The 144,179-nt window shown below is 38.0% G+C and overlaps 1 protein-coding gene and 1 pseudogene across 1 annotated transcript; one reads left to right on the top strand and one right to left on the bottom strand.

Moving 5' to 3' along the window:
* Positions 1-62, top strand: part of LOC100672998 (ras GTPase-activating protein 1-like) — a 4,170-nt pseudogene extending 4,108 nt beyond the window's left edge.
* A 25,144-nt stretch (positions 63-25,206) lies between these two features.
* On the bottom strand, positions 25,207-126,277 carry ARSJ (arylsulfatase family member J). Its single transcript, XM_003410493.3, has 2 exons — positions 124,191-126,277; positions 25,207-28,124 (listed from the first exon to the last, which is right to left on the bottom strand). Exons 1-2 carry the CDS (start codon positions 124,586-124,588, stop codon positions 26,723-26,725), a joined length of 1,800 nt encoding a protein of 599 aa, XP_003410541.1. The 5' UTR covers positions 124,589-126,277; the 3' UTR covers positions 25,207-26,722.
* Between the last annotated feature and the right edge of the window lie 17,902 nt (positions 126,278-144,179).

The following is a 144,179-nucleotide window of genomic DNA, read 5'->3' as shown; positions in this document are numbered from 1 at the left end:
AACTGTGCCAGCAGCTTTGTAAGCATGTGCATGTAAACAGGATATTTACACATGGAATCAATCTTTACCATCCTCTGAGCCTTAGTGTGAAACCCTGGTGGTATAGTGGTTAAGAGCTACAGCTGCTAACCAAAAGGATAGCAGTTTGAATCCATCAGGAGCCCCTTGGAAACTCTGTGGGGCAGTTCTACTCTGTCCTATAGGGTCTCTATGAGTCAGAATTGACTTGATGGCAACTTTTTTTTTTTTTTTTGAGCTTTGGTGTACAGATTGCCCTCGACAAAACAAAATGATGTGCCTGTATCTTGAACTTTGATAATATATTTTCAATATATCCAATTGCCAAAGTTTTGCTGTCTCTTGGAAAAAGAACAATGAAATCAACTGACAAGAAAAAGCATTTGCTACTGACAATTGACTATAACTGGATTATAGAGAGTTCTTAGAAATATGACCATTTCATTGTTCAATGACTTTATTTGTATTTACAGTTTCCAGAGTTTGCCCTTATAATAGAAATGATCTTTGCTGTATACTTTTAAAAAATACTGTGTGATTTCGCTTGCTGGAACTGTTGAAAGAAAATATGTAGTATGGATCTAGTGCTTTATTTTTTAAACATATTACTTATTTTGTTGGAATTGACAAAGACTATCTAGATCTCATAATGCTTTTGTTAAATCTTTACGACAGTAAATAATTTGAATTCAATAAATATTGATCATTGTACTGATCAATGCATGTACTCATTCAGCCATTTTATAGATTACCAATTTCTTTCTGTGTAAAACAAACGTACAAAAAGCTAGAACGCTTTTGTTGCAAGTATTCGTTCATTAATTCCAAGTTGGTTTTTGCGTACCCCTTTGATTATGTAAGCAAACTTTACCAGCCACTTAAAACTTCCTCATCTTTAAACTTCTACTTGTTGTGTCTGCCGCATATTTAGTTAGTATAGTTTTATTTGCTTCTGTATGTGTATTTTTTGTGTAATAATCACAAAGGTCAAGTTAAAATAAAATCAAGGAATATCTTGCAAAAAAAAAAAAGATTGATGTGTTGGTGAGCTATTCAAATTTCTTTCAAGTCTAGCATCTAGTAAAACCATTATATTTCTTGAGGAAACGAGAATTTAAGAAATTCTGATTTAACATTTTTGCAATAATCTTTTCCATTAATACATCTCCCAATAGTTAAAAGCAAAGAGGAGTTACGGTGAAATGAAGACTAATTTTGATGTAATTCTCAACATACATCTATGGAAGAATTTAGGAAATTGCAGCTGATATAATTAGAAGAAACAATAGCTCTTGGAAACACAACTAAGGTTTATGAATCAGCTAGTGTTATGTAACACACCTTAACAAGCTCTCTGGGGAGAGTTCATCACAAACATCTACATCATATGAGTGGCTGCCAGGTGGACAAAGTTTGACAATAATTGGTCTGTCCCTGGAGTTTCCATATAAAGTTAAAAGAAAGGGCAAAAATATTAATATATCCATAAAACTACACCCTATAAAGAGAAATAATTTTTATTTTGTGGAAGAAATGTAAATTCAAGATCAATTACCAGAGCTTCATTTTGAAAATGCCTCTTACCTTATACATTATTCAGAAGCAAACATACATGAAAATCTTTCCAAATTACTTTGGCCTATCACATTTTCAAAGAGTCCTGTTGGCACAGTGATTAAAGCACTCATCTGCTAATTGAAAGGCCCACAGTTCGAATCCACCAGCTGCTCTTTGGGAGAAAGATGTGGCAGTCTGGTTCTATAAAGAGTTACAGCCTTGGAAGCCCTATGGGCAGTAAAGCTCTGTCCTACAGGGTGGCTATGAGTTTGAATTGACTTGACTGCAATGGGTTTGTTTTTTAAAGGGGTCACATTTTCACCAGATATTTGGCCATATATTTAATGGAGTGGAGCTTAGATTTAGCCATTTTCCTGTTGCCACTGAGTCAATTCAGACTCCTAGTGACCTGACAGGAGAGAGTGGAACTGTCCCATAGGGTTTTCAAAACTGTAATCTTCACAGAAGCAGACTGTCACATCTTTCTGCCATGGAGTGGCTGGTGAGTTTGAACTTTCAACCTTTAGATTAGCAGCTGAGCACTTAAGCTTAATCGCCATGCCACCAGCGCTCCTTTGATTTAATCATTAGGAGGTGAAAGAACACAAGGGCATATTTATCCTTTTTGTGAGGTATGAATTACAGCCACAATTTCAGACTGTCATCTGAGATCTTAGTTCCTTCATTACTAATTTTGGTAATTTTTTCTGACATAGTTAAACCAGTGCTCCTTTGATTTAATCATTAGGAGGTGAAAGAACACAAGGGCTTATTTATCCTTTTTGTGAGGTATGAATTACAGCCACAATTTCAGACTGTCATCTGAGATCTTAGTTCCTTCATTACTAATTTTGGTAATTTTTTCTGACATAGTTAACTGATTAAAAAGCATAAGAAAGAATAGGTCTCTGACCCTTTCCCGAAACCACCTATTTAAAACAGCCCTTGTGGTAGAGTGGTTGAGCCTTGGCTGCCGACCTTAAATGTCAGCAGTTCGAATCCACCAGCCTGTCCTTGGAAACCCTTTGAGGCAGTTCTACTCTGTCCTGTTGGGTTGCTATGAATCCAAATCAACTTGACAGTAGCTGTTTTTTTTTTTTTTTAAATCATTGACAGAAAATAACTTCAATTAAATTTCATCAAGTTTCATTCCTCAGGTTTGAACATATAGATGGAAAAGGTGAGAACTCTTTATTGGTAAGTACATTGTTAACCGATTGCCTGTTCTTTTCCAGAAAACTCTAGTAGCTGCATAAGATTTATTTCAAAATGCTAAGAAAAATCCCTGTTGTCAAAGTTTTGCCTTTATAAACTACTTTCACCATTCTAAATATACTGTGTGAGTATACTTTCTATTCCATCATTCAATAGGCTTTAATGATTCAAACAGAGACTTCCTGGGTCCTCTGATGTCACTTTTCCTGCCTCCTGTTGTCACATGGGACAGCCTAATCCATGATCTATCAATATTACAACTTCTAATACTCTTTATTCCTAAAAAACCAGAGCTCCTTGAAGTGTAGCTGACTACATATCTTAAGACCAGAAAAGTAAAAATGGACTTGAAACATTTAAATGTTATCAAAAACAAGGATGCTTTCAGAAAAAGGGCCCATCCAGGGAAAGGACTTACAGGAACCCAGCAAGTAAATTTTAACATCAAAAAGAAAATAAATAAATAAAACAAAAGGATTACATCAATTTGAAAGGGGTTGAGTAAATCAAGAGTCATAATCCCATGATAAAACTAAAAAAGCACACATTAAAAGTAGTTGTAATGCTCGTGTAGGTTTCCAATGTTTGTATAAAAAATACACTACACTGATCAACCTAAATTATTTGAGACTTGTACTGGTTTTGATCACTCATAGGTTTTGAAAATACAGAGATTGATACCACTTTATTTTTTTTATAACGGAGATGAAAAATTTGAGACAGACATATGTAATAGGTTGGAAAAGTGTCTTGTAACAAGGTGGAGAAATACATTTGATTTAGTCAATAAAAATAAAATTTCAGTGAATCAAAGTAAAAGAGTGTAGGCCAACAAGACCTTATTAAGAAAACAGGCAAAGTAAGAAGGGGGAAACTATAGGATGTTTTTGGTTTAATGACACAAAAGTGAGACCAACCAAAAATGCAGAGAGAATTACGTTTTAAGGAAACAAATTGTACAGTTAGCTTGCCCTAGCAACAGGGATATCTTATTATGCCAACACATTATAATAAGGAAAATCCATATGCAAATGAAGTAAATAGTAGTTAGGGGTGACCCTTATCTCCAACTTGGTTATGCCATCTACAAAAGATGAAATCATGAGGGAGTAAATTTGAGCTATGTTCAAAAGAGGTAAGTTGAGCTTGTATGGTTGCTAGCTTCTGCATATGACACAAACATATTGTTTTCTCTACTGACTTCAGTTGAAATGGGGGCAAAAAAATAAATGGTGGAGCCACCTATTTACATCGTCTCTCCTGTTGTATATTACTTGACATTACTGCAGAGAAAGAACTGCACTTGGAACTGGACTGGGAAGTTGCAGAGACTCATTTCTCTGGTCCTCTGTGTAAGGTGTCTTTGGACCCAAACTATTGTAGCAGCTGGTGCTTGTGGCTGATTCTTCCAGCTCTCACTAACACGTGGAGTGTGGATATGCCCCATGCATACAGCCATTCCACTTCTGTTAGATTTCTTTCAATAACAGGAAATATAGCATCTTCCAAGGCTGCCAGATTCCATTGAAAGCAGAACTAATTGCCAGAAAAGGAGCCCTGGTGGTAAAGTGGGTAGGTGCTTGGCTGCTAAAAATTCTTGCTATATTGAGCTGAAATTTACCTTTAAGTAATTTTTATCTCTTAGTTCTAGGTTTGGTTTAAAGGGTCAACTTTGACAATTTAAAAAAAAACCATTTTTAATCTACTCACCAGTTCTAGTAACTTTAATATCTCCTAAAATGTGTAACAGTGGTATAAGTTAAATATGTGTCTTAGTAATTTTATTTCTATTGTTGTTGTTAGGTGCCATCGAGTCAGTTCTGACTCATAGGACCCTATGCACAACAGAATGAAATATTGCCCGGTCCTGAGCCATCCTTACAATTGTTACGCTTGAGCTCATTGTTGCAGCCACTGTGTCAATCCACTTCATTGAGGGTCTTCCTCTTTTCTGCTGACCCTGTACTCTGCCAAGCATGATGTCCTCCTCCAGGGAATGATCCCTGCTGACAACGTGTCCAAAGTATGTAAGATGCAGTCTCGCCATCCTTGCTTCTAAGGAGCATTCTGGTTGTACTTCTTCCAAGACAGATTTGTTCGTTCTTTTGGCAGTCCATGGTATGTTCAATATTCTTCGTCAACACCACAATTCAAAGGCGTCAATTCTTCTTCAGTCTTCCTTATTCGTTGTCCAGCTTTCACTATTATTAATCATAAAGAATAATAATATCCCATTATTAACAATAATAATAATATTATATTCTATTGTTACTTGTCCCCCACGCATCCATCAGTTTGTTGTACTGTGAGGGCTTGCATGTTACTGTGATGCTGGAAGCTATGACACTGGTATTCAAATACCAGCAGAGTCACCCACGGTGGGCAGGTTTCAGCTGAACTTCCACACAAAGACAGACTAGGAAGAAGGGCCTGGCGGTCTACTTCTGAAAAAAATTAGCTAGTGAAAACCTTGTGAATAGAAGCAGAACATTGTCTGATATAATACCAGAAGATGAGCCCCTCAGGTTAGAAGGCACTCAAAATACGGCTAAGAAAGAGCTTCCTCTTCAAAGTAGCATTGATCTTAAGGATGTGGATGGAGTCAAGCTTTTGGGCCCTCCATTTGCTGTTGTAGCAGTACTCAAAACGAGAAGGAACAGCTGCAAACATCCATTAATAATCAGAACATGGAATGTACGAAATATGAATCTAGGAAAATTGGAAATTGTCAAAAATGAAATGGAACACACATATCAATAGCCTAGACATTAGAGAGAGGAAATGGGCTGGCATTGGCTATTTTGAATCAGACAATCGTACAGTCTACTATGCTGAGAATGAAAAGTTGAAGAGGAATTATGTTGCGTTCATTGTCAAAAAGAACATTTCAAGATCTATCCTGAAGTACAACACTGTCAATGATAGGATAATATTCATATGCCTACAAAGAAGGCCAGTTAATATGACCATTATTTAAATTTACACACCAACCACCAAGCCCAAAGAAGAAATTGAAGATTTTTAACAACTTCTGCAGTCTGAAATTGATCAAATACGCAATTAAGATGCATTGGTAATTACTAGTGATTAAAATGGGATAGTCGGAAACAAGAAGGATTGGTAGTTGGAAAATATGGTTTCGGTAATAGAAACAATAATGGAAATTGCGTGAAAGAACTTTTCAAGACCAACAGCTTCTTCACTGCAAATATGTTTTTTCAACAACATAAATGGTGGCTATACAAGTGGACACTGCCAGGTGGAACACACAGGAATCAAATCGACTACACCTGTGGAAAGAGATGATGGAAAAGCTCAATATCATCAATAAGAACAAGGCCAGGGGCCTACTGTAGAAAAGACCATCAATTAATTGCTCATATGCAAGTTCAAGTTGATGTTGAAGAAAATTAGAACAAGTCCACAATAGCCAAATAAAGGAAGACCTTGAGTGTATACCACCTGAATTTAGAGACCATCTCAAGAATAGATTCGATGCATTGAACACTAATGACAAAAGACCAGACGAGTTGTGGAATGACAACAAGGACATCATAAAAGAAGAAGGCAAGAGGTAATCAAAAAGACAGGGGAGAAAGAAAAGACCTAAATGGATGTCAGATGAGACTCTGAAAGTTGCTCTTGAACTTAGAGCAGCTAAAGTGAAAAGAAGAAATGATGAAAAAAAAAAAGAGCTGAGCAGAAGATTTCAAAGGGCAGCTCAAGAAGACAAAGTATTATAATGAAACGTGCAAAGAGCTGGAGTTAGAAAATCAAAAGGGAAGAACACACTTGGCATTTCTCAAGCTGAAAGAACTGAAGAAAAAATTCAAGTATCAAGTTGCAATATTGAGGGATTCTATGGGGGAAAATACTGAACCACACAGGAAGCATCAAAAGAAGATGGAAGGGATATGCAGAGTCACTGTACCAAAAAGAATTAGTTAATATTCAACCATTTTAGGAGGTAGCATATGATGAAGAATGGATGGTACTGAAGGAAGAGGTCCAAGCTTCACTGAAGGCATTGGCGAAAAACAAGGCTCCAGGAATTGATGGAATACCAATTGAAATGTTTCAACAAATGGATGCAGCCCTAGAAGAGCTCACTCATCTATGCCAAGAAATTTGGAAGACAGCTACCTGGCCAACCAACTGGAAGAGATCTACATTTGTGCCCATTCCAAAGAAAGTGATCCAACTGAACGTGGAAATTATATCATTAATATCACACGCAAGCAAAATTTTGCTGAAGATCATTCAAAAGCAACCACAGCAGTATATCGACAGGGAACTGCCAGGAGTTCAAGCTGGATTCAGAAGAGGATGTAGAACCAGAAATATCATTGCTGATGTCAGATGGAACCTAGCTTAAAGCAGAGAATACCAGAACAATGTTTACCTGTGTTTTATTGACTACGCAAATGCATTTGACTGTGTGGATCATAACAAATTATGGATACCATTGTGAAGAATGGGAATTCCAGAACACTTAATTGTGCTCATAAAGAACCTGTGCTTAGACCAAGAGGCAGTAGATATAATAGAACAAGGGGATACTGAGTGATTTAAATCAGGAAATGTGTGTGTCAGTGTTGTATCCTTTCACCATACTTATTCAATCTGTATGTTGAGCAAATAATCCGAGAAGCTAGACTACTTGAAGAAGAACGGGGCATTGGGATTGAAGGAAGACTCGCTGACAACCTTTGATATGCAGATGACACAGTCTTGCTTGCTGAAAGGGAAGAAGACTTGAAGAACTTACTGTTGAAGATCAAAAACCACAGCCTTTGGTATGGATTACATATCAACATAAAGAAAACAAAAATCCTCACAACTGGACAATAAGCAACAAAAGATTGAAGTTGTCAAGGATTTCATTTTACTTGGATCCATAATCAACACTCATGGAAGCAGCAGTCAAGAAATTGAAGGACACTTTGCATTGAGCAGATTCGTTGCAAAAGACCTCCTTAAAGTGCTAAAAGGCAAAGATATCACTCTGAGGACTAAGGTGCACCTGACTGAAGCCATGGTGCTTTCAGTCGCCTCATATGCTTGAGAAAGCTGGACAATGAATAAAGAAGACTGAAGAAGAATCAATGCCTTTGAATTATGGTGTTGGTAAAGAGTATTGAATATACCATCGACTGCCAAAAGAACTAACAAATCTGTCTTTGAAGAAGTACGGTCAGATTGCTCATTAGATGCGAGGATAGCGAAACTTCTCACATACTTTGGACGTGTTGTCAGGAGGGATCAGTCCCTGGAGAAGGACATTATGCTTGGTAGAGTCGAGAGTCAGCAAAAAAGAGGAAGACCCTCAACAAGATGGATTGACACAGTGGCTGCAACAGTGGGCTCAAGCATGACAATGACTGTGAGGATGCTGCAGGACTGGGCAGTGTTTTGTTCCCTTGCACACAGGGTCGCTATGATTTGCAACCAACCCCAGGGCACCTAACAACATTATTATTTGTAGTTATGCATACATCATTTTTTATTAACAAATATAGACATCAGCTCTCACTGTGAATCTCTCAGCTAAAGAATAAAATGATGAGTTAAGAGGAGAAGAAGGGTTGAAATCATCGTTTGATTGATTTTAGGCTTTTTATTGTTTTTGGATTTGTTACTGCCTACAGCCAGAGGATGAGCTGAGACTCAGATGAGACTCATGGGGGATACTTCATGCTCAAGCGGATAGGTGCCATCTATTCTAAATGTTATGATGTCATTTAAAAAATCAATTTTGCCTTTTGCTGTCTTGCATGATTTAGTCCAACTCTTTCATTTGTAAAAATCTAAGTTGCTGTACAAATGGCTGGTCTAAGAGCATAAAGCTTTCCTACAAGATTCTCAAGTTTCTCATTTAAAACAAAAGAAAACAAAACAAAAACTCTCCTAACCAATAAAACGTTTGTGTTTTTTTTTTTCTTTTTTTCTTCTCTGTGGAGGAAATACACCAGCAATGGGAGGCTTCTATTATTATTATTATCAGGTGCTGTCCAATGGGAAGCTTCTAGCTACCTCTTTTTCTTCCTCTTGTACATCAGGATTGGTTATCTGACTCAGACGAAAGCAGTATAATAAAAGAAACAAAGTTATTGATGTGTTCATGTAATAGGCACTCTTTTTTGTTCACAGTTACATGATGTTCACGTAATACTGGTTTAAATTCTGACTACTGAACAATTTCAAAGTCCACCATTGTGATTGTGAGTGTGGAATTGGTTAAATGGTTCTAGCATGGCAAATTTGACCCTATTGCTCATTATAGCCATTCCTTATTGATTACCTCATTATCTGACATTTCACCTTTACAACAGTAGTAAAAAATCTACTATTCCACTATTTTGCACATAACAAAGTAGGCTGGGCATTAATGAACACTGAGAGAAATGCTGGCTATGAGGGTTAAGGCTATGCGTCAACTTGGTTGGGCTATGATTTTCAGTGGTTTGGCACTTATGTAATAATATAATTTGGAAATTCTGTAATGATGTAGTCATCCTCCATTTTGTGATCTGATGTGGTCATCCTCCATTTTTACATAATGTCAATTTTTGCACAACAATCTGGTCTTTGGAACCAAACCGTGTCAACAATAGAGGAGTGGGTGTATTTATAATGGCCACGTTACACATACACCTTAAAGGATAGTTCAAGCTTCTCCAAAGAAATATTAAATAATAATAGTAATATTACTAATAGTACATTTTCTAAGATGTTAGACTACCTGAACTATAATAGTTGAAATGATGTGTCCAAGTTTCTCCAGTCCATAAAATTGAGATAGTAGATGTCAGAAATCAGACTTCAGAAATTTATATTTTTAACTCAAGTTATATATATAACACCTTTTTAGTGTAAGAGAAAAGACAAAGTAACTACAGGGAATATTTTTTAGGATTTGGCAATATTTCATGAGTATGTACAACATTCATATTAGACAATGAAATGCCTCAGCTTAAAAACTGGCTGCTTACAAGACAATTTTAAAGATACATATTGGAAGAAGATATGCCTTAAAGGGCAAATAAATCGTGGAGTAAATTAACATCAAGCAAGTTATAAGGAAATTAAAACATTTTTATGTTGAATAAAAGTAATATTTATTTAAAAATGGTCAAGGAAACAGGATAATTCAAGGTAGAAAAAATAGTCAGAGGTACAATAGGTGTTTAGAGGGAAAAGGAGATTTAATGACATTATAAATTTGTTTTTAATGGGAATAGCTAGATGGAATTTAGAGGCAGAATTAGATAACTCCTAAAACAGTTATTGTGTCTTCAAATTTGTCAGTTCACTTACTGAAGACAATTGAAAACAATTAGAAATGTATTCTATTAAAAATTCTCCTAATACAGTATAAATAAGGCAATTTGATAAATGCATCAATATTTTAAAGGTAGTAGGATATAATTTAATAAATTATTTCTTGCTTGAAATTATTAATGCAGTTTTAAAAAATTATTGTGGTTCATCTTTTTGCTCATAAGTATTTACATTAAATTTTACATCAACTATAATTGCAAAAATGATCAGGTGTATCAAAATAGGGACAATTTAGGCAAACAAAATAATATTCACAGATATTTACAATTCACAATCAACAAAGCAGAGGCTGTTTATTGTGCAGGGTAACAACATGAATTCATTGAAATTAATTAAAATCATGTGAATATATTCCCTTTTCTACTAGGAAATATAACAAGGCAAATTTTTGAGCTCCAAGCACATTTTTTTATTTAATGGTCACGAACAGCTGTAATGCTGTGAATCATAATTCAAGCAAACATGTGATTTTAATTAAAAAATGAATACATACACAGATATGAATGAATCTTTATAGTTACAGTAAATAAAGTTATCTATTGCTGAAATATGATCATTATCTTTGCATGCAAAAATATGAATTTTTGATCAACAGTCATTTTTTGCTCTTAGATTACCTTAGCACACAGGTGGCTATTTGGACCAAGGTATAATGTCAAAGTTTGCTCGAAGACTTTTTAAAGTGCACAGAACTAACAGAAGATACCATTCAATTTCAACATATGCATTTATTTACATGTTAAACAGATTACAGTCATTGAAAGAAGAGAAAGGAAAGATGAAGATGAGAAAGAGAAAAGAGCCGAGAGGAGAGGTGTCAATGACAGAGGAATAGGCAGAGGAAGTAGCGGTAGGGTGGAGTGGGGCAGGGCAGGGAAACATCAGGTTAGTCACCGAAAAGATAAGGACACTAAAGAGCGATTCCAGGGGAGTTTATGTTTTCTCAGTAGAGTATCATACAATCAGAAAGGCAAGTATGCAGGATCTACGATATATATATATTTTTAATTTTAAATTTATGTTTTTTCGAAATTAGGTTTGGACTGTGATTATTGGATATGACTCAACTGTGAATTAAATAAGTAAATGTACACACCTGTTCTTTTATACCAGGGGACTTCAGGGAGGGGAGGGATTCAAGTGTTAATAGGTCTGTTGGACACAGGTCTCTAAGTGACTGCTTTCAAAGAACTAACTTGATTTCATTGATTTTCTCTATTATTTTTCTGTTATTTATTTCATAGATTTCTGCTCTGGTCTTTATTATTTGCTTTTACTTTAGGCTTGATTTGACTATTTTATTTTTTTAGTTTTTGAGATGTATACTTAGGGTATTGACTTTAGGAATCTTTTCCTTTGCGATATAAATATCTAAAGCTATAAACATGCTTTCGTTAAATCCCATACTTTCTGAAATTGTGGTTCTATTTTCATTCAGTTAACATTTTCTAATTTCCCCTGTGATTTCTTCTCTGACCTGGTCATTTAATTTTCAAATACTTGGTGTTTTCCTGAATTTCTTTATGTTTGTTATTTGCTTCTAATTTAATTTCATTGTGCTGAGTAAAAATATTTTGTATGGTTTCAGTCCTATTAAATTTATTGAATCTTGTTCTTTGAACTATCATATGCTCTATTGAAAAGGTAAGCTGAATGGATACAGCCCTGCCACAGTCCCTTCCCAATTCTGAACCAAGCAGAATCCTTTTGTTCTGTTTGAACGGCTATCTCCTGATCCATGGTTCAGAATACTACTTAAGTATTAGCCATTCTTTATCTTTTGACTTCACTTCTTCCATTAATTTTGAAAAATAATTGAATATTATTTCATCTAATATTGCCACTGTCCCATTTTTTTCATCTCCTTCTGATCCTTCAGGGGCCCTGGTGGTGCAGTGGTTAAGAGCTTGGCTGCTAACCAAAAGGTTGATAGTTTGAATCCACCAGCTGCTCCTCGGAAGATCTATGGAGCAGTTCTACTCCGTCCTGTAGGATCGCTATGAGCTGGAATTGACTTGATAGCAACGGATTACAGGTTTCGAACTTCCAAGTACATGTATATTAGAACTTTTCACCATCTATCTTCCATTTGTATGTTATCTACTATAAACCTATATAAAAGAGCCCAGTAACGCAGTGGTTAGTGCTTGACTGGTAACCGAAAGGCAGTTGGAAGCCACCAGCTGCTCTGCAGGAGAAAAATGTGGCAGTCTGCTTCAGTTAAGATTTCAGCCTTGGGAACCCCATGAGGAAGTTAATTCTTTCCTACTGGGTCGCTATGAGCTGGAATCAACTAGACGGCAACAGGTTTGGTTTTTTTGAAGTGGTACAAATTGTTAATTGCTCTTTTTAATATATCTTCTTAAATCTTTCTGTAGATGTGACACTAACATCTTTTTGTTGTTTGTAAGCTGTCCACTGTTCTCTGAATTATCCGTTTCCTCTGGGATCACCTTATATTTTCTTTACTTTTATATTTCCCTTTTAAGTTGCGGATTTCCTTCAAATGTCTGGTAATCACTGGTTTCCCATTCTATTTAAAAATGTGAAAATGAGATAACTGAGTATGAAGAATAGGCTTTAATGACTGGCAGCTTTATTTTACTAAGAATGAGAAATCAATTGTTATTCCATGAACTCCTCAAAAGTCCTGTTGGGCAGGCTGGTACTCTGGGGCAGCTAAACTAACTGCCCTTTTTTCTAGATAGGTGGTTCGTTTTCTCTAAAAAAATGGTTTTACAGTATTTTGCCTAGCAGTCTGCAATTCTATAGGCAGGGAGACAATGATGCAGAGGGTTGGAGAGAAGAGAAAATCTGCTGTTTCTTAAAATGACCTGCATTTAATTTCTAAGTCAGGTTCACTTCTCAATCTTACTCTCCACTGTACCTCACAATGCAGAGAATGAAACCTCTTGGCAGTTCCACTGAGCAACTCACCCTTCTCAGCTACAATCCTGCTCAGATCCTTGGCTCCTCTTTATAGTCATTTTATCCATAGATTCTACTCTTAGAGGAATAGACACATCAGGGAGAAATTATTTTAGATGTTCTGGTGGTGGAAACATGAGAAAATATTGTTTTAGATACTAAATGAAATCAAGTTTTTTTTTTTTTTTAACCTTAGCTATAAAAAAGTATTTTCTGATAGCTATTTAGAATTTAAAAGGTCAGTTGAAGGTATTCTCCAGTCATTTACAATTCTTACAGCTGAATAAACTTTAAGTTTTAAAGCATTATTTCTATTTTTTTTCCATTTCTGATAACTAATTTCAGTCAACTTTGGGCATTTATTTCAAGATGGATTAATATGATATAAAATGTTATAGAAGATGTTTAGATTTGGTTATGTGTGCATGTGAGTGTGTGTTAAATGGTGTGGGTGAATATGGATATTATAAAAGTAAAAATTATGTAAAATAATGCAATACTATAGTGAAAATTGTTTCTGGATTTTTATTCTGAAAAGCATATTTCACGTTAGATTCAGGAGACAAGATGCCCCCCACTTCTAATTATGAGCTAAAGAATTTCTGCAGCATAGACATTTCTAATGGTTTTATGTAATTTTCTTGTTTCTTTTCGATTGTTGGACTGATTTTATCCAAAATTGCATAAGTCAATAAACAAAGAATGTTATAGTATTATGGCAAAGTCTAGAAGAAGGAAACTTCAAACCAAGAAATAAAACGGAAAGCAAGATAAATATGTTTAAGTCTATTTCTCAAAGGCAACATCTTGGTGTTGGGCTTTTAATAATGCCTCAGCAATAAAGAAAACAAAAACCGACACAACTAGACCAATAAGCAACATCATGATAAATGGAGAAAAGACTGACGTCAAGGATTTCATTTTACTTGGATCCACAGTCGACACTCATGAAAGCAGCAGTCAAGAACTTAAAGAGCGTATTGCATTGGGCAGATCTGCTGCAAAAGACCTTAAAGCGTTCCAAAGCAAAGATGTCACTTTAAAGACTAAGGTGCACCTGACCCAAGCCATGATATTTTCAATCGCCTCACATGCATGCGAAAGCTGGACAATAAATAAGGAAGAATGGAGAATTGATGCCTTTGAATTATGATGTTGATGAAGAATATTGAATATACCACTGACTGCCAGAAAAATGAAAAAATCTGTCTTGGAATAAGTACAGCCAGAGTGCTCCATGGAAGTAAGGAGGGCAAGACTTTGTCTCAGGTACGTGGATGTGTTATTAGGAGGAAGGAGGTCCTAGAGAAGAACATCATGCTTGGTAATGTAGAAGGTCAGTGAAAAAAAGGAAGACCCTCGATGAAATGGATTGACACAGTGGCTGCAACAATGGACTCAAACATAGCAATGGTTGTGAGGATGGTGCAGGGCTGCGCAGTGTCTTGTTCTTTTGTACATAAGGTCGCTATGAGTAAGAACAAACTGGACGGCACCTACCAACAACTAATGAATCAACGAACTTCATAGAAATGCTGCAACGAATAAAACACTTAAGAAAAATATGTCTTTAAAAAAGCAGAATTCTGACTCTGCCAATTTGGAGAGCTTTGTAATGAAATACTCAACATTGTGAGGTATACAGTAAATTTTGTTTCCTAATTCTATGGAGACAGAGCTTTCTTTGCTACTTGTATTTTTCCTTGTCATGATTTGTTGCAAAAAAATTATGCACATTTTAAGCGCAATCTCTCCTTTCTAGAAATTCTCATTTAAGCTAATGTAAAAAAAAAAAAAAAAATTTTTTTTTTTTTTTATTCTGTAATACTGTGAGTTTCCAGAAGAACAAACAAATCAGCCTTAGAAGAAACACAACCAGAATGCCACTTAGAAGTGAGGATGGTGAGACTTTGGCTCACTTACTTTGGACACATCATCAGGAAAGACCAATCACTAGAAGAGGACCTCGTGGTTGGTAAAGTAGAGAGTCAGTGAAAATGAAGGAATACTTCAATGAGATAGATTGATCTGATGGTCAAAACAATCCACACAAACATAGCAACAATCATGCAGATGGCACAGGAGTAGGTATTATTTTGTTTTTTAATTCATAAGGTCTCCATGAGTCGGACCTGACTTGACAACGCCTAACAACAACAAATTCTGTGATATTCAAAGCAGTGTTTAAATACTTGTGTTCTTCCTTGTCAGGCAATAAAGATAATATAGATAAAATTTTCTTTCCACTTTGATTTTTGCTTGCCTTTTGCTGTAACACTTTGTATAACTATACAATTTTGGAGTTAGATTTTACAATACTAGAAATTTCTGCATTTCACTTTGTTGCTATTATCATAAGGAATCATATTAGGGATGGTTAGTTCTATTTTTCAGTATTAAAATCCCTATACAAAATATAGAAAATGGAGACCCAAGGAAATGTAGCTAAACATATGGATATATGTGATGATTTCATTTATTTATTTTAAAAATTAAAAATTTATTTTTAATTTTATTGTGTTTTAGGTGAAAGCTTATAGCACAAATTAGCTTCTCAATTAAAAAATTATAAACAGGTTGTTTTGTGACATTGATTGTATTCCCAACATTGCATCAGCACTCTCCCCTTTTCCCTTTCCACCCTGGGTTCCTCATGTCCATTTGTTCACTTTTCCTGTCCATTCCTACTTTCATCTTTGCTTTTGGGCAGGTGTTGTCCATTTGGTCTCATATACTTGACTGAACTAAGAAACACATTCCTCACCTGTGAGTATTGACTATGAGCCAGGCAGTTTTATCTACTGGCAATACAGATGTAAATAAAAAAGAAATCCCTTTTCTTAAGAAGCTTACATCCTAGTGGAAACAAATGATAAATAAGATATGCAATACATTAAATGGTGAAAGTGCTATGGAGAACGATCAAACAGGGACAGATAGTAGCAGTGATGGGCACACGGGGTGAGGGGGCAGAATTTTGGATATTTAGTTTATGGCTGTATCGTCCAGGAGAATGTACATTACTTGAAGACAGAGACCTTGTCAGATTTTGCTCCTCATTATACCCCAGAATCTCTCATCATGTGTGGCATTAATAAATGTGGAATGAGCAAATTGATAAATTTGGTATTGGGTGAATCCTACCCTTATTCTAATCTACTTTTTCTTTTTTTACACTGCTTAATCGAAAGAGTCCCTGGGTGGTGCAAGTGGTTAGGTGCTCAAACTCTAACCAAAACGTAGGTGGTTTGAACCCACCCAGAGGTGCCTCGGAAGACAGGCCAGGCGATCTGCTTCTGAAAGGTCACAGCCTTGAAAGCCCTATGTAGCAGTTCCACCCCGCACACATGGGGTCACCATGAGTCAGGATACACCAGATGTCGACTAACAACAATAGAGTATATAATGTACTCGTTAGTTATATTTACTGTTTATTGTCTGTCTCACTTGGGTAGAATGTAAGCTGCACAAGGGCAAGAATTTTTATCTGTTTTGTTCACTTGTGCATCCCAAGCATCTAGAAAATTGCCAGACGTAGAGTAGGATTGAATAAATATGTGTTGAATGAATGAACAAATTTTAAGAAGTAGTTTTTCCTAAGAAGAAAGAATGTAGTTATTAACTAAAAACAAAACAGTTTCGTTTGCTACTTTTGGCAAAGCCAGCTTTTCCCTGACAACAACACATATTCTGACTGCTACTGATCAATTCATAATTTGTGTGCTCATAAAATGCTTAGGAAGCTGATCCTGGGGCCAAATTTGTATATCTTGCAAAATCAAATATGAATGTATATTAACCATATAATTGTTTGTCAGGGGCTCAGTTTCCGCTCTATTCTTAAGAATTTTTTTTTTTAAATATTATTATGCTTTTATAACACAAATTAGTTTCTCATTTAAAAATTTATAAACAGGTTGTTTTGTGACATTGATTGTATTCCCCTCATTGTGTCAGCACTCTCCCCTTTTCCCTTTCCACCCTGGGCTCCTCATGTCCACTCGTCCACTTTTCCTGCCCCTTCCTACTTTTGGGCAGGTGTTGTCCATTTGGTCTCATATACTTGACTGAACTAAGAAACACATTCCTCACATGTGTTGCTGTTTATTTTATAGACCTGTCTAATCTTTGCCTGAAAGTTGGGCTTCAGGAGGGCCTTCAATTCTGAGTTAACATGGTGTCTGAGTGCGATAGTCTTGGGGTTGCTCCAGTCTCTGTCAGACCTGTAAGTCTGTTTTTTTGTGTGTGTGTAAATTTGAATTTTGTTCTACATTTTTCTACCGCTCTGTCTGGGAGCCTGTATTGTGATCCCTGTCAGAGCAGTTGGTGGTGGTAGTTGGGCACCATCTAGTTCTTCTGGGCTCAGGCTAGTGCAGACTGTGGTTCATGTGGTCTGTTAGTCCTTTGGACTAATATTTTCTTTTTTTTTTTATTGTGCTTTAGGTGAAAGTTTACAGCTGAAGTTAATTTCTCATACAAAAATTTATACACATATTTTTATGGGACAGTAGTTGCAATCCCTATAATGTGATAGCACACTCCCCCTTTCCACCTTGGGTTTCCCGTGTTCCTCCAACCAGCTCCTGTCCCTTCCTGCCTTCTCATCCTGCTTCTGGACAGGAGCCACCCATTTGGTTTCGTGTATCTGCTTGATCTAAGGAGTATACTCAACACAAGCATTATTTTATGTTTTATAGTCCAGTGTAATCTTTGTCTGAAGAGTGGGCTTTGGGTATGGTTTTAGTTCTCGGTTGACAGAGCATCTGTGGGCCATGGCTTCAGGGCTTCCTCCAGTCTCAGTCAGACCATTAAGCCTGGTCTTTTTACTCGAATTTGAGTTCTGCTGCACACTTTTCTCCTGCTCCGTCAGGGACTCTTTGCTGTGTTCCCTGTCAGGGCGGTCATTGGTGATACTTGGGCACCATCTAGTTCTTCTGGTCTCAGGCTGATGGAGTCTCTGGTTTATGTGGCCCATTTGTCTCTTCGGCTGATATTTTCCTTGTGTCTTTGGTGTTCTTCATTCTTTTTTGCTCCAAGTGAGTTGGGACCAGTTGATACACCTTAGAGTTGGGACCAACTGATGCATCTTTTAAGATCCAAGACACTCCTCACCATAGGTTGCAGGACATTTTTTTAAATAAACTTTGTTATACCATTTGACCTAGATGTCCCCCAAAACCATGGTCCCAGTACCCCAGCCCCTGCTACTCTGTTCCTCTAAGCATTTGGTTGTATTCAGGAAATTTCTTAGCTTTTGGTTTAGTCTAGTGGTGCTAACTTTCCCTGTATTGTGTGTTGTCCTTTCGTTCATCTAAGATGATTCTTGTTTACTATCTAGTGAATTCCCCGCTCCCTTTCTCCCCACCCTTGTAACCATCAAAGAATGTTTTCTTCTGTATTTAAACCTTTTCTTGAGTTCTTATAATAGTGGTCTCTTACAATATTTGTCCTTTTGCCACTGACTAATTGCACTCAGCATAATACCTTCCAGATTCATCCATGTTGTGAGATGTTTCTCGGATTCATCATTGTTCTTTGTTGTTGATTGTATTCCATTGTGTGTATGTACCATAATTTGTTTATCCATTTGTCTGTTTATGGGCAGGTAGGTTGTTCCCATCTTTTTGGGAAGAGCGCTGCAATGAACATGGGTGTGCGTGTATCTATTCGTGTGAGGGCTCTTATCTCTCTAGGATATATTCCAAGGAGTGGGATTGCTGGATTGTATGGTACTTCTGTTTCTAGCTTTTTTAGGAAGCAAAAAGTCGATTTCCAAAGTGGTTATACCATTTTACGTTCCCACCAGCAGTGCATAAGTGTTCTGGTCTCTCCACAACCTTTCCAACATTCATTATTATTATTATTTTTTTGGATTAGTGCTAGCCTTGTTGGGGTAAGATGATATCTTATTGCAGTTTTGATTTGCATTTCTCTAATTGCTAATGATGTATTTCCTCGTGTATCTATTAGCCTCCTAAATGTCTTCTTTGGTGAAATGTCTGTTCATATCCTTTGCCCGTTTCTTAATTGGGTTATTGCTCTTTTTGTTGTTGAGGTTTTGAAGTATCTTGTAGATTCTAGAGTTTAGACCCTGATTGGATATTTCGTAGCCAATTTTTTTTTCCCCTGGTCTGTAGGTTGTCTTTTTACTCTTTTGGTGAAGTCTTTTGATGAGCATAATCATTTGATATTTAGGAGCTCCTTTTTTAGTTATCTAGTTTATCTTCTGGTGTTTGTGCATCGTTAGTAATGTTTTGTATTCTGTTTATACCATGTACTAGGGCTCTTAGTGTTGTCCCTGTTTTTTCTTCCATGATTTTTATCATTTTAGATTTTATATTTAGGTATTTGATCCATTTTAGCCAGTTTTTGTGCATGGTGTGAAGTATGGGTCTTGTTTCTTTTTTTTGCAGATGGATATCCAGGTATGCCAGCACCATTTATTAAAGAGATTGTCTTTTCCGCATTTAATGGACTTTGGGCCTTTGTCAAATATCAGCCACTCATAGGTGGATGAAATTACATCTGGATTCTCAATTCTGTCCCATTGGTCTATGTACCTGTTGTACCAGTACCAGGCTGTTTTGACTACTGTGGTGGTATAATAGGTTCTAAAATCAGGTAGTGTGAGGCCTCCCACTTTGTTCTTCTTCAGTAATGCTTTGCTTATCCAGGGCCTCTTCCTTTTCCATATGAAGTTGGTGATTTATTTCTCCATCTCATTAAAAAAAGTCATTGGCATTGGATGGAGATTGAATTGTATCTGTAGATCACTTTGGGTAGAAGCTACATTTTCACAATGTTGAGTCTTCCTATTGACGAGCAAGATATGCTTTTCCACTTACGTAGGTCTCTGTTGGTTTCTACAGTAGCATCTCCTAGTTTTCTTTGTATAGGTCTTTCACGTTTCTGGTTAGATCTATTCCCAAGTATTTTATCTTCTTGGGGGTTATTGTAAATGGTATTGATTTGATGATTTCCTTTTCGACATTCTCTTTGTTGGTGTAGAGGAATCTAACTGATTTTTTATGTGTATCTTGTATCATGATGCTTTGCTGAAATCTTCTATTAGTTACAGTAGTTTTCTTGTGGATTCTTTGGGGGTTTTCTGTGTATAAGATCATATCATCTGCAAATAGGAATACTTACTTCTTCCTTACCAATTTGGATGCCCTTTATTTCTTTTTCTTGCCTTATTGCTCTGGCTAGGATCTCCAGTACAATGTTGAGTAAGAATGCTGATAAAGCACATCCTTGCTTGGTTCCCGTTCTCAAGGGGAATGCTTTCAGACTCTTCCCATTTAGGATGCTGTTAGCCTTTGGCTTTGTATAAATGCCCTTTATTGTATTGAGGGATTTCCTTTGTATTCCTACTTTGCTGAGAGTTTTTATCATGATAGGTGTTGGACTTTGTCAAATGCCTTTTCTGAATCAATTGATAAAAATCATGTGGTTCTTATCTTTTTTTATTTATGTGGTGGATTACACTGATGGTTTTTCTAATATTGAACCATCCCTGCATACCTGGTATGAATCCTGCTTGGTCATGGTGAATCATTTTTTTGGTATGTTGTTGAATTCTATTGGATAGAATTTTGTTGAGGAGTTTTGCGTCTATGTTCATGAGGGATATTGGTCTGTAATTTGGACTAATATTTTCCTTGTATATTTGGTTTTCTTCATTTTCTGTTTGCTCCAAATGTGATAATACCAATAGATGTATCTTAGATGGCCCCTTGCAAGCTTTTAAGATCCCAGACTCTACTTACCAAAGTAGGATGTAGAACATTTTCTTTGTGAACTACGTTATGCCAATTGACCTAGTTGTCCCATGAGACCATAGTCCCCAGCCCTCATCCCCAGTGACTAGGTCCCTTAAGTGTTTGGATGTGTCTAGGAAGTATCTATGACTTTGCTTCAGTCAAGTTGTGCTGACTTCCCCTATATTGTGTGTTGTCTTTCCCTTCACCAAAGTTAATGCTTTTCTAATATCTACTTAGTGATTTCCTCTCCCCACCCCTCCCCTCCCTTGTAACCATTAAAGATTGTTTTTTTCTGTGTGTAAACCTTTTCTTGGGTTTTTAAAAAAGCACTGTTATACAATATTTGTCCTTTTTTGATTGACTTATTTCACTCAGCATAATGCCCTACAGATTCATCCATATTGTGAGATATTTCACAGGCTCATCATTGTTCTTTATCATTGCATTGTATTCCATTGTGTGTGTACCATAATTAGTTTATCTGTTCATCTGTTGAGGGGTATTTAGATTGTTTCCATCTTTTTGATATTATGAATAATGCTGCAGTGAACATGGGTGTGCATATGTCTATTCATGTGACAGCTCTTATTCCTCTAGGATATATTACTAGTAGTGTGATTGCTGGATCATATGGTATTTCTATTTCTAGCTTTTTAAGGAAGTGCCATATCATTTTCCATAGTGGTTGTACCATTTACATTCCCACCAACAGTGCATTTTTTTTGTTGTTGTTGTTGTCATCAAGTGCCATCAAGTCCATTTCAACTCATAGCTACCTTATGTACAACAGAAAGAAACACTGCCTGGTCCTGCACCAGCCTCACAATTGTTGTTGTTTGAGCCCATTGTTTCAGCCACTTTGTCAATCCATCTTGTTGAGGTCCTTCCTCTTTTTTGCTGACTACTTTAACAAGCATTATGCCCTTCTTTAGGGACTTGTCCTATGATAACATGTCCAAAGTACGTGAGATGAATCTCACCATCCTGGCTTCCAAGAAGTACTCTGGCTGTATTTCTTCCAAAATAGACTTTTTCGTTCTTCTGGAAGTTGATGGTATTCAATATTCTTTGCCAGCACCATAATTCAAAGATATATGAGGTGATTGAAAATATTATGGCTTGGGTCAGGTGCACCTTAGTCCCCAAAGTGACATCTCTCCTTTTCAACACTTTAAAGAGGTCTTTTGCCTCAGATTTGCCCAGTGGACTATGTCATTTGATTTCCCGACTGCTGCTTCCATGGGTGTTGATTGTGGATCCAAGTAAAATGAAATCCTTGACAATGTCAATCTTTTCTTCATTTATCATGATGTTGCTTATTTTTTGGTCTAGCTGTGAAGATTTTTGTTTTCTTCATGTTGAGGTGTAATGCATACTGAAGGCTGTGGTCTTTGATCTATCTCAGTACATGCTTCAAACCCTCTTCACTTTCATCGAGCAAGGTTGTGTCATCTGCATATTGCAGGTTGTTAATAAGTCTTCCACCAATCCTGATGCTACATTCTTCTTCATATAGTCCAGCTTCTTGAATTATTTGTTCAGCACACAGATTGAATAAGTATGGTGCAAGAATACAACCCTGACACACAGCTTTCTTGATTTTAAACCATGAAGTATCCCCTTGCTCTGTTCAAATGACTGCCTCTTGGTCTATGTACAGGTTTCTTAAGAGCACAATTAAGTGTTCTGGAATTCCCTTTCTTCTAATATTATTCATAATTTGTTATGATTCACACAGTTGAAAGCTTTTGCATAGTCAATTTCTTTCTGGCATTGTCTGCTTTCAGCCAAGACCCATCTGACATCAGCATGTTCTATGTGTGTTAGAAAAGAAGACGTAATTTGCTGGGTTTGGGGTGGAGTGTTGTATACGTCTATGAGGTCAAGTTGGTTGATTGTGGACTTTAGATCTTTTATATCTATGTTGAGTTTCTTTTTAGAAAAGAAAACTCTCCTACTATTATTGTGAAAGTATTTCTCTTTTCAGTGCCGTTGCAGTTTGTTTTATGTGTTTTGGAGCCCTGTCGTTGGGAGCAAGGATATTTATTAGGGTATGGCTACTTGGCGGATTTTCCTTTTAATCATTATATAACATCCTTCCTTGTCTTTTACGGCTGATTTTGCCTTAAAATCTGTTTTTATCTGAGATTCGTATTGCCACTCCTGCCCTTTTTGGCTACTGTTTGCGTGGTGTATTTTTTCCATCTTTTCATTTTTAACATATTTGTTGTTGTGTCTAAGATGTGTATCTTGTAGACAGCATATTGATGGGTCATGCTTTTTTATCCATTCTGCCGTGCTGTCTCTTTATGTGTGCGTTGAAGTCATTTTCATTCAGTGTGATTATCCGTAGCCATGAGTTTATTGTTGTCATTGTTGTTTATTTACTTATTTTTTGGTGGCACTGACATTTTCTTTCCTGTGTTGAGTTCTTTTTGTTTGTAGATTTTGTTATTATAGTTTTTGTGTTTACTGAATCTTTTTGTTTTTCTTCGTTTTTATTTTGATGAGTAGATTTGCTAGTTTTCTTTGTGGTTTACCTTGAAACTTATCCTATTTTCCTATATTTTAACCAATCTTTCATTACTTGATATCGCCTGGACTTCTTTTCCATTGAAAGTTCTGTACCTACATCGTTTATTACCCCTTTTATTGTTTTGACATTTTCCTCATTTATAGATCCATGTCTTTGTTTCCCAGTTTTAAGATTTTTTAAAGGGGCCTGCTCAGGAAAACTGTAATATTCATTTAATTTTTAGAAAGTAAAGAAAGAGTTTGTAAAAACTGAGGATGCTTGTCCTTTAGATAGACTTGACAGATCTGTAGGCATTTTTCTCTGGTTGAAAGTCAACCCAAAGGTTTTTATTTTTAATTAAAAAAATATATATATATCCACATCTTTTCATATCCCAGACACAGGTTTTTTTTTTTTTTTTTTTGACAAAATTAATAGGATACATATTTTTCAATACTGGAGTTTCCTTTTTTGTACTAATAAAGGGATCAGAGGTCTAAAATAGATGCCCATTACATCTGAAAGAGCCACAGATGGCTCTAGAAATGTAACCTGAGGATTACAATTTAGAAGAAAGACACCTGAGAATCAATGTTCATTGTTAGCGTAGTTTTAGTGTTCAGGGCATAAAAATCAAGTGACAGTGTTTTCCTTCCTGGCCATCTTGAAATACCTAATGATTTGCTGCTGCTGATAGCATTTTGAAAACATTTTTGTGTGTTATTTATACATGACTAGAATATTAGATTTTTAGCTTCTTGAAGGCAGGAAAGCTAAGACTCCTCTTAAACCATAGCTGAGCCAATGCCCTACGTAGGTGGCAGATACTCTTCTTAAGACACTGATCAACATCCATGCAGCAATTTCCTGGCGGAAAACTGTGGACAAATTTATTTTCACTGAGAATGTTACGGGCATTTATAACAAACAATATCACATCACAGTCAGTAATGCCTATTGGGCTCAAATATGAGTAACTTTTTGTAACTCTTTGTTCCTTTATTGTCTTGCTAAAAACTTCTGGAAGATTATATGTTTACACAAGCATTTTTCCAAGTCTGTTCCACAGAACTTTAGTCCTGTGCAATGTGGTATAGAGAAGGGTTTTATGGTATAACAAGTTGGAAAACAGTGTGTAATTTTCCTTCTGTTAGATATATACAATGGAAACTAGGGTTTTAAAAACTCTTAAGAAAGTCTGCGCTGACTTTAACTCACTTTTAACTTAATTTAACTCAGCATTTCCCCAACTTGTTTTTTCCTCAAAACTCTTCTTTTAATGTCACAATTACTCTACCTTTTCCATCTTATAAGATGCTAGCTATTGTAAGTCACGTCATCATTTTATGCTTTACCACTGTTTTTAGCTTCTGTGGAGTTGATTCCTACTCATGGCAACCCCACGTGTAACACAGAGCTGCTCCACAGAGTTTTGTTGTTTGTAATCTTAACGGAAGAAGATCGCCAGGATTTTTCTTCCAAGGTATTGCTGGGTTTGGTAAGAAAGGGAAAATACACTGACCATATGTCTTTGATTTTTAAAGACTCATTTAAAATATCCAGCCAACAGAGCACAAACTTCGGGAAATGCTACTTTATACTACATAATAAAATGGAAGTGTATATTCCAGAAATAAAATATTAAAATTAAAATAATCTTTCAATCATTTTGTTCATTTTAGTTGTCTCAGTAATAGGTTATAGATTCTTTTATAGATTTTCATAAACTGTCAAAGGTAGCCCTTTGCGTTCTGATAGAAACATATTTAATGGCATGCTGTTATAGCACTTTGTACATTTTCTTGTAACAACTGTAACTTAACAGGTCACAGTTCTCGGTATCTGTGACTTTTCACGTGTAAACTGTGAGACGTGGAAGCCACTGTTCCTTTTATTAGGAGAGGGCATTACAAAGGAAGCTTTAGAGCCAACAGGAATCACATCTGTTTACACTCGCTGATGACCCTTGATGAACTTCATTACAGATGATGTTCCCTGAGCCCTCCTCATGACGTTTTCATGTGTGAGCTCCCAAACCAGCTATTTAACTACTCCAGGCAGGATCCCTATCTTACATTTCTCTGTGTGTCCTTACAGTGTTCACTTGGTTTTTGAGTAGGGTCATTATAAAAGTTATTTATTAATAACAAGTGAACATCTTTCTCCATGCAGTAGCCACGAGGAAATACATCTCATATTTGCAAAGTCCAAATTATACTACTGTGGCAGTTAGCACACCATATCTTCAATTTCCTATTTACAAAGACTGCTGTTTGTTAAGATGAATAATACAATTTTATCTAGACGTTAGATCAGAAAAGCCAAACTAAATTTGCTAGTGCCATAAAATAAAATCAATTTAATAGCTACATAAATAGCATTTATGCTAGAAACAATAAAGATGTCTCAGCTCTATACAAATATTCAATTTTCAAATAATTAGTAAGGAAAATATTCATCTTATTACATTCAAAGTAATGGTTGAACAATGATGACTGTAATTTTTTCTGAGTAATTTTCTTTTTCTAATATATGAATTCACACAGTACTACAGTAATTTATAGTTTTACAGTGTCTGCTAATCTTGAAGACATGAAATAAAACTCTAATGGTATGCAGAAAATAGGAATAAAATAATAAAAAGTCATTTACATAACTTTTTATAACAAAATAATTTTTTTCTGTAAAAATAAATTATGTATTCAATGCTGAAACGTCATTCCATTAAAGTGTTTAGAAAATAGTTACATTCATATTTGGCAATGTGCTCAAACATTCTGAGTTGCCATTTTGTCATGCATGAAAATACGAGGTGCAAGCTGTTCACGTGTGAGAAAACCATCTTATTTTCACAGGAAAAAAAAAAAGATACATGAAATTAAATTCATTTAAGAACCTTTTTTTTATCATATGACTGAGATTCAAAAATTCACTAAGAACATATCTTTTTCAAGGTGTTTGAGGTGATATATCCTTTGACTACACTTTATTAAAAACAGTTTTTAATCATGCTATCCTGTAATGTCCATCAAATTAGCATGTTCATCCCTTGTAGGTTCTGGTCCCCTCTTACAATTTAAAGCATTGTATTTGGTCAATTCACTAAAGCACAGCAGTTGAACTCATTATCGACCACCTTTTATAACAGAGCGACAGAAGTAAGCACCTCCATTCTCCTCCAAGTGTGGCTTACATGAGTAGCACCTTTGGCACCTGAGTAGAATAGTTCTCCACCGTGGATGTCCAGGTCGCAGAAGTCTCTGGCACGGCACAACATGAAAATATGTCTGATGCTACAGCAGTGATATTATTGAGCTAAATTTGCTGGCTTGCCTAGAAAACAGGGGAAAGGCTAAAAATTGATTTAACAGCAGAAAATTTGTACTTATCCACGATTAGTACCTGAATGGCACTTTGGAAATGAGCCTGCTTTCGGTTGTTTCTTCTTCTTTGTCTTTCTTTTTTTCGGCTTTTTCCCGGCCTTATTTTTGCTTGGCTTCTTTTTCTTGTGTTCCTCTTTATACCAGGGTCCCCAGACTCCTCCATTGAGCCGAGGGTTACTTCTGGGGTCTTTGGGGGGGTACCTGACCGGCACTGCAGTTTTGTTGAACTGAGAGAGCCTCCGTAGGAGCTTCTTTACAATTCCAGGATACCTGTTAGATAGGTCCACTCTCTCATATGGGTCAGCTGTGATGTTGAAAAGCCATATAGTTTTGCCAGTTGACAAAGTTATTCGCTCATTGTGCCACCGATTCGGACCCAGGTTGCTGAAAGACTGAGGGGGAACCCAGTCACTATATCCAGGATTTCCTGTCAGCAGTTTCCAGTGCTGCACTCTGATGGCTGACTGGATTGCAGTGTTCCAGATCCCATAGCCTGCTGCCCAAGAGCCGTTTTTCGCCTTGGTGTATATGGGGTCAATGTTGTGCAAAATATCCACTCGGGGCGAACGAAGACCTTCACTTATAGTCTCCCAGATGTCGTATCCATCCAGTTGAACGTCCTCATCAATCTGTCCTTCGGCCAGTGTAATCAGAGTGGGGTACCAGTCAGTAATGTGCACAAGCTCCTTACACACTGTTCCCTTATTTTTCAGAAGTGGGCTATGCACAAAGCCAACAGCCCGGATCCCCCCTTCCCAATACGTTCCTTTGCTACCTCTGAGAGGCCAGTTACTTCCTCCTGCCGTAGGCTGGCCGCCATTATCTGAAGAGTAAATAATAATGCTGTTGTTATAGAAACCATATGTCTCCAGAGCCAGGGTCACGTTGTTGATTGCTTCATCTAAGCAGGCAAGCATGGCAGCATACCTCCTCCTGTTGATGTTGATAATGGATCGGTAATGTTCAAAATACCGGCCAGGGGCTTGCAGTGGTGAGTGAACAGCTTGGTAGGCAATATACAAAAATATAGGTTTTCTGGGGTTATGGGAAGCTAGAATTTGCTGTACTCTCTGAGTGTACATTTGTGTGGAGTATATGCCATTGTCGTAGTCCCAGGCAGCACGGTCATTTTCATACAAATCATAGCCACACATTCCGGGACTGTCACATTTGTAGTGTGTATAGTAATCACCACTTCCCAAGAGGGAACCAAAAAAGGTATCAAACCCTCTCTTGGTGGGCATGCACTCTTTTCTGTAAAAACCCAAGTGCCATTTTCCAACCATGTGTGTTGAATATCCAACCTCCTTCAGCTTCTGAGGTAGGGTTGCATTGTCCAGAGGTAAGCAGTTGGGTTGGGTAGGTCTTATGATAGAATGTTGAAGTCCGGTGTGTATCTGATACCTTGACAAAAGAGCAAAAACTTTGTCAATACAGGATAAAAGAGAGATTCTATACAAACAAAAACTGATTCTTAAATTAAATGTTTCTATGAAGAGAAACTTTGCCCAAAAAATATATGATCAATTATTTCTGCTGTTGACTCAAAAGTCTTACTCTACTTAACTTCATATTTAATATATGAAATACATTTAAATCTAAATCAGTACTTTTGAAACTAAGATTTTACTACTTATCTCTTCTAAAATTCTTTTTTGAATAAACTTTAATCTCTTATGTAACATAGGAAATCAACAAGATTAGGAAAACATCATACAAAATCAAAGTATTATTATTTTCTTAGTCTAAATCATTTCCTAAGATCATTTATTTCAAGCTAAGTTTTTAGTACTGAAATACACACAAAAATGTACAAAAACCTCCTGATTTATTGTCAGACGGTATTTCATACTTAGTCCCCAAACTGTTAGATCTCTGTAAAGAAAATGTTTCTGACTACATAATACATTATTGTTGAAAAACCATTTTAGATTAAATGTTTTAACTAGTATGAAGGATCGGTGGTGTTGTTGTTAGGTGCTGTTGGGTCAGTTCCAACATATAGCGTCCCTATGTACAACAGAAAACACTGCCCTGCCCTGCAATCATTGTTACCCTTGAGCCCACTGTGGAAGCCACTTTGTGAATCCATCTCATTGAGTGTCTTCCTCTTTTTCGCTGACCCTCTACTTCACCAAGCAAGATGTCCTTCTCCAGGGACTGATCCCTCCTGATAACATGTCCAAAGTACGTGAGACGTAGTCTCACCATCCTGGCTTCTAAGGAGCATTCTGTCTGGACTTCTTCTGTCTTAGCCATCTAGTGCTGCTGTAACAGAAATACCACAAGTGCACGGCTTTAACAAAGGGAAGTTTATTCTCTCACAGTTGAGTAGGCTACAAGTCCAAATTCAGGGCACCAGCTCCAGGGAAGGCTTTTTCTCTGTTGGCTCTGGAGAAAGGTCCTCATGATGCATCAGTCTTCCCTTGGTCTGGGAGCATCTCAGTGCAGGAACCTCCAGTCCAAAGGATACACTTTGCTCCTGGCACTGGTTTCTTGGTGGTATGAGGTCCCTATGTCTCTCTGCTTGCTTCTCTCTTTTATATCTCAAAGAGATTGGCTTAAAACCAAAAAAACCAAACCCACTGCCATTGAGTCGATTCCGACTCATAGCGACCCCATAGGACAGAGTAGAACCACCCCATACAGTTTCCAAGGAGCGCCTGGTGGATTTGAACTGCGGACCTCTTGGTTAGTAGCCATAGCACTTAACCGCTACGCCACCAGGGTTTCCAATCTTGTAGACCTCATCAATGTAACTGCCACTAATCCATCTTATTACATCATAGTGATAGGATTTACAACACATGGGAAATCATACCAGAAGATAACATGGTAGGCAATCATTCAGTCATACAAGGGAATCATGACCTAGCCAAATTGACAGATATTTTGGGGGGACACAATTCAATCCATGACATCTTCCAAGACAAGTATGAAGGATTACATCTTCCTAAAAAGTATCCAGGAAATGAGTCCTCACATATGTTTCCCAGAGTGCCTCCCTCTTTTTTATTACAATTTCTTATTAATATAGTCTAAAGAAATGTGGTAACCCTTTCTGTATATTAAACTAAAGTGAATGTTAATTTCTGGTACTGTTCTTTTCATAAGGACATTTTTGCCAACAGCTTTTTCCCAGAAGTAGTTATTATCACCTAAGTGTGTGAGTTTTCAATTGGGTCAAGATGTGCTTATTAGTTCATGACATTTTAAAAGTGATTGATTCTATAGTTGTTATACGAGTTCAAAAGGACTTTTTAAAAAGAAAATATAGAAAGTCTAAGAAAATGAAGGTTGCCGAGAGTGTTAGGGTAAATATAAAAATATTCTTGGAATCAAATTATAAAGAGTAATATTGAGACCAAACCAAAACTTTTTCCATATTGATTTAATCTGAAAGGCCAACGTGTCATACATATCTTTGGTGAATAATTCAATTTATTGTTAAATGTTCAAATGAAAGTATAATACACCTGTGAGTTCTTTGGAAGTGCCGCTTGCAGTAAGACACAGATGGTATTATGGATTGAACTGTGTCCCCCCAAAATAAGTGTTATAAATCCTAACCTCTGTGACTGCGGTTATAAGCCCATTTGGGCAATGTGTTGTCCTAGAACCGGCACCCTGAATTTGGAATTCCAGCCTCCTCAACTGTGAGAAAAAATTCCTGTTCGTTAAAGCCACCCACCTCTGGTATTTCTGTTATAGCAAAACTAGATAACTAAGACAGATGGCTTTGTAGGAACTGTAGTGATTTGGAGCCTTGATGGTGCAGTAGTTGAGAGCTATGGCTGCTAACCAAAAGGTCAGCAGTTTGAATCTACCAGCTGCTCCTTGGAAATCGTATGAGGCAGTTCTACTCTGTCCTATAAGGTCTTTATGAGTTGGAATCAACTCGACGGCAATGGATTTGATTTGGGTTTGGTAGCGATACTGGGAGTCTCTGGGTAGTGCAAAGTGTTAACACATTTGGCTGCTAACTGAAGGATTGGAAGTTTGAGACCACTCAGGAGCCTCAGAAGAAAGGTCTGGCTATCTACTTCTGAAAAATCAACCATTAAAAATCTTATGGAGAACAGTTATACTCTGATACACATCGGGTCACCCTGAGTAAGAAATGGTTCCACAACAATTGGTTGTGATATCTGGTGACTAATGCCAAGCACCATTTACATGATCTGTCTCCTCTGCTGATCATTTAGCTGTGAAAGTTTCAATAATCACAATTTTGCTCATTTCAAATGTAATAAACTTCTCAAAGCCCCTTGTCTGTCAGTTTGTCATACTGTGGGGGCTTGTGTGTTGCTGTGATGCTGGAAGCTATGCCACCGGTGTTCAAATACCAGCAGTCACCAATGGTGGATAGGTTTCAGTTGAGCTTCCAGGCTAAGACAGACTAGGAAGAAGGACCTGGCAGTCTACTTCTGAAAAGAATTAGCCAGTGAAAACCTTATGAATAGCAGCGGAACATTGTCTGATAAAGTGTCGGAAGATGAGCCGCCCAGGTTGGAAAGCACTCGAAAGGTGACTGGGGAAGAGCTGCCTCCTCAAAGTAGAGCTGACCTTAATGACATGGATGGAGTCAAGCTTTTGGGACCTTCATCTGCTGATGTGGCATGACTCAAAATGAGAAGAAACAGCTGCAAACATCTATTAATAATCAGAATGTGGAATGTACAAACTATGAATCTAGGAAAGTTGGAAATTGTCAAAAATGAAATGGGATGCATATACATTGATATCCTAGACGTTAGTGAACTGAAAAGGACTGGTATTCGCCATTTCGAATCAGACTATCTTAAGGTCTGGGAATGAAAAACCAAAGCAGAATGGCATTGCATTCATCATCAAAAAGAACATTTCAAGATCTATGCTGAAGTTCAATGCTATCAGTGGTGGGATAATATTCATACGCCTACAAGGAAGGCCAGGTAATACGACTATTATTCAAATTTACCCACCAATCAGTAAGATCAAAGATGAAGAAATTGAAGTTTTTTACCAACTTCTGTAGTCTTAAATTTATCAAACATGCAATCAAGATTCACTGATAATTACTGGCAATTGGAATGTGAAATTTGGAAACAAAGAAGAAGGATTGGTAGTTGGAAAATATGGCCTTGGTGATAGAAATGATGCCAGAAATCACATGATAGAATTTTGCTTCTTCATTGCAAATACCTTTTTTTAAACAACATAATCAGTGACTATACACATGGACCTTTCCGGATGCAATACACAGGAATCAGATTGATTACATATGTGCAAAGAGACAACGGAAAAGCTTGATACCATCCATCAGAACAAGGCCAGGGATTGACTGTGGAATAGACCATCAATTGCTCATATGCAAGTTCATGCTGAAGTTGAAGAAAATTAGAACAAATCCAAGAGAGCCAAAGTACCGACTCGAGTATATCCCACCTGAATTTACAGACCATCTCAAGAATAGTTTTAATACATTTAACACTAATGACTGAAGACCAGAAGAGTTGTGGAATGACATCATGCAAGATGTCATTAAAAGACCGGAAAGAATGAAAAGACCAAAATGGATGTCAGAAGAGACTCTGAAACTTGCTCTTGAACGTCAAGTAATCAAGTAGCTGCAGTGAAAGGAAGAAATGATGAAGAAAATAGGTGAGTGGAATATTTCAAAGGGTGGCTTGAGAAGACAAAGCATTATAATGAAATGTGCAAAGACCTGGAGTTAGGAAACCAAAAGGGAAGAATATGCTTTACATTTCTCAAGCTGAAAGAACTGAAGGAAAAATTCAAGCCTTGAGCTTCAGTATTGAAGGATTCTACAGGGAAATTATTAAATGATGCAGGAAGCATCAAAAGAAGATGGAAGGAATACACAGAGTCACTGTAACAAAAAGAATTGGTCAAAGTTCAACCATTTCAAGAAGTAGCAAATGATCAAGAACCGATAGTACTGAAGGAAGAAGTCCAAGCTGTACTGAATGCATTGGAAAAAATAAGGATACAGGAATTGATGGAACACCAACTGAGATGTTTCAACAAATAGATGCAGCACTGGAAGTGTTCACTCGTCTATGCCAAGAAATTTGGAAAACAGCTACCAGGCCAACTGACTGGAAGAGATCCATATTCATGCCTATTCCAAAGAAAGGTGATCCAATTGAATAAAGAAATTATTGAACAATGTTATTAATATTGCAAGCAAGTAAAATTTTGCTGAAGATCATTTAAAAATGGCTGCAGCAGTACATTGACAGGGAACTGCCAGAAATTCAAGCCAGATTCAGAAGAGGATGTGGAACAAAGGATATCATTGCTGATGTCAGATGGACCTTGGCTGAAAGCAAAGAATAGCAGAAAGACTTTTACCTGTGTTTTATTGACTATGCAAAGGCATGCAACTGTGTGAATCATAAGAAATTATGGCTAACATTGCGAAGAATGGGAATTCCAGAACACTTCATTGTGCTCATGAGGAACTGCTACATAGATCAAGAGGCAGTCGTTCAAACAGAACAAGGGGACACTGGTGGTTTAAAGTCAGTAAAGGTGTGTGTCAGGGTTGTATCCTTTCACCATACCTATTCAATCTGTATGCTGAGCAAATAATCCAAGAAGCTGGACTATATAAAGAAGAATGGGGTATCAGGATTGGAGGAAGACTCATTAACAACCTGCATTTTGCAGATGACACAACCTTGCTTGCTGAAAGTGAAGAGGACCTGAAGTACTTACTGATTGAAGATCAAAGGCCACAGCCTTCAGCATGGATTACACTTCAACATAAAAAAACAAAAATCCTCACAACTGGACTAATAAGTAACATCGTATAAATACAGAAAGGATTGAAGTTGTTAAGGACTTCATTTTACTTGGATCCAAAATCAGCACTCATGGAAGCAGCAGTCAGGAAATCAAAGGACACAATGCATTGGGCAAATCTGCTGCAAAAGACTAAAGTGTTGGAAAGCAACACTTTAGAGATGTTCCTTAAGGGTTAAGGTGTGCCTGACCCAAGCCATGTAGTTTTCAATTACCTTATACACTTGTGAAAGTTGGGCAGTGAATAAGGAAGACCGAAGCAGAATTGATACCTTTTGGTTAACAGCCTGGTTCTAAACCACTGTGCCACCAGTGCTCCTGCAGAATATATACAGGTCAAAATGTCTACTTTACCAATTCAAGCCTTTCTAACTCAATCAGTCACTTTCTCATCTAGCTCTAAAGGCTAAAGGAACTAAGGATTACAAAACACGTCAAATATAGGAAATGTTTGCAGGAAAAAAGAGAAGTCTGCTGCTTTCAGTAGATGGTATATAGTGTTAGCAGAAAAATACGAGCATTCTGAACTATTAATCAACTATGATTTCTGTCTCTCCAGAAAGTAGAAAGTTTCCAACTAGAAAATGTAGAACCAGTAACATAAAAAGAGTTGGCAGCAGCTGAAGAGAGATGAGAGATTTTCAGGGCACCTCCCACTTAAATGAGTTCAACCCTCTGGTAATAGGAAGGAGTCTGGGGTAGAATTTGGGGCACGGATTAGGGTATAGGTTTGGAGTCAGACAGACCTGGGTTTGAAATTGGCTCCACTGCTTACTAGCTGGAGCCCTCGTGGCATAGTGGTTAATCATTCGGCTGCTAACCAAAAGGTTGGCAGTTTTAATCTACCAGCTGCTCCTTGGAAACCCTATGAGGCAGTTCTACTCTGTCCTACAGGGTCGCTATGAGTTAGAATCAACCCAATGGCAACGGTTTTTTTTTTTTTTTTTTTTTTTGCTTACTAGCTGTGCAACTTTGGACAGTACTTAACCTTCCTGATCCTCAATTTCCTCATCTGTAAAATAGGGATAATAATACACATTTGGTATTGCAAGCATTAAAAGAGAGCACAGACTGGTGAGGAGAGAACGCTCAGAAAACTATAGCGTTTACTGACTGCTATTATTCCAGGGTAATGAATCTTGTGTTGCTAACATATAAAGTTCTAAAATTTACAAACCTTTTTTCATGTGCTTTATTGTATTAAGTCCTCACTACAAAAGTGAAAAATAGGATTCTTTATGTTCATTTTATGGATGTAAAATGGATTCCTGAACATAGACTGAATCTGATATTCTTCCTACTCATTTTAAGAGTTGATATCAGTATTTTTTTTTTTTAAATCAAAGAGCAAAGATGCCAGAAGCCTTGAGAAGCAAATCTGCTCTAAAGTTCCAAATAAAGAAAGAAAGGATTTGTAAACCAGATAGTGAGGCTTATGCTGATCCCAGAAAAAATTTGAGAACAATTTTTAAAGTAGATGATTTGAGCATTTCAAAAAGAATGAATTAGGCAGAGTCAAAAAGAAAATCCCTGCCAAGTTAACTTCATTATGTTTTTTAAGGGATCAGTATTAGGTAAACAGCTTAGGAAAATGATGTGGCATGTGGAAAGTCTTCCTATGATTCTTTTTTTAGAAAATATAATGGGAAATCAGCTGTATGATAGCACTGTATATTGGTGATAAGAATGATAATCTTATAATTTAATGGCAGTTAATAGCTTAAAGAAAATTTTCATTTACATTATGCCTCCTCTGGCCTACAACTGTGGGGCAGGCATATGTGTTCCATTTATTCATTCCATTTAACCAAGAAAAGATAATGAAGCTCAGAGCAGTTGGATGGGTTGCCCAGGTTGTACAGCTGTAAATCCTGAAGGATACACTGGAATACAGATTTTTGGCTTCATAGGATCTTTCAACATTCACCACTAAATTCATTTAAAGTTTGGATTAATTGATTTGCATCAATCTTACCTATTCATTCATTGGCTCAGTTGTGCCATATTCCTGAATGTATACTGTATGCCAAGTGGAAGAGGAACTAAGTTTATTTTCCCTCCTCGAAGTTTCGAAATCACTGAATGGGCTATAAGTAAAGATCCTACTAGCAGTGGGGATGACCTGCAGGTACGAGTTCTTTAAGCCCTGGATTCAGGTGAGGATGGAGGCAATGCTATCAGTTATGCTTCTGAGTGGCAAACTAGGTTTTCGTTCCACTCGTCTTTTTTCCCTAGCATCAAGAATCTCAATAACTCCTTTAATATCAGGAAAGCAATGGCTGGAATATAGGGAAGAACAACAGTGGAAGACTTGGCTTGATAGTGACTTTGACTTGGAAGCAGCAACTACCTTAAAGACCAATCAGATAATTATTTAAAATATACTGTAAAGTTCTGATTAATTAGTTGAGCATCCATGATCTGAAAGGTAGTTTCTAGAGCAGCACAAGAGAGCTCTTTCTTTGGCCCCAACTCACTGATCAATATTATCCAGGACTTGAATAAAGAAGCAGAAGAGATGCTTATTATCTGGGAGGAATAGTTAATAAATGGTGGAATCAAGATTCAAAGTAATCTAAACGATCTGAAATGCTGATGAAACAAAAAAGAGGACATACATAACTGGGACAGAAAGCAAAAAAAAAAAAAAAAGGGCTAAATGAGGAGAATGTATCAAAAGGACATAGAAACCTGATTGAAGGGGCTATCCCTGGGTAAACCTGGGACAATTCAAGCATCAAAATAAATAGTGAGAGGAATTAATTATACCCACTGAATAAAAAAAGGAAACCTGAGTCCACACTAATATAAATAAATCAGTACAAAAATAAAGAGTTTGATATGGAATGGACTATTGCCATAGTCTTAAAGAGCCTCCCCACGAAATACTTATTAATTAAATAGGGAAAAAGAGTAATTCACTTTGGTGACACCTGGCAGGCACCATCTTAGTCAAGTGATCAAAATTAACATATCATTAACGGGACAAATCAAAATCATGCACCCCTGAGAAAAGGACACAACATTGTTTCTTTCAGATTCCATCCAAAGATGTACAACCTGAATCTAATCCTGAGTAAACATCAGAAAAAGCCAGATTGAGGACTATTCTACAAAATACCTTCAAAAGTATTAACGTCATGAAAATTAAAGAAAGACAGAGGAACTCTTCTAGATTGAGAGAGACTATAAAAAGACGTGACAAATATATGCAACAAGTGATTCTCAATTGGAAATGTTAAAATAAAGGACATACGTTGTAAGTTGGAAAAACTTAAATGGGATCTGAGGAATAAATGAGAACAATAATATTACCTTCCTGATTTTGATGGTTATTTTGTGGTGATATAGGAGAATGTTCTTACTCGTAGAGAGTACACACTTAAGAACTGGGAGTGACTGGGCATCAGGTTTGCAATTAACTTTCAAATGAATCAGACAAATATGTTATCTGTTCTATACTTGAAACCTGTCTGTAAGTATAAGATTGCCTCAATTTTTTCAAAGGTGTTTAAGAAAAAACTCTACCTGGGACAAACGGAAGAGACTATACTTTGGTTTAAAAATCAGTTATTCAAGTGTCAGTTATATAAAACTGTAAATGGATCTGGGAAGTTGGATGCAACATACTACAAATTTAATAAAAAACAAAAAGAGAAAAACGAAAGCTAAAATATTAATAAGGTCTTACATTAAAAATACAAAGGCAATGTGCAAATTCTGAGAAGTAATAATCCCACTTTAAACTAAAAACCAAACCCATTGCCTCCGAGTTGATTCCAACTCATAGCAACTCTAAAGGACAGAGTAGAACTGCCCCATAGGGTTTCCAAGGCTATGGCGCAATGGTTAAGAGCTCGGCTGCTAACCAGAAGGTCAGCAGTTCGAATCTACCAGTAGCTCTTTGGAAACCCTATGGGGCAGTTCTACTCTGTCCTATTGCTTAGCTGTGAGTTGGAATAGACTTGACAGCAGCAGAATTTTTTTGTTTTTAATCTTCACGGAAGCAGACTGCCACATCTTTCTACCATAGAGTGATTAGCAGTCAAGAGCTTTATAAATTATATACATGCACTTCTCTGATAACTTATGTACATTATTAAAATACACAAATATAGAAATTAAAATGTTTGAGATAACAATATAAACAGAATTTCTGGTATTTCTTCTTGTATCCCAATGAATCATCCAGTGTTGTACATCCAGTGCACATTTCTTGATTTGGAGACCACTGAGATAGGAAGTGGATTTTAGAGAGATGGGAATTGAAAAACAGATTATTTAGAAGGCTCCTACAGTCGTCCAGGTCAAAGATGATAGTGGCTTGTAGTACTACCTAGTGGCAGTTGAACTGGAAAGAAATGGAAGCATTGAGTATATATTCTGGTTTTAGAACTGGTAGGACTAAATCAGTTAGGTAGGTAGCAGAAAGGAGAAGAAAAGGGAAGAGACAAGAAGTGACTTCTAGACTTGTGATTTTTGTAGCTTGGTGAATGGGGGATGGACCAGCTGATCTCTGTTTTACTCCAAACTACACAATTGGCACTAGCAGATAATATTATGTGAAAGCAGATTTCAACTCAAAGCAAACAAAATAAAATTCTAAAAAAGGAAAACAAACAAAAAACAGCAAAATAAGCTCGATGACCATCTGCCAAGGATTCTGTAAAAGAGATTCCTGAGTTGTAAGAGGAATACTAGATGACCTCAAAGATTCCTTTTAACTATAAGAATCCATGGGCCAAGGACTATAGTTCAATGTTTCAATAAAGCACTTCATGTAACTTCAGAACAGCTTTACAAAATCAACTCTATAATAGAACATACGGGTATTTGTTAAAGAAGTTTCCACAATACATCGCCATATATTTAACTTCTTTCTTTGCATAATACAGTTAATTTAAAAAGAGGTTCTCATTATAACATATTCTACATGTATGCATTATCTTGACTAAAAATAAAATAATTTGGATATTTTAGTGGATTTTTTGTCACTATGTGCATTCCACATGAAGAAAATTCCATATGAACAAGAGTAAACCTAGAGTTGATGTCAAATCTGTTAAAATCTACAGCCAACATTCTCAACGTCCTACTAATTTAAAAGAAAAAAGCTAAATGGGTCTTCCAGTTTGGGACTGGAATATGAGAAGAATTTTGTAATCTTTTTTATATTAATTTTTATCACTTGATGCTGGATATTGTACTTTATGAATTTTTTTGTCTAAGAATGTCTAATACTATTGCTTTAATCCAACTACATATTTAATGTACCGTAATACGGATCTTAATACTTCCATGCAGACTCTACAGTTCAGAATGGCTAAAGAGTACAGAAAGCCAATAGTGGAACAGAAACTGATATCCTGAAGGGAAAGAAACAGGTTCAAGATCCAGTAGTTTACAAATTAAATATCACTCACATAGTTGTAAATTAGAAAAATATAATTTTTCATATTCTGAAAAGTGTTCATTTATCACTTCCTTCCAAAAGACTCTTCTGCCTCAGAGTCTGTAATTCTATTTATAGACCTTAATTTCATCTTTCAGCTAATTATACCTTCTGGCAGGAGTAGGAGAAAGGGTCAGGAAGGGCTGTCACAAAAGTCTATGCTGTTTTTCACTTCATGAATGAATGAATAAAAGAATTACTCATTTAACACTCGTATATACCGACTCTGTGCTGTATACTGTGCTAGCTTTGGTCGTCACAAGGATGAAAAAGATGGCTCCTGTTCTCAAGGAACTCAGTCTAGTGGAAAAGACAGACAATTAGAGAACCATCATGACAGAAGTGCTACAACGAGTCAACCACAGCATTCTATGAGTTTTCACAGCACTGTGTCAGAAAGGAATCTCAGAATGCCAATATCTGACCTCAGTTTTAGTGCTTTCCTAGGAGTGCCTGGGCGAATGCAGAGCAAAGGCAGGTATTCCAGGCAGCTGGAGCAACGTGGACAAAAGCACATAGTCACACCACAGCATGAATCTGAGATGCTTCTTAAAGGGAGGCGTCATTTAGGTGAAAGGCTGAAACTAAGCAAAGACAGAGTGTTTTAGTAGGAGATGCAGAATGTTCAAATGCAAAAAAAAGGAGAGAGTTTGACCACTTCAGAATATTCAGAGCAGAGATTCAACTCATATCTTGACAGGAGTTGAAACTTTAGAGGCAATAGGGGCCAAATTACAGAGAGCTGTATGCTGTACTAAGGTGCTCAGGCTTAATGTAAGGTCACATGAAACCACAGAAATATTTTTGAAAAGAGAATAACAAAGTAAAAGTTTTGCATAAGAAAAATCGCTCTGGTTGCCGTGTGGAGAATGGATCAGAATGGGACAAGACATAGGCAGGGAGATTTGCACTTATCTAAGGGGCAAATGATGACAGTCAAACTGAGATTGGTGACAGCGAGGATGAGAGAAGGGGAAAGATAAGAGATTTTAAGGAGGGACATTAAATAGGATTACTGACTATATGTGGGGAGCATGGGAGAGGGAAATGTTAAAAATTATCCCACAGTATCGGATCTGGGTGACTGGGTCAAAAAAAGGAGGCTACTTGCACTGACTTAAGAAATCCAGCCAGAGGGACAAGAACAAATGGGGAAATGATAAGTCCTGCTTAACATTTAGTTAGAGGATATCTACCTGGATGTCATGGATTGAATTGTGTCCCCCCAAAATATGTGTCAACTTGGCTAGGCCATGATTCCCAGTATTGTGTGGTTGCCCTCCATCTCGTGATTGTAATTTTATGTTAAATAGGACTAGGGTGGGATTATAACACCCTTACCCAGGTCACATTGCTGATCCAATGTAAACGGAGTTTCCCTGGGGTGTGGCCTGTACCACTTTTTATCTCTCAAGAGATTAAAAAAGAAAGGGAAGCAAGCAGAGAGGGGGACCTCATACCACATAGAAAGCAGTGCTGGGAGCAGAGTGCATCCTCTGGACCCGGGGTCCCTGCGTGGAGAAGCTCCTAGTCTGGCGGACGATTGATGAGAAGGTCGACAGAGAGTAAAGCCTTCCCCTGGAGCTGACGCCCTGAATTTGGACTTTTAGCCTACTTTTTTACTGTGAGGAAATAAACTTCCCTTTTTTAAAGCCATCCACTTGTGATATTTCTGTTATAGCGGCACTAGATCACTAAGACACTGGAGATGTATAGACTGATACAGAGTAAGCAAATAACATAAAGATTTGAGACTCATTAGCATATAGGTGGTAACTGAATTCACGAGAATGTATGACAGAATGGAGGGTGAAGGCCAAAGACGAAAACCCGGAAATACTATCTTTTACAAGAAAAGCAAGTGGCAGCAGTGAAAGGGTCTGAGATGAAACAACTACTGTGTGAACAAACTGGAGTAGTAGAGAAGAGTTTTAGAGAACCAGCTATACTGCATACGATATAGAAGCCAAGGAAGGTGTTCACGTGAAGTCACTGGACCAACATTCCAATTCGATATTTAAACAAATTAAATTTACTGAAGGAATGAACTGTGGGAGAGCATGCATTCAATTTGGCTGTAATGGTATGCTCTGCCTTACAGGCAAAACAAAGAAACATTTAACAAGTAGAGTGAGCACAGATAACTTCAAAGCAATGTAGGAAAGGAAGAAGGATTTACAAGGGTGATAATTAACCATGAAACTTTCTTTACATCAGTTTCTAGTCTAACACAAATATCTCATACTTGATACAATTTAACTAAGGCAGTGTTTCTACAATGAAAAGTATAAACAATTTTGACATGAAAGTTTAGTGATATGGGAGTCAGTGATATACTTGCAGCCAACTTAATTGGAATCTTTGGATACAGAACTGACAATTAGAGTGCCTGGTGGATTTAAACTGCAGACCTTTTGGTTAGCAGCCGTAACTCTTAACCACTAAGGTACCAGGGTTTCTGACTATTAGTTAGGAAAGTGTAAAAAAGCTCTGCTTATTTAGCTATGAGAAAAGAGATAATGTCTAGGCACTTGGCTGGGGAACTTCTTAAGGCAGTTAAAACAACATGTTTATCTATAGGCTCTAATTTAATTTAATGACTCAATGAAGCTTTTTCTAAGGCCAGCTGCTGGGACATTATTAACATAATAAGTAAGACTGAGCTTTGTTTTGCAAACGGCAACTTTAACAGAAGACCGATGGTTATCAGGAATGTAGAAGTAAAATTCTCAGTTTAATTTCTGAATGGAGTGCCTAATTTTATTTCTGAAATCCCCCCAGTTAGACCTGCTGGCACCTTAAAATTTAAAAGTTCCTCACACAAAGGTGAGACCTGTAAAGCATCAACCAGACTTGGTAAACTGTAATTTTTATATTTCTATATACATATGTAAAGGCATGTATGACCTTGCAAACTACATTTTAAATAGAGTGGCGTTGGAAGAAGCTCAGATTTTTAGTGATATGAATGGAAAGTCAAAAAGTATAGATGGTGAGCGTGATCGTTAAGGTTGTGTGTCAACTTGGCTGGGCCATGATTCTGAGTGGTTTGGCAGTTATGATGTAGTGTGGCAGCTGTATAATGATGTGATCACTTCCATGATGAGAGCTGATATAATGTGATCGTCCATGATGGGATGTGCTGTGAGTAGCCAATCAGTTGAAAAGGAGGTTCCTTGGGGGTGTGGCCTGCATTCAATAGTCAATATAGGTGGACTTCCTGGCAAGGCTTGCAGTCTTTTGCTCACTCTGGATCCTGCAGCTGGACCCTGTTCATCTGACCTCCAGTTCTTGGGACCTGAGCTAGCAGTTTACCTGCTGATCTTGGGATTCGAAGCCTGTGAGCCAGGGCCCTGCTATCTGACTTGATGATCTTGGGTTTGCCAGCCCCGGAGGCTGAGTGAATCAGAAGTCTCTATCCTAACACACGTTCCAGCCTCTACAACTGTGTGAGTCATTTATATTGATAGACTTTACTGGTTTTGCCTCTCTAGAGAACTCAGCCTAAGACAGTGAGCATAGACTACTATTTCAAGATGTATAGATGAAAGAAAAAAAAAAAAAACTGAAAACATAAAGTGAGTTATAGGTGCTGGTGTAGAAAAATGCTTATAATGTATTTTTGAGTGAAAGAAATCTAATTATGACACAGTATCTACTGTACCAGTACATTTTTATAATAAAAAATGTGTATCTATATATGTTCCATGAGGGCAAGTACTTTGTTTTTGTTTTTCATTGCTGTATCTGCATCATCTAAAACAATGCCTGGCTCATAATAGCCCTTTAATAAATATTTGTTGAATATATGAATGAATGAATAATTAACACAAATATGCATGTGTTTGGAAACCCTGGTGGCATAGTAGTTAAGTTCTATGGCTGCTAACCAAAAGGTCGGCAGTTTGAATTCACCGGGTGCTCCTTGGAAACTCTATGGTGCAGTTCTACTCTGTCCTATAGGGTTGCTATGAGTCGGAATTGACTCGACAGCAGTGGGTTTTTGGTTATGCATGTGTTCATAGAGAACGAGAAAGAAAAAATGTAAAGATATACACCAAACTGTTAAACACGATTATTTTCAGGGATATAATAATTGTGGGAGAAGAGAGAGCTTTCACTTTCTGCTATATGACTTTATATGTAAATCAAACTTGGATGATTGGGTCTCCAAAAAAAACTGGCTTATTCTATGCAGACCAATATGGGACTAATTTTACCAAGGCAACTAAATAATTTAAAATGATAAAAGATCAATCTAAATGCCTAGTGAGCGGAAACACTCATTCCTTTTATCCAGACATGTTCTCTGTAGCAGGGAAGTCTGCCCAGAAACTATGTTAAGATCAGAAGAAGGAGCAAAACGAGCGAAATGGATTCTTTAATTATCCTCTAAAAAGCCAGAGAAATGTTTCTTCTCACGAAATAAGCAAACAAGAATAACTTGTCAAGTAACTTTACAATTCCTGCCTTTTAATGGTCTTTCCTGGTCACCAGAGCCCGATGCTGGTCCTGACAACTGCTTTGCTCATCCTAAATTCACACAGTATGTTAACATTTATAACATCAAATCATAGTCTTCACTGATTATAGTTGTCCTGGTCTCCCTAGAGACACGGTCGCAAACCACATTAGGTGGTTCCTTCCGAAAGTTCCCACTTGACCTTTAATCTAATCTACTGTGGATCAAATAGTAAATGTCTTCCCTGACTAGTCTCCCTGGCCTTTTTCTTTCTTTTTTGGAATTATTCCTTTTGAATAGCCACACTTTCTGTACTAAGTTTTTTTTTTTTTTAATATGATTTAGTATAAATTGAAGACTTCCAAACATCTACCCAAATGAATAATCATTTATATAATTAATGGATTTCTCATCTATCGAATTATTTAGAGTAAAGTTTAAGAGGAAACTCCAATAGTGCACTTAAAAACTATTTAATTTACCAAAGCTACTTTTCAAGGACACATATATTCCATGAAGCATAGTGTACCCATTCTGTCAAAAGAAAATTTGTGTATATTTTTTGCCATTTTCAATACTACCACAGAATGAGACTAAATCAATTTTAATAAACGCGAAGGTTTTAAATTCCTCTGTTCTAAACAGAAAATGCACTTACAGGTATAGACTAGGGAGTAACTTAAATATTAAACCATGTCTCATATTACCCACTTTGTTCTAGAAATAGGGATGTGTTCACAAAAATATTCTTAACTAAAATCTTAGTGATATTAGTTAGAATTCTCAAAGTAAAATACAGATTGCATAAGAAAAATAAAAAATCCTTTCAATGTTTTAAAAATTACGATCTCTCACTTTCTTCTGTATGCATTAGTCCATCTTTTTTTAGTTACTCTGCTAGAGATATGACCACCATATTTAAGAAGTCCAACATTTTCTTTGTAGTTCTCACTTTGAAGAAAGATTATGAAGAGCTTGACATTTATGTTTACCAGGTGGCTTCTCTAGAAATTAGCCCAACAGCAAAGTGGTAAGATTCTTGACTTCCTCAGCATAATTATTTCCTCTTAGCCATGGTTAGGAAATATCTGTCAGTGCTGAGTATCTTTGCAGCTGAAACTAGCCACACACAGGCAAAAGTATTTCATGCTAAGCTCACGTGGAATCCATCAGTGTCTTAGCTTTGAGCCAGGTCAAAACAAACTGAAACTCAAGATGGCTTAGTAGAGAAAACAAAGGCAGTCTCCAGAATAATTCAACCTATTTAATTCAATAGAAATGACTTTTATCTCCTATTACCCTGTCGCCTGCCATTGAGTCAATTCTGACTCATAGTGAGTCCTATAGGACAGATTAGAACAGTCTCATAGGGTTTTCCAGGAGTGACTGGTGGATTCAAACTACTGACCTTTTGGTTAGCAACTGAGCTCTTAACCACTGTGCCACCAGGGCTTCAACGTTCATTAACCGCCTATAAATGCCAGGGTCCCTATGAGTCGTAATCGACTTGATGGGAATGGATCTGGGTCTTTTTGGTACTACGGAGGAATAGATAGGAAAGAAAAAGTTTATGATAAATAGCTCTATGGGACATGCTGTGATACACAGTTGTCCCTCTGAGAGTATGGGGGATTGGTTCCAGGACCCTCGTGGATACCAAAATCCTTGGATGCTCAAATTTCCTATATGAAATAACATAGTAGTTGCTTATAGCCTATGCATATCCTTCAGTATACCTTAAATCATCTCTAGATTACCTATAATACCTAATACAATGCAAATGCTATGTAAATAGTTAATGCTTACACTTAACAGTTGATGCTGTCTCAGTCTTTGCAAGCACTTTGTCATGAACCAGAGACCATTTGGGGCAGCACTAACACTTCCAGCTTGATTCATTCTTAGGGACCTCATGGCCCACTTCGGCAAGCAACATTCCACTTCTCAAAACATCTAAAATTTTTGTTTTCTTATCAAGAGATAAAGGCCCCTTTTAGCCTTCGAGGGACTGCTTTGATCCATTAATGGCTTTTTAGGAGCCATTTTTTCACAGCAACAAAGGGTGCACAAAACACAAGTAGTGAAGCACAAAACACAAGACACCAGAACAATGCTTAACAGAGAGTGCTGGAGAGAGATTGAGGATCTGTGAAATGGCAGGAGGCTACAGCCGGGGATGCTGACACATCCCTTCATTTGCATGGATTCGGCATAGTGCTTGGCGCATGGCAAATTCAAGTTTTGCTTTTTGGAACATTCTCTTTTTTTTGGAACATTTTCAATCCACAGTTGGTTGAATCTGCAGATGTGGGAAGTGTGGATATGGAGGCCCAAATGCACCAAGTATCAAAACAAGAAAAAACCAAACCTGTTGCCGTCAAGTCGATTCCAATTCATAGTGACCCTATAGAACAGCCACCAGGGCTTCAAGTATCAAAAGTAGAGAATGATTTTTATGTTTTGAGGAAAGCTAAGAAGAGGACATTCTTGCTTTTTCCTCAAGACAGCTGGGTTTACTATGCTTTCAGATGATTAGCATTATTTTTAAAAGACGTTTATAATGCTATGTTATAAAGCAGTTTCAACTAAAGATACAGATAATTACTGAGTAAAAACCAGCATTAATTTGTATGACCAAATTCTTAAGACTAAAGGCATGCAATTTCACATAGGCATCATTAGAAATAAGACATAGGCACCAAATGACAGGTATTAGATATTTTTTTCCCCTAAAAGATAAATTCATGACCTTCTAATCTATCTGTAACTTTGCCTTTTATTAGTGTCTTTTCTAAATTCTAACAAGGAGGACTATTGATTCTGTTCTGAATACAAGTATTGAACTATTTTGAATACCTTAGAATTTATTATTAAAATGACATTATTAATTAACAATTAGTGCTGGCAGATCAGAATGTGGAATTAATATTTTATACTCTAAGTGTTGAAATTTATACATAGCTCCAACTCTAGGAAAATTAGCAAATTAAAACGGATCCCTTGCCCCAGTATTTATTATAGATCCTCTTTCCTCTATCACATGTACAATATCATGGTTACAGCTGCTTTATTTTTACATAGTAATATTTTGCACTCAACTTTCTCTTTTTTTTTCTCTTTGAACATAATTACTGAGAAGAAAAATACCCAGAGTATTTTCTATATCATTCACAATACTTTTCTGTATGTTTGAAACACTTTATAATGATAATAATAACAGTTTATAAAACTGGAAATAAAAATGACAAAATTAATATACCCTCAGGATCTCTGATAGATAAAACCTTGTAACACACCCCAGGAAAGGAAATTCTGCTCACTCTGGTCAATAGCAGAACATCTTTATCACAGGTAACAGTCATCCCTTTCTCTGCAGGTGAAATTAGTTTCCTCTGTTCTGTCATCACTGAGCATGAAAACTTTTCCCAGAGAAGTTATCGAAAAAGTAAAGTGAGAACTAGTCATTGGTATGGGCAGATCATTTTCCTCCGGAGAGGGCTAACTGCTTATAGACTGGAAAGTGCACTAACTGTAGAGCTCAAAGTCAGTTTCTATCTCACATGCTCTCTGGCAACCCTCTTCTTTATTTTCTGCAAAAGGTTTGCTCCTGGTGGCTAGGGCTGGATGCACAGCCCAACATCTCAGCAACCACCCATTTCCAAAGTTGTTGTTTTATTTTTGTTGGTTGCCATCAAGTCAATTTTGACTCATGGTAACCTCATGTGTGCAGAGTAGGACTGCTCCATAAGGTTTTCAAGGCTGTGATCTTTTGGAAGCAGATCACCAGACCTGTCTTCTGAGACAACTCTGGGTGGGTCGGACCTACTAACCTTTCATCAAGGATGGGGTAAAAGGTGTACCTTATATTTGTTGGGGAGTCCTTGTGTAGCACAAATGGTTAAAGTGCTTGGCTGTTAACTGAAAGGTTTGAGGTTCAGGTCCATTCACAGGTGCCTCAGAAGAATGGCTTGGTTATATACATCCAAAAAAATCAGCCACTGCAAACTCTCTGGAACACAGTCCTACTCAATGGTATCTGTTTTTTATATTTTGTTAGAAATCAGGTTGGAGGAGGGATTAGTATAGGCTTTGCCCTGGACATTCTGCCTGGAGGGGTGACGTCATAAGAATTTTTTCTGCAGGTAGTATGGAAACAATCCAGCCCATCTTTTGGTATAGAGAAAAGCCCATAATACTAAGAACCAAAATTCCTGGATTTGAATCCTGTTCCTTATTGGCTGTGCAACTTTGAACCAACCACTCAACAAGAACCTCATTCTCTTTATTTGTAAACAACTTTAAAGGGTTTTGTTTTGTTTTTAAACTGAGGATTAAATAAAATAAAATATACAAATATACTGGAAATTGTAAAATTGTACACATATGTTAGTTATAACTAAGTGTTATCACAGCTTCTCTCTCCTTTTGCCCTCCTTGCCCATCATCTCTTCATCTCTACCTCCTCCTCCTCCTACCCTATTGCATGCAAGTGATGAAACCAAATCCAACCTGAAGCAAAACATGATACTTCCTGGGACTACTAAAGTAGTATCTTGCTCATTCTCTTTCTTCCTACTGGCAACCAGATTGGAATTTCTAATTGTTAAACTTAAGTTTAGTCCATGGAATTAATTCTTTTTTCCATTTATTTGACTAATGTGCCAGTTTCCATAAATGTCCATGGAGGAATACAAGGAAATAATTCACATGGCTGTATGGGGAAATTCAAGTTACTTGTCAATTACTCAGCTTTGTTTTTACAAAATGAATATATTCTGAATAGAGACAGCGTTCAAAAACTTATTGAATCTATAGAAATATTTATGGTATGCTGAGCTGTAATGATTTAGAAACAAAAACTAACCGATGTTTTAATTGCCTGACTAAGACTTCAAGCATCTTAATATATTCCAGAAGTGGAGATAAACTTGTTTCCCAAAAATTTCCTTGGTGTGCTTTAATGTTATTAATTCTTATTTTTTCTGTCAGAAGGGAGGTTTCATGATTAAACCTAGCTGGGATATTCCATCCGATATAGGCGGCATGAGTTATCCCTGTCTTAGTTTATCTAGTGCTACTTTAACAGAAATATCATAAGTGGATGGCTTTAACAAACAGAAGTTTATTCTCTTACAGCTTAGGAGGCTAGAAGTCCGAATTCAGGGCACCAGCTCTAGGGGAAGTCTGTCTCTCTGTCCACTCCAGAGGAAGGTCCTTGTCATCAATATTCCTTGGGTCTAAGAGTTTCTCAGCACAGGGATCCTGGGTCTAAAGGATGTGTTGCACTCTTGGCCTTTCTTGGTGGTAGGAGGTCCCTCTCCTCTCTGCTTGTTTCTCTCTTTTATATTTTAAAAGAGACTGACTCAAGATACAACCTAATCCTGTAGATTGTGTTCTGCCTTATTAACATAACTGTCTCTAATCCTGTCTTATTAATATCATAGAGGTTAGGATTTATAACATACAGGGTAATTACATCAGATCACAAAATAGAGGACAACTACACAATATTGGGAATCATGGCCTAGCTAAGTTGACACACATTTTGGGGGGACACAATTCAATCCATAAAACTAACTCACACCATAAAAAATAGAGCACAAAATATTACACAAATACGACATCAATGACTCTGGCAAAGCATGTCCCAATTCTTCAGCTGACTGCATCCTGGAAAGTTCTTCCAGAAAGTACAATTAAGATTCACCACAGCAAAAGTTGTCCTTCATGATGCTGTTTCTCCTAGTGCCTGTGCCCTGCTTTCCTGTGCCTTTATGCTGAGCTCTACCTGCCACCCCTCCACAATGATTAGCTAAAAATTATATTTAGAGGCTGTTATGCATTGAATTGTGCCCCCCCCCCCCAAAATGTGTGTTCTAATCTCTAACATATGTGTTATAATTCCATTTGGAAATGGTTGTCTTTGTTATGTTAATAAGGCAGGACTTGTATAGGGTGTATCTTGAGTCAATCTCTTTTGATATATAAAAGAGATTAAACAAGCAAGCTAGGTAGCAGAGATGGGGAAAGAGAGATTCCAAGCCACATGAAGATCGCCCAGGAGCAGAAGTTCAAGACAGCAAAGACTTCCCTTCAGACCCGACAGAGAGAGAAAGCCTTCCCCTAGAGATGGCATCCTGAATTCAGAACTTTAGCCTCCTAAACTATGAGAAAATAAATTTCTGTTTGTTAAAGCCACCCACCTGTGGTAATTCTGTTGTAGGAGCACTGGATAACTAAGACAGAAGCTATATTAATATGATTCTTAAGATGTCATATTTATAAAAATTATATTGGAAACCTAAGTTAAAAAACATAGATCACTCACAACAATATAATTAGAGGTGTATTAAGGGAATAATATGTGATTTTGGGCTAATAAAAGAGGATTATATGATTTGTTTTTGTAATTTACCAATATATTACTGAAGTGTTCAATATGTCACCTTTACAGAAAATAACTTCTAGTTCTCTTACTCATTGTTTTCATTAGGTTTATTTTACTTTGAAATTACTATCCTGTAAAACACATAGCTGAAGACTAGACTAGCAAACTTAATTCAGAGACTCTCTATGCCTCAGTTTCCTTATCTGCATAAAACAGAATTAAAAATAGCACCTTTCTTATGGAGTTATTATGAGGATTAAATGAGTTAATATATGTGAAGTGCTTAGAGCAGTGTCTGGCACACAGAAAACAAAATAGAAAAGAGTAGAGAGTCCAATGTAGTCACTAGAATTCTGTGAACTTAGTATATTCTCCCAAACTATTGGTTGCTGGAAAAACAATGTTTATGTTTGGTCTCATGTAAGAGAGTTTAAGAATCCCTAAGTAATAAATAAAAATCTCTAAGAAACCACCACTTACCAAATTTTGGTGTAGCATCAAAGAATATCCATATTTATCTGAAAATGTTACTAAAATCCATCTCTCTTTTCTAACTACATATCTCTATAAAATTGAATTATCTTCATATACTTCAATAGAAGCAACATATATCAATAAGAATCCAGCTATATTTTATTAAGCTAGATGTTAAAGGAGTTAGCAAAAATGAAAAATAATGTCACTCTTCTCATTATTTTGTTTTGGTGAATCAGGTATATTCGTAACTATATCTTACATTAATATGTAATGGTTATAATAATATTAAGAATTAGTAAATAATTAAAAATGAATAAGTAAATATTTTTAAAATTGTTTTTATTTCTATTATGGTAAATACCGATAGTTGTAACTCATATAAACTAAAGCTCTTTGGGGTCTTCAGTTATTTTTTAAGAATTCAAAGGGGTCCTATGACCATCAAGTTTAAATTTAAGATACTAGTATAAGAACCACTGATGTCTTAAATTTGTCAACATTACTGTATGGTTAAAATTTTTGAATAGAGAAAAACTAGATGGTTCCTGGCTACCACCACCAACTGCTCTGAAAGAGATCACAATAGAGGACCTCGGACAGGGCAGGAGAAAAATGTACAACAAAATTCAAATTCACACACACACAAAAGACCAGACTTGCTGGTCTGACGGAGACTGGAGAAACCTCAAGAGTATGGCCTCCAGACACCCTTTTAACTCAGTACCGAAGTCACTCCTGATGTTCACCCTTCAGCCAAAGATTAGACAGATCTATAGGGCAAAAACTAAAACACATGAGGAGCGTGCTTCATAGTTCAATCGTGTATATGAGACTAAAAGAGTGCACCAGCCCAAAAGCAAAGACAAGAAAGGAAGGGTCAGGGAATCTGGACAAATGGAAACAAGAAACTCAGGGTGGCAACCAATGTCAAAAAACAATTTGTGCATTCATTGTTTAGTGAGAAACTAATTCGTTCCGTAAATTTTCACCTAAAGCACAATTAAAAAAATTTTGTTGAACAGATGTATCAATCATAAAAGCCCCAGTGGCGGTGTAGTGGTTAAGCACTTGGCTGTAAACTGAAAGGTAGGTGGCTGGAACCCACCAGCTGCTCTGTAGGAGAAAGATGTGGCAATGTGCTTCCATAAAGATTTCAGCCTTGGAAACCCTATGGGCAGTTCTACTCTGTCCTATAGGTCACCATGAGTTGGAATCGCCTCGAAGACACTCAAGAACAACTATGGGCGGTTCTACTCTGTCCTATAGGTCACCACGAGTTGGAATCTCCTCGAAGACACTCAAGAACAACGTATTAATCAATGCTAATTAATTAATATATCGGAATCCACTCGACAGCAATGGGTTTGGTTTTTTATTTGGTTTCATTAAAAGAAAATAGTGCCAAACATTATTCCTTTACATTTTAAAAATACTCCATTACCAAACATAAGTAATAAATTATTTTATGAAACATTATTTTGTAGTTAAAAAAAAAAAAATAAGCTTGGCATGAAAGTTTCATCTTGAATCCACTACTAATTCTGTAGCAGGATGAAAAAAATATTTTAAAAAGTCAAAACAGCATGCCAATGTTGTCATAATTCATGTTAGTGATGAAAATTTTCTATATTGCTTCCTCCATCTTTCAGAGTAGGTGGCTTTGGTTTTTACGAAACTTAAAAAAAAAAAAAATTAAAAAGACGTATTATATTTGGTTGCCCTGAGGATTAGAAGATGAGATTCAGCTGAGATCAGGAGTTCAGCTGTAGCAAGAGGTGACCATGAGACTGTGAATCCTTAGTAATTAATAGAGATCATTGGGAGACTGCTGAATTTCCCATAAAATGTGGATTGGAGTTGAAATCAATTTTATATAAGTGAAATCTCAAAGGAAAGGGTGAACTCAGGCGACAAAAAAATTACAGGCATTGCCTTAAATAAGTCACATCTCTAGGCATCCACATCTGCTTCTGTAAAATGGTCCAAGAATGCTTACCTCCCAGGGTTATTCACAAGATTCAACGAGTGAGTATAAATGAAATGGCTATGTAAACTATAATGTGCAAAGCAAATAGTAATTGTTATTGTTGATATTGTTACTAATGAAAAGAGCTCTGGATCTGAGCTCACAAAATATAGCTTTGGGATCACGCTCCATAATTTGGATCCTACCTTTCATCATCTGTTTATCAGATAGGAAGGACACGTATTGTGTGTGTGGACTTTGAGAAGGGATAGTGTGTGAAGTGGATGGCCAAAGGGATGGCAGAAACCTGTGGCTATTACAGCAGGGAAAAGGAGTAGGGCAAAGCTTCATGACTCAGAGTCACAAGAGGAAGAAACTGGAAGATTGGCAGATGCAGCCAGAGAAAAGACAAAGACATATGAGAAAGGCCTTGGCTTGCCCTGACTGTGGAAATGGGCTGTGGATCTCGGCTAACGAAATCTCTGAGGAGCAGGGAATCCATAAGTGACATCTGACTTTCATTTAAAATGGTCATAATCATAACACCCATCTTTCTAAACAGCTTATGATGAAAGTTAAATAAGGCAATATTTGTAAAGGTCTTTTGTAAAAGGAGATACCATGCAAGTCTAGTTATCATTATTAAATAACAGGTACAAGACAGAGTCCTGCAGATACTTCCTATAGAAATAAACCGCGTCTTGAAATAGTTCTATATCTAAAAGAATCATGCTCTATAAAATAAGTTTGGCCAAATTTTATCAAAAATTTACAGTGAGAACTAGAAACAGGTTGTTTTTATATAAGATAACCACTTCTATGTATTGCACACATTTCTCCATTCCCTTTCAAATTTTAATAAAACAGAAGTTAGCTTGATATTGCTCTGCATATTTGTTGAAGTATGACCTTAGAGGTAGTTTCTGAGAATCAGAAAAATTAATATCACCATTCTGCCACAGATTATCATTATTCCCTCATTCTTATAATAGGACAGTGTCAGTCGGGGAGGAAAAGGCTCCCAAAGAACAGGTCTAACATTTTATGAACCAATAACATTTTTTAGCAATTAAAAGCTGAATGGTGGGCTGAATTCTTCCAAAATTTTGTTTTACACTTTGTTTAAAAAGATAAATATAAGGTATCCAGATGCCTGTATGTGTCTTTGGAGGTGAACTGAAGACGTGTGACACACACTGAGCCTCAAAGTCCAGATCAAGTGAAAGTCCATGAAGATTCATGAGTCATAGGCAATGTCTGCTTTGAGTGCCTACTCTGGGAAAATTAGTCTGGAAAGCATCTTAGAATCACTGCATTTTAGAATAATAAGGCATCACATTTAGAATATCATCACATTTTAGAATGTATCATCACATTTTAGAACAATAAGGAGGTTTTAGAATTTTTAAATAGTCACAAAGTCCAGGACAACCACAAATGTTACATTCATATTCTTGATCGTTTTAATCTGGGCCATTGACAAGCTTTACCAAAAACAAAAAAACCAAGCCTGCTGCCTTCGAGTCGATTCCAACTCATAGTGACCCTTTAGGACAGAGTGGAACTGCCCCATAGAGTTTCCAAGGAGCACCTGGTGGATTCGAACTGCTGCCCTCTTGGTTAGCAGCAGTAGCACTTAACCACTACGCCACCAGGGTTTCCAAATTTTAGAAGGCATTAAATAAAAAGAGGATGGTGCGGGACCAGGCAACGTTCTGTTTTATTATATATAAGGTCGCTATGAGTTGGGGCCAGATGAAAAGCACCTGACAATGACAAAAAAAAAGTAATGGGACTCTACTGGGAAGATGGTGTTGTAAGTATGACCATAGTCCTGACCCCACCCCCACCATGGTCAACAAGGAAAGTAACGGATATCTGTAAACTCAACTCTGCAAGAACTCTGAAAAACAAGTGGAGGGGTGTAGCAACTGTCCATATGCTGAAAAAGAAAAAGGCAGCTTTTAATTGATAGAAAAACTTTTGTTTTTCCCTATTGTCTCTGCCCTTCCCCCTCCTGGATCAGCAGCTTGCGTTGTGGTGGAGGTGGACCACGATCTGTTTCTCAAAGAGGGGGCCTTATCTCTGACTCACTACAGAAGTGAGTAGGGCAGACTTTGGTGGTGGACTATTCAGTGTGTCTGTTCTGATATGTTTGGGGGCTCCCTGAGGGGCTGATGTCTCAGTTTGGCCTGACTCAAAAAATTCAAACAGGATAGGGTTGAGTGTGGTGAACAATGACAGAAGGCTGTGACTACCCTTAGTCACATGAGATTAAGTGGTGCCATTGAAGTAGACAATTAACTCTTAAGAACTGGAGGCAAACACCTATATTAAAAAAAGATCTCAAATCAATAACCAAACTTTTACAACTTGAGTAACCAGAACAAGAAGAGCAAACTAAGCCCAAAGTTACCAGAAAGGAGGAAATAACAAAGATCAGAGTAGAAATAAATAAAACAGGGAATAGAAAAATAACAAAGTGATTAAACAAAACCAGAGGTTGGTTCTTTGAAAATATCAACAAAATTGACAAACCTTAAGTAGCCTGACCAAAAAAAAAAAAAAAAGAGAGAGAAGATGCAAATATCTTTTTATCAGAAATGAAAGTAGAGATATTAAAACTGACCCTAGAGGAATAAAAAGGATGATAAGAGAATACAATGAACAACTGTATGCCAACAAATTAGATTAAAATTTACTTAGGTGAAATGGATAAATTCCTAGAAACACATAAAATACCTTAATTGACTCAAGGAGAAATAAAAAATCCCAATAGACCCAAAAAGTTAAGAGACTGAATCAGTAATCAAAAAACTCCCAACAAAAGCAACAACAAAATCCTGGACCAGATGATTTCAACAGGAAATTATGTGAAACATTTAAAGAAGACCTGACACTCCATCACCCTGATACCAAAGCCAGACATTAACTCCACGAGAATAGAAAACTCCAGACAGTATCCCCTATGATTATAGATGCAGAAATTCTCCTCAAAATGCTAGCAAACTAAATCCAACACCATATTGACATGATTAAACACCATGACCAAGTGGGAATTATTTCAGGAATGCGAGGGTGATTCAACATTAGGAAACCAGTGTAATATACCACATTGATAGAAGAAAGGGAAAGAACCACATGATCATTTCAATCTATACACAAAAAGCACTTGTCAAAATCCAACATTCTTTCGTGATAAATCATTCAACAAACTTGGAATAGAAGGGGAGTTCCTCAATCTGATACAGGGAATTTATGAAAACTCATAGCTAACATCATAATGGTGAAAGACCAAAAGCTTTCCCTTTAAGATCAGGAACAAGGCAGAGATGCCTGCTCTCACCACTGCTACTCAATATTGCACTGGAAATTCTAGCCAGAGTAATTCGGCAAGAAAAAGAATAAAATGTATGCAAATTGGGAAGGAAGAAATAAAACCATATCAGCAGATGACATGATCCTATATAGGGAAAATCCCCTAAAATCCATAAGAAAGTTACTAGAGCTAATAAATTAATTCAGCAAAGTTGCAGGATATAAGGTCAGCATACAAAAATCAGTTGAATTTCTATATACTAGCAATGAGAGTCTGAAAAGGAAATTAAGAAAAACATTTACAATAATATCGAAAAGAATAAAATACCTAGGAATAAATTTAACCAGGGAAGAGAAAGACTTGTACATTGAAAACTATAAAACATTGTTGAAAGAAATTAAAGAAGATCTACATAAACGGAAAAACAGTGTTCACGTACTGGAAGACCTAACGTTGTTAAGATGGCAATACTACCCAAAGGAAGAGGGGAATGGGGAGTTACTGTTTAATAGGTACTGAGTGTCTGGGTTGATGAAAAAGTTTTAGAAATAGACAGTGGTGATGTTTGCACAACACTGTGAATGTAATTAATGTCACTAAATTGTACACTTAAAAATAGTTTAGATGGCAACTTTTATGTTATATATTTTACCACAGTACAAATAAAAATAAATACATTGTGGGGGGACCCTCAGAAAACAATGTGAGACAAAAATCTGGAACAATGGTCCTAATAATAACATCCTGGAGCATTAAAACTGGGCTTACTGCAATCATGAGATGGCGGGATTTAGTCATGTGTAGATACTGTATGGAACTGAATTAGATTCATCAAACAGAGAGTGTAGGATATTGTTAAAAACTCCCTGATACGAAATGTAGAGAATATGCATAGTCTCCACATTTTTAAAATGACCATAACTGTGGAACCACAGAGTGTAGAAAGAAAAATTATAAGCTTCAAACTTCAAGTTAGCTTTGGTGAAAAGAAAAACAAACTATAGGACACAATGGTATTTGATGACCAGCCTTGAGAGGAAAGAACTCTGTTGACATAAGTGCTTTGTGACTTCCACAAGCTGTGCTGAGCACTACTCACTTCAGTAAGGGAAGGAAGAGCACAAAGAACCCGGGCTGTTAGGGGACTGGGGGTGAGGTGTGTGTGTATAAAGGACTTAGCTGAGTTTCTCTTAGATGCTGTTTTTTCTCATTATCTTGAATGACAACTCCTAAATTTAATGTTTATTGAAAAGGTACAAGAGGCTTTTGGAATTATTTACCTGACACTACAAAATTTGTTTAATCTAACAACAATGTAATTTTTAACTAAGAGACTTGGGGCTCCAGATACCAGAAAAACTGATTAAACATGCTTGTTAAGGGAAATTTTGCTCACCTAGGCTATAAACAAAGCCACCAGTTTAGCAATTATTAACTCATCACTCTAGGAATAATCACACCAGGTTTTATGTTAATTAAACTCACCACATTGGATAGCTGCCTAGTCAGAAAGCTTCAGTCACTCTGAGTCCATCTTTTTCCTTTCAAAACCACTGAAATAAAGGCTGCACCCAGCAGTTTCTAATCTAAATGCAATGTACAATTTCATCTTTAACAACAGCCACAAACAGACAGCCTGGTCTACACCAACCAGGAAAGGAGTAGCTTGGTTAAAACTTCAGGTGGACAATGAGTCTAAACAAATGGGCAAAAAGTCATGAATTCTCAAACAATTCTAAGACTAAATCAAATAACAGCCATCATGCCTGTACAACATGGAAGGACGATTATTTTCTGCCCTGTGATCCATCGTCCCTATTTAAATGTGAGAGTAATGTCAATCATAGTTTGTGAGGAAGTAATGACTAATATATACATTTTATAAAATTATATGAAATATAGACACTATATTAAAAAAAAGAATCCAGGCAATATCTCTGTGTCTATACTTCTGTTCCAAGATAGCCCTCTGCTTGATACCTCATGCCTTAGTTAAAGATGTTATGTTAGGAAAGTACTGAGCTGAAATTCTTGGTGTGAAATTAAAAACTCACCCAAATCGAGTACTGTTATTCAATTTTCAATAGTTTCAATTATTAAGAGTTAATAATCAGCACGGAAATATAATTTAACACTTAATTTTCATATTTGAGGTATAAACAGGAGGATTATTAACAAATATTCTAGTTATTCTTTCATGATTAGCTATTGTTCTATGCTTAATTACAGCAGGTGTAATATATCATCATTCTATCAACTTTACTGGTATGCTTTTTTTTTCTAGTATACTAGACATATTATGCAGTCATTTATGGAAGTATATTCAACTTCCATCAATCACTATTATATTTTAATTATGGAGAAAATGATAATATTTAGTCTTCGTACTTTCACTCACACATTATAAAAAACAAGAAAGCCTGTTAATTTTTATAATTACATACCCTCAAAGAGTCTCAGAATACAAGGAAACAATATAACATTAATTCATAAAGTTTTATTTGGTGATTTATTAAACATGCCAGTTTTTTCTTTTTTGATTATATAAAAGCAATTTACTTTAGTACTAGTCAACCACCTTTCCAATATACACCATGGAACAATGCAATCTGTCATATTACATACAAAAATGTTGAATGGCTTATTACTTGAATAATAAAAGATACCTTTAAAAGTGTCTTAAAATATATTATTCTTGAACGGTGTTGGCATTTCTTGAACTTTTAGGGACTAACAATACAGAAGCTAAAATTTGGAGAACAAGCTCTTAAATCTTCAGCCTTGTGTAGATTAAAGTAAACTGAAATCAACTTAATTTTCAAAAGAAAATATTAAAACAAAAATTAAGAAAGAGGTAAAATTTTATTTCAAGATGACAGCCGTAGACCAGTTTCTCTAATTAGTATTAGATTCTCTTCATTGTTCAATAAAAGCTTAGACAGGAAAGTTTTTGTTCTTTAATTTCTTTTTATATTTTCTTCTTAAAAAGAAAACATGGGTTTAATTAGCCACATAGCTAAAACAGTGCCAGTGGTATGTACATTTCCAACATCCTGCTTACACTGTCCTTATTTAAAAGTGAATGAAGTGAATACCCAAACCAAAAAACCAAACCCATTGCCACTGAGTTGATTCCGACTCATATCAACCCTATAGGACAGAGTAGAACTGCCCATAGAGTTTCCAAGGAGCTCCTGGTGGATTTGAATTGCCAGCCCTTTAGTTAGTTAGCCTTTAGTTAGCCACTATGCCACCAGGGTTTCCGAAGTGAATACAGTGATGTAGAATTAGACTGCTGCATACTGCCCAACAGGGTGGCCACTATTCACATGTTGTTGTTGTTGTTACGTGCCATCAAGTCAATTTCGACTCATAGTGACCTCATGTAACACAGTAGAGCTGCTCTACAGGTTTCTTTTTTTATGGGATCATCAGGTTTTTCTCCCGCAGAGCTGCTGGGTAGGTTCAAACTACCACCAAATGCTTAACTATTGCACCACCAGGGCTCCTTACTAGCCACACACAGCTATTTAAATTAAAACTGATTAAAATTAAATATGATTGAAACTTCAGTGTCTCAGTCACATTTCAAGTGTTCAATAGACACAGTACAGATATAAAATATCTACATCATTAAATAAAGTTCTACTGGTCCATGCTTAAGTAAAACTGGGTTAAAATTCTACTTCCAAGGCTTATTAGCCATGTGAACTTGACCTCTCTGTGCCTTAATTTCCTCATCTGTAATATGATAATAACAGAACTTACTGGACAACTTCTTAGCCCCTCAAAACAGGCCTCCCCTTAGCTCTCAGGTTACAGTTCTCAGCACAGTTGGGACTTCTGCCATTGCCAAAGGCAAGCCAGCTGGGCCTCCATGCTGCCACTTACTTTGCTGGGGCATCTGCCTGTATGGGCCTAGATTGCAGCTGCTTCTCCTTTAGGGGGCGCCCAGCTCCGTTGGCAACCTCACCCACCACTGCCATCTGCTGGTCTGTGGTTCCTGGTGCTTGCACCACTGCCACATTTCTTTGCTGTCTGGCTCTGCTGTGCTTGCTGCTGTTTCTTTTTAGTCTTTAGTGTTATCAGCTCAGTGTAACCAGCTCAGTACAGACCTTTACTTGGATCTAGGAGGTTATCAATGGTCACTGGTGGCACAGTGGTTAAGGGTTTGTCTGCTAACCAAAAGGTCGGCAGTTCAAATCCACCAGCCACTCCTTGGAAACCCTATAGGGCAGTTGGGTTGCTATGAGTCAAAATCCATTCGACAGTAATGGATTTGGTTTGGTTTAGGAGGTTTCCCATGCAGGGACCCTGGGTCCAAAGGATTCGCTTCTTTCTAGGCTATTGATCAGGAGGTCCTCAAAAAACTTTTGTGAGATTGGCTGCTCATATAGGAAAACTGTCAATTTCAAGGTGTTGCTTTCATAAACTGACCAATCTTATAGGCAGATTGTAAACTGACCAATCCTATAAGGTGCATTATTAGTTGCTTATGTGGATAGCAAACCAACCAATCCTTTGGCAGTTTGCTGTCTGATCAATCATTTTGGGAGAAATGCAAACCTACGGCTAGACAGGCCATATAAGAGAAACTCACTGCACTGAAAGTGGACCACAGGTACACTAAAACCTTAGTGAGAATTAGGTCCTTCAGAATCAAAGCAGCAGGAAAGCACTGAATGCCTAGGAAGTATGGATAAAGACCAAAAAAAGCCAGAGAAAGGAGGTGGAGTTACTAACGATGAATTTCATCCACTTTATAAGTTTGCCTAGAATTGGTTCTAAAAAAGAGGTACATTAAAGAATAAATTCAAAATGGGTTACAAATTTCAAATGAGAGAAAATATTTTTGTCACATTAATTCCAAGTATCTTGACAGGCTACATGCATACTTCTTGAATTTGAGTAGTGTTAAGATAGATTACTCTTGGGGTAATGTTCTTAGAGGTTCCTTACACATTTGATTTCCTAGTTCTCTTCCTATGTCTACAATGTTCTCCCTGAAGTAAAACTCCAGGTTATGGGAAAAAAGAAAACGAGATAGCCTGCCAGCTGAGTAGCCTTCGAGGGTTTATGAACAGAGAGCAAATAGATCTTTCCATTTTGGTTCTACATTTGAACTGTACTCCTTGCAGGGCCTGAAACAATGTATCCCATTACCATCCAGTCAATTCTAACTCATAGCGGCCCTATAGGACAGAGTAGAACTGCTCCATAGGGTTTCCAAGGAGTGCCTGGTGGATTCAAACTGCCAGCCTTTTCGTTAACAGGCATAACTCTTAAGCACTATGCCACCAGGGTTTCCAAACCAATGTATAGGCTCACAGATATTTCTAGAATACTGAATAAGTAAATGTGACCTGTACAGCAACATGAAAGCACACGCCATATTCTGAAAAAAAAAAAAAAAAAGGTGCTCTGTTCAGAGTTTCTAAGAACTTTGCAAGTTGCAAAATGAAACAAACACTTTCTCAATATATAAGAAAGCCCATATGTATTTCTGTGGCATCTCAGAGAAAATAGGAGTCTCTTCCTTTGTGTTCATGTTTTGCTTCAGCAAATATTTATTTAGTTCCTATCACATGGAAGAAAATCTATTAGTAGTCTAATGGAATGGTGCAAAGATAAGAAGACATCGTCTACATGCCCTGAAGTGTCTTGCTACAAAACAGAGTATCTGGTATCAGTGAATTGCTGAAAACCCCCAAATAATCATAATACAAGACAGATGTGTTCAAAATTATAAAATGTCACTTAATTCAAATTAAAAACATGAATTAAATGTCTAGTGTGAAAGGCACCACACTAAACTCAGTAGCAGAAACAAAAGTAACATACAATTTCCACTTTTAATTAAACTGCAATCTAGATGAAGCAATAGTACATGTATATAAATTACTGGAAGCAAGACAAAATGCTAAATTACTATTACCAAGTTAAAGCCACAAAAATTCATAAACAAGAATGCTCAAAAACGTTTCCATTCATTACCTACCTTAACATAATTCTGAGACAGACATTATTATTATTATAACATATTAGAAAATTAGAGGTTTAAAGAGTCAAGAGTGTATGAGAGTTTGCAGGAAGATAGTGGCTTAGTCAGACACACCATGCCATCCCTCTACAGCAAGATCCAAGAAACCAAGTGAAACAGATACAGATGACAGTCCTGGAGTCCTGAACATGAAATGAAAGGATAAAGACTTAGATCAAACACCAACTGGAAGAAGAAACAGAACAAAAACAGCACTTGAAGAGAGATATGGAGTGGAGATGTCCTGCCAGCCAGCCCAGCACAGTGTGGCCATCTTAAGACAAAACCAGCAGCAATCCTGGTGAGAAACACAGGAAGGCAACGTTATGGAACTTCCGGTAGGAGACAGAGAAACTGTATAGACATACCCAGAGTGAAACAAAGGTGAGCAGGACAGGTGTTGGCACTTAAGAGGGAAAATACAGAAAGGAGGGTGAGAGATTCAGGGATCCTGGCATCCACAGAGCAGGGAGGGAGCCAGGATCTAGAGACAGGGTGACTCAGCAGTGGTGGTCCCTGAACACTAGGGCAGGTGACATGCATGGAGTAGTAGAGCCACAGAACATCAGCAGGTGGTTCCCCACTCAAACAGATTCTGGGCAGCCACCTCCTCCTCCTCACATTTGGTTGGGGTACAGGCACCCTCATCCAGCGACCAGAGGAGAACACTCCCCCTCCCCTCACCATCCGGGTGATAAGAGGCATGAACTTCACCCCTAGAGCCCCAAATGCTGGGGATCATAGCATGAGCCCCTGCTTCCTCCCCCCACCCAGCCCCATCTACCACCACCCCCTCCCACCAACCAAGCAGGAGGGGAGAAAGCTTCCCCACTGTCTGGCAGTCTGCCCTGCTCCTCACCTCCGCACTCCCCAGCCACCTCCCCATTTGGCCCCTCTCCCATGAACCCACTGAGTGGGCAGAAGGAGTGCCTACATGTCCCCTGGCTGCCTGCCCACCACATCCCTCTCCTGCTGAGCTGCTGAGTGTGCGAGAGAGAACCTGTGCACTTCCTGGCCACCTGCCTGCCTCACCCCTCTCCCACTGACCCACCTAGCAGATGGAGAGAGCACCTGTGTGACCTGCCCACCCTGCCACTTGCCCACTGACCTATTGAGCAAGTGGGGAGAGTGCCTGCACACTATTTGACCACCCATCTGTCCCTCCCCCCTTGTCTGATGACCTGCTGAATGGGCAGAGAGAGCACCTGCACATTTGCCAGCTACCCATCTGCCCCAACCCTCACACTGTGCCCGCCCTCCTAGTGAGTGACTCTGAGCACTCCTGCACCACTGGACTGATGACAAACAGCAGACAATGCCTGCTCAACATGCCTTTAAGAGTCTCACACACACAGTGAACAGTGACACAGGCTCATCCTGCCTGCCACTGTTGCATTCACCTGAATTCACATGGTCAATGCTCTTGTACTACCAGACAAGTGATCAGTGAAGCGAGCCCAATCAGCCCGTAATGGTATATCAAAACAAAACAAAAAATCATAAACATATGTAACATCTTAATGCCCCAGAGACAGCATACAATATCAAATCATATAAAGAAACAGGACAAGACAGCTCAAGCAAGTGACCAAAATAAAAGGACAGTAAACCTTTCTGAGGAAGAAATGGTAATGGAACTACCTAATAAGGAATTCAAAAGACTTACACACAGTATCCTTAAGATCAAGGAAAACACAGAGAAAACCAAGGAAAACACAGGCAAAACCCTAAAAGAATTCAGGGAAACAATACAAGAACAAAAAGACAAAACAAACAATTAGAAAATATCCTAAAACAGCAACTAGAAACCAAGAAAATTAACAACAAAATATCAGAAAGAGATAATTCAATGGAAGGACATATAAGTAGAATTGAATCAATGAAATAGAGGACAAATCCCTTGATACTAATTTATTCAAGGAATAATCAGAAAAAAAGAATGAAGAAAAGTGAAGAAAGCTTAAGAGATATGTGGAACACTATTAACAGAGATAATTTGCACATGGCTGGAATTCCAGGAGGAGACAAAAAAAAAAAAAAAAAACCGAGAGAATTTTCAAGGATTTACTGTCAGAAAACTTCCTTAATGTCGTGAAAGATTAGAAGGTTTCCATCAAAGAAGCTCAATGAACCTCATACAGAATAGACCCCAAAAGAAAGTCACAAATACGTATCATAATCAAACTTTCCAAAACCAAAGACAAAGAAAGAATTCTGAGAGCAACATGGGAAGAAACAAAATATCACCTACAAGGGGGCACTGATAAGAATATACTCTGATTTCTTGGCAAATACCATGCAGGTAAGAAGGAAATGGGATGACATATATAAAATCCTGAAAAGAAAAGAACTGCCAAACAAAAATCATACACCCAGCAAAATTGTCTCTCAAATATGATGGCAAAACTAGGACATTCCCAGATAAACAGAAATGAAGAAATTTGTAAAAACCAGACCAACCTTACAAGAAATATTAAAGGGAGTCCTTCACACAGAGAACCAATGACGTCAGGCAACAACCTGAGATTAAGACACACAACAGCATCACCCAGATACCAACCAAGACAAAGACTTCTCAAAAGTGAAATAAAACTACAAAACTGAAAACAGGGAACCCCAGAGATGCCAATCTGTAAACAATGACAACTTCAAAACAAAAAGGGGGGATAAATGGTGGAGTTATAGAACTTCCATATGGAGAGGAAGTCAAGGTGATGCCAAGAAAAAAAAGACTGTTTTAAACTTAGGAAGATAAAGGTAAACTTCAGAGTAATCACAAAGAAAATTAATAAAGCTACCCACCAAAATAAAAAAGAAGAAAACCGTAAAGACTCAGTAAACACAAAGTTAACAACAATGAAGGAAAAGAAAAGAAAATCCATAAACAAAAAGAACTCAGCACAGATAATTAAGTGGAACCAAGAAATCATCAGCACCACAAAAAATAGCCTATCAAAATGACAGCCATAAATTCATACCTATCAAAAATCACACAATGTAAATAGTTTAAATGCACCAGTCAAGAGACAGAGTGCTACAGAATAGACTAAAAAAAAAAAAAAAGACCCATCAATATGTTGCCAGAAGAGACACACCTTAGACATAAAGACATAAATGGATTAAAAATCAAAGGATGGAAAAAAATATACCAAGCAAACAACAACCAAAAAAGAGTGAAAGTGGCAATATTAATCTCTGATAAAACAGACTTTAAGTCAAAATCCATCACAAGAAACAAGGAAAGGCGTTGTATAATGATTAAAGCGTCAACAAGAGAAGATAATCATAATAAATATTTATGCACCTAATATCAGAGCTCCAAAATACATAAAGCAAACTTTAACAGCACTGAAAACAGAAATAGACAGTTCCCCAGTAACAGTAGGAGACTTCAACACACCACTTTTGACAAAGGACAGAACTAGAAAGACACTCAACAAAGACACAAAAGACCTATATAACAAAAACAACCAACTTGATCTCATAGACATATACAGAACACGTCACTGTACAATATGCATTCTTCTCCAACCCACATGGATCATTCTCTAGAACAGACCATATTTTAGGCCACAAAGCAAGCCTCAATAAATTTAAAAAACATCAAAATAATACAAAGCATCTTCTCTGATCACAATGCTATAAAACTTGAAATCAATAATAGGAAGAACACGGAAAAAAAATCAAATACATGGAACCAGAATAACACCTTGCTTTAAAACCACTGGGTACAGAAGAAATTCAAATGAAATAAAAAATTCCTAGAATAAAATGGGAATGAAAATACAACTTATCAAAACCTTTGGGATACAGCAAAAACAGTGATCAGAGGAAAATTTATAACAATAAATGCATCAAAAAAAAAAAAAGGCTCAAATCAATAGCTTAACCCTACAGTTCAAACAAATAGAAAAAGAGCAGAAAAAGAAACCCACAGTCACCAGAAGAAAGGAAATAAAGATTAGAGCAGAAAACAATGAAAGAATCAACAAGACTGAAAGTTGGCTCTTTGAATCGGTAAAATCAACAAACCAATGGCTAAATTAACAAAGGAAAAGAATGAGAAGATGCAAATAACCAAAATAAATGAGATAGCAGACATTACAACAGAACCAACAGAGGTAAAAAGGATCATAACAGAATATCACAAAAACTTATACTCCAACAAATTTGAAAATGTAAAAGAAATGAACAAATTTCCAGAAATACACTACCTACCTAAACTAACACAAACCGATGTAGAAAACTTGAACAGATTTATAACAGAAGAAGAAATTGAAGAAGTCATAAAAAAAAAAAACTCCCAACAACAACAACAACAACAAAAAACCCTTCCCAGATGGCCTCACTAGAGAACTCTACCAAAATATTCAGAGGAGAGTTTATACCAGTTTTTTTTCAAACTATTCCAGAACACACAAAAAAGAAGGAATACTCACTCTATTCATTCTATGAAGCCAGCATAACTCTGATACCAAAGCCAGGTAAAGATACCACCAGAAAAGAAAATTACAGACCAATATCCCTCATGAATATAGCTGCAAAAATTTCCAATTCTAGCTAATAGAATTCAACAGCATATAAAAAAAAAAAATACAGTACGATCAAGTGGGATTCACATCAGGGAAGCATGGATGGCTCAACACTAGAAAATCAATCAATGTAATTCACCATATAAATTAAAAAAAGAAAAAGGATATGATCATCTCAATCAATGCAGAAAAGGCATTCGATAAAAATCGAACCTTTCCCGATAAAAACCCTCAGTGAAATGAGAATAGAAGGAAAATTCTTCAACATAATTAAGGGCATATACAAAAACAACAGCTAACATTATTCTCAATGGAAAGAGACTGAAAGCATTCCCATTGGTTCTGAAGGAAGGGCCTTGTGTCTTTGAGCTTCTGCTCCTGGATGGTCTTCATGTAGTTTGGCATCTCTCTTCCTCCATCCCTGCTTCCTTAATCTGCTCCTTTTATAATCTGTAAGAGATTGACTCAAAACACACTCTGCATTAATCCTGTTCCATGACAAAGACAACTAATTCCAAATGGGATTATAGTGACAGGCATAGAGGTTAGAATTTACAACACGTATTTTGGGGGGACACAATTCAATCCATAACACTTGGTGTCCTTTCAGGGAAATTCTGGGAGGTTGAGTGCTCTAGCAGATCCTTTGGTATTATCAGTTCTAGAAATGCTGCCTGGTCCTGAGCCATCCTCATGATCAGATCATCGTGACTGAGGATCAGAACATTGCGATTTTATAGGATTTTCATTGGCTGATCACCAGGCTTTTCTTCTTAGTTCATTTTAGGCTAGAAACTCCACTGAAACTTGTTCAGCATCTTAGCAACACTGACAGACCGATGGTAGCTGCTCATGAGTTGCATTGGCCAAGAATCAAACTGGTATCTCTTTCATGAAAAGCAAAAATTCTACCGCTGAACCACTAATGCCCCTGTAAATTCTAATAGGGGTGTGTTTATTACTATTGACTAGGCTATTTTACAACTCTGAAGTTAAGTTGTGGAAAACTGAGAGCAATACAAATGATTCTTGTCCATAGAAATGTACTGTAAATGGATTTTGTCCTATAGAGATACGACTGATTTCTGCCCTTATAGAAGTGATGACTCCAAATATTTTTTGCCCTATGAATATTACCCAGTTTCGCACTTACTAACAATTTCATTTCATCATTCTTGATGGCATATATATTCTTGTTCAAATTCTCATTTGAGCCTATCTTGGCATTTTAATGGCCCTCCCCTTAATGAATGAGTTTAATAAAATCCTTGACATGTTTATTTAACATTTGGATAAGGTAATACTTTTAACTTTTCAGATATACATTACCAAAGAGTAACAATAATGCATTGGAAGTCAAGGAATAGTTTTATTATCCTAATGCACATGATCGCTGTGATTTGCACTTTGGTTGTCTCTCTTAAAATGCCCATTTCTGATAATGATATAGAAGCAGAAATAAGTAAAATGTTAATAGTTAGGATTATAATTGATCTGTAGATATATAGGTAATATTATTCCTAATATTGAGTAAATGAGATTTTTACTAAAGCCCTCAGATTGTAGAGAAATTAGTTTTGGTCATTTTTTCAAAAAGAGAGATTATAAACAAGTATGAGAAAACTAGCTTAATTAATATCATAAATCACATTGTTTCATTTACATATTAAATATTTTAATGCAGTTTACCTTTATGTATCTGATATCTATATAAACAGATATAACCATTGTTTAGAAGTACTTGCATTTTGCCTGTCTTTTGATTTCTTGTCTCTTCCTAATGAAAAGACAAATAATTGTCTCAAGTAATTTCTGGACAACTTTTCTTCTGCTTCGAACTAACAAATTTGGTAGTCAGCATAAAAAAAAAGAAAAAAACAAAAACGAAACCCGTTGCCATCAGGTGGATTCCAACTAATAGCAACCCTATAGGACAGGGTAGAACTGCCCTATAGGATATCCAAGAAGTGGCTGGTGGGTGCGAACTGAGCACCTTTTGGTTAGCAGCCCAGCATACCCGCTGCTGTCCAGCCGATTCTGACTCATAAAGACCCTAGAAGACAGAGTAGAGCTACCCCATACGGTTTCCAAAAAGCACCTGGTGGATTTCAACTGCCGACCTTTTTGGTTAGCAGCCATAGCAGCCACTATGCTGCCAGGGTTTCCAGGAGCCCAGCATAGGAACCTTTAGAAAAAAAAAAAAAAAAACCTGCTGCAGTTGAGTCTATTCCGACTCATGGCAATGCTGTAAGGACGGAGTAGAACTGCCCCGTAGTTTCCAAGGAGCGCCTGGTGGATTCTAACTGCCGACCTTTTTTTTTTTGGTTAGCAGCTGTAGCTCTTAGTCACTACACCACCAAGGTTTCGGGGCTTAAAAATATCAATCTGTTCATAGTTGCAGGCAGAGTTATCAAGCAAAACAATTTATCATACTTTCCTTCCACTCTTCAAATTTTTTCCAAGTATCAGTTTTTCTCCTATGTATAATAACAATGTCCTTTGTGGTTATTGGGATGGTTAAAATAAAGGAGGTGTAGGTCACATCAAACTACGTTTACTCTCTCACTCTTTGCCAGATATCTTTTTCTCCTCTTTTTTACTAGCCTCCTTTATGTTTTCCTAGAACTGGAAACAATTGGGACCATGCTTGGTCTCCAAAATTAAAGTGAAAAGAAATTCTAAACATAACTGCCATCTTTTAAATGACTTGTGTATCACTATGCATAAGTGCAATGATGCAGGTACACACGCTGAAGGTTTACACAAAGAAGACTCTCCTTTGTGAATCAGGAAGCATATTTAGGAGCCTAAAAAATTATAACTGAAAGAAAAGAATGTACAAGACTGAAGATAATTTAAATATGTCATATTTTATATGGAAAATTTGCACGTGGTCTCCATTGAATATTTTAGACTAAAAAAGAAATCACACACACGTTAATAAATACATGATTTATACATTTAATATGCCTCCATTTCCAGGTTCTACTGTAATTTACATAAATTTGCATTTCTTGACCTCAATAATAGCAATAATAATGCAGCCAGAATACTTTGTGTTTGCATAAATCATACAATTTACTTTTATACACATTATTACAGCTGAGCTCAGTGGGAAGTTCATGAGGAAACAAAATACAGAATTAAAATAATTTAAGTTATTTGAATTATGATGGCTTTATTTTTCTTGTGCGATGGTTTCTAGAGTCTTATTTTCTCTTCCTAAATGTTTTTATTCATTTTCAATTATAAGTTTATTAAGGAGGGCTAAGGGGGGGACCACTTATTCTTCTTGCAACAAAGACTCAAAAAAACAAGTGAATCCATTACATATAGGACAATCTACAAACCCTGACCATCAAACACAGAACTACGGAGTTGACCTGAGTGACAGGGGAGTGAAAAGCCATGCGCTGAAGCAGCGACCACTTCTGGAGCCAGTGTGCCACACCGCAGCCTTGAGCCCTTGCAGTTCTCTGGTGCCAGAGAGGTAGGGCTGATTGTGGCTTACTGAGACGGAGCAAGCACAGATGCAGGCCTAACCCCCAGGACCAACCTCGGAGGGGACCCAGCCAGTGCACAAAGGCTGCACACTGATGCGGCTGACAGGCAAACAAAAAACCACGGGGAAGCAGTGGCTGTTTCTGGAGCCTGAGCACAGTGTCCCAGACAGGAAACCTTGGTGCTGGGCTTTGGACTAAACGTGGAGGAGCTGATTGTGCCTTCCTGAGACGGCATAAGCACAGGACTCAGCCCCAACCCTCTGGGGCAGTCTCAGCGGGTATCCAGCCAGTGCATGCAAGCTACACACCTCTCTGGAATCTCAGAAAAAACAGTCCTCACCAAAGAAGATAAGTAACTTTGTCTATCTTGCCCTTGTCTATCTTGCCGTGCTACTCTCTACTATCTATCTGATTCCTCCCCTCCCTGCCCCAGCCGGCTTCATTAACATTGGAATTCCCTGGGCCAGAGAGTGAAGTGCACTGCCGTTTTTTTCTTTTTTTCTTCTGCTTTCTTTTCTAACCCATTCTCCTGGCCTTAGAAAAGCAGCATTTAACGATCAAAGGAAAAATCCTTCCCTGACTTCCCTAAACTGGAATAACAATACAGAACCAACTCCTTCCAGGCATAAGAGACCCACAGTCTTTGGCTTTCATCCCTACAGGGAACCAGGTGGCTATTATAATGCAAAGACAATTCTGATAGCAATTTGACTGTAATTGTTTTTGCTGAGCAATGGAAAGGCAAGTTTTGGAGGTCACTGATCCACACCAGGGAACTGAGGCCTGAGGCTCCACCTGCACCACCTAGCCACCTGCTAAAGGGGTCTGAGGATACTGATGCCTACCAATCTATAGAGGTACAAACATTGGGTGCCTAAGGTACAGCTGCAGAGCCCACCCACCAGCGCGCTCCAGAGAATAGAGCCACTCCTACCTCACTGACACTTGGGGGAAGGCTGTCAGCATCCTGCCCTCCTCAGAGTGTGACACCCTGCAGCTACTAGAAATTGATGCATACAACCATCACCACTACTCCTCTAAGTTAATAGGTGAGAGCATACACCACACACTAGGTGACCTATTATCAGGACACCTGAGCTGATTCTATTCAAGAATAGTGAATGGACTCATAGGCTTATATATCTGGTAACAGCTCAAACCAGCTGGTAATAAACATAAGTGATTCAAAAGCTACAGCAAGATAGTGCAATCTAGTAGCCCATCTGGGTGTATTGTAACAAAACAAAACAAGAAGATAAGACTCAGTGAGCAAATATAAAAGAAAACACTACAATATCTTATAGATGGCTTGGAGACAGCAGTCGATATCAAATCACTTAAAGAAGCAGACCATGTTTGCTTCTACAAACCCCCAAATCAAAGAATCAAAATCATTCCCGGATGTAGATACATTCCTGGAATTGCCAGATGTAGAATATAAAAAATTAATATACAGAATGCTTCAAGACATCAGGGATGACCTCAGAAATGAAATAAGGCAATATGCAGAAAATGCCAAGGATCACACACATAAAGCAGTTGAAGAAATCAAAACTATTATTCAAGAACATAGTGAAAAATTTAATAAGCTGCAAGAATCCATAGAGAGACAGCATTCAGAAATTCAAAAGATTAACAATAAAATTAGACAACTCAATAGGAAGTCAGAGGAGCAGAATCAAGGAATTGGAATGCAGGGTGGGGGAGTTAGAGGATAAGGCAAATGATACCAATATATTTGAAGAAAAATCAGATAAAAGAATTAAAAAAAATGAAGAAACCCTAAGAATCATGTGGGACTCTATCAAGAATAACTTGTGTGTGACTGGAGTTCCAGAACAGGGAGGGATAACAGAAAATACAGAGAGATTAGTTGAAGATCTGTTGGCAAAAAACTTCCCTGGCATTGTGAAGGATGAAAGAATATCTATCCAAGATGCTCATCGAACCTCATACAAGATAGATCCCAAAAGAAAATCACCAAGACATATTATCATCAAACTTGCCCAAACCAAAGATAAAGAGAAAATTTTAAAAGCAGCCAAGGATAAATGAAAAGTCACCTACAGAGGAGAATCAATAAGAATAAGTTTGGACTTTTCTTTTTTCTTTTTTACTCAGCAGAAACCATGCAGGCAAGAAGGCAATGGGATGACATATATAGAGCACTGAAAGAGAAAAACTGCCAGCCAAGAATCATATATCCAGCAAAACTCTCTCTCAAATATGAAGGTGAAATTAAGACATTTACAGATAAACTTAGAGAATTTGCAAAAACTAAACCAAAAGTACAAGAATTACTAAAGGAAATTCTTTGGTCAGAAAATCAATAATATCAGATGCCAACGCAACACAAGGTCACAGAACGAAACATCCTGATATCAACCCAGATAGGGAAATCACAAAAGCAAAATAAGATTACTTAAAAAAAAAATGTTCAAAACAGGGAATCATTGATGTCATTATGTAAAAGATTACAATAATTAAAAAAGAAGGACTAAATACAGGAGGCGTAGATCCTACATATGGAGAGGAAACCAAGGCAATACAGGGCGATACAAGTTAGGTTTTACTTAGTCAAATAGGGGTAAATACTAAGGTAACCACAAAGAGGTCTAACAATTCCAAACTTCAAAATAAAAACTGAGATAAACATAATGACTCAGCAAAAATAAATTCAACTACTATGAAAAGAAGGAACACACAATCTACAAAGAAAAGCTTCTCAGCACAAAAAAGTAGGTGGAAAAATGAAATTGTCAACAACACACAAAAAAAGGCATCAAAATGACAGCACTAAACCCATACTTCTCTATAATTATGCTGAATGTAAATGGACTAAATGCACCAATAAAGAGACAGAGAGTTGCAGATTGGAGTAAAAAACACAATCTGTCTATACGCTGCCTACAAGAAACACACCTTAGACTTAGAGACACAAATAAACTAAAACTCAAAGGGTGGGGAAAAATATATCAAGCAAACAACCATCAAAAAAGAGGCAAAATAGACTTTAAAGCTAAATCCACCATAAAGGATAAATAAGGACACTACATAATGAGTAAAGGGACAATTTACCAGGAAGATATAACCATATTAAACATTTATGCACCCAATGATGGGGCTGCAAGATTCATAAAAAAACTTTAGCAGAATTGAAGAGTAAGATAGACACCTCCACAATTATAGTAGGAGACTTCAACACATCACTTTCGGTGAAGGATAGGACATCCGGTAAGAAGCTTAATAGAGACATGGAAGATCTAATTGCTACAATCAACCAACTTGACCTCATAGGCTTATACAGAACACTCCACCCAACAGATGCAAAGTATACTTTCTTTTCTAGTGCACACAGAACATTCTCTAGAATAGATCATATTTTAGGTCATAAAACAAACTTTTGCAGAATCCAAAACATCAAAATATTACAAAGCATCTTCTCAGACCATAAGGACATAAAAGTAGAAACCAATAATAGAAAAACCAGGGAAAAGAAATCAAACACTTGGAAACTGAACAATACCCTGCTCAAAAAAGACTGGGTTATAGAAGACATTAAGGAGGGAATAAAGAATTTCATAGAATTCAAAGAGACTGAAAACACTTCCTATCAAAACCTTTGGGACACAGCGAAAGCAGTGCTCAGAGGTCAATTTATATCGACAAATGCACACATACATAAAGAAGAAAGAGCCAAAATCAAAGAACTGTCCCTACAACTTGAACAAATAGAAACAGAGCAACAAAAGAAACCATCGGGAACCAAAAGAAACCATCAGGAACCAAAAGAAAACAAATAATAAAAATTATAGCAGAATTAAATGAATCAGAGGACAGAAAAACAATTGAAAGAGCTAACAAGGCCAAAAGCTGGTTCTTTGAAAAAATTAACAAAATTGAAAAACCATTGGCCAGACTGACTAAAGAAATACAGGAAAAGAAACAAATAACCCAAATAACAAATGAGATGGGCCGTATCACAACAGACCCAACTGAAATTAAAAGAATCATATCAGATTACTATGAAAAATTGTATGCTAACAAATTTGAAAACCTAGAAGAAATGGATAAATTCCTAGAACACACTACCTACCTGAACTAACACAAGCAGAAGTAGAACAACTAAATAGACACATAACAAAAAAAGACATTGAAAAGGTAATCAAAAAACTCCCACCAAAAAAAGCCCTGGCTCTGACAGGTTTACTGCAGAGTTCTACCAAACTTTCAGAGTTAACACCACTACTACTGAAGGTATTTCAAAGCATAGAAAAGGACAGAATACTACCTAACTCATTCTATGAAGCCAGCATAACCCTGATACCAAAGCCAGCTAAAGAAAGCACAAAAAAAGAAAATTACAGACCTATATCCCTCATGAACGTAGATGCAAAAATCCTCAACAAAATTCTAGACAATAGAATTCAAGAACATATCAAAAAAAAAAAAAATATATCCACCATGACCAAGTGGGATTTATACCAGGTATGCAAGGATGGTTCAATATTAGAAAAACAATTAATGTAATCTACCACATAAATAAAACAAAGGACAAGAACCACATGAGTTTATCAATTGATGGAGAAAAGGCATTTGACAAAGTCAACACCCATTCATGATAAAAACTCTCAGCAAAGTAGGAATAGAAGGAAAATTCCTCAACGTAATAAAGCCAACAGCCAACATCATCCTAAATGGAGAGAGCCTGAAAGCATTTCCCTTGAGAACAGGAACAAGGCAAGGATGCCCGTTATCACTACTCTTATTCAACATTGTGCAGGAGGACCTAGCCAGAGCAATTAGGCTAGACAAAGAAATAAAGAACATCTGGATTGCCAAGGGAGAAGTAAAATTATCTTTATTTGCAGATGACATGATCTTATACACAGAAAACCCTAAGGAATCCGCCAGAAAACTACTGAAACTAATAGAAGAGTTCAGCAGAGCATCAGCATACAAGATAAACATACAAAAATCAGTTGGATTCCTCTACATCAACAAAAAGAACATTGAAGAGGAAATCACCAAATCAATACCATTCACAGTAGCCCCCAAGAAGATAAAATACTTAGGAATAAATCTTACCAAAGATGTAAAAGACCTATACAAAGAAAACTACAAGGTACTACTGCAAGAAACCTAAAGGGACATACATAAGTGGAAAAACATACCTTGCTCATGGATAGGAAAGACTTAACATTGTAAAAATGTCTATTCTGCCAAAAGCCATCTATACATACAATGCACTTCTGATCCAAATTCCAATGACATTTTTAAATGAGATGGAGAAACAAATCACTAACTTCCTATGGAAGGGAAAGAAGCCCTGGATAAGTAAAGCGTTCCTAAAGAAGAAGAACAAAGAGGGAGGACTCACTCTACCTGATTTTAGAACCTATTATACCGCCACAGTAGTCAAAAGAGCCTGGTACTGGTAACAACAGACACATAGACCAATGGAACAGAATTGAGAATGCAGATATAAATCCATCCACATATGAGCAGTTGATATTTGAAAAAGGCCCAGTGTCAGTTATTGGGGAAAAGAGTCTTTTTAACAAATGGTGCTGGCATAACTGGATATCCATCTGCGAAAAAATGAAACAGGACCCATACTTAACACCATGCACAAAAACTAACTCCAAATGGATCCAAGACCTAAAGATAAAATCTAAAATGGTAAAGATCATGGAAGAAAAAATAGGGACAACGTTAGGAGCCCTAGTACACGGCATAAATAGAATACAAAAGATTACTAAAAATGCCGAATAGAAACCAGATAACTGGGAGCTCCTAAAAATCAAAAACCTACGCTCATGTAAAGACTTCACCAAAAGAGTAAAAAGACCACCTACGGACTGGGAAAAAATTTTCAGCTATGACATCTCTGACCAGTGCGTGATCTCTAAAATCTACATGACTCTGCTAAAACTCAACCACAAAAAGACAAACAACCCAATTAAAAAATGGGCAAAGGATATGAACAGGCACTTCACTAAAGAAGTCATTCAGGCAGCTAACAGATACATGAGGAAATGCTCTCAATCATTAGCCATTAGAGAAATGCAAATCAAAACTACAATGAGATTCCATCTCACTCCAACGGGGCTGGCGCTAATCCAAAAAACACAAAATAATAAATGTTGGAGAGGCTGTGGAGAGATTGGAACACTTATACACGGCTGGTGGGAATGGAAAATGGTATAACTACTTTGGAAATCGATTTGGTGCTTCCTTAAGAAGCTAGAAATAGAACTACCATAAAAATAGAACTACCATACCACTCAGCAATCCCACTCCTCGGAATATATACTAGAGGAATAAGAGCCTTTACACGAACAGATATATGCACACCCATGTTTATTGCAGCACTGTTTACAATAGCATAAAGCTGTAAGCAACCAAGATGCCCATCAATGGATGAATGGATAAATAAATTATGGTATATTCACACAATGGAATACTATGCATTGATAAAGAACAGTGATGAGTCTGTGAAACATTTCATAACATGAAGAAACCTGGAAGGCATTATGCTGAGTGAAATTAGTCAGATGCAAAAGGACATATATTGTATAAGACCACTATTATAAGATCTTGAGAAATAGTTTAAACTGAGAAGAGCACACTCTTTTGTGATTTCAAGAGAGTGGAGAGAGGGAGCGTGGGAGAGGGGTATTTACTAAATAGATTGTAGACAAGTACTACTTTAGGTGAAGGGAAGGATAACACTCAACACAGTGGAGATCAGCACAACTGGACTAAACCAAAGCAAAGAAGTTTCCTTAATAAACTGAATGCTTCAAAGCTCAGTGAAGCAGGGGCAGGGATTTGGGGGCCATGGCTTCAGGGGACATCTAAGTCAATCGGCTTAATAAAATTTGTTAAGAAAACATTCTGCATCCCACTTTGAAGAGCAGCATCTGGGGTCTTAAATGCTAGCAAGCAGCCATCTAAGATGCATCAATGAGTCTCAACCCACCTGGATCAAAGGAGAATGAACATCAAGAACACAAGATAATAACGAGCCCAAGAGACAGAAAGGGCAGCATGAACCAGAGACTGCATCATCCTGAGCCCCGAAGTTCTAGGTGGTGCCTGACCACAACCAATGACTGCCCTGACAGGGAGCACAACAGAAAGCCCCTTAGAGAGCAGGAGAACAGTGGGATGCAGACCCCAAATTCTCTTAAAAAGACCAGACTTAATGGTCTGACTGAGGCTAGAAGGACCCCAGTGATCATGGCCCCCTGACCTTCCGTTGGCCCATGACAGGAACCATCCCTGAAGCCAACTTGTCAGACATGGATTGGACTGGACAATGGGTTGGAGAGGGATGCTGGTGAGGCGTGAGCTACTTGGTTCAGGTGGACACCAGAGGCTATGTTGGCATCTGCTGCCTGGAGGGGAGATGGGAGGGTAGAGGGGTTTAGAAGCTGAAAAATGGTCACTAAAAGACAGAGTGGAAGGAGGGAGTAGGCTGTCTCATGGGGAGAAGAATAATTGGGAATATGTGCCACGGTGTATATAAGTTTTTATGTGAGAGACTGACTTGATATGTAAACTTTCACTTAAAGCACAATAAAAATTATAAAAAAAAATTGTTAAAGATGCTGTAATAACAAAAATTATGTACATAATTTAAAAGCAAATATATTCAAACCTTGATCCATTACAGGTAAGACATCAGCAAAATGAAATTGTATCCAATGTTTGGTGAGTCGCTTACAAATATATTAATGAATATCACCTCTCATCGATTCTATGAACTTGGTGGGAAAACATTAGATTTTTATAATTTGTCATTAAGACAAATTGGAAGCTCCTTGGTAACTCTATGGGGCAGTTCTATTCTGTTGTATAGGGTCACTATGAGTCGGAATCGACTTGACGGCACTGGCTTTTTTTTGGGAGGGTCTTTAAGATGCTTTATATGATACTGACAAATATATTCAACTATTTCAAAGTGCAAAACTTTTTAGGTCCTCTAACAGTGATTTGAAAGTAGAAAATAGCAGTTTTCTTCATTTGGTAAAGAATAAACTCCTTCAAAAATTAAATTAACAAATTATATGGACTGTATTATACAGATTACGTGATAAATGTTGCTTTTTCTCCCTCATTTAGTCTGAGAAAACTTATACTTTCTTTGAGCAAGCACAAGATGATAAAATGTAGAGTCAATTATTACCAAGTTTATTTGGATATTACTTTTTCAATTACAGCATTTTGCCAAGTAAGTCTCTAAAGCTTTCACCTAATCAAACTATATTATAGTATTTTGTTTATCATATTATGAAGTATTACGCTTGTGAGTGATGTACTGTTTTATTCTGCTTTCTTACTCATATGAGCCTATGTAGGGAATTACTCATTGAGATTTATGCTGTATCCTAACTATATATGATCAGTAAATACTAACGTCTTCACCAAGAAATTTGAACCATGGAAAACTTTAACATTATTCTTTTCCTCCGGAACATCTTTACAGTTAACAAAGATGTGAGCATTCCCTGGAACTCTGAAGCTACGATATGTCATATCTTATAATATTTAGGCAGTTTTATTTATCTTAAAACCAAACCACTTATACTTTATGACGCCCTGTTAATAGCTGCAAGTATGCCATATTCTAGGGTTTTTTTCCTAGCATACTGCTAATGTTATTCTTTTAGCACTGAATTATTTATATACTATGCCTCACTGATTTTATTGCTGTATGCCTAGGCAATCATATTTTAGGATCAAATTCCAAAGCACATACTGACTAACAATCATATTACTGCAGGAGTTCACAGAACAGAGTGCAGCACCGTGTTGTGGGTGAGTTGGTGGTAGCTACCCCACACTCTTTTCCAAGCTTCTTGGATTGTATTTGGCTTTACACTTCGAATTTTCTTTAAAAAATTTTATTGTGTTTTAGGTGAAAGTTTGCAGCCCGAATTAGTTTCTCAATCAAAAATTTATACACAAATTGTTTATGACGTTGGTTGCAATCCTCACAACGTGTCAGCACTCTCCCCCTTTCCCTTCACTCCCTGAGTTCCCTGTGTGCATTTATCCAGTTTCCCTGTTCCTTCCTGCCTTCTTGTCCGCTTTGGGGCAGGTATTGCCCATTTGGTCTCATATGCTTGATTGAACTAAGAAGCATGTTCCTCATGTGTGTTCATGTTTGTTTTACAGACCTGTCTAATCTTTGGCTGAAAAGTAGGCTTCGAGAGTAGCTTCAGTTCTGAGTTATCGGGGTCTCTGGGGGCCATAATCTTGTGGGTTCCTCCAGTCTCTGTCAGACCAGTAAGTCTGTCTTTTTCATGAATTTGAATTTTGTTCTACATATTTCTCCCCTCTGTCCAGAACCTTCTATCATGATATGTGTCAGAGCCATTAGTGGTGGTAGCCGGGCACCATCTAGTTCTTCTGGGCTCAGGCTGGTGGAAGCTGTGGTTCGTGTGGTCCATTAGTCCTTTGGACTAACATTTTCCTTATGTCTTTAGTTTTCTTCATTCTTTGCTCCGAATGCGACGGGACCAATAGATGTGTCTTAGGTGGCCACTCACAAGCTTTCAAACCCCAGATGCTACTCACCAAAGTAGAATGTAGAACATTTTCTTTATGAGTATGTTACGCCAATTGACCTAGACGTCCCCTGAGACCATGGTCCCCAGCCTTCAGCCCCAGTAAATCAATCCCTCAAGGTGTTTAGATGTGCGTAGTCAGAATCAACTTGATGGCAGTGGGTTTGGTTTTTGTATTTTTAGGAAGCTTCTATGATTTTGCCTTGGTCAAGTTGTGCTGACTTCCCCTATATTCTTGTCTTTCCCTTCATCAAAGTTAACACCCGTCTACTCTCTGGTTAGTGATTTCCCCTCCCCACCCCTCCACTCACTCATAACCATCAAAGATTGTTTTTTGTGTGTCAGTGTGTATAAACATTTTCTTGGGTTTTTATAATAGTAGTGGTCTCATACTGTATTTGTCCTTTTGTGATTGACTTATCTCACTCAGTATGTCTTTAGATTCATCCATGTTGTGAGATGTTTCCAGGGTTCATCATGGTTCTCAGTTGTTGCTTATAGAATTCCATTGTTTGTATGTACCATAATTTGTTTATCCATTCACCCGTTGATCGGCACTTTGGTTGTTTCCATTTTTTTTTTGCTATTGTGAATAATGCTGCAACGAACTTGGATATGCATAATATGTCTTTCATGTGATGGCCCTTATTTCTCTAGGATATATTCCTAGGAGTGGAATTGATGGATTGTATGGTATTTCTAGCTTTTTAAGGAAGCGCCATATTGTTTTCCATAGTGGTTGTACCATTTTACATTCCCACCAGCAGTGCATAAGAGTTCCAATCTCCCTGCAACATCTCCAACATTTGTTATTTTCTGTTTAGGGGGATTAGTGCCAGTATTGTCAGGGTGAGATACCATTGTAGTTTCAATTTGCATTTCTCTAATGGTTAATGATCTGAGAGTGTTTTCATGTGTCTGTTAGCTGCCTGAATGTCTTCTTTGGTGATGAGAATGCACTTTTGAAATTTGTAGAGTACTGCATTCCACATCCATTTTATTAGCTCCTATGCCTCCCAACACCTCGTGAAAGTAGAAGTAGCTGTTTGTAATAATGGCTCACAGTCTTACCTCCACTTGATTTTTTAAAAATTCCTTTGGAGTTGGGGGAATTGTGGAGGATTTTCTTTCCTTTAGATTTTCCCTGCCTTTAATTTGGGAATGCCAAGGCTCCAGGGCTCCACAGAAATGCGTGCTACACAGATGCAAACTATGTGGCTTCTCAGGAAATAGGAAGAAATCCTAATAAAATGTACTAAAAGGTGATCACACTGGACTAATAATATTGGGCTGTCTGGAAAGAAAAACCTGCTTCTGAAAGAACAGCTTCTCCATTTCCCTCCCTTTGAGGTGATCTCAGCTGTCTAGATTCTCTGTGAAGGAAATCTATCACAGAGAAGAAAGGACGTTTCTGTTCTACTCCCACCCCATTCCTTTTATACCTCCCCAATACCTGTCTCCCCCTTCACCCTCACCATTGCTTTATGGCCAGCTGGAGAAGGGAAAAGCTGTTCCTAGAACTGTAGATGTAAGGGCACCAGCCGGATGAGCCCTGGACGGGCAGTTGGTTTGGTAATAAGGTAAGGGTATAGCTCAAGAGAAACATAGGAAATGGACACTCAATCATTCTACTGAGAAACATTACGCTACAGCTGTGAGATAAATGGAGAGAGGGGCAGAGAGGCAGAGAGAAAAGATCGATTCAAAAGGCCTGCAAATTCTGGTGGTATATAACTTCTATTTGCTTTTGTAATATGAATATCAAAATATTGCACATCAGCTCCTTAGGTTTATGCTAAAGTGGCTGTATTCTCTTTATTTTTATAGCTACCCATTAAAGGTTTGCACATCACAAGGCTATGTTTTTCTGATTATACCATATCTAGGTATAGGAATGAGAACTATTTTTCCTGAAGTCTGTTCTGAGACAGCTTCTTATTCTTTAAAAAATTTACATACAGTTGAAGCACTGGCATACTGGCTTGGCCATAATCTCCCTGAATTTTTTATGGCATTTCCCTGTCCAACTTGTACAAGACTAAGGATTCAGAGGATGAGTTAGGAGTAAAAGAAAATAAATTATGTTTTCTATGTTTACAGCAACAAATGTTAAAAAAAAGGAAAGGAACTAGAATCATAAAAATTGAAGATTTATGAGGGAGGCATTAGAAACCCAGAACCACACTCATTACTTAGTCCTACAGCTTGTTCTAGAATGCGTCCAGCAACGGAAAGTTCACGGTCTCACCAGAGAGCTCATTTTATTTCTGAATAGTGTTCTGATAGAAGGTTCTAATTGGGATTGATCCAGGGTCTACTTGTCTGGAATCTTAATAAACATAAAATCTTGTCTACATTACAGTTCTGCAAATACGTGAAGACAGTTACCATGCTCCTGAGCTGTCTTAGTTATTTCAGCCAATTGTTATGCTCTTTGGTTGCCAGGTCCCCTCCTTGGCAAGCATTTCAGTTTGTCGGTATTCCTCTCAAAATCTGGCACTCTGAATTAAACACAATACTCCAGATGTGGTCTGAACGGTGCAAAGTTCAGCAGGACTATTACCCCGTGATCTGAAGTCTACATTTCATTACGTCTCATATTAACTTACTTGGCAGCACATCACACTACTGGCATATGGTGAGCTTGCAGGCAGCTAAAACACCAGGGCCCCCCCGCCCCCACAAACCGTTCTGAAGGCAGCTTTCCTGCATCTTCAGAAGAGCAACTTATTTTGTGAATCTACATGGAGAACTTTCCATTTTTGATGCTTTCTCCATTCCTCATTTAAAGATCTAGAAGATAGTTTTGCCATCCAAAGTGTTAGCTATTCCATCCTTTTAATTTTGGTAAGTATGTCTTCCATGTCTTCATCTGAATCATTTATTATATATTTTGAGAGGACAAAACTAACTCAGGACAAAGCCTTACAAAATGTTCCTGGAGACATGCACATAGGTTAACTGATTTATTACTCAACTAACTTTGAAGAGCAGATTTTTTTAAAACTTAATTTTACTACCATCCAGTCTATTTTTTAAATTTAAGATAATCGTCTCTTTTTCTAAGCCTTATTGAAATTGAGATGTAATATACCTATAACTGGAGGCCTGGTGGCACAGTAGTTAAGAGCTTGGCTGTTAACCAAGAGGTCAGCAGTTCAAATCCACCAACCGCTCCTTGGAAACCCTATGGGGCAGTTCTACTCTGTCCTATAGAGTCAATATGAGTCAGAACTGACTCGATGGCAAAGGGTTTTTTTGGTTCATACCTATAACTTTCCCTGATGTTGCCCTGCCGAAAGAAAATTAAATGATATCTCAGGAGGAATGATTTGTTTTCAGTGAACCTAAAAAAAAGCACCTTTAATGATCACTTCTTCCTTTACTACCTTACTCAATAACAATCAACTGCCTAATCAAGTAGAATTTTTTATCAGGGCACAATGAATCAATCTGTTTATTTGTCTTCTATCCAGAAGCCAGCTTTTTCTCTTTTTGATATTGAGATACTATGTCTTCAATTTTTTATATTCTTACTTTTCATGAGTCTTCAGTGGCTGATTTTAAATATTTATGCCCATATTAATGTTTACCACATGGCACGTAATTTTAATCCAGTGTTGATTCTCAAGTCAACTAACTTCTTACAATCTCTTAGCCCAAATAACCAAGTGTTTTTTTTCAATATGAGGATAAACTCCCGTGTGAGGTAGTGCTAAAAGCAGTCACTAGAGGGCAATAGCGGGCTGAAAAATAAGTACAGGACTCAGTGACAGCTGGTTGGAAGGACCATGAGACCAATAGGCTAGAGAAGCCTAGCTCTCTGTAGGAGAGGCAGATTTCTGAGGCTTACCCAAAAATTCTGGTTTAGAAATGGTTCATATAAGAACCTCGATAGAAATGGGGCAAGATCAAGATGGATCAGCCAGTCAGTACTGTGTAGGAAAACACACAATGACAAACAATTTTAGGAAGTTTGATCTCAAAGCCAGAAAATAGCCTTGTCACGAGGAGTTTTAGTGTCATGGTTAAGTCTGTGTTTAAAGCTAAGATCAAAATAGTATAGGTTTAGTAATGACAACTATGATTTATTTTCTACTATATGTCTAGCAATGACCAACAATATTTCCCGTCCTTGGAACAATCTTTGGGAAGTAATATTATCCCAGTTGCACAAGATGAAACTAGCAAACAAGGTTTAAGAAATTCAAGTGGCAGAACTGGGTTTGGGCAGAGGTCTGTTGAGCTCCAAAGCACGTACTGTCTATGTTGAATTCTGATATACCCTGACTCAGTGATTAGAACTTCGGGAAGAAAGCATGACAAAAGCTTGTGGCAATCTGCTTCAAAGACCTGGTCTTTTCTCTGAGAATTTGTGGAGAGTGGACATATCTTCCAATCTTCCATTTATCTTGGGGCTCTATTTCCTAGTAATCCTATTTCATCAGTCCTTCACAGTTTGAAGTTCATTCTTCTTTTAAGGAGAATGCAAACATATACATTCTATTTTCTTTAAAGTTCTGAGGCAAAGGCTTCCTTTCGAAACACACAGTATGACTTTTTTTCTTAATGTAACTGAAACATTCAGTTTATGGAAGATAGACTCATAATTCATGGGATTTAATACAAACTTAGTCCCAGGAAAAAATTCAGTAATAATTTGAATTTCAAATACAAACTGTACCTTTTAGTTCCAAATAATGGTCACAGAAAGATGGCACCAGATCCACCTAGTGAAAATGCATATGAATTATTTAAGGGAGGAAATATGTAAAAGGATAAAATGCTTTGAATTTTAGAATATGCAAAACCAGTCATAGGTGGATGAGTAAATAAATGAATGGAGATAAAATGACCCGTGGCAGCATGATAAAAGGATTTAAAAAGTGCTGAATCTTAGATGACTTAGATGGAAGTGAAGACAATGTGCTCCGGGAAAAAAGAAAGATGATTCAAAAAGTAGCTCAAGAGATGATTAGGTCACCGATGTCAAAGACGCATGACATAGGTTTGAATAAAACTCTTACGACAAATGTCAGATTCAAAGTTATTCTAAATTATATCAAAAAATATTATATATTAAAGTATGTATTATACAAAATATTCTAAATCAATACATTATTTCACAAGTAGATAACCTTAAATATTTATCTATAACTAAATTAAGAAATTAAATATTTAACTACTTTCTTCATTTAGAGGTTAATAAAAGTAATCTTTTTACAGATGAGGAACTTGGTTTAAATAACTTGCCCAGGAGAAGTTTAACTCCTTGAGAGCAAATATTATGTCTAACTCAGGTTTATTTCTCTCCAGAGAAGTGTATCTAGTATATAACAGATGTTCCATAAATGTTTGCCGAACTGAATCCTCCAATATTACAAAACACTTTTGAAGTAAAGTCCCGGCTAGTACCTATGCCATTTACTTTATTCTTGTATACCCCCTACTCTGCTCTTCCTGCCTCTAAAATAGTCATATATTCAACTTGCACATCAAATGTGCCTAAAATAGAGAAAAAAAAAAATAGAGAAGAGGTCTTAAAACCTAGAAGAATAGCAAAAAAGTAATTAAAATAATATATTACCAACAAAATCTATTTTAAGGTTTCTGAAGGGGGCTTCCTCTGAGTTCCTAGAGTCACTAATATTTCATTAAATATTTTAATATATGGAAACCTCTTTACGAGGATATCCCTTTGCCTCCATCCTTCCTGGAATATGTAAATAAAAGATTCCTTGAAATTAATACAATTTTTTTCTTAAAATTAATATTTCCACAGAAGCTTTCTCTGATCTTAAAAAATAAATAAATAAATCTTCATTCACAATAGCAAAATGATGGAAACAACCTAAGTGTCCATCAATAGATGAATGGATAAACTATGGCACAGTGGACTACTATGTGACAATAAAGAACAACGATGAATCTTCAAAACATCTCACAACATGGATAAATCTGGAGGGCATTATGCTGAGTGAAACAAGTCAATCACAAAAGGACAAACATTGCGTGAGACCACTACTATAAAACCCACAAAAAGGTTTACGCACAGAGAGAAACAATCTTTGATGGTTATGAGGGAGGAAATGGGAGGGGAGGGAAAAACATTAAATAGACAATAGATAAGTGGTTACTTCAGTGAAGGGTAAGACAGTACACAATTACTGGGGAAGCCAGCACAACTTGACCAAGGCAAGGTCATGGAAGCTTCACAGACACAAACAAACTCCCCGAGGGACCAAATTACTGGGCTGAGGGCTGTAGACCATGATCTCCGGGGACATCTAGTTCAACTGGCATAACATGGTTTATAAAGAAAATGTTGTACATCCTACTTTGGTGAGTAGCATTTGGGGTCTGAAAAGCTTGTGAGAGGCCATCTAAGATACTCCGCTGGTCCCACCCCATCTAGTGCAAGGGAGAATGAAAAAAAACTAAAGACACAAGGGAAAGACTAGTCCAAAGGACTTATGGACCACAACTACCACAGCCTCCATCAGACTGAGTCCAGTTCAACTAGATGGTGCCTGGCTACTACCACTGACTGCTCTGACAGGGATCACAATAGAGGGTGACAGAGCTGGAGAAAAATGTAGAACAAAATTCAAATTCACAAAAGAAGACCAGACTTTCTGGTCTGACAGAGACTGGAGAAACCCTGAGAGTATGGCCCCTGGATACCCTTTTAACTCCATACTGAAGTCACTCCTGAGGTTCACCCTTCAGCCAAAGATTAGACAGGCCCATAAAACAAAACGAGACTAAATGGGCACACCAGCCCATGGGCAAGGATGAGAAGGTAGGAGGGGACAGAAAAGCTGGTAATGGGGAACCCGAGGTGGAGAAGGGGGATGTGTTGACATGTTGTGGGTTGGCAATGAATGCCACAAAACAATTTATGTATTATTTGTTTAATGAGAAACTAATTTGCTCTGTAAACTTCATCTAAAGCACAATAAAATAAAGGATATGAACCAAAAAAACAAAACAAAACAAAAATAATCATCGAGGAATATGAAATAGAAAAAAAAAATCCAGTTTATGGAATATAGACCTATAATTCATATTATTTGCTTATGTTTTTACCCTTTTTGAGGAAATATGTTTTAAATACTTGTAAAAGGAAAAAAAAGAAACGTTTGTTTCAACTTCTGCCTCCAACAAAATACCTGGGAAGCTCTCTGTTTCAAAAACCAAAAATATCTTCTTTTATTTCATTAAAGGTTAAATATAAAATCATACTTTAAAAGTTTGCATCTGTCTCTCTTACCTCTCGCTGCAAAAATTGTCCCAAAGACAGACAAAGGTTTCCACGGATGAACCTAACTCATACTGGGCAGTGATTCACCAAGGGTCCACTTGCTGAAAATAGAGCCAGGCCTTTTAAAAGGTGGACTGTTTCTAAGATGTCCATGGACACTCAACAACTATTCCCTGGGAGCCAGCTGCCTGGAACCTTTTAGAGATGATTTTCAATTTGTTCTAATGCAGTAATGCCTTTCCCTTTGCTATTCTCTGTGTACTTATCTGTCCTGTGTTATTTTGGTACCCTCATTTCTCCTGTAAGTGGAGCTACTTTTTTTTTCTTCCTTTCAATGTCTTGACTGTTTTCTTTAGCATACGTGCACATACAAGCGTTTGTTTCTGAGCCTATACCAGATGGATAAAATTAATTATGGGAGAAATCTGAGGAAAGAGAGATCAAGGTACTGTTAACAAGTTGTTAGGTGCCGTCGAGTCAGCAACCCTACGTGCAACAGAACGAAACGTCGCCCAGTCCTGTGCCATTCTCACAATCATTGCTGTGTTTGAGCCCATTGTTGCAGCTGCTGTGTCAATCCATCTCGTCGAGGGTCTTCCTCTTTTTCACTAACCCTCTACTTTACTAAGCATGATGTCCTTCTCCAGGGACTGGTCCCTCCTGATAACAAAGTCTCTCCATCTTCATCTCCAAGGAGCATTCTGGCTGTACTTCTCCAACATAGGCAGGAGATAATGGAAGGGTAGATAATAGAAGGAACCAAAGAAACAGAGACATCATCAGGAATAAACTAAAGCCACCTCTCAGAGTTTCACCAGATCCAATGGTGCTGTATAAACCTAGTTTGAGAGAGTTCTTGGACAGTTATGGCAAATACACTGCACTTATCTCCCACCCCTCAAATTCTAGCTGAAGTATGTCAAAGTGAAAAGAAAGATACATTATTATTCAAATATTAACACTATTAATCAACATCTTTTAGGTTTTAAATCTATAAGGACTCACGGTAATCCAAATGACAGCATAATTAAACAGTAGGTTCAGAAAAAAGAATCAAAGGAATTATCTGGAAGCCCAGGTTCCATGCCATTCTGCAGAGGCTATGCCATAGATTTTAACACATAAGAAAATACATCGATGAGATCTGCCTGGTATTTCCAAGCACCAGGTTCATACAGCAGGTAGAGAACAATAAATGCCATGCAAATAGCAATGACTAACATATGCAGAGTACTTCCCAGTCTATATACTGCCTTATTTAACCTTCATAACTAATATCATCCTTATTTATAGATCAGAAGACAGACTTAGGGAAGAAAAGCTATTTAGTTAGGCTCACATAGCAAAACGCAGTGTTTTAAATGTCAACTTTCCACTCCAAAATGAGGTCTTCTGGTTCCAAGTCCAGTGTTAAAACTATACTGCCCTCCCTCTCTTCAAAATGTTATATAACTTAGTCTACATTATTAAAAACAAAAAACAAAAAACAAACCCAGTGCCATTGTGTCGATTCCGGCTCATAGCAACCCTATAGGACAGAGTAGAACTGCCCCACAGAGTTTCCAAGGAGCGCCTTGCGGATTCGAACTGCTGACCCTTTGGTTTGTAGCCATAGCACTTAACCACTACGCCACCAGGGTTTCCAGTCTACATTATGTTGTTGTTATTGTTAGGTGCCATCGAGTCGGTTCCGACTCATAGCAACCCTGTGCACAACAGAACGAAACGCTGCCCAGTCCTGAGCCATCCCTACAATCATTGTTATGCTTGAGTTCATTGTTGCAGCCACAGTGTCAATCCACCTTGTTGAGAGCCACAGTGTCAATCCACCTTGTTGAGGGTCTTCCTCTTTTCCGCTGACCCTGTACTCTGCCAAGCATGATGTCCTTCTCCAGGGACTAATCCCTCCTGACAACATGTCCAAAGTATGTAAGACGCAGTCTTGCCATCCTTGCTTCTAAGGAGCATTCTGGTTGTACTTCTTCTAAGACAGATTTGTTCGTTCTTTTGGCAGTCCATGGTATAGTCAATATTCTTCGCCAACACCACAATTCAAAGGCGTCAACTCTTCTTCGGTCTTCCTTATTCATTGTCCAGCTTTCACATGCATATGATGCAATTGAAAATATCATGGCTTGGGTCAGGCGCACCTTAGTCTTCAGGGTGACATCTTTGCTCTTCAACACTTTGAAGAGGTCCTTTGCAGCAGATTTATCCAATGCAATGCATCTTTTGATTTCTTGACTGCTGCTTCCATGGTCATTGATTGTGGATCCAAGTAAAATGAAATCCTTGACAACTTCAATCTTTTCTCTGTTTATCATGATGTTGCTCATTGGTCCACTTGTGAGGATTTTTGTTTTCTTTATGTTGAGGTGTAACCCATACTGAAGGCTGTGGCCTTTGATCTTCATTAGTAAGTGCTTCAAGTCCTCTTCATTTTCAGCAAGCAGGGTTGTGTCATCTGCATAATGCAGGTTGTTAATGAGTCTTCCTCCAATCCTGATGCCCGTTCTTCTTCGTATAGTCCAGCTTCTCGGATTATTTGTTCAGCATAGATATTAAATAGGTATGGTGGAAAATACAACCCTGCTCCACACCTTTCCTGACTTTAAACCAATCAGCATCCCCTTGTTCTGTCCGAACAACTGCTTCTTGATCTATGTAAAGGTTCCTCATGAGCACAGTTAAGTGTTCTGGAATTCCCATTCTTCGCAGTGTTATCCATAGTTTGTTATGATCCACACAGTCAAATGCCTTTGCATGATCAATAAAACACAGGTAAACATCCTTCTGGTAGTCTCTGCTTTCAGCCTGGATCCATCTGACATCAGCAATGATATCCCTGGTTCCACGTCCTCTTCTGAAACCGGCCTGAATTTCTGGCAGTTCCCTGTTGACATACTGCTGCAGCCGTTCTTGAATGATCTTCAGCAAACTTTTGCTTGCTTGTGATAATAATGATACTGTTCTATAATTTCCACATTCGGTTGGATCACCTTTCTTGAGAACAGGCATAAATATGGATCTCTTCCAATCAGTTGGCCGGGAAGCTGTCTTCCATATTTCTTGGCATAGACAAGTGATTCCCTCCAGCGCTGCATCTGTTTGTTGAAATATCTCAATTGATATTCCATCAATTCCTGAAGCCTTGTTTTTCACCAATGCCTTCAGAGCAGCTTGGATTTTTCCTTCAGTACCATCGGTTCCTGATCATATGCCACCTCTTGAAATGGTTGAATATCAACTAATTCTTTCTGGTATAATGAGTCTGTGTATTCCTTCCATCTTCTTTTGATGCTTCCTGCATCGTTTAATACTTTCCCCACGGAATCCTTCACTATTGCAACTCGAGGCTTGAATTTCTTCTTCAGTTCTTCCCTTTTGGTTTTCCATCTCCAGCTCTTTGCACATGTCATTATAATACTTTATTTTGTCTTCTTGAGAGGCCCTTTGAAATCTTCAGTTCTTTTGCTTCATGAATTTTCCCTTTTGCTTTAGCTGCTCAACGCTCAAGAGCAAGTTTCAGAGTCTCCTCTGACATCCACCTTGGTCTTTTCTTTCTTTCCTGTCTTTTCAGTGACCTCTTGCTTTCTTCATGGATGATGTCTACATTATAGGGATGATATAATGTTGTGGGGATGTCCTAGGGACAATATAATGTTGTGGTGATTATATCTTTGATATAATTTTTAGAAAATTAGTACTGTCAGCAATAGAAGCTATAGTTTAATCTTTTATTAGGATTCTGAGCCATTTGTGGTATGGAAGCAAACTCTTTTAAATTGAAAACATTATTGCAATCTATTTAAACAATTTTATGTAGTGCCATTTGTGATCAAAGACATTTTTCCACACACTGAAGTGTGCTGTTTGCATAGATGGTAGCTGTTAAAAAACAGAGCAAAATAAAACCTTAGAGCTCTACCCAGGGATCCTCATGGTCACTGACATGTATTCTCCACTAATGGGCCAATAAGTCACAAACAATGAGATGCCTCAGAATGAAGAACACTGATCTAAAATGACTTTTTTTTTTTTTTTGGTAAATAAAGTTTCAAAGCACACTGATTTTGATTACCTTTGACAAAAGTCTTGTCCCAATTATCACTGTTTTTGAAGATAAAGGATAAATATTCAGGTTGCTGAGGGACAAATGGATAACTCTTTAAGGTAATTTTAATTAACACACTCTTTAAGGTAATTCCAAAAGAGTTTTTCTTCTCATGTTAAGCGTGTTTGAGCTCACATTTTAAAAAAAGCACTGAAATCTTCCTATCCTGGAAATATTTAAGAATACTAGAAGACAATTCTCTCAAAAAAAAGAAAATTTTTTTTTCTTTCTCAAATTTTTAAGGAAAGCAAGTTCACCCTTACTTGGGGCAAAACATGAAAATATTTAGTTGAAATAGGAATAGTTTATAAAGTTCTGAGAGCCTAAAATCAGAATACTATTTTTGAAAACATCACCAATTACAACTTTATAAATGTAATAGAAACAAAAATTTAATTAGCTAGTTTCCTATTTATAGATTTCAAACCAGCCACCAGCCAAAATAAAGTGACTCTTTGGTCCTCATCAAACCTCTGGTGGCAGCGTATAGGAGTCTTAGTGAAGGACCTATAATTAACTCAGGAGCTTCAGATGTGTAAGAATCTGACGTTGCCCTACCACCATCGACTCTTTCACTAGTGGGATGGGATCTGTGACAAATTTTCCAAGCTGGGCCAGCTGACCATAGTAGGTAGATAATTTGTGGAAGTTCCTGGAGCCTAGAATGAGGTGTTGTGGTGTTCCCTGTTTCTGAACATTTTGGTTGGGACAGAAGTGGGGAAGCCTGATTTGGAAGCATGGGGAGTCACACTCTGCATTTGTGCAGGTGACGGGCCCAGAGATTGCAGTGAGAGGCTTGTTTGGGGGTCAGCATTTGCTTCTGGGGACCAGATCTCTTTAATCTAATCCAATATTCAAAAGGCTGAGTAGAGAAAGAAAATTTCACTTATCCTAGGGGATATATATATAAAAAACAAACAAAAACCATTGCTGTTGAGTCAATTCTGACCCTATAAGATAGAGCAGAACTGCCCCATAGAGCTTCCAAGGGTGTAAATCTTTACAAAAGCGTACTGCCATATCTTACTCCTGTGGAGTGACTGGTGTGATAGAACCACTGACATTTAGATTAGTAGCCAAGCACTTAACCACCAGGGCTGCATCCTAGGGGATGTACCATCCTTTATTCTGTGAGACTGTAGCAACACTACTCCATAAACTCTGACTGAGTTCTAAGAACTAGAAAAATCATTTTGGAATATAAACTAGATCATGTTACACCTCTGCTCAAAACCTCCAGTGATAGGTATCCCATCACACTTGGTTAAGTTTTGAAGTCCTGGCCATGGACTGAAAGACCATATATGGTCTGACCCCTGACTTTGTCTCTGTTCTCATTTCCTACCACACTCAGCTCATTCATCCACACCAGCCTACTGGCCATTTCTCAAACTTGCCAAGCTGGCTATAATCTCAGGACCTTTGCCACTGCTGTTTCCTCAGCCTTATCCAATTTTAGCTTAGTTTATCCTTCATATCATTCAGGTGCCAAATGTTTCCTCTCCACAGACACCTTCCCTGAGTGCCCTATATAACAACTCTCCTCATTCTCTCATTCTGCGTACTTGCTTTATTTTTGCGTATAGTATTTACTACCTCTTGACATTATATCTTATTTTTATTAACATAAGTGTTAGATTCTGTAGTATCATTTTTATAGGTCAAATATCAGGAATTTAAATGATATATCCACTAAATTTACATGTAACCTATCTGCTTACCTTTACTGATGTATACTTTCTTAAGTGAAAAAAAAATTTCATGCAAATCCACCCCATTAGTAAACATGTAAAATTAGTTGGGTTCTCCCTATTTTCTTTTGTTTATTTTAAAAGGAGATTAGTTATTGTCACAAAAATTTTTTTCTCACAAAAATGAATTTATTATATATGAAGTATAATATAAATGTATCTATATAAATTATTATATAGTTTTTGAAGACTACAATGCTTCACTAACATTTATCTCTAATTGAGCTCTTATTATATGTGTAATCCAGCCATGATTAAGCAAGGAAAAAAAAAAAAAACTCTACAAAAACAAAAGCTAAAGGAAACGAATGCTGAGGAAAGAGTTCAAGTATTTATAAGCTATGAGAACGATAACTTATGGTGTTCTAAGTCCACTGAGTATGAGGAAGGACAGAAGAAGCCTAAAAAAGCCAAAAAACTCATTGCCATCCAGTCGGTTCTGACTCATAGCGTCCCTAGAGGACAGAGCAGAACTGCTCCATAGGGTTTCCAAGGAGTGGCTGGTAGATTCTAACTGTCAACCTTTTGGTTAGCAGCCATAGCTCTTAACCACTGTACCACCAGGGCTCCGCAGAAGAAGCCTAAGTAGGATTTAAAACTAGTTATGAAGGGGAAATTTCTGGATCATGTGGTTGAAAATAAAACGAAAACCAAACACCAAACCCACTGCCATCAAGTCGATTCTGACTCATAGTGACCCTATAGCATTTCCAAAACTGTAATCTTTACGGAAGCAGGCTGCCACATCTTTCGCCTTGGAGTGGCAGGTGGGTTTGAACCACTGACCTTTTGGTTAGCAGCTGAGTGCTTTAATGACTTTTTTACATCAGAGAAAGCTTTGGAAGTTTCTACTCTTAGAATTTTTTTTTTTCATGGAAATTACTTTTTTGGGATTGTTTGTTTATCATGTAACTCCAACTTAACATAAGGAAATGGATCACATCCAGTGCTGCTACAGAAAGAAATAAAAGTCTTGCCTAATTGTGCTAAGAAAACAATATCTCATCTTATGATATGACAAAGCAGATAATTCAATCTCTGCTTATTATATCCTAGTTTTAATTAGAAAATTAATATATTAATGAATAGAACAGATAAAATATTTTCATTTATAGTAAGTAAAATTAATGTGTTTTATTCAGTAAGGACAAAACAATTTTATGACTGTAAAAGACTTGATTTGAATTTATGGGAGATAGGAATATAAGAGAACTGTATTTTTACATGATATATTAATGATCAAGCCCAAAAAGGATAAAACCATCTGGAAAATGCACAGTATATATTTATGCTTCTACAACTACACCCAGATGCTGGTTGTTTGGCTTATAGTTTGATGATAATTTCTTTTCTTCCTTTTCTCTTCTACTTGTCTTTATATTTCCAACTGACTTTATTTAGGCTGCTCTTTCATTACCTGGAAACTCTGGTGGTGCAGTGGCTAAGAGCTACGACTGCTAACCAGAAGGCTGGCAGTTCGAATTCACCAGGCGCTCCTTAGAAACTCTATGGGGAGGCGGTTCTACTCTGTCCTATAGGATCGTTTTAAGTCAGAATCGACTCAACAGCAGTGGGTTTTTTCATTAGCTAAAAAAATATATCATTTAATTTATAACCAGTTATTCATTGGGCTCCATCTCTTAACCAAGACTAGATGTGTAGTATATGGGACATATTAACAAAGACACATGAATTAAAATATAATATTTTTTCAAACCAGCACTGGAGAAGTTGAGCATCTATTGAGCTATATGCCTTAGCTAAACAAGAACAACACAAAATGTTTAAAATCTCTTATTTCATTTCTTTCCGAATATGAGAATAACAGGGGAGATGAGTTGGTAGTGATTTTGAGAGACAGTAGGGTAGAGCCTACTTTATGAAAAACATACATTTAGAATAAAAAAAGATTAAGATCCAAATTATTCATAATACAAAGGAGGCTTACTTTCATACAGGCCATATTTAATATATTGTTCTCTTAAAACATTTAACAGGAAAAATTGAAAAGAAAGGGATCTATGAAGTTAAAAGCTAAAATATTAGCAAATGTTACAAATACAGTAGAAATCAGTGGGTCCACACATTCACTTAACAAATATTTGTTTACTATGTGCCATATGATGCTAGAATCTGGGGCAAATGTAAATTTGTAAAAGAAGGCCAAAGTTTTTGAGGAGCTCAAAGTGTACTGGGGAGTCTAGTGATGAGTGCTATATTACTAGTTAAGTGAAAGTAAAACGTACAGGAATAAAAAGGGAGAGACTCATTTGCAGGAATCAGAGAAAGAAATAATATTTGATCTGAGTCTGGAAGGATAAGTCGGATCAAAGGGAACATCATGTGAGAAGGCATGGAGGTATGAGAAAGAAATAAACTCAGGAAATGGCGATGTGATCAGTAAAACTAGATTATAATAGGGCAGTTGGAGGTGGTGAGAAAGGAGTCTGCAAAGATGGCGAGGGACTGACTTTGGAAGGGTCTTTTATGCCAAGATGAGGTGTTGAGACTCTGTGGGTCCCACATTGCTAACAGCCTTATACTTTTCAATTGACAATAGTGCCAGATGATGCATAATTCAGAAAGACAATTCCAGTGGCTTAATGAAGGAAAAATGGCGGAAGAAATGAGACTGGTGGCAAATGGACCATTTCAGAGGCTCTTGCCACTTTTTTTTTTTTTTTTGCCACTTTACCAGGAAGATGAACCTATATAATTATATTAGTTGTCATAAGTTAGAGGATGCATTTTGCTTTAGAATAATTAATGGTTTTAATAATTGTGAGCAGCTCCTAATATGAAAAGTTTTCCAGCAAGGTTTGCATGGGGAGCCTTGAGGAAGACTCATTACGCGGTAAATCAATAGCAATAAAAGGCTTCATGATGTCTCGTGCCTTGCTAAGGTGACAGTTCTCTTAGGTACCATTCTCTAAAAGGTATTACTACCATTGTATTTCCATATTTTTATTAGCATCTTTCAACATCAGGAGTTTCTTCTTCTTTTTAAAAATTAATTTCAGAGAAGAGTGAATGAAAAAACAAATTCTTTATGTTTGCAATGCTAATAAGAAATTAATTTTATTGGAACACAGAAAGTAAAGATAGGTAGATTATGTATTTGAGAGTAGAAATTGGTCTTTAAAGTTATTCTTCTGCAATCAATATCATCTTCTGTCCTATCAGCAGGAAAATCTTATATTAATCTTTCCAGGATAGAGCTTGAAAAACAAAACCAAGAACCCCAAGGTCTCTCTTGACTGAGCTCAAAACCAGAATCACAAATGCACAACATGTGTTTTCATTGTTCATGACCACTGATTTGTTTTTATATCAAATCCAAACAGTTTCATTGGTATGCTTCTTTTGTGTTTCTTAAAAACAAATAAATAGCATTAACTTGCAAAGAAAGGCTCCAAATTGCTTTTGAGAAAAACAACTTAAAAGTCACATAGAATTTAATTTACATGGCTTAAATACATCTTTTAATTTTATGATCTAATGGTGGTATTAAAATGATTATGGATAAATAGCAAAATCTGTGGAGCACACAGACCTTCTAAGATATCCTTTCTGGATAACATCTTCTAAGTTAGGACTCCGTTTTAGGATTCTAAGCTCCATGCTAAGGTGCTCAAGAAAAATAACTTCATATTGAGTGACATACACAAGTGCAGTAAATCTTTTTAAATTTGCATGTTGTTTTGGGAACCTTTTAAAAAGAAACTCTAAGCTAGCACATGGAAAGTAGTGAACGTGGCCCAAGTTCACCTGGAATCTAACTAGAGATGCCTTCCAGCTGTTGCCACTGCCTGGAGCCTGTATTTCCTCTTACTTTCTCCTTCCAAACATAGCCTGGAAAAGAAGGATGAACAGAAATCCTACTTGAGTTCAACAAGTTCACCTGGAATCTAACTAGAGATGCCTTCCAGCTGTTGCCACTGCCTGGAGCCTGTATTTCCTCTTACTTTCTCCTTCCAAACATAGCCTGGAAAAGAAGGATGAACAGAAATCCTACTTGAGTTCAACTTCAACCGAGTGATGCAGTCTGTTAAAAAGCAGATGAGAAAACAGCCACTCTACTGAGTGCTCTTGTACATAAAACATGCTAAGAAAATCCAGTCTAATTGGAGAGACAAATAAATAGGCAAAATTAATGCTAAGTAAAAAATTATGCACATAATCATAGCAGAGGCATAGTTATTATTAATGTTATAACTAATATTTAATTATGTGTTGAGAAATTAAGGAATCTATAAATTATTTTTCTATTTGTACTATTTTCCCCAAGCCAGGTACCTATAATAACCAAGGAATATCTTTAAATCACTAGCCTTGATAAAGGTCAGGTGCTATATCATGAGTCTGGTCAGCCTCTGACTAATGGCGACTCCATGCACAACAAGACTGGACTATCCAACCCATACGGCTTTCACTGGCTGATTTTTGGAAATAGGTCACCAGGCCTTTCTTCCTAATCTGTCTTAGTCTGGAAGCTCCACTAAAGCCTGTTCAGCATCACAGCCACACCCAAGCCTCCATTGACAGATGGGTGGTGGCTATGTTTCAAGTGCATTTGGTGGGAATTGAAGCTGGGTCTCCCGCATGGAAGGAGAGAATTCTACCACTGAACCCCCACAATGTTAGCTGTTACACACATGAAAATGTATAAATAATAACAGAATTTAAGGCATGGAGGATTTAGAGAAGGATGTGACTTTGACACTGAGTAGGATCTTGAATGGTAAGTAAAATTCCAAACAGGCTGAAGAGAGGGTGTTGGTGGTACACGTTTCCCTTTCCCATTTCTTCAATCATTTCCTTTTAACTAGTTCCCCATGTCTTCCTATGCTTTCACACGTATCTCCAAGCATATGATCTATCTTGAAAACATCCTATCTTTGAACCTACCACTTTTTAGCCCGTTTGTGAATCAATTATTTTTTGCTTTGATTTTTTTGCTGATACCATGAGTCTTCATTAACAGAAGCCTGTTGAATCATTGAGTGTGTCTGAATTTTTGGTAGGCAGTATGGATTTTTTTTTCTTGCCCCTCCCACAAGCCTACCCTAAGTGTTTAGTGGTACAAATGAAATACAATTAAGTATAACCCAGAGTCCCCACCAGAGTCTATCGGTACATATGTGTAACAAAGAAAAATTTTCAACATTTCTGTTTTTCCTACCCCAAATTCAGACACCTCACACAACACCCTGTAAAAACGGTAATTTGTGGCACACACTCATTTCTTCAGTTTCAAACAGTCATAAAGACCCCTGCCTTGCAGCAACATGCACTATCAGTGGTACAGTAGCTTCCCAATAGATTTTAGAGGCAGAAAAAGTACTACAAGTGCCCATAAGGGTTACACTACCACAGTATTTCTCTCCTCCATTTGTTTCACGGCCAAATCCTTCACTCAGGTTATACCCATTTTCTCCATTTCTACTCTATTGGCCCTTGTAATAACCTCTGTAGAATCAAAGCCATTCATGTTTTGAAGTGGGGGCGAAGGGAATAAAAATGATGTCATTCTTAAAATAGCAATTTAAAAAGACTGCAATATTTTTAATAATAACTAGAACTGTCTGTAGAGAAAATTTCTTTTCAGACACATATGGTTAAATTAAGTAATCTGCCTCAAGTTGCTGTCGACATTTTTCTCAATGGCTCATGCAGAACATAAACTTCACAGGCCAGCAGCACTCCGTGGGGGAAATAATTTCTTAGACTAGTGTTCGGCCCCATTAACAGCTTCGCCTCTAAATATGCATGACATTTCCTTTCAAAACTCTTCTGTTTAATGTTGCAAATGCACAGACTAGTTCTGACCTAGTGAATCACTTCGCTAATGTTGAATCATTCTGGCCAAACATGAGTCGGAGTAATCAAGCTCCATGAGACACTTAGCTATTAAGAACATTAGGGACATATGTGTATCTGTGAACAATTTCACACCCTCAAGGGGACACAATTTTTAGCTTTTACAAGAGACCAGAATAAGAGAGAAACAGCATTTTACTGGTTTCAGGTCTTAACTTTTCTGAATTTACAACTTTTATTAGGGGAACCTCAGTTTGCAATAATTCTTCTATTTACATAGGTACGATGATGATGTCCAGCGTTTAAGCAAAAAATTGCATGGACTGTTCACTGTGTTCATTTATTTAGCATGATTTTTTTGGACCATTTGGCTATTAACATGGGATTAACTGCTTCATCAAAACGTGCTCATGTGGTTGCATATCATCAAATGGTATTTGGTTTCTGAAAAATGGAATGCAAATACAAAACCAAATAGCACAGCTTAAAATCAGACTATTCCTTGCCTTGCATTTTGGTTAATGTCTATTTTGCTATTCAGATACCAGCAGGGTCATCCATGGCAGAGAGACTTCAGCGGAGCTTCCAGTGAAAACCTTATGAACAGCAGCAGAACATTGTCTGATAAAGTGCTGGAAGATGAGCCCCCAGGTTGGAAGGCATTCAAAATACGACTAGGGAAAAGCTGCCTCCTCAAAGTAGTGGTGTTGGCGAAGAATACTGAATATACCATGGACTGCCAAAAGAATGAACAAATCTATCTTAGAAGAAGTACAGCCAGAATGCTCCTCAGAAGCATGATGATCTACCAGCCATCCGAACAGAACTTTGACTAAATATCCTCTACATTCTCCTCTCTTTACTTTGGCTCTATGTCCAATTAGGCATTAAATAATGTCCTTTCTACTACTGATTGTCTCTTGAATATTTGTTCTCTTTTGTATTCTCACTGTTATCTTTATGTTTTTCCAGCCTCTTATTTCTCATCCGAACAGCTTCCTATTGGTTTCCCTGTTGTAGCATTAGGGAAATAACAATGAGACGATAGCGTTATAGTAGACTTTATAGAACATGCGTTGAAGAACAGTAAATATTAAGTGTTAGTACTCACTACCTGTTCTGTAACATGCTTACCTTCAACTAGTTGTTGTTATTGTTAGCTGTTGTCAAGATGGCCCCTGACTCATGGTGATGCTATGCATGCGGATCTAAACACTGCCAGGTTCTGTGCCATCCCCATGATTGGTTACAGATAGAACCATTGTGATCCAGATAGTTTTTACTGGCTAATTTTCAAAAGTGGATCACCAGGCCTTTCTTCTTAGTCTGTCTTAGTCTGGAGCTTCACGTGATAGGTAGGCAGTGGCTGCACACGAGATGCATTGGCTAGAATCGAGCCTGGGTCTCCCACATGAAAGGCAACCATTCTACCATTGAATCACCACTGCCCCCATACCTACAACTGACCCCCAAAAAACCAAACCTGTTGCTGTTGAGTCGATTCCAACTTGTAGTGACCTCATAAGACAGAGTAGAACTGCCCCATATAGTTTCCAAAGAGCAACTGGTGGAGTCAAACTGCTGACCTTTTGGTTAGCAGCTGTAGCTCTTAACCACTATGCCACCAGTGTTTCCACTTACAACTTGTTGTTGTTAGGTGCCGTCGAGTTGGTTCTGACCCATAGCGACCCTATGTGACACAGAATGAAACATTGCCCGGTCCTGTGCCATGCTCACAATCGTTATGCTTGAGCCCATTGTTGCAGCCACTGTGTTAATCCATCTCGTCGAGCATCTTTCTCTTCCACTGACCGTGTACGTTACCAAGTATGATGTCCTTCTCCAGGGACTGATCCCTCCTGACAGCATGTCCAAAGAATATAAGACATAGTCTCAGTATCCTTGCTTCTGAGCAGCATTCTGGCTGTACTTCTTCTAAGATAGATTTGTTCATTCTTTTGGCAGTCCATGGTATATTCAGTATTCTTCACCAACACCACTACTTTGAGGAGGCAGTTTTTCCCTAGTCATATTTTGAGTGCCTTCCAACCTGGGGGCCTCATCTTCTGGTACTATATCAGACAATATTCTGCTGCTGTTCATAAGGTTTTCTTTCACTGGATAATTCTTTTCAGAAGTAGGCTGCCGGGTCCTTTTTCTTAGTCTGTCTCAGTCCAGAAGCTCAGCTGAAGTCTGTCTGCCATGGGTGACCCTGCTGGTATCTGAATATTGGTGGCGTAGCTTCCAGCATCGCAGCAACATGCAGGCCACCACAGTACGACAAACTGACAGACATGTGGGGGACCCACAACTTGGCTATTGTATAATAGCTTCCTTATACTCATCCATCTCTAATGGGCTGTTGAAATGACATTTGATGACAAGAGAAAAATATGAAAGTCTGATACTATCTAAAAAGTCTTCTCTACTTTACAGACATTGTTATTTCATTATTATTTCCCCGTACCTCCACATACCTTTGTTTGGTTGCTAAAGAGTTTCGTGCCCACCTCCACTGTAGCAATACAACGCCTCGTGATTATTACTGAACTATTTCATCTTTAGTAGTTATAATCAATTCTGGTGTATGCATCAAAATGAAAGTCATAATTTATATAAAAAAGTAATCAAAGTGTTTTCAGAGATTGTACACAATCTTTCTTATAAAAGATATTTAAGATTTTGTTGCTGCTGCTGAGTCATTCTTGAGGATGACTGCATTATCAGCAAGGTCCTCAGTTATAGCAATAAATCAAGTAAATTATCTCCCTCATGTGTTGGAAAAGTACTTAAAGTAGATTAAATTGGTAGGAATATTTCAAGCTATGACCCAGCAGCCCTGGAAATTGGGCAGAAATCCCTCAAACCTTTCTCAGAGGAGGGAAAAGAGGAGTGCTCTAGGATAGGAACCTCCCCAAGCAGCTCTGGGTCCATCTGTTTTATACATCAGGCTTTTCCATCAAAGATTTCATTTGAATAAAAAGTTGCACTGTATAAAAAAGAGCTTTCAAACCACAGAACAAGTTTCAAAACCAAAAGGAAATAAACTAATTTACCTACAGCAGACAAACATGTATGAACTGGCCAGTTTCTCCAGGTCAAAAATAAGTAATAGGAGTAAGAGGCTACAGTGCAGCTCCACAGCTAGGAGAAACAAAACAAAACAAAAACAAACCCGCTGCTGTTGAGACCGCATGTGTTACAGAGTAGAACTGTTCCATAGGTTTTTCAAGGCTGTGACAGTTCAGAAGCAGATCTCCAGGCCTTTCTTTCATGGTGCCACTGGATGGGTTCAAACCACCAACCTTTAGGTTAACAACCGAGTATAAACTGTTTGCACCACTGAGTACCTACAGTTAGAAAAAATGATACTCAAACCCCACTCAGGAGACCAGGAGGAGGCCTCCAAAACTTACAACGTATAAGTAACAACTGTGTACAAAGATGTCTTAGTTTCTTAGTGCTGCAGTAACAAATACCACATGTGGGTGGCTTTAATGATCAGAAATTTATTTTCTCAGAGTTTAGGAGGTTAGAAGTCTGAATTTAGGGAGTTGGCTGTAGGAGAAGTCTCTCTGCCCACTCTGGGGGAAATCCTTGTCTCGGCATCTCCAGGTTTCTTCTTGGTATTCCTTGGTGATCTCCACGTGGCATCTATGTTTCCCCCATTTGTGCTTGCTTGCTTCTGTGCCTGATTTGCTCTTTTATGTATAAAAATGATTGGTTTAAGACACACCCTACACTTACATGGTCTCATTAACATAATAAAGAAAACCCTGTTGTCAAATGGGGTTACACCCACAGGTATAGGGGTTAAGATTTACAAGACATATTTTGGGGGGACACAATTCAGTCTATAACACAAGACAATGGCTTGACTAAAGTTTCACACAAAGGGACTTAGAGGAGGGATTTGAAATTGTAAAAGATTCTTTAGATTCAGCATTATTTAAGAAATAGAAGCCGTGGTGGTGCAGTGGTTAAGCACCTGGTTGCTAAGAGAAAGGTGGTCTTTTCAAATCCACCAGCGCCCTGTGGGAGAAAGATGTGGCAGTCTGCTTCCATAGAGATTTACAGCCCCAGAAACCCTACAGGGCAGTTCTACCCTGTCCTATAGGGTTGCTATGACTGAAAAAAAAATTTTTTTTTTTGCATCAGTGAGATTTTTTTACAGTGTTGAATATTGCTAGTTCTTTGGGTTAACATGTTATATCAGACTGAGGCTAGACCTTTTGATTTCAATACTGGGGTGGTAACTAAGGTGAATGCATTAAAACAAACATTCATATCAATAAAGCTTTCCTCAGTGTCTGAACAGCTGTTAACTCTTTGGCCCAGAAAACAACAGCAGAAGCCAGCAGTAACACAACTGAGTCAGGGTAGTTCATCAACTGTTTAGTGCATGCTTTCCACTTGGAGAACAAAAAGAAGAGATCACCAATGTGGTAAAGTTTAAAAAACGATTTTTCTCTAAAAATAGAAGCAAATGATATATTTTTAGTCATTATTAGCTGACAAATGAGTGTGCCTCAAGTTTTTCTTTTAAATCTTGCCAGAAGTAAAACCTTAAAAATCATAACTCTAAAAATTCAGGAGCAGAGCCAACCACCAGGTACCACTCATACTCTTTCGGCTTAACACTAACCCAAGAGAAATTAATTTTTTTGTGTGTGGGTGGGTGAACACTTGATATTTAAACCCATCAATAGTCCAAAGTAGCAGCATTTTCACTGTGATGGAAACAGAGAGGAATGTTGAGTTCATACATTGGCTCTTCTGGTTGGTTTCCTTTTTTCATCAACTGTCTGAGCAAATCTGGAAGTGGTCATAATGTTCAGCGTTTGTGCCTACAAGCCCGAGGCAGCAAGGTGATGGAGAATGGCAAATTCACCCAGTCAATGCGACCCCAGGACTGCCTTAGGGCCACACAGCCATACTTGTCCTCACACGGCATGCTTCCACCACATCCCTTGGGCTGCTTTGTCTTTCTTTTGAAATATTAGTAAGTGGCTGGATCAGACTCAAATGCAGGTCTTCTGACTCCACGTACTATGCTTTTTTCCTGAACCACACTGCTAAAAAAAAAAAGGTTCTATATATATGTGTATATATATATATATATACACACACATATGCATATATGTATTTTTTTTTATATGTATAGCCGACTCCACAGCACCTAATAACAAACACATATAAATATATATGTATAACCGACTCCATAGCACCTAATAATAACAAATACATATACACATATGTATATGCACATATACATGTGGTACAGTGGTTAAGAGCTTGGCTGCTAACCAAAAGGCCAGCAGTTCGAATCCACCAGCTGTTCCTTGAAAACCATATGAAGCAGTTCTACTCTGTCCTATAGAGTCGCTATGAGTCATAATCGACTTGACAGCAAAAGGTTTGGTTTTTGTATATATGTATAAACCAAAAACCAAACCTGTTGCCGTCCAGTCAACTCCGACTCATATATATATATATTACTGCAATTACTCAAAGTAAAGCCTAAAGGAGTCAGGCAATGGAGAGGAGAGAGACAAAGGCTATCATTACCTGATGGGCTTTGAAGTTCAAAATGTTACCGCTGGACAGGTTCCCGCAACTTGTGATCAGTAGTAACTTTTTTGTCTGCTTTAGCAAGCATTTTTTTGCTAATAACAGAATGAATGACTCTGAAGACATCCTCTCCTCCTTTTTTTATTCCCATCCCACTGTATTCCATCCAAAAATCTTATCTGATCTACCTGTAGAATATACTCACAATCACACCACTTTTCATCACCCCTCTCCATTCTCTGCCATCTCTCACATAAGTAATTGTGATGGCCTTCCTGTTGACAAACTTACCTCTACAATTTATTCTCAACATTTCTGTTAAAACCTAACTCAGATAATATCATCCCTCTGTTCAAAACCCTCCAAGAGGTCCCTGCTTTGGCTTGTATCACACTACAGCATATGGCTCCATTAAACACTTCTACTTCACTTCCTGTTACCCGCTCCTGCACTCACTCTGAGCCTCTAAATGGTACTTGAACACAGTAAGGGTGCTTCTGCCACTTGGCCTTTGCATTTTCTGTTTTTCTGCCTGGAGCAGCTACACACAAGATTCCCTTCCTTGTCTCCTTTTTTATTTGAGGCCATCCCTGGCTTCCATAATATTGCCTTCCCAACCCAAGAAACTCCCTCTTCTCTTTCTTGCTTTATTTTCTTCAAGGAGCGTATTGTCCTCTAACATACTATGGTGTTGTTGTTAGGTGCCATCAAGTCAGTTCCGACTCATAGTGACCCTATGTACAATAGAATGAAACACTGTCCAGTCCTGTGCCATCCTTGCAATTGTTATGTTTGAGCCCATTGTTGCTGCCACTGTGTCAATCTGTCTCGTTGAGAGCCTTCCTCTTTTTCACTGACCCTCTACCTTACCAAGCATGATGTCCTTCTGCAGGGGCTGGACCCCCCAATAACATGTCCAAAGTATGTGAGACTAAGTCCAAGGAGCACTCTGGCTGTAGTTCTTCCAAGGAAGACTTGTTCGTTCTTCTGGCAGTCCATGGAATATTCAACATTCTTTGCCAGCACCACAATTCAAAGGCATCAATTCTTCACCAGTCTTCCTTATTCACAGTCCAGCTTTCACATGCATACAATTGAAAATACCATGGCTTAGGTCAGACATGCTTTAGTCCTCAAACTGGCATCTTTATTTTTCAACAGTTTAAAGAAGTCTTTTGGAGAATATTTGTCCAGTGCAACACATCATTTGATTTCTTGACTGCTGCTTTTAGGAGTGTAGATTGTGGATCCAAGCAAAATGAAATCCTTGATAACTTCAATATTTTTTCCATTTATCATGATGTTGCTTATTGGTCCAGTTGTGAGAATTTTTGTTTTCTTTATGCTGAGGTGTAATCCATACCAAAGGCTGTGGTCTTTGATCCTTCTCAGTAGGTGCTTCAAGTCCTCTTCACTTTCAGCAAGCAAGGCTGTGTCATCTGCATAACACAGGTTGTTAACGAGTCTTCTCCCAATCCTGATGTCCCATTCTTCTTCATACAGTCCAGCTTCTTGAATTATTTGCTCAGCATACAGATTGAATAAGTATGGTGAAAGGATACAACCCTGATGCACACCTGTCCTGATTTTAAACCATGCAGTATCCCCCTTGTTCTGTTCGAACTGCCTCTTGGTCTATGTACAGGTTCCACATGAGCACAGTTAAGTGTTCTGAAATTCCTATTCTTTGCAATGTTATTCATAATTTGTTATGATCCACACAGTTGGATACCTTTGTATAGTCAATAAAACACAGGTAAGGATCTTTCTGGTATTCTCTGCTTTCAGCCAGGATCCATCTGACATCAGCAATGACATCCCTGGCTCAATGTCTTCTGAATCTGGCTTGAATTTCTGGCAATTCCCTGTAAATGTCTTGCTGCTGCCTTTTTTGAATTATCTTTACCAAAATTTTACTTAGATGTGATATTAATGATATTGTTTGATAATTTCCACATTCTGTTGGATCACATACTATATATTTCATTTATATAAATACAAACACCTTGAGAAAAGGGATTTTTGTATGTTTTGTTCACTGCTAAGTTTCCCAGTGCCTAGAACTGTACCTGATAAAGAGCAGGTGCTCAATGTTGAATGAATGAATGAATGAATGAATTTCAGGCGAATAAAAACAAAGAGCCCAATTAGGTCAAGGATCACTGTAGCAATCAGAACTGTCCAGAGAAACAGAAGCAATGTTGCTGTTGTTGTTAGTTGCTGCTGAGTCGATTCTGACTCATGGCAACCCCGTATGCGCAGAGGAGAACTGCTCCACGGGGTTTTCAAGGCTGTGACCTCTCTGAAGCAGATTGGCAGGCTTGTCTTCTGAGGCACTTCTGGGTGAGTTTGAACTGCCAAACTTTCAGCTAGTTGTGAAGCACTTAACTATTTGCACCACCTGGGAATTTCAAGTATTTGAGTTTGTATTTTTAAGTGTTAAAAAAAGAAAAAAATCCCTAAGCCAAGTTAAACTTTAATTTTATGAGCCTAAACTCAGTTCACATTCAATTATTATGGCTGGACGCTGTGCAAGAACCTGGAGTGTTTAAAGGATGCACCACAGGCTTTAACTTCGTAATGTTCAACTCAAAAGTTAATTGTAAAAGTCTGATAAACCAATTTTAAGCTCTTGAGTTCTTCAGATTTAATATTAAATTCTCTGATCAAAATTGCAGTATAGCTTAATAACTGAAATGGAAAGATAGATTCAAGAGATGTATTATCAGAATTACAATGAATGGACCTCACTACCAGGTTAGAGGATTAAATAAACCCTAAAATTCTGTTTGACAGGGCGTCTCTGTATTTTACCAGCACATCCAGCCTAGCCCAGCTGAGGTTATTCTAGGATGCAGGTATACATCAGCATCCCAACCTAGAAGACACTGAGGTCTGGAATTTCTACTGCTATTACCAAGTCTGAGCATCCATGAGTACACCAAGTCTTAGACTTCCCTAATCCTAATATATAAACCAAAAAAACCAAACCTATAGCAGTCGAGTTGATTCCAACTCATAGCGACCCTATAGCACAGAGTAGAATTGCTCCACAGAGTTTTCAAGGAGTGCCTAGTGGATTCAAACTGCTGACCTTTTGTTTGGCAGCCACAGCACTTAACCACTACACCACCAGGGTTTCCATCCTAATATATATTCTAATAAAATACTTATTTCTGAACTTTCAAATTGGGTGACTACCTCTCTGGATCTCCAATAGGGAAACATAATGTACAGTCTTGTGATGGTTAAGATTGTGTGTCACCTTTGGCTGGGCCATGATTCTCAGTGGTTTGGCAGTTATGTACTGATGTAACTTGGCAGTTATGCCAAATGTAATCATCTCCATGATGTGATCTGATGCGATCAGCCTATCAGTTGTAAGGGGAGTTTTCTAGCATTACAGACAGCATCCAGTATATTTATAGACATTCTGGTAAAGCTCACTTGCTTGCTCTGGACGCTGCATCTGGCTCATCATCATCTGACCTCCAGCTCTTGGAACTTGAGCCAGTGCCTTGCTATATTGCCTGCCAATCTTGGATTTGTCAGCCTCTGCAGCCTGTGAGCCAGTGGTCTGCCATCTGACCTGCTGTGAGCCAGCAGCCTGGCATCTTACCTGTTGATCTTGGATTCATCAGCCTTTGTAGTTCATGATCTAGCAGTCTGAGGTCTGACCTGCCAATCTTGGGTTCGTCAGCCACTGCAGCTACATTAGTCAGGAGGAGCCTCCAACCTGACACTTGGCCCATGGACTTGGGACTTGCCAGCCTTTACAGTCATATGAGCCATTTCCTTGAGCTTAATCTATCTATGGATACATACAAGCTTCACTGGTATCGCTTCTCTAGAGCACCCAGATGAAGACAGGTCTTATATCCCATTTAAAGATTGTAAGCAGCACCTACAGCCTAGCCTAGTTATTGAGGCTAATCCTAGAATGCAGGCATGGATCAGCACTCCAATCCAGAAGACAGTGAGGCCTGGAATTTCTACTGTTATTACCAAGTCTGAGCACCCATGTATATACCAAGTGTCAGATTTCCCTAATCCTAATGTATATTCTAGAAAAATATATATTTCTGGACTAATGGGTGACGACTTCTCTAGTTCTCCAATGGGAAAGCATAACGTATGATCTTATTTCCCATTTAAAGATTTTAAGCAGTATGTGTAAAGAAGTAGCTTGGATAAAAAAAAAAAAAATTGGTAGTAAATAAAATGGAAAGAATTTGATGCATTGGGAGGATACCTTGGAGGTAGAGCTGATGAAGGAGATTCTGAAGAAGAGACAGAGTAAAGTGGTAGACGACTGTCAAGTGTTTGACTTGAGGTACTGGGCGATGCCAGAGAGAGAGACAGACAGACACACACACACACAGAGGCAGACAGACACACAGGCAAAGAGAGACAGAGACAGATAGTCTTTGGACAACTTACTTAACCTCTGTGCACTTTAGTTTTCTCATATGTAAAATGGGTGAATAAAATACCAACTTTTTAGTTTTCTTAACTATTAAGTGATTTAACGCATGTAAAATGATCAGAAAATGGCCTTGGACATATATTTTATTTATTAATATTATTAGTCATTCAAATAGAGATGCTAAGTAGGCATTGGCTTATGCAAGCATGGAGCTTGGAGAAGTCAGAGCTGAAGATGTGGATTTAAGAAGCATTGACACATAGATGGCATTTAAAGTCTCAGAACTGGAAAAGAAAGTATAAAAATGTAAACAAAGAACAATGAGAACTGATTCAGGCACACTAGATTTTGAACTGAGAACAGTAAGCCTGAAAGTAAACAGGGATTAAGGTAGGCAAAAAACAGATTACTGAAGATATGAGGATAAACTGATTCAAGATGGAGAACTCATGTCCAATGCTATAAAGAGGTTGAGTAAGATGAGGACCACCGAGTTGAAAGCATGGAGGTCTCAAATGATGTTGACAAGCATCAGAACAGTCTCAGTAGAGTTTGCTGAGGTGAGTTAGCAAGTACAAATAACATTTGCAGGAATTTTGCTCTGCAGGACAGCAGATAAATTAGGTCAAGCAAGCTTCTTGCTTTGTTTTTAGATAGAAGGAACTTAACTCATTTACATGTTGATGAAAAAGATATAGTAGAGTTGGAAAAATTAATTATGAAGGAGTTGTGACTTGCCATTGAGTCAGCTCTGACTCATGCCTACCTGACATACAACAGAATGAAACATTTCCTAGTCCTGTATCATCTTCGTGATCATCAGTATGCTCGAGTCCATTGTGGCCACTGTCTATTTTGAGCACCTCCCAATATAAGGGGCTTATCCTCCAGCACTAAATCAGACAATGTTCTATTGTGATACATAGGATCTCATTGGCTAGTTTTCAGAAGTAGATCACCAGGTCTTTCTTCCTGGTGTGTCTTAGCCTGAAAGCTCCTTTGAAACCTGCCCGTCCTGGTTGACCCTACTGGTATATGAAATACTGGTGGCATAGCTTCCAGCATCATAGCAATAAGCAAGTTACCACTGTGTGACAAACGTACAGACAAGTAGTTAATACCAAAGGAGAGAAAGAGTAAAATTGCAGGAATCAATTCCTTGAGGAGGGAAGAGGGAACTCAAGGGGAATGACAGGTGTGTGTACTTCAATCCCTGATACAGACAGGAAGGCAAAAAACAAATGTCTATTGATACAGTGGAAACCCTGGCAGCACAGTGGTAAAGAGCTACATCCACTAACCAAAAGGTCGGCAGTTCGAATCCACCAGGCGCTCCTTGGAAACTCTATGGGGCAGTTCTCTGTCCTATAGGGTTGCTATGAGTCAGAATTGACTTGACAGCAACAGATTTTTTTTTTTTTTTAATTGAAACCTGTAGACTGGCACATTTGGTGTTGCTAATATGAGTTGGAATAGACTGGACAGCAATGGGTACTACGGTAGGGGGGAATCCCTGGGTGGTGCAATTGGTAAAGTGCTGAACTGCTAGTCAAAAGGCTGGTGGTTCAAACTCACCCTGAGGCCCCCTGGAAGACAGTCCTGGTGATCTGCTTCTGAAAGGTTATAGCCTTGAAAACTCTACGGAACAGTTCTGCTCTGACTCATGGGGTTGCCATGAGTTGGAATCAATTCAACAGCAGCTAACAGCAACACATGATAGAGGTATTTTATTTTTGCTTCTGTTCTTTCAGTAGAATTCTGAGGTAAGGTCATGAGCTGATGAGAAGATACTGGTAGTTTGAACAGAAAAAGAAATTTTAGAACAGTAGTTCTGAAGAACGGGACACATACTAGAGGAAAATAGAAAGACTGATGGACATTTATGAAGGCCTCATTTAAGATCTGTGGTCATGAATCTAATTTAATCAAGTGTTGGTTGCCACCCAAGTTCCTGCTGCTGTGTTCCCCTGCTGGTTTGGACCTTCTTGGATGCTGAATTTTGCCAAACCATATTTGCCAAGCCTGTTTGGACAATGTGTGTGGAGCAATCCAGTACTACCATGGGGTCCAGTCAGTTTTCCCAGGCTCTTCCTCATCTAGTTCTAGTTCCCTTATTGTCTCCACCAACTGCCAAGACTGAGAACAACCAAGATTGACAAATGCATACTGATATATTTCCTCAGTAAAGAAATAATTACCTACTGATTATTTTCTGCCATGTCTCCCTATCAGGCCCAGGCCTAGGTAGCTGGCAGATTTGGTGTGGCTTATGTGATAGAGACATTTTATTATTGTTCCTACTCTCTCAGCTGAGACGTGCCATTCATTGCTATAAAATGAAAGGGTTGGAAAAAGAAAAAATGACACTCAGCATCCTTTTGTGCACTAAGAATTCTATCAGTATATGTTGGCTACCTCATCTTATTATACCCCAAAGGAAATTGTGTAAAAGCCTATTTAAGGTAAACCCAAAAGGCTCGTGAGTGTTGTCCTCATTTCTGTCCTCATTCAAGGCTCCTACATATGCCCATTTTGGAAATAAAATGTAGAAGAGTAGTTCTTTGAGTCTCTGGAAAGATTTTTCCTTTCCTGTTTAAAATAAATGCCCTAAAGGATTCACGTAAACCTAAAACTAGCATGTACTGAGCGTCTAATACATTATGCCAGGCAATTCTCTATGCACTTCCATTAAGAGGGAATCATGCAAAACAGAAATCTGGGGTGGGCTGAGAATACGGTCAGAAAAGGATTGGAGAGATGAAGGTGATAGAGGATCTGGAAGGAGGCAATGGAGTTTTCCCGGAGAAGAATTATAGGTATTACAGCAAAGGGAACCCTGCTTAGAAGGGAAGAGAGGTGTAAGGGTTCATAGCACTTTGGGGGAAGTATAAGTAAGTACCCTGGAGTGATAACTCAAAGAGCATGTAGTAAGAAAGTATTTTCATACATTATTACCTCAGTTGGTCAACTGAGTAACTTTTGAGTTTGGTAAGGTATATATTGTCATTATCCCTATTCTACAGTTGAAAACATGGAGTTTCAGAAAGATTAAATGACTTATTCAAGGTCACTGTAATCTGTTGGTGGAATCAGCACAGTAATTTAGATTTCCTCACTATAAAGTCTACGCTATTTATACTCTATCATTTTGCCTGCCAGAAGGAAATACTGATTCATCTATTCATCATACCTTCATTCCTAACACATTTATTTAGTACCTATTAATTTTTTTTTTTTTTTTTAGTACAAAGCACTGGGCTGGATGCTGTGTGATTTATGAAGATTATAAATCAGAGTCTGGTTACAAGGGGACCGGCAAGGGAGGTAAAAGGTAGAGTAATGGCTCTGAACAAGGTGGAAAATCATGCATAATAAGATAGTTATAGGAAGAATTTTGAAAGGTCACTGTTGGGATAAATTATTTCTGGCTAGGGAATCATGGAAAGCTGTACAGGGAGAGTGGAATTTTAGCTGAGTCTTAATGAGTGGTTGGCATTTGGGCAAAGAGAGAGGTGAAGTGTGAATTCCAAGGAGCAGAAACAGTATGAGCAAAAGAAGACAGGAAGTCACTGTGAGATCTGCTCGAGAAACAGCGAATTATACATTTCTGGGGCAAAAAGTTTGAAGGTAGGAAGAGGAATACAAGGCTGAAAAATTTATTTGAAGACTGGACTAAAGTGTCCACGATTTCCACAGGAGGGAGAATGTGGAGATGAAAACAGCAAGGGTTTTGTTGAAGTCACACAAGTTTAGGTTCAAATAGACGCTCTGCCTCTTAGAAGCTGTGTGACCATGACGGACTTACATAATCCCTCTAAAACCTTCATAGATCACCCATAAAATGAAGACATTTGCTAAATATTTTCCAAAATAATAAAAATATTTTACCTTCAGGGTAGATGTGACGGTCATGTGACAGGATGTCTGAAAAGTGACTAGCACAAAGAAGGCCCTTAGTAAAAATTCATTTCTTTCCCACTCTCGGGTAGTCAGTGGGGAACCAGGGAGGGTGTCTGCCGAGGGTGGTGATGTAATGGAAGTCATATTTTAGTGCAGCAAGTGTGTTAGATGTATTAGGAGAGAGGGAGTAAAAGATTAAAAAAAAAAAAGACAAAACCCATTGTCTTTGAGTTGATTCTAACTCATAGCGACCCTATAGAGCAGAGTAGAAATGCCCCATAGGGTTTCCAAGGAGTAGCTGGTGGATTTGAACTGCTGACCTTTTGTTTAGCAGCTGGGTTCTTAACCATTATGCTACCAGGGCTCCAGAAATGCCGAGTAAAATATTAGAGGTAAAAAACTTCTTTTGCAATAGAGCACAGGAGAGGCATAAATGCCTCAAATGTGAATATTTAATACCTAGAATATTAAATGGGAATATTTAATGTCTAGAATGATAAAAGTACATTTGATCAACACTATATCAAAGTAAAATACTTACATAAGAAGATTAAATCAGTTAATTCTAGAATATTGCTATAGGAAAAAAAATGGATGATATCAAAATTTGAAATAAAGGAAGCTTTCATACTGAGCTCATATTAGAAGCAGGGACTCCAAGTCTTTTGCTCCTTCCATCTTTGATGTTTGGGAGAGGTCACCTGGATGAAACAAGATGTTCTCAGCCTCTGCACCTGTGTAAATTTCTACCTTTCAGAATAGCTATTCAGGAAGCACAACAGAATTACCTGAATAGGAATTCACTTCAAAGCATGTCTTTTAAAAAGGGTCATTTGAAGGCAGAAACTTTGATCGTAAGTGAGTGCCAATAGCTTACCTGACCATGATTCCACTGTTAGAAAAATCCATATGGCTCCATAGAAAAAGGGTAGCTATTTTGTTGAATATTCTTGACTACTGAGATATTCTTTTTGAAAAGAACGTGTCTGAGGTTTTAAAGCCACTCTTTCCGCTTGTTGTTATATTCATTTTTCAAAGACAATGCAAAGCTTTGAAGAATCTCCTTTTTCTTCTAAACTCTTAACCATAAACATTTAAGTTTTTCTAGATGTTTATGTATTAACCAAATACTGACAAATGTAATGAGTGAACTCTTAGTAACTGATATTTATTGAGTCCCTCTGGGTGTAGAATACTAGCTAAAACGAAAAGATAAAAGAAGTGGATGGAAGAAGAAGCACACATGATCCTTAGGTTTCAAATACAAGCTGAGGGGAAGTGTGTGTGTGTGTGTGTGTGTGTGTGTGTGTACACATGCCTATGAAATGGAATAACCACGGTTAAACACTCAGCTACTAACCGAAAGGTTGGTGGTTATAATCTACCCCGAGGTGCCAGGTCTGGTGATCTACTCCTTAAAGATCAGCCAATGAAAATCTATGGAGCTCAGTTCTACTCTGAAACACATAGGGTCACCATGAGTTGGAACTGACTCTGTAGTAACTGGTTTTTATTCCCCTTTGCTTCCTTGACTCTTCTCCTGTGAGAGTAGCAGAGAGAAACTGCTTTGTCAGAGTTTCCAACACTAGGACAATTGTCAACTGATAATTTAATATCTTAAAGCAATACTATGAAAACTCCTTGGAGACCTTAATCCATTGCCTCAACAGCCTACTGCAGTGCACAGAGGAGGTCTATGTGGATCCGGTCTTCCTGAACTTAACTGGGCCCTGAGAGCTCCTGACTGTGCATTTCACTGTACACAGCATGGCTGCAGAAGTTGGAGATGGACATCCAGGATGGCTGGATCAACCAGTCTCCAGAAAGAGACTACAGCTAAAACCGAACACCTACCATTTCCTAAGAGATCATCTGGAAAAAGCCTTTCAGCCATGTTTATTTAAATCTTCGCCATAATTTCAGTCTTCCTGATGTATTTTCACTCAGGTTCTAGTCTCCACATCTCTGTACATCCTCTGCTCTGATTCAATCTCTTTCCTCTCCAAGTTCCTAAAACTTTCCAATGAGTACTCTGTTACTGAAAGTCAGTCACGAGCATAATCTCCTATAATGTCAATTCCTTCCCTAAATATTTTCTCCACCTTCTTGCTCCAGGCAACTGCTGACTATCCCTGCTACTCCTCAACTTGGGGTTGGTCTTGTATGCACATCCGAATTACTACAGAGCCTGCAGCATGGCTGGGGGTCCTCCTAGTTCCTCATTGGCACTTCTAGGCAATGTTCGCTCCCATCTCCCTTTAAAACCTCAACTCTCTTGAAAATCTAGGCAACAAACTCACTATTTTTCCCTGTTAAAGTCCTTTGCCTAATTCTAAGCTTATGGAAAACCTGGAAGCGTACTGGTTAAGAGCTACAGCTGCTAATAAAGGGCTGGCAGTTCGAATCCACCATGCGTTCCTTGGAAATCCTATGGGGCAGTTCTACTTTGTCCTTTAGGGTCCCTATGAGTAGCAATCAACTCGGCAGCAGTGGGTGTACTCCTTATTCACAGATGATTCCAGCACCTGGGTCACTGTCTTCTTTACTACTACTTTTCATCATTCCCAATGATTTTAATATTCAGAGAAATAATTAATCCAATGTCCTGCCTTTTTATACCTTTCCTTCCTCATTCCGAAAGATATTTTCCTCCATCTCACCTTAGCACTTACTCACTTATCATTTATAACAACTGCACGACTTGCAAAATCTTATCTCAAGCATACACTGCCCCTACCATCATTACCTCTTCAGTTTTTCAAGTTTATGGTAGTGTTCTCACTTCAACTCCACCCAGACAGTCAATGCATTGATCCGACACTTTTTTACAGAACATAAGCCCTCTATAGTCTTCTCCCTTTCCTTGCCAAGTTAAGAGTCATGATCTACCACTCTATTCATTTGGCAAAGCCCCAAATCTAGTTAAATTTACCTCTTCAACTGTGCTGCTTCTGCACACAAACACCTAAGCATGGTGGGAGAAAAACAAACTACCCAATGATTGGTCTCTGTTTAAATTTATGACCACAAATCTCAAGAGGGTTCTCATTGCTGGTCAGTACTTTTACTGCATTTTCCCACTCAATTCACTTTCTCACTCTTCTAGAAGGATATTCCATATCTATCTTTCTCTTTAAACCTCCAGATCCTCATTCTCAGTGAATGGCCTCATTTATTATTTCACTTAGAAAGTAGGAGAATTCAGAAAAGAACTACCTCATATTACCATAACAAAATCTTCCAACCTATTTGCATCTGTACACCCACCCTGTCCCTCTTTTCATATTAAAATGAATGAGCTGGTAAAGAATAGCCAAGGCAATTCCAAAGAAGAAACAAGCAGGAGGACTTACACTCTTTAAATAAGAGAATGTGGTATCCACACAAGAATAGGCAAAGAGACCAATGAACAAGATAGATTCCAGAAGCAGACCTAATCATGTATGTTGATCTGATTCATGGAAAAGATGACACTGCAGTGCAGTGGAGAAAGTATGATCTTTTAAATGGTGTGGGTCAAATGGATATACAGATGGAAAAAATTAAATTTGAACTCTGCCTCACACCATACTAAAAATTAATTCAATATGAACTGTAGGTTTAGATATAAAAATAAAACATTTTAGAAAAATATACCATTGTTATCACCTTGGGGTAGGCAATGATATCTTAAAAAGGACATAAAAAGTAGAAAATTATAAGTTTAGTCACAATAAAGCTAAAACCTTCTGTTTAGCAAAAAGACTACTAACTGAGTGAAAAGGCAAGCTACAGCATGGGAGAGGATATCAGCAATGCATATATCTGACACAAGACTCATCTAGAATATATGAAGAACTCCTACAAGCCAATAAGGAAAAGGCAATTATATAATGGGAAAGTGGGCAAAAAATCTGAAAAGACACTTCTTAAAAAAGGATATTGAAATGGTCAATACATACATGAAAAGATGCTCAACTTAGTCATCAGGGAAATACAAATTTAAACCATAATGCTCTATCACTGCATAGCCACCAGAAAGACTAAAATGAAAACCAAAAACAAATGTTGATAAAGATGTGAAGCAAATGGACCTCTGCAAACATTGCTGGTGAGACTGTAAACTGGAAGAACCGCTTTGGAAAACAGTTGGACAGAGTCTACAAAAACTGGCCCTACGTACCCCCATAACCCAGCAATTCCACTCCTAGATAGATATCCAAGAAAGAAGCATACATACGTTTGCCAAAAAACCTATACAAGTATGTTCACACAGCACTATTCATAGTAGCCCAACACTGAAAACAACCCAAATGTTCATCAGTAATAGAGAGGATAAGAATGTTGTTGTTGTTAGGTGCCGTCGAGCCGGTTCCGACTCATAGTGACTCTATGCACAACAGAAAGAAACACTGCCCGGTCCTGAGCCATCCTTACAATCATTGTTATACTTGAGCTCCTTGTTGCAGCCACTGTGTCAATCCACCTTGTTGAGGGTCTTCCTCTTTTCCACTGACCCTGTACTCTGCCAAGCATGATGTCCTTCTCCAGGGACTGATCCCTCCTGACAACATATCCAAATTATGAAAGACGCAGTCTCGCCATCCTTGTCTCTAAGGAGCATTCTGGCCACACCTCTTCCAAGACAGATTTGTTCATTCTTTTGGCAGTCCATGGTATATTCAAAATTCTTCACCAACACCACAATTCAAAGGCGTCAACTCTTCTTCGGTCTTCCTTATTCATTGTCCAGCTTTCACATCCATATGATGTGATTGAAAATACCATGGCTTGGGTCAGGCACACCTTAGTCTTCAGGGTGACATCTTTCCTCTTCAACACTTAGAAGAGGTCCTTTGCAGCAGATTTACCTAATGCAATGCGTCTTTTGATTTCTCGACTGCTGCTTCCATGGGTGTTGATTGTGGATCCAAGTAAAATGAAATCCTTGACAACTTCAATCTTTTCTCCATTTATCATGATGTTGCTCACTGGTCCACTTGTGAGGATTTTTGTTTTCTTTATGTTGAGACTTAATCCATACTGAAGGCTGTGGTCTTTGATCTTCATTAGTAAGTGCTTCAAGTCCTCTTCACTTGCAGCAAGCAAGGTTGTGTCATCTGCATAATGCAGGTTGTTAACGAGTCTTCCTCCAAACCTGATGCCCAGTTCTTCTTCATATAGTCCAGCTTGTCAGATTATTTGTTCAGCATAGAGATTAAATAGGTATGGTGGAAAACACAACCCTGCTACACACCTTTCCTGACTTTAAACCAATCAGCATCCCCTTGTTCTGTCTGAACAACTGCCTCTTGATCTATGTAAAGGTTCCTCATGAGCACAGTTAAGTGTTCTGGAATTCCCATTCTTTGCAGTGTTATCCATAGTTTGTTATGATCCACCCAGTCAAATGCCTTTGCATAATCAATAAAACACAGGTAAACATCCTTCTGGTATTCTCTGCTTTCAGCCAGGATCTATCTGACATCAGCAATGATATCCCTGGTTCCACGTCCTCTTCTGAAGCCAGCCTGAAATGCTGGCGATTCCCTGTTGATATACTGCTGCAGCCGTTTTTGAATGATCTTCGCAAAATTTTGCTTGCGTATGATATTAATGATAATGTTCTATAATTTCCACATTCGGTCGGATCGCCTTTCTTGGGAATAGGCATAAATATGGATCTCTTCCAGTCATTTGGAAAGGAAGCTGCCTTCTGTATTTCTTGGCATAGACGAGTGAGCACCTCCAGCGCTGCATCTGTTTGTTGAAACATCTCAATTGATATTCCATCAATTCCTGGAGCTTTGTTTTTCTCGAATGCCTCAGAACAGCTTGGACTTCTTCCCTCAGTACCCTGAGTGTCTGATCATATGCTACCTCTTGAAATGGTTGAATATCGACTAATTCTTTTTGGTGTAATGACTCTGTGTATTCCTTCCATCTTCTTTTGATGCTTCCTGCATCTTTTAATATTTTCCCCATGGAATCATTCACTATTGCAACTCGAGGATTGAATTTTTTCTTCAGTTCTTTCAGCTTGAGAAATGCCGAGCGTGTTCTTCCCTTGGGGTTTTCCATCTCCAGCTCTTTGCACACGTCATTATAATACTTTACTTTTTCTTTTTGAGACACCCTTTGAAATCTTCTGTTCAGTTCTTTTACTTCATCAAGTCTTCCTTTTGCTTTAGCTGCTCGACGCTCAAGAGCAAGTTTCAGAGTCTCTTCTGACATCCACCTTGGTCTTTTCTTTCTTTTCTGTTTTTTCAGTGACCTCTTGCTTTCTTCATGGATGATGTCCTTGATGTCAATCCACAACTCGTCTGGTCTTCGGTCACTAGTGTTCAATGCGTCAAATCTATTCTTCAGATGGTCTCTAAATTCAGGTGGGATATACTCAAGGTCATATTTTGGCTCTCATGGACTTGGTCTGATTTTCTTCAGTTTCAGGTTGAACTTGAATATGAGCAGTTGATGGTCTGTTCTACAGTTGGCCCTTGGCCTTGTTCTGACTGATGATATTGAGCTTTTCCATCATCTCTTTCTGCAGACGTAGTTAATTTGATTTCTGTGTGTTCCATCTGGCGAGGTCCATATAGTCACCATTTATGTTGGTGAAAGAAGGTATTTGCAAATGAAGAAGTCGTTGGTCTTGCAAAATTCTATCATTCGATATTCGGCATTGTTTCTATCACCAAAGCCATATTTTCCAACTACTGGTCCTTCTTGTTTGTTTCCAACTTTTGCATTCCAATTGCCAGTAATTATCAATGCATCTTGATTGCATGTTAAATCAATTTCAGATTGCAGCAGCTGATAAAAATCTTCTATTTCTTCATCTTTGGCCCTACTGGTTGGTGCGTAAATTTGAATAATAGTCATATTAACTGGTCTTCCTTGTAGGTATATGGATATTATCCCATCACTGACAGCATTGTACTTCAGGATAGATCTTGAAACGTTCTTTTTGATGATGAACGCAACACTATTCTACTTCGAGTTGTCATTCCCAGCATAGCAGACTATATGAACGTTCGATTCAAAATGGCCAATACCAGTCCATTTCAGCTCACTAATGCCTAGGATATTGATGTTTATGCGTTCCATTTCATTTTTGACAATTTCCAATTTTCCTAGATTCATACTTCGTACATTCCAGGTTCTGATTATTAATGGATGTTTGCAGGTGTTTCTTCTCATTTTGACTTGTGCCACATCAGCAACCGAAGGTCCCAAAAGCTTTACTCCATCCATGTCATTAAGGTCGACTCTACTTTGAGGAGGCAGCTCTTCACCAGTCATCTTTTGAGTGCCTTCCAACCTGGGGGGCTCATCTTCCAGCACTATATCAGACAATGTTCTGCTGCTATTCATAAGCATTTCACTGGCTAATGTTTTTCAGAAGTAGACTGCCGGGTCCCTCTTCCTAGTCTGTCTTAGTCTGGAAGCTCAGCTGAAACCTGTCCTCCATGGGTGACCCTGCTGGTATCTGAATACCAGTGACATAACTTCCAGCATCACAGCAACACACAAGCCCCCACAGTACGACAAACTGAGAGACACATGTCTGTCAGAGGATAAGAAAGCTATGGTATATTTAAAACAAGGAATACTATTCGGTAATGAGAATGAAGAATTATAGCTACAGGCAACAACATGAAAACACTTTACAAACACAAAGTTGAGACAAAAAAGCTAACTAGGAAAGAGTATATTCTCTGTAATTCCATTTATATAAGGTGGGGAGAGTGATAACCCTTAGTGAGCAGTGAGAGGGATAGTGACAAATGTTCAGAAAGGCTGAGCGAGGCTTCTGGTATACTGGTAATGCTGTTTCTTGATTTTTTTTTTTTTTAAATTCCTTGAGCTAACCCGTTAAAAACCTGTTGCCGTTGAGTTGATGCCAACTCATAGCAACCCTATAGGACAGAGTAGAACTGCTCCATAGAGTTTCCAAGAAGTGCCTGGTGGATTTGAACTGCCGATCTTTTGGTTAGCAGCTGTAGCACTTAACCACTACGCCACCAGGGTTTCCTTCTTTGAGCTATGCATCTATTATTTGTGCATTTTTCTCTGTGTGTGCTATCCTTCTCACCACCTTCACTGCCCCCATTCTTCATTGCTCACCAGGACTCTGGTCCCTCTGCTTTTACTCTGGCTTCCCTAGATTCTATTTTTTCAACAGTAATAAGATTTAATCTTTAAAATATGCAAATTAGATATGCCTTTTCTCTGCTCAGTACTTCACAATGGCTTTCTGTAACATTTAGAATTAAATCCAAAGTTCTAACCTTGGCCTATGTCATACATTCACATAAACTTATTTCCCAACACCATCCTCTTGGTCACTCCTCTCAACCACTGCCCTTCTTTGTCTAAGGCCTTAAACTTTCTCTAAGAGCCTTAAACTCTTGATCATGTCAAGTTCATTCCTGCACCAGCACCCTTGCACTTGTTCTTCCCTCTACCTGTAATGTCGTTTCTCCAGGCCTTCGCATAACTTCTGCCTTACTTTTCAGGTCCCCTCAGACCATTCTACTGAAAACACCACCACCATCCTCATCATTATCTTTCTACTTACCCTACTCTGTTTTTCTTCATAATATCACCACCGCGTGAAATCATATGTGTAATTTGGTGCACATTTATTGTCTGTCCTTTCCCATAAGATCCTTGAAGGGAGGGTTTCTGTCTGGTTCACCAGTATTTCCCCAATGACACAAAAGCGTTGGGCATTAATTAGGAGCTCACTATTTTTTGCTGAATGAATGGCTTAATGAATCAAATTATTCTCTGATAAGGCCCTTTTAGCATCTTGATTTTCCAGATTAAACTGCCATCATACATTTTTTCTCAATAATATTGCCTGGAGGGGATCACTGGACCTATGACCTTATGTAGAAAAGTATGTAAATTCGTCTTAAAACAAAATAAGTTCATCAAATATTCTGATTATAACTGACACACATGACTTGGGTTGCCTCTGCATTTGTTAAAAACAATCATCGTGGTACTTCAAGAGGGATAAATGAGTAACAAAATAGTAAAAACAAAGTTCTTGTCAAACTTAAAAATCCCGTTCAGACTGTCAACCTTTCCTACTTTGAAGTCTGACTGCATAAAACTCATGTCTCAATTTTGTAGAAGCTGTAATTTTCTTTATGTATCCATTGCTACAACCTCTTTTGACAAGAAAATGTGTCATTTCTCCGACAAAAAAAATTCTTAAAAAATTGCTAAGATGAGAAAATTACTTTGAAATAAATTCATTTCAGGTAGCCAGTTTTTCAATAAAACTTTCATCTCCCCAGGCTGACTATAAATGCCTACAGTGCTGTTTCTCAAAGTCCAGTGTACAGAACCCCTGCACCACTACTCCTCTCGGAATCTGTTGCTGAGTCTATAAGATAGGGATACCAATAGCAACTACCTCATAGAATGATTGTGAGGATTAAGGAGAGAAAATGCATTATCCCAGAACACAGTAACTGCTCAATAGATGCTAGCATTCAATAATAATACTCTTAATTTATTATGAATAGTGTTCTTATCAGAATAACCTAACCTGTACATTAAACTAATACTGATTTCTAGGCTCAACCCCAGACCTGCTGAAGCTGAATCATTCATTGCGCCCATTGCATTTTACCTGGAAGTTTGAAGGATTCTTATGCACACTCGGATTTGGGAACCACTTTCTAGAGATTAGGGATTGTTTCTTGTCTGTTCCTCATGCCTCCAATGCCAAGCTTGGCACACAATGAATGCTCATTGAGAAACTGACTGATGCTCTGTATTGCCAGACTTATATCATGTATGTTATTAAAGAAATCTGGAATTTGCTATAGATTTGTACAGAGGAAGTAAATAGATTTTACACTTTGACTAGCAAAATGTAAAGAGGAGAGTAGGTTTGCTAATACCATCAAAAGCAACTTCAGCATCAATTATTTAAACTAGTTTTCTTTGTAACCTAGAGATATTGCAATATTCTCACATTTCCAATAGCTTAATTTTACCTTAAAATAATTCAGTCCATTTAGGTTTTCATGGCTTCCTTTTTTACATTATAGGATCCAGAAAGCACAGGCATTTTACTATCCCTATTTGTCCTGCTGGAAAGGACAAATGATCATATCCTCCTGGCTCCTCTACATTATTGAAACTTAGCCCAAACTAGCCCATAGCCACTTTCTTCCTGTTAGTCTGTGTTCATTCAAAAGAAAGTTATAATTCCTTCCAGCAATTTGTGTAAAAGGAAGACTGCAAGTGAAAGCATCCTCAACTGTGTAATTCAAATAGAAATTGGAATCAAACTGCAGTAGCTATGTGAACTTTTTGGTAACAAAGCAGTTTCACAACATGTTGCACTGAACAGCAAATTTTAATAGGAAAAGATGTCCTGTCATTAATGTCTGACGGCATTGAAAGTACAGGAGAGTCAGTATCTGGTCAAAGGGAAAAATCAGGAATTATTTCCAGCTTAGTTTCTCTTTTCTTTAATTAAGTCATCATAAAAATTAAGATATTAAACCCAGACAGTTTATCAGTGGAAGATAACATTTAGGAACTAAATTCTCGTTTGGTGAAAAACTTTGAACATATGCATTATTGTGAAAGATAAAGTCATATAATTTAGTCCTATGTTTTCCAATTAATGATGATAGGGGTAAATCTAAATTCTATACATTACTTGAAGAGACTGAGTAAGCGTTTACGACACATTTATTTCATGAACTAAATATACGAGTAGTTGCGATTAGACATGAATTTGACTTCCAGGCCACCACATGGACTTATTATTTTCCAGCCAACAATCTGCTCCTTTATAAGTGTCCAATACTCTTGACTTCCTTTTGCCACAATTAACCTTTAAAAGGACTCTGGACTACAGCAAAGCTTCTTTTTTTCTCTCTCTAAAGAGAAGGAAGGATGAGGTTTTTTATTTTTTTCCTTTCTGGCAGTGACGCTAAGTTCTGACAGTTTGCTAAGTAGTGGAAATCATGCTGTAAGCAAAAGTCCCTGCAAGACAGAGATTCCTACAAAATAGTCTTTATTTTTCCAGTGGATACTGGCTACTTTTACAAGATCTATTTCCAAGAACAACTTCACTGAATCAAGGTTTCCTTGCAACTGAAATCACCAGATATATAGACTAAAACCAACAAAGGCTCCTCTTCTGCCTCAGTGGTAGGTTGTCCCAGTGGTAGCTTGACCCTCAACTCCTAATTTAGGTCTGTTCCATAGGCTGAATTTGGGCATCCAAACCAGTTAGAGTAACCTATATTCTAATAGGATAGAGTAAAAACATGAAAATGTGTGAACACCTTAAGTAGAAGATTTAGCTCTTTTAGCAAAATGACAACAGTATTATGAACACTTGAGCATCCAAATCATCTTATTTTTGTTAATCAGGAAAGTTTCAGAGATGTGAGAATCAGCAGCGGAAACCTTCAAAGGAAGTTCAATTTCTGTTGAATATTTACTATTGAATTTCTTGTATTTTGAGAATTGCCTTGATAATTAAATACGGCCTTTATTTGTACTGTGTATTAATGATCCCACAAGAAAAAGTTACCTATCAAAGAGCTAAGCAGAGTCAGAATTACATTGGTCATATTTTATAATGCCTTCCATCTGTTTCCTAGGCCTCCTCTCTGTGATGACCTATCGCTTTGATAATTAAATGCTAAATTTAAGAACAAATCATGAGTCCCAGAAATATTTTGGCATTTCTTATTAGTGATGGTTGTGACATCTGAAACAAAATGTGAACATGCTCAAAAGTCAGGATAGAGTTACAACAGGAGACACTTCTGGAGATCTTTTGAGGGTGGTTGAGTGTTTGCAAGCCCTGATGGCATCATAAACTCTGAAGTCACTTCAGAGAAGACTCTGAGGGTAAGGAAAGGTAACCAGACTTTCCAGAACGTTAACAGGGTATTCATTTTAATACTCACCATGACCCAATACCTTAAATCAGTCATACATTCATTCACCCATTCATTCGCTCATTTTTTCCTCATACTTTCTGTTACTCCCTTAAATCACAGGCTGAATCTTAATTAAATGCTTAAGATTTCTCCAAGGAATAAATAAAAGATCCAGTAATACTTACTTTCCAGTAATAAACTGACTCCTAGATGGTGTGCAAATAGGCTGGACATAGTAGTTCTCCAGTTTAACTCCTTCGGCAGCGAGCTTGTCAAGAGTGGGTGTCTTTATCTCAGATCCGTGGTAACCCACATCTCTAAATCCCTGATCATCCGCTAGGATGAAAATGAGATGGGGCTGGGAGGTGGCAGTTGTGCTGGTCTCCATTCTTTCTCCAGCTTGAGCTCGCATGGCCCCTTCCTCCTCCTCCTCCAAGCCATGGCCCCAGGACAGGTAACCATAGGTGAGGAGGCTGAGGACCCAGAAGCCTGCCAGCGCTCCCATGGCTAGCATCTTTCCAGGCCAGACCCAGACCTGCGGAAGCGGCGGAGGCGGCGGCCCCGCGCAGACCCTGGGGGCCATTCACTCTGGTCCCAGCTGAAGCTCCAAGCGCAGAAGCACGCACTCCCCGCCGCGGCCGGCGCACACATGCACACAGAGGGGTAGACGGGACAGGCTGTGGAGGGTCTTCACCTGAAATGAGGTCTTGTGCCCCTCGCAGCTGTCAACACGTCCAACAACTTTAATCCTTCTCTTTTAGAAGTGATGGTCCAAGAGACGGGACTTCGGGAACCTAAGGAGGAGTCACTCTTCTCCAACAGATTTCACTTTCCTCTCTCCTTCATTCCCTAGAGCAGCTTCTACCAAAGAAGTTAATGTCTCCACTGAAGAGTTCTCCAATGAAAAAAATCAAGTAAGGAATTGAGAATCACACAGGACAGTAAGTTTCATGACCCACACGTCCTCAAAGTTGGGGGCCGAGGCTTTCTAGGGCGCGCTAGCACTGTTGGCTGCGGGATCGACGGTGCACCCAGTGGTCCACTTACCTGGAAAACACTGGGAAAGTTGAGCCGCCGCGTCTCGCTCTGGACCGGCTGTCGGATCACTTTCTCCACTTTTCCAGGGCGCTTTATTTTTCCCGGTCCATTTGAGGCGTTTGAGAATCTCCCGACACTCCTCAGGCGGCGAAGTGAGGAAAAAAAAAAAAAAAAAAAAAGCCCAGTTTCCTGATCTTCCTCTCCCGCTAACCACTCCTTTCTCTGGAACTTCGGGCAACGAGTCCTCCGGGGTCGCTGGAGGGCGTGGGGACTGAGCGGGGTCCCTGCCCCGGCAGCCAGTCCACGCCGAGCCCACTTGGTCTCCTTGCGGAGTCGGTGCACCCGGCGGAGGCGCCTGCGAGCGCGCGCGTTCTGTCAGCTAACTCACTTAGTTTTTTGGCACTTGAGACTTCTCTGCTGCCTCCTCCCCCTTTGTCCAGTGAATCACAGAACGGTCCTTTCTGCTTTAGCTGGCCCAGGAAGAGGCGGGTGGCAGCAAGGCCGGCTTAAAGGTTCGATCTTTCCTTTTTCTTTTCCGGGAGGAGCGTGCAGGAGGGAGGGAGGTTTTGCCAGAAAAAGAGAGAGAGTTAGCTGCCGGCTGCCCGAGCCCTCTGGGATCCTGGGGTGTCCTCCAGAGCTATTGCTTCCCATCCCGCCGTCTGCCCTCTCTCGTCGGTCAGCAGGAGAGGGGTAAGAACGACCGCGGCGCCAATGGAGAAGGGTGAAGCGGGTGCTTCTCTTCGTGGATCTGCACTTGGAGCCCGCTTGCTCAGGCCGAAGGCCGCGTTTGCAAACTTGTTTTAGCTCCTTGCTGGGTGGGGATCGCTGCGGATGCAGGGAGTGAGAGAAGCAACAGGAGAAGCAGCAATCAGCGCGACGTACTGTTTCCTCTTTCTTGTGGTTTTCCTTTACTAGTCCTTCTTTCCCCCCGGCCCCCTCCCCAATTTTGCCTACTTCTTTTCTCCCTGTTTTTTTTTTTTTTTTTTAAATAGTCACGGCCTACAGTTGTTCATTTCCTCTCACAATAGTTGACCTTCACAGTCTGACTTCCTCATTAGCTTCTCCTTAGAGGATGAAGATATTGAAATTGCTTACTCCTTCTTACCCTTCTCAAATTTACCCACAGGGTGTCCCCAGCCAACCCAAGAACCTGGAGAGTAGGAAGCGTTCTACATTTCACCCTCAAGAACCGCGAAGCCGGTCTGCGTTCCTGCAGGAAAGAAAAGTCGCCTCGTGGTTTCCCATCCAGTATTTCGGGAAACTTCATCACTTTTTTAAAACAATGTCTGCTTTTTCTTTTGGGTTAAGAAAACCATTGAAAAAGCTTGTCATGATTGTGAAGATAAACTTGCTTTTAATGGAATCAAAACTTTTTAAGGCCCTGCTCAAAAAAAAAAAAAAAAAAAGGAAAAGTACTTACCTCTTTATGGAGGAGGCCATCGATGCCAAGAGGCTTTGAGTTATTTATTTTTTCAAATTCATTCAACAGTTATTTATTGAATACCTACTATGGGCTGGCATGTAAAATGTCAGATTTCTCCAGTGGACTAAAGCATACGCTAGACTTCATTTACCTATTTATTTCTTTATGTTTTGGAGCTCCTTGAGTCTTCAGAGCCCTGGTGGTGTCGTAGTTCAGAGCTGCACTGCTAACCAAAAGGTCAGCAGTTTGAATCCATCAGCTGCTTCTTGGAAACGCTATGGTGCAATTCTGCTCTGTCCTCTAGGGTCACTATGAGTCGGAATCTACTCGATGGCAATGGGTTTTGATTTCTCGAGGCTTTATTATTATGGTTGTTGGTGAATGTACACCCAGCAAAACATAAACCAATTCAACAATTTCTACATGTACAATTCAGTGACGTTGACTACATTCTTCAAGTTGTGCAACTATTCTCACCCTCATTTTCTGAATGGTTCTTCCCCCATTATTAGCTATTTATTATTAATTTGTTCTGTTGCTAAAGTTCCTGTTGAGTTCCCAGGCAAAACATCTGTAAAATAGAAGCTTAACAACTTTGAAACACACAGTGGTGCTTAGTGCAATTCATGTTGCTACCATGGGTTGGGCTTCTATTAGTCTAAGCTTTTCCCTGTTGTCATTCTAATTAGTACATGGGGAGATGGTCAGTTTTAGAAGTCATGTTTGAAGAGGGGATCTTAGCAATCCTGTGAGTTAAACTGCCAGATATATAATGAGTGTACTGAATCTTGGGCAATTAAAAAGCACTCTGAGGTAGGGCACCTTCCTTCATGGGCCAGACAAGGCACTTCAGTGGAAAAGATGCAAACATACATTCAGATCAATCCAGCCACTTTTATTTAGTTAGAGGGTAGTCAGTGACATAGGATGAGAAGTGCCCATGTTGTTATGCCACAAGAAAAGGCCTTTCAGTTTAGATTTCAAGCAAGAGTAAGAAAAAAAAAATAATGTCAACATTTATTGAATACTTACAGTGGTCTATATACCAAGATATACATCCATCCATACATGTATAAGTATAGATAGATAGATAGGTAAGCTGAATATGTATATATGTATTAAAAAAAAAAACCCTGTAGCCATCGAGTCGATTCTGATTCATAGCAACCCTATGAGTAGAACTGCCCCATAGGGTTTCCAGGGAGCAGCTGGTGGATTCAAACTGTAGACCTTTTGGTTAGCAGCTGAGCTCTTAACTACTGTACCACCAGGGCTCATATGTGTATATATATATATATATATATATTCCATTATAATAGTGCTTTCTAAAGTTTATCTCCTTTCCTTCTACACTAACATTATGAGAGTTGCTTTATAGCGCTTATGTAGTCTTTTTTGCAGGGAGTTTAGAAATCTATCTGGCTTCAAAGCCCATGCTTCCCACAAACAGGCTTTAAAACCTTTCCCAGTGACACAGCACAGAGAGAATGCAGCTGCCAGAGTTAGAGCATGCTAATCCCCACAGAAGGCATGCAGACTCACCACACTCAGGCTAGAAGGACAGAACTCTGGCCCTAAAAAGCCATTTGTGGAGTCAATAGGACTAACACTAAGGAAAACTAAGAACTATTTACAGTTAGTAATAGCCCAGAAACAAGAATGGTCATGCCACGGTAGACCAAATGAGATGTGACTCAAAGAGGAAAATCAAAGTCAGCTCGGTGCCTTCCCCACAGTGGGAAGGGGTAAGGGTCATTTCCACATCCGTATGTAAGACACGGAGAGTGAAGTCAGAGGCTTTTGCATGCCCTATGCTTCATTGTATATATAGTGATATTGTAAGTACATAAACTTTGAATTTCTCATTAGAGGATTGTGTTTCATGAACTCTAAGCAATAGTTGTAACATCCCATAAAGTCCCAACTTAAAGACCCCCCTCCCCCGTAACTACCCTGTAAGCTTCCCTTACAGATTCCTGTCTTAGGTTTGTTTCAGCTTGGATAAGTTACACATTACAAAGACACTCTTCTAGCTATGGAATGTTGTTGTTAGGTGGCATCGAGTTGATTTTGGCTCATAGCGTACAACTGCCCCTTAGGGTTTCATAGGCTACAATCTTTACGGGAGCAGATTTCCAGGTCTTTTCTCCTGAGGAGTCACTGACGGGTTTGAACCTTGACCATTTGGTAATCAGTCTAGCATTTAAGCATTGTGCCACCAGCCTCCTATAGTTACATACAAATTAAAGGTACTGTTTGATTCAGTAAAAAAAAAAAAAAAAATGAGAAAAACAGAATTGCTTAGAGATGAAATCAGTATATACTGAAGTCCTCTTTGAAGCTAAATCAGGAGGTGGGACTAAAAGCTATCCCTTAAAGGATGATTGAAACTTGGAAAGGAGGAGAGGAAGTTAAAGGAAGGACATTTCAGATCAAAGAAAAGACCAACTGGTTGAAATTACATTAGAATTGGAACACTATGGGATATAATTTTAGAAAGTTCAGGTGACACCAGCTATTGAGGGGCTTTAAAAAGGCATGAAGAACTAGGACTTGATCCTGGGGCATTAGGTGTAATGATATTCTTTGAGTAGGGTATACCATGATGAAATATTTTAGTAAATCATATATTAAAGTCATTTCTGAGCTGCATTCAAGGGTATGGAGGCTACATGTGAGCTGCTACAGTCTGTAAAAATTTGAAGAGTTGTAATTTTACCTTGAGAGCATTGAGTTTATTGAAAGTTTTTGAGGGAAGCAAGGCCTGATGAAAAATAGAGTAAAATACATCCTAGGGCATTTGCAAGGGAAGATTTGAAGGAGTAAAGAAAAGAATCAGACAATGCCATAGTGTATAAAATTTCTACAGCCAATACATTCTTTAGGTTAAAGAACTATGCTGTGGTTATGTTATCTGAGGGGGAAGGAGAATTCATTAAAATCAGGCAAATCTACTGCAAAAGACCTCCTTAAAGTGTTAAAAAGCAAAGTTGTCACTTCGAGGACTAATGCGCCCTGACCCAAGCCATGGTCTTTTCAACTGCCTCATATACATGCAAAAGCTACATAATTGATAAGGAAGACCAAAGAAGAATTGATGCATTTGAATAATGCTGTTGGTGAAGAACATTGAATATACCATGGACTGCCAAAAGAATGAACAAATCTGTCTTAGAGGAAGTACAGTCAGAATGTTCTGGAAGTGAGGATGGTGAGACTGTCTTGCTTACTTTGGACATCTTATCAGAGAGGACCAGTCTCTGGAGAAGAACATCATGCTTGGTAAAGTAGAAGATCAGTGAAAGAGGGAGACTTTCAACGAAATGGATTGACACAGTGACTACAACAGTGGGCTCAAACATAGCAATGATTGTGAGGATGGCACAGGACTGGGCAACATTTAGCTCTGTTCCAGTTCATAAGGTTGCTATGAGCTGGAATGGATGCACAGGTACCTAACAACAACAGTAACAACAAATATATATGTATAATCACATACATATACATAATTTTTAATTATATGAAGGTTAATTGTAAGCCTAAACTCAAAAATGGAATAATTATTTCCAATGATATAGCAGGCAAAGAGTTTATATGTTTTCCATATATGGAGTTCATTCAAATTTATAAGAAAAGTCACATGATCATCAATAATAAATATGTAAAGAAGCTGTACAAATACTTAACCCAAGGTAAATGTATCAAAAGAAAGTAGAAATATTTAATGAAAGGAAGTTCACAAGCTTATGCTACATTTGTATACTATTAATTTAGAAAAAGGATTGGTATATGGTATGCAATTTTGGTGAGATCAGGATGAAATTGGAACTCTAGCAAGAGCATTGGTTTGATATATCACACCCCTTTTTAGAAAATAGCATGGCAATACATATCATGAACCATACAAATATCTATAGACATTCATTCAGTAATATCATTCTTTGACATTTATCCTTAGAAAATAATTCAATAGAAGAAAAAGGGATATATGCCTGCAGATGGTCATGAGAGAGGCATCTATAATAGAAAACATTAGAATAGCCTAAATATTAATTTATAGGAAAATGGATTAAGTAACTTGATGCAATACTATAACCATTAGACATAATTATGAATATCATAAAGAAACAAAAAATGTCTATAATGCCATGCATAGTAAAAATAAAAATGCAAAATGCTTTATAGATAAGAATTATAACTATATAAAAATATATACATACAAGTGATACAGGAGATAAATGCATGCTTATCTTATGATTGGTTTAAACTAGTAAGTTTGAGTAACTGGGCAGAGATAGTGTTAAATTGAATAAAGGACGAAAAGAAAACATAAAGAAGAAAGAACAAAAATGGAGGAAGCCAAGTCTACTTGACAGGCCACAGAGAGGAGGGAAGCCTCAGAGTTCTGGTCAGATAGATGTGCTTTCAGGTTCTGGATCCTCCCTTTATCTCCTTGTGATTTAGGGCAATTCACTTAACTTTTCTGAGCTTCAGTGCCATCAAGTAAAAATAAAGAGTCTGATGAATTCCAGCTCTAAAATTATATCCTTTGTTTCCTTCTTACATTCCTCTTCTTTCTCTTTAGTAAGAGAGAATGCAGAGCTTCTAGGGCAGAAACCAGGTGGTCAACAGCTGCATTGATGAAGTCAGAGAGATTTCAAACAGAAGTCAACTAGAGAAATTTGTGTCTTTGAAACACTACTACTCCACCTTCTCATGGTTAAATTCACTCCATGTTCACATACCTTGTTTTATTAAAAAAAAAAAAAATCTCAAATTTTGCAACTATAACACTCCTTTCCTTATTTGAAAAATAAAAGAATTATAGAAGACTAGGATTTAGTTCTACTATTTTACCACAAGCTCTTTGAATTTGAGTTTTTCTCAAATACCTTTTATATCTACTTTACAGGGTTGCTATAAGAATCAAATTGAGATAGCATACATGAAAATGTTTTGTAACCATCAAGCAACACAATCTCCTAGTCTCTCTCCATTTCTCTGATTTCAAAAGATCTCTTGCTGATGGGGACTCCTGAGCCTCAGTAATTGAATGACTCAGTTTTGCTCTACAAAGAGTGGGTAGAAATTTAAACTTAAGTTAGCGGTTATGGAATAGTTCAGTTAACTTACCATATAAACTAAAAGTTATTGGTACTGAGAAGTCCACAACCAGTTAATGCCAACCTGCAGTGAAAGATCATTTCAGAATCATAGCTTTCTAGTGTAATGTAGTCATCCTGGCCAGGTCCACCCCTAACACTACAGGATTTATGCCAAAAATAAAAATGGAATCCTATCTGTCATACATCTAAATATCTAACAATTATAAATCAAGCTAATGAATTGTTAAAAAAAAAAAAAAAAAGGCTTCCATCCTCCAATCCTCTACAACGAATTCCTCCTTCTGACTCCTGTTTGAAATATGACCTCATAAAAGTAGCTGTTGTCCAACTGGTTTCTGCCCTAGAAATCCTGCATTCTCTTTTATTAAAGAGAGAGAAAAGGAATTAAGAAGGAAACAAAGGATACAATTTTGGAGGTGGAAAGTATACCAACTACGAAAATGATCCAAAAGTCTGATTCAAGATTAGAATTCCCAGACTTGTCACAGTTCCATATTATAAATTGGTGGTTTGTGTTGAGCAGCCCCTGGCTCCCAGCCCATGGCTCACTCCATTCTCTTTCTACCCCTACTCCTGCACCACATGGGCCTTCGATACATGTATGCGGACACCCCAGACCACATGTCCAAATTGTCCTCAGCTCCCTAAGATAGCCATCTCCTGTTCTCTGCTTGATCCAGAGGGGAGATAATGGCTGTGTTGTCCATCCTTAGGAAGACAGATGAGGGAAAGAGATCTGTACATGGAACTCTGGGGTCAGAGGTATTAAAAATGTAATCTAGAAGGATGTATGTAGTCTCTGGGTAGAACAGTTCTCTTCTGGAGGAGGGACTGGAAGAGGGACAGAGTGTAGCCCTCTATATGGTGGGGTCCGGGGCAAGTGCTCCTTTTGCCCAGGCTTCTTAAATTCTCAACCCCTTTAGTTACCCTACCTCCTACTTAGCTCCTCTTTAGCCACACTCAGGCTCAGGTTCACTTTGGGCCTCCTAATTCCTCAAAACTGAAAACCTTTGTGGATGACCTCCCTCTACTTTCATTTCTACCAAAAATACTGTTATTCATTATCATTCTCCCAGTAGATGACCATTTCCTTTATTAACTTGTATAGGCAGGCCCTTCTACTATTCTCCAACCCAGCTCAGCCACATCCTTCCCACACTCTCTCAATCAATTTCCGAGATATTCCCATTACCACTGACTCAACTCTGACTCATAGTGACCTTGTAGGGCAGAGTAGAACTGCCCCATTGAGTTTCCAAGGAGCGCCTACTGGATTCAAGCTGTGGACATTTTGGTTAGGAACCGTAGCACTTAGGAACTAAGCCACCAGGGTTTCCAAGATATACTGGTGTCTTTTCCTCTTTGTTCTTTCCTTATTCTTACCTTGCCATTCATTCTACTGCCACCTACTGAAGGTCTACCTTAGCTCCATTCTCCAGTCATTGTTCTAGACATTGGAGATGCATACAAGAGGGCATAAGATAGGCATGATCTATGCCTCTATAAAGCTTAGTTCACTGGTAGGATTGATATTGGATGATTAGTTATAGTTATGATGAGTGCTATTAAAGTGATGTATATGTGTGAGAGTTCCAAAATTGAGGCACTTATCTCTGTCAAAGTGACTGACTGCCTGGGTCTAAGCCCCAACTCCATTTTAGCCTTTGCCTCCTCCTCACCAACTGTTAACCTTTGGGCAGAATTAATCTTTTTTTTTTAAGTGTACTTTAGATGAAGGTTTACAGACCAAACTAGTTTCTCATCAAACAGTCAGTACACACATTATTCTATGACATTGGTTAATGACCTCACAACATGTCAACACTCCCCCCTCTCAACCCTAGGTTCCCCATTACTGGCTTTCCAGTTCCCTCCTGGCTTCTAGTCCCTGCCCCAGGGCTGGTGTGCCTCTTCAATCTTGCTTTGTTCCATGGGCCTGTTCAATTTTTGGCTGAAGGATGAACTTCAGGAGTAACGTCATTACTGAGCTGAAAGGGTGTCTGGGGGCCATACTCTCAGGGTTTCTCCAGTCTCTGTCAGGCTAGCAAGTCTGGTCTTTCTTTTTGAGTCAGAATTTTGATCTACATTTTTCTCCAGCTCTTTTTGGGATCCTCTATTGTGATTCCTATCAGAGCAGTTAGTTGTGGGAGCCAGGTACCATCTCATTGTTCAGGACTCAGTCTGGTGGAGGCTGTGGTAGATGTGGTCCACATGTGTGCAGTATCTTTCCCTTGTATCTTTAGTTTTCTTCATTCTTCCTAGCTCTCGAAGGGGTGAGACCAATGGAGTATCCTAGATCGGTGCTCACAGGCTTTTAAGACCCCAGAGGCTACTCACTGAAGTAGAATGTAGAACATATTCTTTGTAAACTATGTTATGCCAACTGAGCTAGATATTCCCCAAGATCGTGGTCCCCATAGCCCTCAGCCCAGCACTTTGGTCCCTCAGGGAGTTTGGATGTGCCTATGGAGCTACTGTGACCTTGCCTTGTACAGGTTGTGCTGACTTCCCCAGTATTGTGTACCGTCTTACCCGTCACCAAAGTTTCCATTTATCTGTATTAAGTGTTTTTCCATCCCCATCCCTCCCCTCCCTTGTAACCATCAAAGATTGTTTCTTTTTGTATGTAAACCTTTTCATGAGTATTTACGGTAGTGTTCTCATACAATATTTGTCCTTTTGTGATTGACTTATTTCACGCAGCATAATGCCCTCCAGATTCATCCATGTTATGAGATGTTTCACAGATTCATTTTTGTTCTTCATCATTGCGTAATACTCCATTGTGTGTATGTACCAGTTTGTTTGCCCATTCATCTATTGATGGGCATCTAGGTTGTTTCCATCTTTTTGCTATCCTGAACAATTCTGCAATGAACATGGGTGTGCATATGTCTGTCAGTGTGATGACTCTTATTTCTCTAGGATACATTCCTAGGAGTGGGATTGCTGGATCATATGGTATTTCTATTTTTAGCTTTCTAGGGAAGCACCATATTGTTTTCCAAAATGATTGTATCATTTTGCATTCCCGCCAGCAGTGCATAAAAGTTCTGATCTCCCCGCAACCTCTCCAACATCTGCTATTTCCTGTTTTATTGATTCGTGCCAGTAAAAGCAGACTTAATCTTGAAACTAAGAAAATGTTTTTCTCTGAAGTTAAGCTACAGATGTGGAAACGATGTCTCCAAAGGGAGAGTCTTGAAGTAAGCACCTTATCAGAAATCTCCTGAGCAAGCAACTCTCTGGGAATGTTTGCTAAAAATGCTATCTTAGTGGAATATTCTCAGAAAGGAGTGTTACCACCCTGTAAACTACCCGTTTAATCACAAACTTCAGCAATTATCTAATGTAACCAATGTAAGCCACATACACACTTTAAACCAACCCCTATCTGTATGCCCACACCCCCTTCGAGCTATCCTACCTTCTGCCTCCTTACACCACTGAGCACCAATAAGAATTTTTGCATTATGAATTCCTGATTTATGCATATAAACATGTCTTTGTAATCTTTCCACCTTGAAGTGTTCTAGTTTCACTTGTGAACTGAATGTTTCTCCCAGGTCCAAACTGTATTGAACCTTCAATACATCTCTTTGCTTATTTTAAGAGAGCATGGGTTTTTACTCTTCAGCATGTATTCTTTGTAGTTCTATGAGACTGTTTAAAAAAACCTAATGTAGGAGCAACTCCACCTGAGATGTAAGTAAACACCTTGATTTATTTTCTTTGCTTTGGCTTCTATGCTGCTGAGTATTGTTGAGTTCAGGCTATTCAATTTCATCTGTGTATTCCCTGCTGTTTAGTTATAGCTTTAACCGTTTTGAATTGATTAATTCTTAAATTTCTCCGTAGTATCAAATGCTGTCCTTTGCACTGTTTTTAAGCCCTTACCCATTTCTGTTGACTCTCACTCCCTAAAGATGATCTAACATCCTACTTACTTTAAAGGTTGTGGGCAAGCTGCTTAATGCTCTATAAGCTTCATTTTTTTTTTTTAATTTGTAAAATAGAAGTGACAATTCTTACCACATAGGACTACTAAGAAAATCATAAATGTGATAATGCATGTACTAAGGCCCAGAGAAGCTAAACACAGTTGTTTCTGATGTGCTTGTCAAATGTTGATGGTAATTACTGTTGAGAAGATGTAAAGAGGAACCAAATTCTTATACGAACTTCCTATAAAAAGTATAGGAATTTAGTGCTGATTGTGCATTTAGTTTTAAGGAAGATATTAGATTCAAATAGAAGATATTTCTAGGATTTTGGAGGATGATAAAAATTGAAATTGAAGCTAATAATAAACTTCAGTTATCAGTACAGATTAGCCCTCTGAAATCTATCCTAAGTGATGATTCGTTATTGTTTTGCTGATGAGATTACTGGGCTTCATAAATCCTTAGAGAAGTGACAATATACTTGGGTTGTCAAAATCAGTTTTGAAGTTTAACAAAAAATTTTTTGCCAATAATAATACAACATCTATAAAGAATTTTCCTATTTTCTTAAATATTGATAGACTCAGTCCTATAACTTGCATTCAGATACACTTTCCTGAGTGGGAGAGAAAAGGGTGCAATAATAACCCTAGGTATTCCCATGGAAGAAGAAATTGTATAAATGTGAATAATTACGGGAAAAAGGTAGAGAAATAACGTGTGAGAGACACTGGGGTTCTCACAGTAGGTTAAGGTCTCTCCCATACCATACTAGGGGTAAAGGAAGACTAGAATGTAATCAATGTAAAATAGGTTGTGATGTGTAGTTAATTGCATCTGTATGTGGTAATCTCATGCCAGAAAGATACGACCAAATGTAATAGAAAGCACACAACAGACCTAGGTTTTTCACTTCACACTTGATAGTCTCAACTTCTGTTTATGCCTGCCTAGGTGAAATATCTCCTAAGAATTCCAAACTCTATTTGACTTGACTCCTTTTTTACTACTTGACCTTTTATTATTATTCACATTACAAGGAAAACTGAAAGCAGCTACTTTCAATACCAAATGAAACCTGCCTGGCTACTGAAAAGATACATCTACTTCAAAATAGTAAATATATGTTCTAATTTTTTAATCATTTTCTTGTAATTTTGGTTAGTGTAATATGCTTAAATGTAAATGTAAATTGCTTACCTGGTCACCCTTGGATGAATTGAAAAATAGAGCTAGAGCTTCTGAACCTATAACATGGAGAATAGTATCTTGAATCCATGTCGATATTATTGACTCTATAAATTTAGAATAAGCAGTCAAGTTTTGAGTTTACCTCTAAAATTGCTTCTTATAAAACTATATTATTTGTTGATGCTAAGAGGACAAGAAAAGGTGTGTGTCAGGGTTGAAACCTTTCTCCATATTTATTCAATCTGTATGTTGAGCAAACAATCTTAGAAGCTCGACTATATGAAGAACGAGGCATCAGGATTGGAGGAAGACTCATTAACAACCTGCAATACGCAGATGACACAACCTAGCTTGCTGAAAGTGAAAAGAACTAGAAGCAATTACTGATGAAAATCAAAGACTACAGCTGTCAGTATGGATTACATCTTAACACAAAGAAAACAAAAAATCCTCACAACTGGACCAATAAGCAACATCATGATAAATGGAGAAAACATTGATGTTGTCAAGGATTTCATTTTATTTGGATCTGCAATCAATGCCCATGGAGGCAGCAGTAAAGAAATCTAATGACGAAGCGTTATTCACAAAAGCAAAAAGATGGAAGCAACCTAAGTGCCCATCAACAGACGAATGGATAAAGAAACTATGATACATATACATGATGGAAACCCTGGTGGTGTAGTGGTTAAGTGCTACGGCTGCTAACCAAAGGGTCAGCAGTTTGAATCCACCAGGTGCTCCTTGGAAACTCTATAGGGCAGTTCTACCCTGTCCTATAGAGTCGCTATGAGTCAGGTTTATACATGATGGAATACTACGCAATGGTAAAGAACAAAGGTACATCTGTGAAACATCTCACAATATGGATGAATCTGGAAGGCATTATGCTAAGGAAAATAGGTCAACCACAAAAGGACAAAGATTGTATGAGACTACTATTATAAAAACTCATGAAAAGGTTTACACACAAAAAGAAATAATCTTTGATGGTTACGAGAGAGGGGAAGTGTGAGGAGAGAAAAACACTAAATAAACAATGAGTAAGTGGTAACTTTGGTGACGGGTAAGAAAGTACACAATGCTGGGGAAGCCAGTACAACTTGACCAAGGCAGGGTCATGGAGGCTTCATAGACACATCCAAACTCCCGGAGGGATCGAATGGCTGGGGACCATGATGTTGGGTGACATCTAGCTCAACTGGCATAACATAGTTCATAAAGAAAATGTTCTACATCCTACTTTGGTGAGTAGCGTCTGGGATCTTGAAAGCCTATGAACAGCCATCTAAGATTTTCCACTGGTTGCACCCCGTCTGGAGCAAGGGAGTATGAAGAAAGCCAAATGACAAGGGAAAGATTAGTCCAAAGGACTCAGGGACTGCAACTACCATAGCCTTCACCAGACTGAGTCTAGCACAACTAGATGTTGCCTGGCTAGTACCGCCAACTGCTCTGAAAGGCCTGGAGAAACCCTGAGAGTTTGGCCCCTGCATACCCTTTTAACTCAGTACTGAAGTCACTCCTGAGGCTCGCCATTCAGCCAAAGATTAGACAGGCCCACAAAACAAAATGAGACTAAATGGGCACACCAGTCCAGGAGTAAGGACGAGAAGGCTGGAAAAGACAGCAAAACTGAAAATGGAGAGCCCAGGGTCAAGAAGAGGAGAGTGTTGAGACATCCTGGGGTTAGCAACCAATGTCACAAAGCAATATGTGTATTATTTGTATAACGAGGAACTAATTTGTTCTGTAAAACGTCATCTAAAGCACAATAAAAAAAGAAAAGAAAACAAAATCAAACAACGTACTGCATTGGGCAAATCTACTGCAAAGACCTCTTCAACGTGCTGAAAAGCAAACATGTCACCTTGATGACTAAAGTGCACTTGACCCAAGCCATGGGGTTTTCAATCACCTCTTCACATGCTAAAGCTGGGCAATGAATAAGGAAGACTAAAGAAGAATTGATGCCTTTAAATTATGGTGTTGGTGAAGAATATTTAATACACCATGGACTACCAGAAGAAAAAACAAATCTGTCTTGAAAAAAGTATGGCTGGAATGCTCCTTAGAACAGAGAATGGCAAGACTTTGTCTCACATATTTTGGAGGGAGGGTTCAGTTCCTGGAGAAGGACATCATGCTTGGTAAAGTAGAAATCCAAAACAGAAAACTCACTGCCATCAAGGCGATTTTACTCATAGTGACCCTGTAGGACAGAGTACAGCTGCCCCCTAGGAGGGAGCAGCTAGTGGATTTGAACTACCAACCTTTGCCAACCTTTTGGTTAGCAGCCAAGCTCTTAACCACCTCGCCACCAGGGCTTCTGGTAAAGTAGAGGGTCAGTGAAAAAGAGGAAGACCTTCAAAGAGAACGATACACACACACAGTGGCTGTTAGCAATAGGCTCAAGCATAGCAACGATTGTGAGGATGCCACAGGACTGGGTAGTGTTCTGTTCTGTTGTACATAGGGTGCTAAGAGTCAGAACCAACTTGATGGCACATAACGACAACAACAAGAAAAGGAGAAGAAGAGGAAAAGGAGAAGTAGGGGGAAAGAGAAGGAAAACTGAAAGAAGTAGAGTTCCTAAGTCCATAATACTCCATATGTAATTTAAAACATTATGACTTTATACCACTACAAGTGCAGAGATATCCAACTAAGTTCGAATTTACCCATTATAGCTTCTTTTATGCTTCTTTGAAACTTCATATATCAAAATGTTCATTTCCCCCCAGTGTTCGTCTTTTGCTTTGTTTTTGCTTCTCAGACCATGATTACTTAGCCTGCTGTGCAAATTGGTCATGAATTCTTCCCATTTTCATATTCTGCCCTTTGTAAAATGACTTTGTAGTTCCTCCCATCAAGAAGTGGAATCTATTTCTCCCCTGCTTGAATCTGGGCTTGGCCACAAGACTTGCTTTGGCCAATGGGACATGAGCAAACTTGATACAAGCAGAAACTTGAAAAATGCTTGTACTTGGGGCTCACCTTTTCACTTTCTCTATTTTTTGCAATCCTGAGATCAGTGTGGGTAGAAACCAGGGCTAGGCTACTGGAGCCTGAGAGATCACAAGAAGCAGAGATGAGTCATCCCTGCTGAGCTTCACTAGACAGAACCAGCCTTCTAATTGCCTAACGTGTGAATGAGGCCATCCTAGACCTTCAACATCAGCTGAGCCACCAACTGACTACAGATGTCAAACTAAAGAATTGTCCAGCTTACTCACAAAATCATAAGCAAATAAAATGGCTGTTGTTTTGTGATAATCATTTTGGATGTAGTTTATTATGTAGCAACAGTCGCGAGACATTTGGTTCTGCCTGTACTCAGGCTATGGTACAAGGCCTGACAACAAGGATGAACACTGATGAAGGATCTTCCTGAAGGATGGTCATTCCAAAGGGAAAATGGAAAGACTAACAGGGTCTGATTCCAGAGGGTGGGATGGTTTCTTAGAAAGGAGGTGCAAAACTAGAAAGACTTCTAAAATGATAGAAAGATCACATCTAGAAAAAAGCCTCCTGGGAACAGAAATTATGAACCTGATAGATTTGGTAGAAAGTTTATTCTGACCTTAACCTTTGTAATGTAGCAAAAGGTCCTTTTTGAAAGAGATAACTTAAATATGGGAGTCTCCACACATCTGGCACATAGTGAGTAATCGGTAAACATTTGTGGACAAGAAGTGAATTCAATAGATGCTTTTCTGTTAGGCTATTTTAAAATTAGTACTAGCATACTGTCCAGTATGTCCATTAAAAAAAATAGGTTTGATTATTTTTATTATCTCATTTTATTATATTACATGTATTATATATCATATGGACTTTCTGAGTGGCACAACTCATTGACATACTCTGCTGCTAAGCAAAAGACGGAGGTTCGAGTCCACCCAGTCACTCCTCAGAGAAAAGACCTGGTGATCTGTCTACTTCAGAGGAGTCAGCCAATGAAAACCTCATGGAACGTAGCTGCTTTGACACACACAGAGTAGCCCCATGAATTAGAATCAACTAGTTTACTGGTTTGTATATTTTATATATATTATTATGTATATAGTATCATTTTTCTGATATCTCTCTTCAAGGAAATTCAAATGATTATATAACCCTTTCTGCCTCAGAGGCTGCTGATTGGGCATAGAGAGTGAGGTGAAGTTGTAAGAGCGTCGTGTACAGTACCTGGCAGGAGGTAGAAATGCCCACAGTAACTCTCACTATTATTGAATGGCTTACTTGGTGCCAGGCACTGTTCTTTGTGCTGTGCGTGTATTGACATATTTAATCCCTGCATCAGCACTACGGGTGGGTAGCATCTTTATCTCTATTTTATAATTAGGGACGCAGAGACAGAGGGCGGCTAAGTAATTACATGGGTAATGTATTGGAACAGGGATTGCAACACAGTCAGTCTGCTCCAAAGCAGCACCTCTCTATAACCAACAATTTTTTAGCTTTCTTATTTCAGGAATTTTGCTAAGGTTTTTACATGTAAAAATCAAGTTATGTAATTCTCATAATTTCTCTGTAAGGTACTTGCTACTTGCATTTTATAGCAAGTGCTCAAAAAGTGCTACCTTTATGTCCCTCTCCTCTCTTCATCCCCTTCCTGTTTCCGTCACCTCTGCTCCTGGTTCTGCAGGGACTGGCGGAGGACCCGTCGGCCAGTTGTGCCCAGTCTCATTCTTTGCCCTCTCATCTGAGCTGAGTGGCACCATTCTACGTGGTGTCTGGCTTAGGCCTGAGGAGCTTTCCTGACATAGCCTATCCCTCTTGGCAGCCTACAGGCTCAGCCAGGGCTTGTTGGAACATATTTACGTAACATGGAGAAGACTCTGCCCAGACTCATTAAACCTGGAAACAGCTGGTAACTATTACCATGTATCTACTTCACAGATAAGTAAAGGGAGGCTTTGAGTTGTTACTTGACTTTCTCAAGGTCACATAGCAAATCCGTGACTAAGGTGGCAATAACAGTGCAGGGCTCTTTCTTCTGGTTCCATGGTTTCTTTTTTCGTTACGTTATGCCACACTTTATTGTTATTTTCTAAGTGCCTGTCTTCCTTCTTGTTTACAAATTGAACACCAGAAAATTTCAATTTAGGAAGAAGTTAACGACGAAGCATTCTATAAGTAAATAATTAATGAAGTCAACTCTTATACTAAGTTATTCAGGTGGAATTTAATTTTCAGAAAAGGAGTTGAGTTGGCAATGAACATACTCTCTGGTTATGATGAAAGTTTTGGGCAGTACCCCTCCTTCCTTTCTTTTCTGCTAATCTCACCCCCTGCCCCCCAACTCCAGCATCTTAGGAAGCATTTGATTTTAAGTCACTGGGCTGACTGAAGCAATAAAAACAGCTTTTGGCAACACTAAAACAAATGCAGATGTCTTGAGAGTGTCTTTTGTCCAAAATGGAGCATGTTAATTTTTCTGATAAGGCTCTAAAAAAAAATACTTTTAACAAAGCATTTTGTACTTTAAAAAGTGTTGTTGGTCAGATTTTCTTATTAACATAATCCCATAAGGAATATGTTGGGCATTTAACATTACTATAATTTAACATTATTATAAACCAAAAACCAAACCCACTGCCCTCAAGTCGATTCCAACTCATAGTGACCCTATAGGACAGAGTAGAACTGCCCCATAGAGTTTCCAAGGAGTGCCTGGTGGACTTGAACTGCTGACCTTTTGGTTAGCAGCTGTAGCACTTAACCACTACGCCACGAGGGTTTCCAACATTACTACAATTAATATAATTTCCTTTTGATATCAAAGATACGGCTCATAAAACTAAGGTTTTACAGGATATATTTTCTCTCGTGTTTATCTTGTGTCCACTTGCACAATAAATAAGAAAACAGATTTGCTGCGGATGTTTCTACTAGTATATTGAGTATTCTGAGCCATAAAATCTGACTTTAGTTTAATAAAAAATGTCCACCCTTAGAAACCCATGCGAATAAACCGAATGTATTTATTCTGCTCAAGTTTAATGCCACGTGGGAACAAGTTTTGTAACATTCATAAATTTCTGTTTTGTATGAATTAATTAAAGAAATCTGTACTTCCTTTATAATGACATGTTAACAGTTTCAGGGAAAATTTACATGGAAATTCACATTTAATCTTATAGTCACTCTTTGTGGAACCAGTCAATTATTATATATGTATTTGGATTCATTATAAAATAATCAATAATCACATGTGTACAGCTAGTGTGATGAGAGCTTGTCAAGGGCATAAACTGGTAGCAGAAAATAATTCTGATTTTGGTTTAAGAGTACTTTCTCCCATTGCTGTAAACTTTGATGATATTTGGAATAAAAGAATTTCTTGCTCATATTCACCTTGTGAAGTAATAAAAGGTCAAAGCTCAAGGGAAGGAAGTAAATTCTATATAACAGCTAGAAACATGCCTAATTTAAGACTGGATAGGGAATGGTAATCAAACAGTGGTGCTTTAAATATTTCTTAATAGAAAAAAATGGGGTAAGGAATACTGGAAGAATAATGAGATATTTAAGGAGACTTATGCATACAAATATAAATAAAAATATAGATAAATAGACAGGTAAAAAGATAAAAATGCAAGCATTTCATTATAGATTTTGAAGTAGATTTTATTTAAAGTCACTTTCAGTAAAAAGGTAACATTTCCCTTACTATTCTATTTAACGGAAACCCGGATGGCATAGTGGTTAAGTGCTACGGCTGCTAACCAAAGGGTCAGCAGTTCAAATCCGCCAGGTGCTCCTTGGAAACTCTATGGGGCAGTTCTATTCTGTCCTACAGGGTTGCTATGAGTCGGAATGTACTCGACAGCACTGGGTATTCTATTTAACATTTCTGTATATTATGTCTATTAGCTGAGCTTATTGTCAATGTTGTTTTCTATTTAACTATAGAAACCTATTATGAAGAGATAAATTTTGTGCTGTGATTTCTTTGAAGGATCCATGTTGTTAACATAATACTTTGATTCAGAAATAACAAACAACTAGTTGAATCTGGTCTCACTGGCAACTGTATTCCGAAGCTTTATAGAGCAAATGAGTAAAGCAAGTTTTAACAAAGGGTATTTGCCTACCACCCCCTCAGACCCTACTCCAGTTAAAACATGCATGAAAAGAATACACAACAAAACATCAAAAGTAACATGAACATGGAGAGACTTTGCCTGAACATTTCCCAGCTTACATGTGTTTTCCCATATATGTAATATAAAGTTTCTTTCCCAAAGGTCCAGACAAGTGCACGTAAAACGAAGTTTCTCCCATGTGTGTTTTTATTAACTTCATATAAAAAGTCAGTCCCCGTACAAAGCGACATCAGAACATTTTACTACTAACTCTTATTACTTAGCTTTTCTCCAATCTGTTTTCTATACTCAGCAATTATGTTAAAAAACCAAAACTCACAAATTTTACCATGTACCA

Source organism: Loxodonta africana, chromosome 5 (assembly GCF_030014295.1).
Source record: "Loxodonta africana isolate mLoxAfr1 chromosome 5, mLoxAfr1.hap2, whole genome shotgun sequence".
Lineage (NCBI taxonomy): Eukaryota > Metazoa > Chordata > Mammalia > Proboscidea > Elephantidae > Loxodonta > Loxodonta africana.
The sequence above is the reverse complement of the archived record's forward strand: the minus strand, read 5'-3'. Positions and strand labels throughout refer to the sequence as shown.

Coding starts and splice junctions, on each gene's coding strand:
- ARSJ (XM_003410493.3), bottom strand. CDS start 124,588: ATGGCCCCCAGGGTCTGCGCGGGGCCGCCGCCTCCGCCGCTTCCGCAG. Junction 28,125..124,190: donor AGTCAGTTTATTACTGGAAA/GTAAGTATTACT, acceptor TCTTTTGTCAAG/GTATCAGATACACACCGGAC.